At 35.2% G+C, this 144,179-nt stretch overlaps 3 protein-coding genes and 8 pseudogenes across 3 annotated transcripts; 5 read left to right on the forward strand and 6 right to left on the reverse strand.

The window, feature by feature from the left end:
- Positions 1-8,538: 8,538 nt before the first annotated feature.
- LOC100726450 (olfactory receptor 51A4-like) lies at positions 8,539-9,423 on the reverse strand. The gene has a single exon (XM_013147602.1). It carries the CDS (start codon positions 9,421-9,423, stop codon positions 8,539-8,541), a length of 885 nt encoding a protein of 294 aa, XP_013003056.1.
- Positions 9,424-22,846: 13,423 nt separating this feature from the next.
- LOC101789035 (dnaJ homolog subfamily B member 6-like) lies at positions 22,847-28,918 on the reverse strand (annotated as a pseudogene).
- A 15,542-nt stretch (positions 28,919-44,460) lies between these two features.
- On the reverse strand, positions 44,461-45,390 carry LOC100728595 (olfactory receptor 52E2). The gene has a single exon (XM_003465291.1). It carries the CDS (start codon positions 45,388-45,390, stop codon positions 44,461-44,463), a length of 930 nt encoding a protein of 309 aa, XP_003465339.1.
- Positions 45,391-57,521: 12,131 nt separating this feature from the next.
- On the reverse strand, positions 57,522-58,853 carry LOC100728313 (exosome complex component MTR3-like; annotated as a pseudogene).
- Positions 58,854-59,819: 966 nt separating this feature from the next.
- On the forward strand, positions 59,820-61,834 carry LOC106026595 (olfactory receptor 51A4-like; annotated as a pseudogene).
- A 4,984-nt stretch (positions 61,835-66,818) lies between these two features.
- Positions 66,819-93,945, forward strand: LOC100725628 (olfactory receptor 51H1-like; annotated as a pseudogene).
- Positions 93,946-107,620: 13,675 nt separating this feature from the next.
- LOC100728033 (olfactory receptor 52J3-like) lies at positions 107,621-108,558 on the forward strand (annotated as a pseudogene).
- Positions 108,559-115,614: 7,056 nt separating this feature from the next.
- Positions 115,615-116,568, reverse strand: LOC100727756 (olfactory receptor 52E2-like). The gene has a single exon (XM_003465290.1). It carries the CDS (start codon positions 116,566-116,568, stop codon positions 115,615-115,617), a length of 954 nt encoding a protein of 317 aa, XP_003465338.1.
- Positions 116,569-126,740: 10,172 nt separating this feature from the next.
- On the forward strand, positions 126,741-127,646 carry LOC106026594 (olfactory receptor 51A4-like; annotated as a pseudogene).
- Positions 127,647-139,998: 12,352 nt separating this feature from the next.
- On the reverse strand, positions 139,999-141,030 carry LOC100724822 (olfactory receptor 52A1-like; annotated as a pseudogene).
- Positions 141,031-142,493: 1,463 nt separating this feature from the next.
- On the forward strand, positions 142,494-143,188 carry LOC100724545 (protein FRG1-like; annotated as a pseudogene).
- Positions 143,189-144,179: the final 991 nt, after the last annotated feature.

The following is a 144,179-nucleotide window of genomic DNA, read 5'->3' on the forward strand; positions in this document are numbered from 1 at the left end:
GCTTGACTTAAAATGTCCTTTATTATACTTATTAAATCCACCAATTGTCTATGTTATGGTTATGTACTTTTAGTTAAAGTCCTGGATTTATTATATTTTTATGCTTGCCTGTCTATTTTTTAAAGTCAATTACGTGCAATTAGGTGCAATTGGTGCAATTAGGTATCCATAATGACCATGTTCATCTCAGAGAATGTAAACCTGTACACGATATGGCTTGATTCCTCTCTTTTACCTTTTTCCCATTCCCATCCCTCTTTTCAAGCCCTTTCCCCCACCCATTCACAACGCTTGGTTTGCATTTTATCCTTCTTACCTCCTTTTTTCTTACCTTTCCCTCCTTTCCTTATTCCTCTTACTTTTGAATGGTTTCAAGCTTCCTTTCCCTATTTCCCTTCTCCTTTTGAACAGTTTCTTCCTCTTTCACACTAGCTATTGTACATTTGTATTCTTATTTAAATTTTCAGTTTCTAACACCAGCCTGCATTCCCACCTACAATGGAGAAAGTTTTCTTTTTCCTCACAGCCCTGTCAGCATTTGTTATTAGTTGTTTCCTTGATAGGAGCTATTCTTGCTGGACTGACATGGAATCTCAGTATTCTTTTAATTTCTCAAATGGTCACTGATGTTGAATATTTTTTCATGTATTTATTTGCCATTTTTACTTCTTCTTTTGAGAAATATCTGTTTATCACAGATGCCTATTTTTGGATTGGGTCTTTGGATTTGCATGGTCTGATTTTTTAACATTTTTATATGTTTTAGATATTAGTCCTTTGCCTGAAGAATGGCTAGCATAATTATTTTTCTTCTCTATGAGTTGTATTTTTACTCTGCTGCTGATTCCTTCTGCTATGCAAATTGTTAAAATGAAATCCCAGTTGTTGATTCTTTGTGATGGTTTTCTATGATTCGTTTTTTTTTTTTTTCCAAAAGTCTTCGCCTACATCTATTTGTTCCAGAGATGTACCTATTCTGTCTTCTAGAAGACCTAGTGTTTCTGTTTTGTTGTTTAAATTGTGAATCAATTTTGATTTTAGTTTAGTGTAAGGTGATAGACATGGGCCTAATTTTAGTATTCAGGCTTCAGAAAGTCAGGTTTTCCAGCACCATTTATTAAAGAGGTCATCCTTTGTCCAGAGAATATGTTTGGCTCTTTTGTCAAAGACAAAGCAGCAGATTGTGTTTGGAGTTGTTTCTGTATCTTGTAGTCTGTCTCATTGATTCTTGCGTCTGTTTTTTGTTTGTTTAATAGTTTGTTTTTTGTGGGTTTTTGACAAGATTATGCTGGTTTTATCTCTCTAGACCTGTATATTGTTTTTAAATCAGGTTTTTGATACCCCCTGCCTTGCGTTTATTGACCAGAGATTCTTTTGTTATTCTAGGACTCTTGTGCATCCAAATTAGTTTGAAGAATGTTTTATCTAGTTCTGTGAGGTACACTAGTTGTATATTGATTGGAGTTACATTCAGTTTACATAGCAAATTGAGGAGTAGGGCCATGTTCGTTAAGTTGGTTTTTCTTATCCAAAAACAAGTGATATATTTCCATTATCTGATATTCTCTTCAACCTCCATTTTAGTCCTTTATTTTCTTTGTTAAATTTATATACTGCCTTTATTTCCTTTGTTAGATTGATCTCTAAGAGTTTCATTTTTTAATAATATTTTGAAGTGTTATTTCCCTAATGTTTCTCTCAGTGAGTTTGTTATTTGTATAAAGAAATGAAACACATTTTTAAGTGCTGATGTTTTATCCAGCTATTCTACTAAATCTAGTTATTAAATCCAGAAGTCTTTTGCTATTGTTTTTGAGATATTCTATGGAGATTATCATATCATCTGCAAATAATATTTAGTTTCTTTTATTCCTAACATTATTTCTTATTTCATCTAATTACTCTGGCTGATGTTTCCAGAACTATTTTAAATAGGAGTGATGATAGTGGATATATTTGTCTTTTTTTCTCATTTTAGAGTGAAAACATTCAGTTTTTGCCCATTTAGTGTGATGTTGGTGTGTCACAGATGGCTTTTATAAGATTGAGGTACAGACCATCTATTCCAGTTTTCTATAGTGTTCTTATTATTCATGGTGGTTGGACTTTCTCAAATGTTTTCTCCGCATTTATTGAGATCGTCATCTGACTTTGTTTTTGCTTTATTGATATGTGAATTATACTTATCTATTTGCATATGTTGAACCATTCCTGCATCTCTAGGATGAATCCTAGTTGGTAATGTTATATAATCTTCTTGATCATTTGCTGCATTCTGTTTACCACTATCTTATGAGGATATTTTCACCTGTGCTCATTAAGCAACTGGCCTGTATTTCTCTTCTTTAATTGGATTCTAATCTAATTTTGGAATCAAGGTAGCACTTGCTTCCAGGAACAAGTTTGGAAATACTGCTTCCCTTTCTATTTAATGGCAGTTTTAAAGGAGAAATGGCATTAGATCCTATATAAATCTCTAACAGAACTCAACTGTGTGTTGACTGGGACCTGAGCTTTTCTTTATTGATAGGTTTACAAACTGACAGTGATAACTCTTGATTTGGTATCTTTAAAAACAGAGACAAGATCAACAGTTGCCCAACAAACCCCAACATATATCAGGAGCTTGTATGCAATAAGTTTCCCACTAGTAAAGTGATTTTGTGGTACAGGGGACAAAACAGGGGGAGAGAAAGAGAGATAGAGAGAGAGAGAGAGAGAGAGAGAGAGAGAGAGAGAGAGACAGACAGACAGACAGACAGACACAGAGACAGAGACATAGAGACAGATGACAGACAGAGACAGAGACAGAGGGAAACAGAGAGAGATAAGAAATTCGTCAAACAAAGGCTAGAGGATGATCATGTAAGCTTTAGGAAACTGAAGAAGAGAAATGGAGAGAAAAAAATGGAGAAAACAAAAGATTATTGAAGTGAGTCAGAAAGGTTAGGGACAATGTTCACTCACATGAAGATAACCTAAGATCAAAAGAGATACTTGGGGAGAGAAAGAAAAAGGGCAAACAGAATAAAAGAATAATTTATGTATAAATCTTAAAAACAGAGAAAAAATAATGAACTCTACCACCACCACCGGCAACAACAACAAAAACAAACAGGCAGTAAAAGGGAAACACTGCACAGGAAATTAAAAAAAAAAATTCCTTTGGTTTCCACTGTTCTGTGCTAGGGTCCAAATCAGTAGCCCAACAGTTCTGCAATGGTATTAGTGCTGGATAAGAAATGAGGCTGATCTTGGATTCTGAATGTAGAGGCAGTGGAAAGTCTTTAGAAAACAACCTTCTTGTAGGCCTACTCTCTACTTCTTACACTATTTGTGTCTGCATTGTTCTGTTGGTTGCTATGGTAACATTAAACAGATAGCCCAAGACTGCTCCCAGTCCAGCGTACAGCTGGCCACTCACAGACCTTGTACAACCTGTACTATTCCCAATTTCTGACTCCTCATATTCTTTGCCCTCGTTGTCTCATTCTGATGGTCATATGTCTGTCCCATGCTGGTTGTTGCAAGTCTGCCAATTGGAGAGTGTACTGACATCCTGGTCCAAGAGGGATGGTCTTGCTGGTCACTAGTCATAGAGCAGAGAGGTGCTTGTCCCAGCTGACATGGGGTGGTTCAAGTACTTCTCTTGTGTTGGTGATACAGCATGAGAGACTGTTTGTTTCATGTGCAAATCTAAATGCCATGGCTGACTTGTAACTTTGCTATCACTTAGAGATTCTTGTTATCAGTTATGGTGCTCAACAGAGAAAGATAAAAAAAAGAGAGAGAGAGAAAAGAAAAGAGAATAAAACCTCTTCTGCCCAACAGGGAAGGAGCCGTCACTCATCCCTTTGTGTGCCAAGGTAATTTGTTGCCAGGCTGCATGCAGTAGTGTTCTCTGTTTGAAAAATATTAAAACATGTGAGGTACTTTTATGATAGGTCTATGCATTTGTGGGGATCTTCCTGTGAATGGCAGTTTCTACTCTAATCCTGAGAGTAAAATCCAGTTTCTACTCTAATCCCACTAGAGACTCACCCAATGGCAGACCTGTGGGCTCATTTAGCTGTTAAAATATCCTGTGCATACATTTTGCTTGATCTAAAAGACCCTTTTTTCAGATTACTTTTGGCATCAAGATGTATGTCTATCCTTTCCTACCAAATACCTGTGTTTAGAAGATTTCCTATTAGAAACTCTGATGTGAATCTTTATGTATTCCACCATACTGAATCTCCTGAGAGCTCTTTATGCACTTCTTAGTCCTAACATCCTGTAAGCCAAGTAATTCTAGTGATCCTTCCAACATGGATCTATGACATTGGCTCCAATGACTTTACACCCTTAAGTCTGATTCAAAGTATAACATTAAGAGATATGACACAAGAGCCAAAGTCCAGTGTTGTAAGTATTGTTTCCAGTAATGTCCTATTGCAATGTGAAGAAATTCCTATTCACCACATGTAAATAGCTACACTGTGATGTATTCAAAACATCAATCTGCTTTCCAAATTTTGCAGGACTTACAGAGGTAGAAAAGATGCATGTCTAATTTTTCTTTACAAAACATAATTCACTAAATTTTATAGCTTAGATTTTATTTATGATAAAAGAGTTTCCTTACATTTAGAAAATAGAATATTAATCATCCCTGGTCCCCAATTAAGACCCATGATCATTCTTTATGAGTTCATTTGTTCCTGCCACACATAAAAAGCTAAGTGCCTTGCTTGGACTGTGCAGGTGCATCAGTGAAATTGTTGCTTTCTAAAGATCCAATGAGCCTATTTAAATAGGAAATAAGTATTACTCCTTTGATGCACCACAAAAATAAGTGAATTATGTTTGATAGAATCATCACACAGCCTATCATAAACAGTACAAAAAGGTTTCTGATGAATTTCTATGAATTTTATATAATTACTTAACTAACAGCACTGTACCAATATAAATATAAACTTACTTAACAGTGCTTCCCATCCAAATTATCATGTTGAATAAAACAAAATTTTTTTACATTTCTCCCTGCAATGTGAAAACAGAAATGAAAGCAGAGCCTTTGAGATTTTTCAGGACCTCTAAGAAATCTCAACTTCAGGTCAGGAACAGAAAGATTTCATTCAGAATTTGATTTAGGGATGCCAACACTAAAATGAAAAAAAATTGAAAATGAGAAGTTATTTCTTAAATAGTTAAGAAAAATGCATACAGAAAAGTATTTGAACATATAAGAAAACATTATGATGCAAAAATTTGGTTTCCTAGGCAAACCTACTTAAAAGATAAAGGAATTTCACAGTTAAGAGCCAGGCCAAAGATTAAGATATTTGCTGTGGCTTTGTGTCTATATGGTTTTGACATTAAAGTTGTATTTAAAGAATATGAATAAGTCCACTAAAATGTTTAGCAATCTTGAACACACAAAAATTCCTTTACCAGGATTCTGGTTTTTTTTTTTTTTTTTTTTTTTAATTTTAAGATTTTAACATCTATATAAAGTTTTCACTTTTCCCTTTTGGACCATCTAGATATTATGCTTCACATTAAAATAGCATTTTCTTCCTTAAACAAAATCATATCTTTCTTATCATCACCAAAACACATCCTACTTTACATGCATACCTTTCATACAGAACTATTATTTCACAATTTTTATTAATTTTATATCTGTGCATTGATAATTTCAACAATCAGGAAGTTATATTTATAGACGTAATCGGGAAACAGTACATACCATTAAACAAAGACACTTATCATCTCAAGTAATTTACTTATTAACTATTGGAGAGCAAATGTATTAGTAAAACACCATCAATTTAAGTTCAAAAAATGTAATGTATGCAAGAGATGATTTTATTGTTCTACTTGTTGTAATGAGGTAACTTGATTCAAACAATTTATTTTTTTCTCTCCCTCCACACTTATATTAGTTCTTAACCTGAATTAATAATTTTATAATAGATAAAATATTATCTTATGCAACAAGAAAATCAAGTAGAATAAGTACTAATTAACTGCCCATAGTATACTTTATGATGATAACTATTAAAATTTAGCAGTTTTTCTTATTGAATAAACACTATGAAATTAGCCTTACTAACCAAATAATTACATAAAACATTTCAGTTAATTGCTATTTTTTGGAAACTTTGGAAATATCTAAATTAAAAATACACTCAACGTTTCAGACCAGTTTGAACAGCATTTCTTTAAGAGATTTAGTTTGATAACACCATCCGGAGGTTGAAAAATATCACATACCCATAGCATACATATATACATTCATTAACATATTAAGATATACACATTTATAGCTTTTACTTAAACATTTTCAGCCTTGACTTAATAAAGCACAGTCATAAAACTGATTGCTGGACAATCTTTATTCCATGTTATAATATTTTCTAAGTCATATTTATGACAAAAATGGGAAATGTTGAGGAAACCAAATGATAACAAAATGATCATTCTTTGAAACCAATATTTAATGAAAAGAATCTTATTTATTTGTACCGATATGTAATCATATGGAGGTTGGGACCACATTTTAGGTGAATGTCTGAGCAGACATGAAGCATCTGAGTCTCCCACAAACTCCTGATGAGTGAATGGGTGCTGCTTGGTATTTTAGTGAGCTAGATTGGGTCCACTTAAGTGAGGATGGGAAATCTGGCGGGCTGCAGAATGGACAAACCAGTTGGGTTGGAAGAGTGGCATAAAAGAAGTGTTTAAGAAAATAGAAGGAATAACAGCATAAAAAGGTAGTGGAAGAGGGAGGAGCAGAGACAGTAGGAATGGATAATTTCCTAGAGCATACATGGAAATACCAATATTCCCAAAGTGGTCATTGAATTGTCATGTTATCCTGCCAAGAGTGTCAGTAAGAAGAAAGATGACGTTTTGGTGGAGCATACGGTCAGCAAAATTTCATGAGGAGAAGGATGGTACACTGAGAAGGATCTATGAGGAGAAACCATTGAATAAAGAAATCAGAACATCCCCACAAAGACCTAGAGGAAACAAAAAAAAAAAAAAAAAAAAAAAAAAACTTTCAGTGCAGGAGTCAGAGAATAAACACCCCACAAAACAAGGAGCCAGGAAGAAAATTTTCCAGCCCAGCAGGTGCACTCTTCAAAAAAGGAACCCTAGGCTCCTAAGTCTTCCTTTTCATGTATAGAATTTTAGTATAGTTACTAGAATATAGTCAAAACCTGGAGAAAATGTGCCATCTTAACCATGATTAAACAGACTGTAATCCAGACAGTGCTTCTGGACTCTGACTCACCTATGGAATCCCAATCAGTTAGACAAGAACAAAGTTAAAGGCTTTAAATGGTGAGCCTGTGCTCTGCTGCATCCAGTGACTGGTCTAATTCTGAGTTATGGAACCATAACTGGTAAAAAATGATTACTTCTGACATTTGTTAAAGGACATTAAGGAAGACTATTCATGAGATGCATAGAATAGGCACAAAAGGCAACTTCACTGATGCTTCCTACTGGGGGAAAGAGATCTGCTTCAACTACAAATAAATGACAAAGAATGAGCAAGAATTTGTAGACTGTGAGGAGATTTCAGAGGATGGTTTGTGGGGAGATAATTACTAAGAGGACCTTGATGGGTAAAAATAATTTTGGCTTAATGGACCTAGTGAGATTGCTCCAGAGGGTTGTTGAAAATGACCAAGTATCCCCCGAGGAAGGCCAGAGATGAGGAACTCTTTGAAGTGTTTAGTGTAATAAAATACAGAGAATTGTGAGTTTCTTTTTAAAAACACTTGATAAGTTTCTGTCTAAAATTACACAATGTAGAGATTAATACAGAAGTCCAAAAGCTGAAGTTTCCATGAGAGGAGAAGTCAAAGGAGACTGGGTAGTGTTTGGTTAATGTTGTCTTTAGGAAGAACTCACACAGAATCCTCAAAGACAAGCATCTGGCTGCATGGCATTGCTTGAAACATGGTATTTCAAATTCAGAAAGGAAATGTTGAAGTAAATGAAATAATTAAATGAAGTAATGTTTATTATTCCAAACTTTTCAGTATATATATTTTTGAGTGGTTTGATATGTAAGGGTTCCATGTCCATATTAATTTCTTTTTCTGAAGCGTCTGAATAAATGGGCAAAATTATGTGTTAAAAAGAAATGTTAAGTGTGGAGGCAGTTTGCAGTCTGATAATCATCCAGGTGTCACATAAATGTATATTAACTTTCAAATAAAAAAGTGAATATTCCTTTAAGCACGGAGAAAACTGTTTTCACATTTTGAGTAATGCTCATGTATTAGAAGAAAGTTCTTTCAGTGTTTATGGTGTTTAAGTTGGGTCCTAATCCTATATCAAAAGACTCATGGATCTGATTCTTTAATTAAAATTTTAAGACCTTACCTTGCGAAGGAGTTCAGAGATAGCATGATTCCTATGGCTTTACTGTGTTTTTTTCTGGTGTCCTTTAATTGCTGTGCTTTGCGTGACTTAGCTTCTTGTCAACTTTGCGTCAGACACAGTCTCTCTAAGAACAGATTTCTTATCTGCTTATTCTTCATCAAATATACAATGGGGTTCATGAGGAGAGCACAAGCAGAAAATATCAGCCATGAGGATCCTAAGTAACACAGAACTGTGTTTGGCAAACCTGTGGATGATAGCAGGGGAGAACACAGGCACATAGAAAATAAGCACAGCACAGATGTGGGAGACACTGATGACCTTGAGCCTTTCCGTCTGTGACGCTATGTTCAACACTGCTTTCGGGATCAGAACATAGAACAAGCAAATCAAAGTTATGTCCACGATACCTGTGAGAGGCACAAATAAGCCATAAATGACACTGACTTTGTTGTTAGAGCAGGCCTGCTTCATGACATCCTGATGGAGGCAGTAAGAATGAGACAGGAGGTTCTTCTTACAGTATCTCAGACGCTTCAGAGTGAAAGGGAAAAGTAAAATCAACAGAACATTCTTGAGTGAAAAAGCAACTCCAATTTGAGTGACTCTGGCCATGATACGGATGGAGGTATATCTCAGAGGGTTATAAATGGCAACAAAACAATCAAAGGACATGATAAGAGGTACTGATGACTCCATAGCTGAGAATTCATGAATGAAAAACTCTTGGGCAAAACAAGCATTAGGGGAAACCTCTGAAGCACTGAATAAGAAAATCCTAAGCATGGTAGGCAGAGAAGAGAGGGACAGTCCCAAATCTGAGAGAGCCAGCATGGAGAGGAAGTAATACATGCGTTCATGCAGAGAAGGCTCAGTTTTTATGAAAAAGAGGATGGTGCAGTTCCCCAGAATAGCCACATTGTACATGAGACATATGAGGGGTGAGATCCAAATGTTGGCAAACTCCATCACTGGGATCCCAACCAAATAGAAAGTAGAGATCTCAGTTTCAGAGGTGTTGGGAATGGGCATGGTAGGATATGAGGAAATAAGATGAACGGTTCATGAGACGAGCCCTTTCCTAGTACAAGTTAACTGGTTCAAGTGACTGACTTTATCCTCTCGTTAACATTGTGGGCTTGTCAAAAAAATGATACGGATCCAATTCTTGCAAATAATCTAAAGGGAGAGAAACAGATGGATAAATAGTTTGAAAATCAAATAAAAGCAGAAACAGAGTAAATACAACAAATTCATGCTGAAGTTTAATTTTGCATAGGCACAAATAATAATGTACACAGAATTCACGTAAGTTCTATATAACAATAGATATATAAATCCCTATTATTCAAGTTAAAAATGGAGACTTCTTTTTATGTATATATAATAATTTATATCCTTATAAGAATTTGCTCAGATTTTCCGTAAGGTTACAGAAAATTCATTGGAAGTAACATATAGTAACATGATTTCAGGGGCTATTAATAGGGAGTTAGTTATATAGCCAGTATCCTTGAATTCCAGATGGGTTCTGACACTAATGTGAAAGAAGAAAGAGGACTATTTAAAGGAAAACTGAAGATAGGAAGCACGGTAACAGGACAGTGAAAAGGTGTGTTGCTTGCTTTGCTCATGTGGTGGAATAGAGTTATTAGAAGTTCTGGGTCAGCAGGAAAGTGTATCCATAATGTATATAAAGTCAGAAATGGTGAGGTGAGTGAACTCTTTGTGAATATACTCTTTCTGCCTGAATTTGTTCTTCTACCTGGCTCGCCTAGAGAAACTCACCAAGCCAGCCTTCATATCCTCCGTTTCCCTGTTTCTGACTCCCTCCTCTCACAACAGTAACTCCTGCAGACACACGGTGATGCTGTTCTTCTTTTGATATCCTCTCAGATATTTTATAGTAAACTCTCCCCAAAGTTCAGACTTTCTGAGGATTGTGACACCACTTTTGGCATGTAACAGCCATTCTCACAGTTTTAATCTACATTTATTTTAAGATTCAGATTCTCAATCTTCCCATACCCGACAGAATTAATAACTGCTAGTTTGTATCGGCTCTGCTAATAGAATGAAAGATTGTGTATTTACTAAAACATAGATCAAGGTATTTAGTGTCACAAAAATTTCAACTGGCATATTATGAGTCGTCACTGTGTATCCCTTTATCTGCTAAATTACAAAAAAGAAAAATTTATCATATTAAAAATTTCATGTGTCTTAGAAAAAGAAAAACTTTTATTTATTTATTTATTTATTTATTTATTTATTTATTTGTCTTTTTCCTTTTTATCGGTACCAGTGATGAAACTCATGACTGCCTGCTTGCAAGGCAGGTGTTTCTGCCGCTGAGCCAAATCCCCAGCTAAAACTTTTATTTTTTGCAGAGTGTCACTTTTATAGAATGTAGAGGTAAACTGAAATATTTCACTAAAGATTTTCTAATATTGTGTCTTTAGCTCAGAAGAAACCATTCGACTAAATTCCCTGGTTTGTTAGAATGCTAAAACATTGAGTTTCAGTAACAGGTATAGAATAGACTTTAATAACGGGATTAGCAGAAATTTTAGTTTTCATATGGAAGGTAAACATCAGATTGTTTTATTATGCTCTTTATATTAGTAGTCTAGTGATGTCTAATGTATCAAGGCAGTAATAGGAAGACTGTTTCAGGTCTTGAGTAAATACTGCCGTGAAAAGAAGCATTAATGAGTAAAATCAGAATAGTTTATCAAGTTTCTCTAAACGCTCTTGTTCTCAATGGGAACATCAATTAGGTTTTTCTGGCAATTACCAAGTCTGCCACTGAGTCTACACTTAAAGGCCAAAAAGAAAATAAAAAATGAATTGAGGATGAGAGCAACACTCAGAAACCAGTTTTAAGCAGATATGTAGATTCTAGTCATTCTGTGCATTCATAGTGCCTTTTTAGTAGAAGTGTATCTCTAGGGACCAAACTCTTTTATTCAAGTGAGTCCCTAAGTGAAAGTCATTCACTTGAGCTCAGCTAATTTCCCTTATTCATAATAATTACACTTCACTGCTTCCTTTAACAGAACTGGTTTCTCTTTCCCTACACTTTCATATTCTTCTGGAGAAGTGGCCATGCTTTATTCCCCAATATGATTATGTTTGTGATATTGTAATAGTCACTAGATAATTTTTTGATCTTGCTAATATATGTAATTTTCACCTTATAAACTGAGAGGTTTTTTTAAATTTAATCCTCATAGATCTTTAAAATTGTTTTATGGAGGCCAGTATGTACATGTGATTTATCCAATTTTAAATGCCAGTAATCTCTGAAGGTACTTTTCATATTAAGTAAGTTAGAATTAAATTGTGACCTGCGAGAAATTTTCCCTTTGTTTCACTTTTGTCTTTAACAAGGATGTTGCCACTGGTTTCATCCCTTTTGAACTAAACACTGAAGTGAACATTTGTATGAAGAGTTTTGTTGAGAAAGATCTCTCTGGTAGCACAGAGAAGTTGAACTCTATTAATTGAAACAGAGGTTACATTCAACCCTGTGCTGATCTCTGGAACTAATAGTGTAGCAGAAAGTACACCCCAAACCAGAATTCATCGGTTCCTTTCAGTTGCTCAGGTAACCTCTAGTTTACTTCAGTTCCTGTTACAGTTTCTGTTACTACTGTTTTCTAGAAAAAATCTGGTCACTCTGATGCATATTGAAAGAAACAATCAAAAATGGCCGAGTACCTTTGTACTTCCCCTTTACAACTCTATAAAAGTATCCCTCCTTTATCCCTCCCTAAAGGATAGTTTGATGTTTGACATGTTTATAAAGATCTGTTCCATCCACATGAGCATCAACATAAATAAATCTAACTCTGAATCCTGAATGATTTTTCAGTTTCTCTTTGCCATTGTATCTGGTGCATCAGCTATGAAGTCAGACCATGTTGATATCTTAGGTCACTGATTATGACCCTCATCAATGCAACAAGGATGTCTCTAGATCTTAGGGGGGAGTTATGCCCTCAAGATTTATTGAGTCCTCTTGGGGGGTTGGAGAAGGATTTCCAGTTCTCCACTGAAGCAGCTCACATTAGACCCCTAAGTGAGGATGATGAAATATACTTCTCTGCTTGTATACCTTGTCCAGTAAGTTCCCTGTTGGAACCCAGTTAGTCCATCTGTCTCTCTTGCTCAGTTTGAGCATAATAGTCTGATCAGTTGTCTTTATACAAGGTCACCCTCAAGGGAATAGTTGTAATGTTTACTCTCTGAATGTCTGTTGAATGACTGTGTGAATACATTGGATGGTAAAAAAGATTAAGCCATTCCATCTGTGCTCCCCACTGAGGAGTTGGACTTTTGGCTCCAAACTATGGAACTTGATTGGGACCCAACCTGTGATTCTGTGGATGCATAGAATAAGACAAAGAAGAGAATCTACAGATGCTTCTCCTTAGTCCAAATAGTCCCAATATTGCCAAGAGGAAACAATAAAACAACAACAACAAGAAAAGCTACTCAGTTAAGCACTTCTCAAAGGCATCAAAGAGGGGAATAGACAGCCCATCAACACATCAAGAGTTTTACTACTGTTACAAATTCACCTCAGTTCCTGTTACAGTTCTAGTTAATTTCCTGTCTTACAAAAGTTTGCTTAGTCTTTGTGAGTCGTAGTTCATCACTATGATGCATATTGTAAGAACCAACCAAAGACATCGAAGCACTCTCCCTCTGTACTTCCTCTTTGCAACACCAAAAATCCTCTCTTTCTGAGGCTTGAAGGCCTAGCATACTTAAAGGGACTGATCGATTATCAGTGCCCATCAATATAAGTAAATCTGCTTCCAAATCCTATGTGATGTTTTGATGTTTCTGTTTGGCATTGCAGTATCACCCCTACTCCCATACCCTGTCTCAAAAATTTCTCAAATTGAAGGAAATAGAGATTTTTAAGCATCTATTGACAGGGGACTGGATGTTGTCTTCCTACTGGAAGGGTACATGACCTTAGTTTTGGTGGCCTTTCCTGTCCAAAAGAATGAAATATTCAGGAAGAACTTGAAGATCAGTGTTCTTTAATTCTGGGGGAATTATATTTCCGACCTCTCAGGGTGAAAATATCTGGGTGACACGTTAATTGCCTTTTAACAACTATATGTACTTAGAATCAAACGTTTCAGTGGCAGATTGTGGAAGCAGTTCCTCTAGGAATCTTATTGAAAAGAGAATGGTTTCTGTGATAATGCACAGCTCCACACACTACTGCTCTCTTGAGCTCTTGCTCCTGCTCCTCTTAATTTTATGTACCACCTCTCTCTTCTCTCAGTTTTTTATTTTGTCACTTCATCGAGCACTACATCATTGACTGGTATAAATTTTTCAAACGTGACCTTTGCATTTGTCCATTTATCATTAAAACTGTCAAGAAGTGTCAAAATATGCCCAAGAACCATCTAAAACACTTGACTAAAGTGCCACCTTGAGTGTTAGTAGTTTTTAAATCAGTTTATTTATTGTAGTTGATTATTTTCATCACCTGCCTCTAACTTAAAATGATACAGCAAGATAAACAACCACAGAGTATAAAAACAATCTACAGGATGGGAGAAAAAATTGCTATGCTATTCCTCTGACAGAGGACTAATGTCCAAAATCAAAAGAACTAAACAAAAAATAAACATCCCTAAATCAAGGCCGTTTCAAAAAACATATAAGTGAAATGGATAGAAACTTCACCCAGAACAATTACAGATGACAAATAAAGACATTACAAACGCTCAACATCTCTGGCCATTAGAGAAATGCCAATTAAAACAACACTGAGATTCCTTCTTACCCAAGAGAATAGTCATCATCAAGAAATCAAATAATAATAAATAGCAGTTGATGGAATGCCATCCAGTACAATCTTTATGTAAATCAGTATGGATATTACTCAAGGATTAAAGCTAGAAATTCAGTTTGACCCAACTATTCTCCTTCTCGGTAGCTTTCCAAAAGAACGAAAGACTTCTGTTACAGTGCTACATGCATACCCATGTTTATAGCAATATAACTCATAATAACTAACTCATGGAAGAAGGCTATATGTCCACAAACAAAAGAGTAGATAAAGAAAATATGATATTGATCCACAATGCAATGTTACTTTTCCATAAAGAAGACAAATAAGTCATTTGTAGTAAAACAGATGCAACTAGAGACTGTAGTTTTAAGTGAAATAAATTCGACAAACAAGTTTAAATGTCACATGGTTTTTGTTATATGAGTAACCCAAATCAAAAAATAAAGATCAAAATAAAGACAGATACTAGGAGATAGAAAGATGGGTTTTGATCAAATTGGAAGGTGATCAAGAGATAGAAGGCTATTAGGAGGGGAGGGAAAGGGTGATTAAAAAAATTAAGATTTGTGACATCCATGCATGGACTCCACACAAGGTGTGTAAACATTATACATTACAAACATGCACTAATAATAATAAAGATTTACAAATAAAAAGTAAAAGTCAAAAAGAGCCCCCTAAGACTTCCATCCTCCCTTAGCTGAAAGCATTATAGATATAACCACTTTATGCCTTGTCAAATTATTTGACTTTGGTTATTAGTCAGGAAACAAGGGTTAAATTTCTCATCATCTAAACTTCTCTGATAGAACATTTGTGTCCAGAATATATTGCAAAATCATACAAAACAATATGATTTAGAACTGAAAACAGCATAAGGTAATAGTACAGTGGTATATAGATTCATGAACATTTATGTTTGTGAACAATTTGGTGTGTTTGGCAAAATTTCATTTTGTTTGTGAACTCTGCGTCAGGTGAGGAACATGACTGTGACCATTTTTCCAAAGCAAGCATGAATGCAGCCATCATTTAAAAAATCATAGTGATTTGAATGAAGTTATAAACTAACGCCCCACAGTAATTGCAAAAGTTATCCTTTTTTTCCCCTAAGTTGCTATCACTTTCAAAAACATTAAGACATGCAGATATGCTTTTCTAAGTTTAAGGATCCTCTTTTCTGAGCCCTATGCATGAAATGTGCCATATCATAAAGAAAAAATGAGTTCAAAAATCAGAGGATAGACCACTGAACCCATCTACAAGATCTTATTAAACCTCTTGTTAAGGCCTTTAATAATAGGTTAGGAGACCAAAAACAGAAATAGACTTAATTCCGCATACTGACACCTGTGTTCCCGGATAATCAGAAACAGGGACAAATATCTACCAGTTTACTTCAGGACCTTCTGGAGCACATTTAAAATATACCAGAGAGGGACATTGTGTCAAGTTGTGCATAAAGCCTCAGCTCCCACCGGGCTTGAATCCAGCACCCAGTCTGAAGGGACATTGAAAATAGGTTATTTCCTGGGCCTCTGGAGAAGGCCCAGCTGTTCCAACCACTAGGCCAACTCAAACCTGTTTGATCCCAATATACCGTGACTTGATGCTGATAACTGACATGGTCAGACTTCGAAAGCTTTCTGCATCTCCATCAGCAAGCAAAGTCCAGAGTTGGTTTGACTGATAACAGATGGAAATTCCAGCTTCCAATTTGTATATCTCTAGGCCTCATGGCCATCCCAGAAAAAACAAGTCAATGCAGTTGCACTGAAAAAAGCCTTCTCGCAGGGCCTACAGCAAAGCCTCAGTACAATTTTTTTTTAATTAATTAGATTTATTTGTGCATTAAATATGTATAATGATCACATTCATCAAAGTGAATTCGTACCTGTCCTTGAGATATATATATATCAATTCTTTTTTCCCATTCTCCTACCTTGCCTTAAACAGTTTTCCCCCTACTTTTTACATGTTCTGCTTGCTTGCCATGAACTGGTTCTCCTTTGTGATGTTCCTCTGCAGTGCCACCTGCCTTGGAGCCAGGTGATTATGAACTGAAATTTCTACAGACTGGGAGCTTTCCCTCTTGCAATTTGGGTGCTGGGTAGTTGGCTGCAGCAATGAGAAAAGTAACAAAGACAATCCTCCAATGTGTTCCATTGCTTTTCTCTGTCATTCTGGATCTTTTGCTGTTTGATATAAAGGTTAGGCTCATTTTGCCGAAGGCCAAAAAGCACCTCCAGAGACTTGGATGGAATCATGTTGAATCTACAAGAACAATTATGAGGAATCAAATTCTTATGGTGAAATTTAAACTTATGAATACAAAGCAGTTCTTCTTGTATTTGGGACATTTTAAGTTTCTTTCATCAGAAGGGAAAATGGAAGAGGAAGAGGGAGAAAACCCTCTCTCTCTCTCTCTCTCTCTCTCTCTCTCTCTCTCTCTCTGTATATATATATATATGTATATATATATATATGCATATATATAATGCATATATATGATTATAATTGTAAAAATGTATTAAAATGAAATAGAATTATTTCAGTAACCACTGGAGAGCAATTGTGTTTATTTTTATTTGGTTTTGTGATTCTATATCTTGTCTTTATTCTAAGACATCCTTCATGAATTCAAGATATCTTCAGGAGGTTTCAATTTTATATGCTTCCTCATTTACACAGAGGGAAAAAAAAACAAAAACAAAAAATGCCACTGGTTAAATACTTTAAGATCTGCTTTTAATTGGATGCAACAACTTGACTGAAACAAAGCCAATATTTTATTCTATATGAATAGAAAAACAAAATCTGTGAATGTGAAGATGTTTTAAATATTTGTGTATAATGTTGGACAAGACATTCAAAATCAGATGTAATATATTCTCATGATTGCCATCAATGTTTCTCAGAAACCTCAATTATATAATAAAATGATCTAAATTTTCACTGCAAATAATCACATTCTTATAAAAATCACACAATCCATACATGATTGACTCCAAATTGTAGACAGAATCTTGGAGAATTCAGAAAAAAACGTGTACAAAGAGTTGGTAGTATGAGTGGTTCGTCAACATGTTTTTCATAAATCATACCTATGGAGTGATCCTTGTGAGAAGAAATCTAAAATAAAGCAAATAATTATAAAAATACTACATTTTAAGGCTTAATAAGTATGTAAGACTTTATTCTAGGTGCCTCAAAGAAGTTGTATTTATGACTCATATATTTATGTATTTATGTCTCATGCATTTATGTCTCATATAAAGGAAATATTATTTCCATTTTATACATAAAGAAATTTAGATGTATGAACTATGTATAAGTCATCTAAAGTTCTAGAGCTTGCATATGATAAAGCCAAGATTTGTGCATCATCAACAAGATACTTAGTAGAAATTTAGGGACTAAAATTTTAGATACTTATCAATAGTGTTTTTACAAATAGGTAGTGGTAATGAGAAATTCATGTCTAGGTCAGTTTGTGTGAAATCTTATGGTTCTATGTTTTTATGTCAATAAAAACTTAAAGCACTTAAGTAGTTAAGAAAAAAACTATCATTGAAGAGATGCAGTGTTATTATTATTACTGTTATTATCATTAGGTTCAGGGATCAAACGCACGACCACATGCTTGCCAAGCAGGCATTTATGCCACTGAGCTAAATTGCCAACCCAAGAAACAATATTATTAAGAGCCAGAAAAAAAGCTTTTTTGATATCTAAAATGTCCACAATTAAATTGGCCAGTTTCTTGTACGTATAGAAGTACCAGGAGCTTAACACTTATATAAAGTGTTAAACTAATGCTTAATTTCAGTTGTTCCCCATTTGTATTAGAACATGTTTGAAGTACAGAACATGTGGGGAATTGGTACCTTTTCACAACAGATGTTAAATCTCATTTCCTCTCCCCCTTAATCTGCCTTCCCTCCAGCTCTTGGTTCCCTCCCCTCCTGCAAAGGATCTGTCTCCCCAATTATTTATTTCTTTATATTATCAAAACAAATGGCAATAGTTATGTGTTTAGTCAACACTATATTTCCCCAGTACACAAATCCATACAACTTTGTTTGTGCTCTGAATGTCATTTCTTATTTTTCAGGAGCAGATCTAGAGGATGTGAGCAGTCTCTGAGGACTCAGTCTCTGATATCTACCTAAAGCTGAGATTTAAAAGGGGGCCACAGGTGATAGAAACCTTTCACAAAGTTACTTTGTCAGTGCTAACCATAAAAGAGACCAGGTAATGTGCTTCTCGGTGCTCTGTGGAAGGATGAGGTGAAATGGCTGTGGGTTCTGGAGAGTGATGTAGTCACACATGGAAAGAAGCATGGGCAGTGCAGGCTGAGACCAGGTCCAACATACACTGAGCAGGAAAAGTTAAGTGTTAAATCATAGCACTTTTTCTATTAAATCACAATAATGAAAAGTGGTGCATATGTATTATTCATAAATAAATTGTATATTCAATTAAATGTTACATACAAAACTTCTCATGAAGATTCAGACATAAAATCTTACATGAGATAAATTCAATTTCCATAGGAAGAAGAATTAATGAGCCTGGTAGACACATACTGTTGAGACAGACTCCTAAGTTTTGCCCAAAGTAAGCAACAGGGACTCCACACCATTGGTTTTACGCCTACATTTCTGAAGGACAATGATATTTTAATTGGTCAGATTGTCTGTGGTTTTGTAGAAACAAGTAAGACTTTGCAGTGTTTTTCTTATCTGTGCTGCAACACATTCAAAAATGGGAAATTTAATTTTTTGTGTCTTATTATATTTTCTCATTGATAAGAAAAGCAAGACACTTAAAAATATGGTTAGAAATTATAGCTACTACCAAGGATGAATGTAAATCTTTAGGCTTTATTTTGAAAATATGTCTGCCCCAGCCTATAGGAAAATTCTCTATCATTCTAAGTAGTATGGTTCATTTGAAACCTTTCGTAGGCTTAATTTCATTATCACTCTCTTCCTTCAGACTACTGCACATGTTAATTCCTTCTCTATCAAAGCACTGAAATTCAACAGAACTACAAAAGGTACGTTCTGGATACCAAAACAAACACAGGCTGTCGGGTTTATATCATTTCGACATTTCTTGTGTATTGAAGTGATTGGAGAAGCAAACAATTAAGTACCAGCTTCCTGGCTTAGGTAGCACACATTCTGAGAATGTTCTTGTGGTGTGGTTAGTGAATAAAGCTGTATCACTAGCTCATCTCACCCCTTTCCAGCTGATCCTCTGTGTAGTTGATCTGTCAGGAGCAACCGCTATTTCCACTCCAGGGCAGGATTCTCAAAAAACCAGTCTTGTCTGGGAGCATCCAGCCATGTTGATGATTTTGTGCTTCAGTGGTGTGAAAAGCTATTGGACCTGTACCAGGGATTTTATCAATGTGTTTATGTAGGTCAATGAGGACTTAGAAGAACTGACATTTATGAGTATGGGAGTGCCTGTATTCTAGGGTTTGTGAGGTATTTTAATTATGAATTACTTCAGAGCATTTTAAACTTCCTTCCTGGGCTATTCACTTTGCTCCATCAATTCTGTTAGTGCTTACAGAGTCTCTCACAAGGCTGGAGTCCCAGATTTTAATCACATTCCATTGCCTTCCAAACTAATGGGTAGGTTTAAATATTAGAAATGTGCATTAAATTTGTTGTAAGCCTCCATTTCAGGATTAAAAGACAATGAACATGAAGAATGAAAATTCAGAATCCAATCATGTCCTAAATAATCAGATGATTACAAGGATGATTCAAGTGATGAGTTCCATTAATAGATTTATTTTCATAATAAAGTGACTCCAATACTGCAAAAACTCACAGGTAGCAACTTATGTAAAACCCCCTTCCTCCTCAGATTTCTGTCTCTGTCTCTCTGTGCCTTTCTGTCTATCTCTGTGTCTCTCTCTGTCTCTTTCTCTCATCAAACACTTCCCAAGCACAGGAAGAAGAATTTCATTTCCCCTAATACCACGTAATGTTGTATTGCTATAGTAGGAGTATATTTCACCAAGCCATATTTTTTCTCCTTGTACTCTCAGGTCTGGAGAAGATCTGTGGTTGGCTCTCCCTTCCTTTTTGTTCCATTTGTGTTGTGACTTTAATGGGGACTGCCACAATTTTGATAGTCCTTAAGACAGAGCAGTCCCTCTGAGAGCCCGTGTTCTACTTTCTGGCCATCCTTTCAACAACTGACTTGGCTCTTTCTACCACCTCTCTGCCTGACACTGTGAGTATCTTCTGGTTTGAAGTTCCTGAGATTACCTTCAGAGGTTGTGTGGCTCAGATGTTTTTGGTCCACACCTTCACTGTCATGGAGGCTGAAGTCCTGATGGCCTTGGTTTTCACTGGTATGTGGCCATCTGTGCTCCACCACAGTACACAATCATCTTGATATCTCCAGTGCTGGTAGGCACTGGATTCTGGAGTACAATTATATCTTTATTCATATTTTCCACAACTATCTCATGTACTGGCTACATTTTTGCCATGTTCATACCATAGCCCATTCCTATTGTGAGCATATGTGCATAGCAATGTGATCCTGTGGAAATATGTGTATCAATGCTATTGTAGTAACAGTTGCAAGGAAAACAAAACAATACAGGACACAGAATTTATAGTATTATTTGTAATGGTTACCTGAGAAATCAAGTATAAAGAAAGAAAGTGCAAGAAATCTGTCCAAAACACTCAAGACCTAGAAAATGCAGCCAAGGACCTGGATCCCATAGCAACAATCTGCATGAGTTCAGCTGAAAACCAAGAGCCCACAACACTGAGCCATGCAAGTCTATTTCACGGATCTGTGATGAGAAGGCCCAGATGTCAGTGGTGGAAGTTAAAAAGTCTGTGCCAGCAAGGCAAAGGATTTTTGCCAGCAGTCTGAGAATTCTGTACTGGAACCAAGAAGCAACACTCAAAATAATGTTCAGGGCTTCCCTGAAAAGTACCACAACCATCCTCAGCAACAATAAAATCCTAAGCTCCTCTGAAGATGAGAATTGCCAAGTACATATCAGGAAGCTAGCCTGACAAACTTCTCCTGGAGATTTAACAGGACACATTTTCCCCTCTTGAAACAGGAAGTAAGGACCAGTGCTCAAAGTAAGGACCAGAGCTCACCCGAAGTGAACCGCAGCCATTCTCAGTAACAAGGTTGCAAGCTCCTCTGATGATAACAGTTGAGTTCATATCAGGGGAGCCAGCATGACAATCTCCTCCAGGAGAACAAATGGCGATGAACAACAACACTTAGCTACTTAGGAGAACCCGCAGCACTACTCTTCGGCTCCAGGTCTTCTTTTTATGCTGGCAATGGTTCTGCCACCCATGCTCAGCACCATGCTGATTCAGTTCAGCTAATGTTTATGTTCACCACCAGTCACCAATCCACAGAAATTGCTATCTATGGACACTTCCTGGTCTCACTGTTTCTTTTGAATCTTGTATTAATTGCCACCTACTATGTGCACATTCTCTGTGCTGTCTTCCACCTCCCATCCTAGGATACACAGGGAAAAGCCCTCAACACATGTGGCTCTCACATCGCTGTTCTCTGTCTATATCCCGTCGGTCTTCTCCTTCCTCACTCACCAATTTGGACACAGCATTCCACACTGCATTCATATTCTTGTTGCAAACCTCTACTTGGTTATTCCATCTGTACTCATTTATGGAGTGAGGACCAAACAGATAAGAGAGCGAGTGCTCAGTATGCTTGGTAACAGATAAGACTCCTGTGTTCTGTTTCTAAGGTGTTTAATTTCCCTAGAAACTCACATGCTTGCCTTAAAGTAAACCTTCCCTATATCATCCTAACTCTTTGTCTTATTATTGCCAATTTTCCATTCCAGTTACTAACTTAGAAACTGAAGAATCATCGTTTCATGTCAAATTCAAAGATGACTGTGCTCTCCTAGAAGAGAAATCCCCAAACTTATGTGGCTTCTGCTTGCATGAGATGACAGAGAAACCTTACTAGCTTTTACTTTTCTTTTTTAAAGCAGCAGACGAAGATCCAGTTTACAACTTTGTAAACCAAAGCTTAATATTACACATTTAAACAACTGTCAGAACTTTACTAAGTTATCAGCATCCATGCACAACAAGCAAATATCCTTGACGTATCAAACCAGAAATGTGTTACTATTAATGCATTAATATCTTTCATTACCAAATATTGAAAAAATAAGTAATTTATGTGGAAGACTCATTCTGGCAGTGTTAGCTTCACAGTAGGTGGACACTTCTCCACTCATGTTTCAAAAACCATGCGCAGCATAGCCATACTGGTGTTACAGTACAATTTTGTCCTAGTTCTACTCAAATGTCAAGGCTGACATGGGATCATGTTTAATAAAAAAGCAGAGTGCATATACAGATTGCAACAATTTTAAAGGCAAAAATTATCCTGTTGTGTGATCCCAACAATAAACTCAAATGTCTATGGGAAAGAGGGGCTCCTCTGAGATGTTTATAAATACTTTAGGTGCAGTTATATTGAAAGTAGAGTTAATTGAAATATTTTTGAAAATGTTCCTGTTTAATCCTAAAATGGGGCTCCAGTCTAACATTTCTGTTAAATGCATACATTGAATTACCTGTTATCCAAGCATAGCAGCTGCTCCTTACAATTTCCTGTTAAGGACTTTGACTGTCCATCTCTGTCAACCTCTGCTCTTTCTTTCTTTCTTTCTTTTTTATAAATTTTATTTAAGGAGAAAAAGAAAAAAAAAAAACAGAAAAAGGGTACAAGTTCTACAGAATTTCAGAAAAAAAGTAAACAGTAGAAAATCACTGGTTAATAGAGTACATATTGTCATCTTAGAAGTAGTTGTTCAAGTTACAAAATTAAAGCATACAAAGTGGATAGTCACATGGTGAGACTGCAAACAGTTCTGCTCAATGATCCAACAAAACTCAGTAATATGGTTATCTATCTTATACACTTAAATATACATGCAGTTCTGTCCTTTAGAGCACTTTCTTTTCCTCTCTTTTGTACAATGACAATTATACATTTTGGGTTTTATTACTCCCACAGTTCTTATTAATTTTGTTTGAAGAGAGTAAAATCAAATGTGACATAACAGAACAGAATCAGTCAAATCAAAAGGATGGACATAATGTATAATGTAAAAACATAATACAAGGTGATCAACAATGGTTACCATAATGCCTCTTGCTATCTTAAAAAGAATTGCCCCTATCATCAGTTAAAATAAAATTGAACAAAACGGTAAAGGACAAAACCAATAAAACCAAAACATTGGAGACATTACAGATCTTCCAAAGAAGATAATAGTCAACCAGAATGGGCGTCATAATGAATCTTATTGTCTTCACAGTTGTTGCCTATACTTTTGAACTTGACACTATCAAGCAAAACAGAATAGAGGAAAATCAGTCAAAACAAGATGGTTGACAGCAATACAGGGTTTCAAATCAAGTGAATAAGAAATCAAAGTAGGTTACTATAGTACATCCTGCTATTTTTTATTTTTCCCTTAATTAAAAGGATAAAAATAAAAAAGGAAATAATAAAAAAAGAAGATTGAGATAAAAGAGGGCATAACAACAAAACAGCGCAGGTCAAAACATAACCATTTAAGCAAAATAGTGTTTCACCAAAATATAATCCTGACATAAGAGTAGTTACCATAGTGTCTTCTTTCCTTGAAATCTTTGATTATAACTTCATATACTGCAGCATCAAACATATCAAGACAATGTGAAACCTTTCAAGGGAATGACAGTATTGCAAGGTATTTAGAATCAATTAACAGAAAATGAACAAATAGTTTCTGTATAATCTCCTTGTCTATAAAAAGTTTTTGTTTATATTATCACATATAGTAAAATCCAATAAGATAGAACATGTTAAGACCGATGGAGACAGAAGAACAAAAGCTTCATGGGACTTGAAAACAAGATGATATTAAATCAGCACTAGCTATTATGATGTCTTGTTTTCTCCAAAATAGCTGCTCCTACCATCTAACCTTCTCTGCCTCATTTCTGTTGAGGTGCTGGGATTTAGCTTAGCGGCATAAGCACCTGCCTGGCAAGTGTGTGGTCGTGAGTTCAATCCTCGGTACCGATAAAAAAGAAAAACAAACAAACAAACATAAAAACCTGGAAAAACACAGCTTCAATTATTTTCACAGCTTAAATTGTGGAGGAATAAAAACAATAAATGAAATGAAGAAGACAAACTGACAACTAATGACAGAAAAAGAGCTCAACCTCTACTCTTCCTTGTTTGTAACAATTCTTGTTGTGATGGTTTTTGTACCATTAATGACTTTAGTAGAAGTAGATATAAATTGGAGGTTACCCATCCCCTTGCTACCAAATCATGTGCATGAAAAAGAAGTGAGGCCCCCATGACCTAGGGACCCAAATGAACTAAATCCTGTATTAAATGAAGAAAATTAAGCTCCAAAGGTGGAAATCCACTGAGAAAAAAAGAGCCTGTATCAAGGCTTCTGCTTCCTCTGGTTGGTTCCCAAAACTGTCTTCAAATGGGTCTTCAAAGAAAATGAATAAAAATGGGTCCTTTCCACTAAACAATTTCCTGAAGACTTCATCTGGGATCCAGAATTTGAACCCAGACTTAAATGGTCACTGAAGTGACTTCCATCTCCTCCACCACCATTTACACCTTCTTTGCCATATTTGCATAGATGTACCTATTAAATTCTCCATTCTTCTTCATGGCTGAGTAGTACTCCATTATATATTTTAAGCGTATCTTTTTTATCCATTCCTCAGTTGATGAGCATTTGGGTTGTTTCCAAGATTTTTCTGTTACAAATTGTGCTGCTACAAACATAGGTGCACATATATCACTATGATATGATATTTTTAATTTTTTGGGGAGATACCCAAGAGGCAAATAGCTGGTTTAATGGGACTTCTAATCATAGATTTTTTTAAAGGAATCTCCATACTGCTATCCACAGTTGATTTTTGTGTGGTTTCTTACTCTGTTCTTGCTATAGGGGCTATTTGTATAGTCATCCCATGGAGATTAGTAAATACCAAAATCACAAGGTTGACACAAGCAGGAAGGGAGGGAAAGTCATAGCTGTGCTAGGTTTCCCAGAGTTTTAAACTGGGGGTAATGATAAGGGAGGTTCTGAAAGAAGTTCAAATGTAACTTGGATATATCACTTGCTGGGTCTTTGAGTCTCAGATACACGTAAAATACATAGCCAACTGATTTTCATAGTGTATGGTAATTTTAGCTTGTGATTGTGTTGGATGCCTTTAACCTCTGATAGTTTATTACATATGTCAGCTTCCAAGTTTGCTTCTGGTAAGTGGGGACATAGATTCACGGTCATCTCCTGGAACACCTCTGCTCTCACTTCTATGCTGTTCACAAAGACATTAGCCAAATTCTGCTTTGGCACTCTTTCCCTATGTATGACAGTCTCATGTTATTCCTAGCTATTCTCCATACAAATAAATGTCTTAGAAACAAACTTTACAGCAACAAGTAAAAATGTCCTCATAGGATGGGAGATAACAAGAGAGAAGATAGGGAACTAAATAGAGAATTTTTCAGATTCATTTGAAACAAATGTCTCACACAGGATACAAAATACTGACACATCATAAAAATATAGATGTGTAAACACTATAATGCGTATTTTATTTTGATCAAATAAATAATGCTTGGATATTCAATATAACATCAACAACAGCAACAAAAAGAACAATGTGTTCTCTCCATGCCAGATCAGCACCAGCTTATAGTCAGTCATGGCAAAAGGATGGGGATATGATGTAGACCACAGCAGACTGAGATTCCAAAACCACATATGATTTCATTTGCATGAAATATCCAGAAGCGTAGTCCTTGGGGACCAAATACCTATTGAAGGTTTTCATTGGATCTGTGGATAGAAATCAATGCCAGTGAAAATTGGGTTTCTTTTAAAGATAATGACAATACGAAATCATATATTTTAATGTCTCACAGCCCTAGGAATAACATAAAATCACTGAATTTATAACCTAATTAATTTCATTATATGCATATTATCAATAAACATACTATATGTTTTTCTTGAATGAATTATAGAAAAGTCACATGAAGTACATGATTGTCCACACACATACAAAATTGGTTTTGAATATTCTAATTGAATGTAGTAATGTTTTTTTGAAAAGGTAATTATGTCAGTTATGTAGCATATGTCAGTTATGTAGCTCATGTACATTTATAGTGATTATATTACACTAAAATAATTTCGTTTGTAACATACACGCCGATAAACAAAATTAGTTTTTATAAAATAACACAAAATTTTCTTAATATTTTCCAGTCTAAAGTAGCACACAAATAATTAATATCAGTAATATTAATTCAAAGCACTGAGGAATGCAATTGGTACAACCATCAGTGCTAAAAATACACGAGTAATTTAAAGCTTTTATCAGAAAAGAATCATTCTCTGGATCATCTTTTATAAGCAGCCTCAGCATAGCTCTTGCCAAACTAGTGTTAAATATTAAAATGTTCATTGAAAAGTAATGTTGATTTTAATTGAGAGAATGTGATGCAATGTTTGAATCGTTATGGTATGTTTTATCATTTAATTTTATGTGTTTCCATATCTTGATGGAGAAGCAATGTGTGAAAATATGACAGAAGCTCCTCTGATTCTTGCATTTTTCTCTGTACACTAAACAAGGATGACACCACTAGAGGAATGAGTGTTTTCTCGTCCATGATTTACTTTGGTATAAGAGATCTTGGAAGAATGGCCTCACAACACAACCCTACCTCATCCTCACTCAGTCCTTCTTCTTGGGATCCCTGGACTGAATAATATGCATCTCTGATTTGGTTTTCTTCTCTTTACTGTGATTCTGACAGCTGCATTTGGAAATACAAGTCTCCTGTATGTGATGCAGACTAAATGTACTGTCCATCGCAGCATGTTCTACTTCCTTTACATTTTGTCACGTACTGACCTGGGTCTGTCCCCATCTACAATGCCAAGATGCACAGCATCATTTGCCTTGACCTGAGACAAATGTCCTTTGAGGGATGCCTCATCGAAATGTCCTTTACCTACCTGCACACTGGCATGGAGTCAGCTGGGCTTCTAGCCATGGCTTATGATCACTATGTGGCCAAACATAACTCTCTTTGTCACACACTGGGGAGCACAAACAAGATTGCATTTGTTATCGCATGTGTGTTCCTATTTCGACTCTTGTCTTTTCACATGAAATTTGTCCTCCTTATCCTAAGATAACTATTTTGTGGACATTAAATTATGCCACATATAAAGAGAGCATGTGGGCATTGCTTGCTATCTTGTGTGAGCATTAAGGTGAATATTATGCATGGCTTAGGTGCCATTAATGCACTGATGCTTAACATTGTAACCCTTATCATTTCCTGAGTCCAGACTCTCTGTTCTGTACTGCAGCTCTCTTCTGTTGATGTCCATCTGAAAGCACTCAGCACTTGTGAATCTCATGTCTATGTCGTATTGACCTTTTACACATCTGGGATTTTCTGCTTCCTGACCCAAAGGTTTGGCCAAAATATTTCACCTCTTTCTTGCCAGTTTTTATCTAGCCATCCACCTGCTCTGAATCTTGTGATTTATGGTGTGAGAAATAAACAGCTTAGAAAACAAGTGTTAAAGAAACATAACTTTCATAAATTTGAAAAATACTATTTAAGAGAGAAGTGAAAATTTCTATGTGCAAAATTGAAAGAACATTTGGAAGGAATGAGGTCTGTCTTTGAGGAAGTATATAAGTCATTATTGTTTGATTTAGTCAGTTTTTTTGGACTCAGAAATGAAAAAATAGCCAGAGATTTAGCTCAGTGGCACTAGCACCTGCCTGATTGTAAGAGCAAAGTTGTAAGTCCAGTTGCCGGTACCAAACAAACAAACAATCAAAAAAAAAAAAAAAAAAAAAAAAAAAAAGAAAGAAAGAAACGAAAAGATAGGTCTACATAATATACAAATTATTTTATATTTTTTCATTGATTTGCAATCATTCAGTTTTATTTTTTGCTCTTGTGATTGATCTCAGGATCTAAAATATGGTAGGAATTGTACCACCACTAAGTTGCATCTCTAGTGTTATAAAAATACTTTATTTTGAAGCAGAGTTTTCTAAACTGTTCATGCTGTTCTGGAACATGTGATCTCTTTTTATTCCACCCATGGAAGTCACATCCTACAGACTGCACACTAAGAAAAATTTCTAATTTATGTTATTACAATAGAAAATAAGATGATACAAATTCTTAGAAGGAACTTGTATTAATTAATACTGACTGATGAACTTGGATTTCTTTGGGAGCCTAATCCATTAATTATAAGCACAAATGAATTACCATGGACTCATACTTCCAGCTCGTCTTGGACTGGAAGCTGGGGGTAGTCTGCCTTTTACTGTGGTGTCTTTTTCATGTGCAGTGTTTTGTATTTTACAGGTGGGGCCTTCCTACTGTGGTACAGCCCTCCTCTAGCTCTGTGTGCTTCTGCTGATCCTGCCTTATATCATGGTTGTGGGATCGATCTCTGCTGCTTTCTTTCATCAGCCTTGGGTCTTCACCTAGACTCTTCTCCACCACCAGCTGGAAAGGAGGAATAGGGAGAAATGACGTTGTAAGGGGAGTTCCCATTCTACAGTGGCTGCTGTTCCTGTTTTTCCAGTCAGGTGGAAAAATGATGGATGCTTTCTCTGCACTCTTGTCTTGTCCCCAGTAACTCACATTGGTAGTTATGTAGGAGAAAAATCTGTGCCAAGTATATGTAATTCATGTATCACAGGGATTCTGATTCTCGTGCAGGCCCACACTTGATTTAAAGGTTTTGTTTTAAACTTTAAGCAGATCGTTTTAGCTAGCTTGGCATCTTTCCCTAGTAATTAAGGGGTCATGTTCTATCTTTTCTTATAGGTGTCTTTCTCGCCTTACTTTATACATTAGTGACAATCTCAAGCCTATTTCAAGTTCAACAAAATTTTGAGTTTTTGATTACTCAGATGCCTTTGTCATAGTTTAAAGCAAAAAGTAGAAGTCATAATAAAGTTTTTTTTTATTATTATTTAAGGAGGAAAAAAAAGCAGAGAAAGAGAACAAGATATACAGATTTACAGAAAAAAATAAACAGTAGGAAATCATTAGTTAATGGATTACATATTGTCATCTTAGAAATAATTATTCAAGTTACAAAATTAAAGCTTATAAAGTGTACATTCCAACAGTGAGACTGTAAACAGTTCTGTTCAATGATCCAACAAAACACATTATATCATTATCTATCTTACGCACTTAAATATACATGCAGTTATATCGTTTAGAACACTGGGCGTACAGTGTCCCTGAGGCCCCGCTTATCTGGAACTGCAGAGTTCTGAACAGGCAGAGGAGGGCCATTGGTTCTGCAGGCCCAGTGGCTTGGGGTAACAGGATGCCACAGTCTCAGGAGCGGCAAACATAGAAGGGGATTTCCAACACACCCTGAGGAAGCTTTCAAATAACACTTGAAACACAGAAATATAGGAAAATGACAAAAAGAAAGACCAAATTACAACCTCAAACCTCCAGCCCATCTAAAGAAACCCTAGGAGCAATGTATATAGAAGAAAATATATGCCATTCACCTCAAATATCAGACACAATAGCTACGGAAATTAACAAGCAACTCCAGGAAGCTTTAAAGAAATTCAAACACAAAATAATCTCCCAGGTAAAAGAAGAAATAATAAAAGAAATGAAAGAGATTCTGAATATATCTAAAGAAAACACAGATAAAAAATAAGAGGAAATAAATAAAAAGATAGAATCCCTAGACGAGCAATATAAGAAACAAACAGAATACATAATGCAGATGCACAGAGATATACAGGAAATAAAAAACTCCACTGAAAGTTGTAAAAACCGCCTTAATGAAAGTGAAGATAGAATTTCAGACCTTGAAGACAGGATTGCAGCTAGTGAACAGAAAAGGAAAGATCTTTTTAAAATAACAAGGAATCATGAAACAACAATTCAAGAACTGCAAGACAATACAAAGAAAAATAACATAAGAATGATAGGGATTAATGAAAAAGAAGGAGACAACATAAAGGATGTCAAGAGAATATTTAGAGAAGTAATAGCTGAAAAATTCCCAAGCATGAGATCAGAAACCGACATCAGGATCAGTGAAGCATATAGAACTCCAAATAGTCATAACCAAAATAAAACTACACCCAGACATATAATAATCATCATTCCAGAAATCAAACACAAGAATAGATTATTGAAAGCTGTCAGAGAGAAAAGACAGATCAATTATAAAGGAAAACCTATCAGAATCACAGCAGACTTCTCAGCACAAACAGTAAAGTCAAGAAGAGCATGGAGTGAAGTATTCCAGATCCTAAAGCAAAATGATTTCCAACCTAGACTGATGTATCCTGCAAAACTATCATTCAAAATTGATGGTGAAATATGATACTTCCATGACAAAGAACAGCTCAAGAACTTCATGAACACCAAACCAACACTGCAAAAAAATATTGAGAGACAGTTTAGATACACAAAGGAAAAAACCACTAAGCAAAGCAGATAATTAAACAGAACAGAAAGATAAAGATGCAACAGCAGAGAGATAACATGTCAACAATAAACCAGCATTTAACAGTAATAACCATTAATGTAAATGATCTCAATGCACCAATCAAAAGAAACAGACTAGCAGAATGAATCAAGAAACAAAATCCAACCATTTGTTGTTTACAGGAAAACCATCTAACACAGAAGGATACTCACAGACAGAAAGTCAAAGGATGGAAAACAATACTTCATGCAGCAGGAATCCAAAAAAAGGCAGGAGTAGTCATTCTGTTTGCAGACAACGTGAACTTTAAAACAACAATGATGATAAAGTACAACGAAGGTCACTACATACTCTAGAGGGGAAAACTCAAAGAGGAAGAGATAACTACCTTAAATATATATGCACCAAACTCCAGAGCACTCAGTTACATAAAACAACTATTAACACAAATGAAAACTCAAATTATCAGTAACACAATTGGAATAGGAGCCCTTAATACACCATTGACACCAAGGGACAGTTCAACCAGACAGAAAATGAGTGAAGAAATAACAGAACTGAATCACACCTGCAAACAAATGGATTTAATAGACATATACAGAATGTTCCACCCAACAACTTCAGAATACACTTTCTTTTCAGCAGAACATGGATCATTCTCTAAAATAGACCATATATTAGCTCACAGAACTTATTTAAACAAATGCAAAAGTTGAAATCATCCCTTGCATGTTATCAGAACATAGCGCTATGAAATTAGAAATTAATGATAAAAGATACTGCAAAAATCCCGCAAACACATGGAAACTGAATAACATACTCTTAATTAGTGGGTCACAGAAGAAATAAAAGAAAAAAATTAAACAATACCTAAAAGAAATTGAAAATGCAGATACAACTTCCTGGAATTTGTGGGATGCAATGAAAGCCGTCCTCAGAGGAAAATCTATTGCACTGAGTTCCCACATCAGGAAAACAGAATGAATACACATAAATAACTTGATGCTACACCTCAAACGTCTAGAAAAAGAGCAAGTCAAACCCAAAGCCAAAAGAAGAGAGGAAATTATAAAAATCAGAGCAGAAATCAAAGCAATAGAGACTAAGAAAACAATCCAAAGAATCAATGAATCAAAGAGTTGGTTCTTTGAAAGAATAAATAAAATTGATAAGCCCCTAGCCAACCTTATTTTAAAAAGGGAAGAAAAAGCTCAAATTCATGCAATAAGAAATGAAAAAGGTGAAATCACTACAGACCCAATAGAAATACAGAAGAACATCAACACCTATTTGAAAAACATCTACTCTCAAAAGTTTGATAACACAGAAGAAATAGACAGATTCTTAGAAACATATGAAGTACCAAAGCTCGATCAAGAGGATGTAAAACTGTTTAATAACCCAATCTCTTTTAATGAAATTGAAAATGTAATTAAGTCCTGACCTGCAAAGAAGAGCCCAGGCCCAGATGGATTCACTGCCGAATTCTACAAGAAATACAAAGAAGACCTAATGCCGACACTCCTCAAACTATTCAATGAAATTGAAAGGGAAGCAACCCTTCCTAAGTCATTCCTAGAAGCAAATATTACTCTAGTACCAAAACCTGAGAAAGACCCAACTAATAAAGTGAACTATAGACCGATCTCCCTAATGAATACAGATGCAAAAATCCTCAATAAAATATTGGCAAATACGATGCAGCAAATATCAAGAAGATTATAAACCATGACCAAGTGGGATTCATCCGAGGAATGCAAGGATGCTTCAACATATGTAAATCAATAAATGTAAACCTTCATATCAATAAAGCCAAAAGTAAGAATCATATGATCATTTCTATAGATGCAGAAAAAGTCTTCAATAAGGTCCAACATTTATTCATGATAAGAACTTTACAGAAAATTGAAATAGATGGTCTTTACCTCAATATTATAAAGGCCATTTATGACAAACCAACAGTCAGCATCATACTAAATGGCCAAAAAATTGAAAGCCTTTACTTTAAAATCAGGCACAAGACAAGGATGTTCTTTATCACCACTCCTATTTAATATAGTACTGGAAGTACTAGCCAGAGCAATTAGGCAAGAGAGAGAAATAAAAGGGGTAATATAGGAAAAGAAGAAGTTAAATTATCATTGTTTGCAGTTGACATGATACGCTACATAGAAGAACCCCTAAACTCCATTGAAAAACTCTTAGATGTGGCTCGATACAAAATCAATACTCAGAAATCAATAGCATTCCTATACATGAACAACAAAATCACAGAGAGGGAAATAAGAGAAACCACACTCTTCACATTAGCATGCAAAAAAAAAAAAAAAAGAAAGAAAGAAAAGAAATATTTAGGAATTACTCTTACCAAAGAAGTGAAAGACCTATATAGGGAAAATTATAATACACTGAAAAAAGAAATTGAAATGATCTCAGAAAATGGAAAGAGGATAGGATAGGAAGAACATAGGATAGGAAGAACAAACATTGTGAAAATGGACATTCTCCCAAAATGTTATACAGATTCAATGCAATCCCAATAAAAATACCATCAACATACCTTATAAATCTAGAGAAAACACTCCTAAAATTCTTCTGGAACCAGAAGAGACCTAGAATAGCAAAGGCAATTCTAAGCAGCAAAGGCAAGGCAGGAGGCATCACAATCCCTGACTTGAAGTTATAATACAAAGCAACAGTAGTAAAATCAACATGGTACTGGAATCAAAACAGAGCTGAAGATCAATGGAATAGATTAGAAGATACAACCACAACTACAAACACACTCCACCACCTTATCTATGATAAAGGAGCCAAGTGGGTCCACTGGAAGAACGACAGTCTCTTTAATAAATTGTGCTGGAAAAACTGGCTCTCCATTTGCCCAAAAACTAAAGCTAGACACATGTGTATCACCATGTACTAAATTAAAATCTAAATGGGTCAAAGATCTGAATATTAAAACAGAAAAACTGAATCTATTGGAAGACAAATTGGGTAGAAACCTTGAAGACGTAGGAGTAGGTAGAGAATTCATGAACAGGACTCAAACCGCACAGGAAATAGTTCCCAGAATGAATAATTTGGACCACTTCTTATTAAAAAGTTTCTGCATGTCAAAAGAAATCTCCAGCATAATGAAAAGAAAACCCACAAACTTGTAAAAGATTTTAGTGAACTCTCTCTCAGACAAGGTACTCTTGTCTAAAACATATAAAGAATTGAAAAAACTCAGAGCCCCAAAACTCAAAGATCCAATCCAAAAATTGGCATCTGAGATGAATATGCACTTCTCAGATGAAGAAATGCAAATGGAAAATAAATACATGAAAAACTGTTCATCATCATTGGTCATTAGAGAAATGCAAATTAAAACCACACTGAGATACCATCTCGCTCCTGACAGAATGGCCAGGATCAAGAAAACCAACAACAACAAATGCTGGAGAGGCTGTGGGGAAAAAGGAACTCTCCTATCCTGTTGGTGGGAGTGTAGACTGGTGCAGCCTTTGTGGAGGTCAGTCTGGAGATTTCTCAAAAAGCTGGGATTGGAAGTCCCATTTATTCCAGCTATTCCACTTCTAGCCATATTCCCAGAAAAACTGAAAGCATCATACCACAGTGATATATGTGCACCTATGTTTATAGCAGCACAATTTGTAATCGTCAGCTCTTGGAAACAACCCAAGTGTCCATCAACTGAGGAATGGATAAAAAAGTTGTGGTATTTCTATACAATGGAGTATTATTTGGCTATAAAGAAGGATCACATTGAGATTTTTATCAATAAATGGGCGCAGCTTGAGACCATACTCATAAGTGAAGTAAATCAATCTTGCATGTGTGAATACCGAATAGTTTCCCTAATGTAAGTAATGATTCAAATATATAAAAATATGTGGTAATCATGATTCCCCATTATGTGGCTTTGAAGCCTTATAAAGATTTCACTTATTAATTGGAAAGGCTTTATTCTGGGCTTCTTGATATGGAAATATTTGAAGCTATGGTATATGAAGTTTTATTCAAATATTTCAAGGAATAAGACACACCATTGTAACTACTATTAAGTCGGGTTATTTGGTGGTGAAGCACTCGGTTGCTGAAACAGTCATGCTTTGACCTGTATTGTTATATTGTTATGTACTGTTTTTTCTCAAACTCTCCCTCATTCATTAAAAAAAATTATTTAGTTATTTCTTATATTTTTTAATTAAGGGGAACATTTAAAAATTAGCAGGATATATAATAGTAACTTTTTTGATTTCCTATTTACTTGTTTTGAATTCCTGTAGTACTCCCACGATCTTGTTTTGACTGATTAGACTCTGTTCCATTCTGTATGATAGTATCAAGTTTGAGATTATAGGCAACTACTTTGAAGGCAATAAGATTCACTAAGATTCCTATTCTGGTTTTACTATTGTCTCCTTTGGAAGTCCTGCAATGTTTACAACGCTTAAGATTTATTGGTCTTGTTTTCTACTGTTTTGTTCAACTTTATAATATCTAATGAGACAGACAATTCTTTTTAAGGAAACAAGAGACATTGTTGATAACCATTGTTGATAACCTTGTACTCTGTTTTACATCATGTGCTATGTCTATCCTTGGCTTTGACTGACAGCTTTGTTATGCCATATTTGACTTTATTCTCTCCAAAAAAAAGTAATAAGAACTTAGGAGTAATAAAACCCAAAATGTGTAAATTTTGTTGTAAAAAAAGAGAGGTAAAAAAGAGCTCTAAAAGATACAATAGCAAGTGTGCTTAGGGCTGTTAAATAGCTGACCGTAGTAATGTTTTTGGTTGGATCATTGAACACAACTGTTTGCAGTCTCACTGTTTGAAAGACCACTTTGTATTCTTTGATACTGTGATTTGAGCAACTATCTCTGAGATGATAATATGTAATCTATTAACTGGTGATTTCATACTGTTTTTTTTTTTTTTGTAGTTCTGTATTACTTGTACCCTTACACCACTTTGTTTTCTTTTGTTTTTTTTCTCTTTTTCCTTTTAAATAAAATTTAAAAAAAAGAATATCCTGCAGTATTCTCTGTAGAGTTGAATTGGTGGTTGCATATTCCTTTAGTTCCTCTTTGTGCTGGAAGCACCTTGTTTTTCCATCAATTTTCAGGGATAGTTGTGCAGGATATATCAATCTTGGCTGGAGATTATTATCTTTCAAAGCTTGAATTATTTCCCCCCATGGTCTTTGTGATTTGTTGGTTTGTCCCAAGAAGTCTGTTGTAATTCTGATGGGTGTTCCCTTGTAAGTGATCTGTTTCTTGTCTCTGACGGCTTTTAATATTCTGTTCTTGTATTGGATTTCTGGAATTTTAATTATTATATGCCTGGGTGTTGCTCTGTTTGGGTTGTAGGTGGCTGGGATCCTGTATGCTTCATACAACTGAGTATCTTTACCTTTTGCTAAATTAGGAAAATTCTCCTGGATTATTTCTGTGAGTAGCTTTTGTAGTTCATTTGTTTGTGTCCCTACTTCTTCTTTTATGTTCTTAATTATTAAGTTATAGATCCTCTTATCATGTTCTAGTCTTTGTATTATTGCTGTTTGTTTCTTTGTTATTTTTAAGAAGTTTTTCATTTCATGCTCCCATATTACAAATCTGCCCTCTAGTTCAGATAATCTGTCCTTAGTATCTTTCAAGCTGTTATGCCAGTTTTCAATAGAATTTTTAGTTTTCTGGTAATCTCTTTGAACCTGCTTCAGGTATTGTATGCTTTCTCTATTTTCTCCATCAAATGATTCTCCCCTCTTTTTCTGTTCTTCCATTCCACAATCTGTTTTTTCTTGGTGCTTAGCATTTTCTAACTATTGTGCTTATGTCTAGCTCTAGGTCATTAATACCTTCATTACTGAACTTGTCAATGAGGCTCTGGAGATAGCGCTTTACATCTATTGGTGCTGTGTCTGCTATTGCCTATTTCTCAGGATTGGGGGCCCAGGAGCCTTTCTTGTTGCTTCCTCTCCCCATATTCTTTGTTCCTTATATATGCAAGCATATATAAGAGGCCAAGCTTCCTTCCCTGTTGGCCACAGTTGATTGAATTGTGCTGGGTAAGTGTTCCCTCCCACTGTAGCACACCAGGAAGTGTGCTACCTATGTGCTACCAGGCAGCCTATGTGGGGCCCGCCCCTCCAGTTCACCTTCAGGTGCTGGGATCCAGGTTGTGCTAGCCAACTGGGTCTCAGCCAGCAGCATCATGTAGGCTAGGCACTGCTCACCAAACCCACTTGAGAGGGGTTATGTGACTGAAGTCACTGCAGCACCCTGTTCCCGCAAGTCTGCCCCATCCCAGAATGTCCTCTGTTGGAGTCTCCCAGACTGTGGAAGAGTCCCAGTTTCTCTCACTCACTGCAGGTCAATGCACAGCTCCCTGCCCATCCTGCTTTCAACTCCATTTACTGATTCCCGTTCTCAGAGCTTTCGTGCATCTCTCTCTCTGCTCAGCTGATTTAGATGCAGCAGCGGTGGCGGGAAACCCAAATTGTGGCTTCCAATGGCTCGGGCACCAGCTTTCACACTGAGGCTTTTCTGTTCCTGTTATAGCACCATGATTGGATTCCCAGTTGGGTTCTTTCAGCCCAGTTCATTCTTGGGTCAGCAGGGCATATCTCCTCTTGCTTATGATTCCTTACTCCACACCATTCCAGAATTCTAAGCTGGGTCTATCAGAGAGCCTCTGTAGCTGCTGCTACCTGTCCACCATGTTCGAGGAGTCCTCTCCATAGTAAAGTTTTAAGAATGTTATAGTAGCTGAGCATAGAGAATTCCCTGAGTTCGTTGCTTCTTCAAGCATAGACTGTGGACCTGGTATCACAAAAACACTGGAGGAGTACTGGATGGCAAATAGGATCCTCCACAGAAATTTTGAATCCAATGTTTTAGAGTTGACCTGAGCACCCTGCATTTTTAAAACTTTTCAGATAATCAAAGCTTTGACAAGTATCTTCAAGAAGGCTAAAAGATGTTTGACATAATCAGATGAGTGTTTAATTGTTAATCCTAAGAGATCCTAGAGAATAAGGTGGTTTCAGGTAGAAGTGGGTAAACCAAAACAAGATACCTCCACACAATATCTTCCATCTCTTATATCTTTTGTGCTTTTAGGTGGTGCTTGTCAAATTAATATATCGTAGTATACAGTACGGACACATAGCTTAGTAGTTTAGCATGTAAATGTAGTGTTAGACATCCTAGGTTCAAATGCAAGTTTCACTTTAATTATCTCTATGAATATGGGAAAGCCAACTAATTACTCTGCCTCAGTTTCCCCTACTTATAAAATAAGCATATTGATAGTATAAGTCTTCTCAAGTCTACACAAAGAATTATTAAATTAAAATATGTAAAGAAATGATTAGGAGGTAACTGGTACAATTAAATAGTATATAAATGTAAGATGTATTCTTGTAACATTATACTATGAATGTGACAATGAATTTTCACGTGGCCAAATTATTTTTTTAAACTAGTGGAGGAAATTATTTTTCTGTACTCTTTTATAATTACTGATTTGTCAATAATGCAGTGCCTACCAGTGATTGCAATTTAATAACATTTTATACTTCTTTTCTTCCACATGTGTATTTTACTTTTTGAAGCTTTTTAATTAGTTTAAGTTTGCACTATTCCTTGTCTTAACTGGTACAAGCACATACACACATCTATTTTCTTCACTCTTGGTGTGCAAGAATTATAAAGTTCATCCTTTCTCCACACTTTAAGCAGTAAAGGCAAGAAAAAGTGGTTAGAGATTTGAAAACTCTATCAGGATATATAAGTGAATTTAACTAAGCATGTTCCCTCTGAACACACTGAGCAAAGCTGCTCCAAGGAAATGAAGATTTCTGAAGAAGTCCTATGTTCTTCCATGCCCCATGTTTTGCTATTCCAATTTAAAATATGAGCCTATTTCTTTTCCCATATAGATTCTATTTAAAAAATAAAAACAAGAAAAAAAAATCATTTCCTGTATGTATAGCTTCAAGTATTTTACATATGACCCCAATAATCGCAATGACTGAAAATATTACATGCTATACATATGTACTAACTTTAAAAATATAAACAAGAATGAAAAAAGGAAAAAGTAGATAAGTTGGAAGGTGGGGGAGAGAAGAGCAGGGAATTAAAAAAAAAAAACAAGCTATGTTATGCACATATACCTACTCCTCAAGAGGACTGTAAAATGCATGTATTGCAAACATGTAGCAATACAAACATTAAAAGGAAAAGTGTAGATGTCTATCTTATGTTTCCCTATATGTTTATGGTCAAACCAGAAAGGACTCTGTGATTATCTTCCACAATAAGATAGTATAAAATATAGTAGGTAAATAAGCAGAAAGATAATATTTGAAAGTTACAATTCTACCTTTCTGTTTTACCAAAATCTTTCCAGCACTCATATGAAAACAAAAAGATTCATTGTATGGAACACAAAGTCTCTATTGTAATTATAAATCTAAATCTGTGGATGGTATCTGCACTGAGATCTGAAAGAATATTTTGTTTTTCTCATTAAGATGCACTGAGATGTGTCAATCACCTTAACTACACAGGAGCAGCTTTAAAAAGTTATGTCACTATGTCAGTATTGATAATTTTCACTGATAGATGAATTTGAGATTTGTAATACATCATAGGTATAAATGTTATCCAAGGAGATATTTATATACACAAATCCAGATATAAAATATTAAAAATGTATCATCATAGATTGAAAAGAAATTGGTAATAATTAAAAAATTAAAATGTATAGGAGTCATGCAATGATAGAGTAAGAAGTAGAGCTGTTATAAGAAAATATTGCAATAAGAAACATGATGGGAGGTTTTGAATATGAGAGTTTAAAAAAAATAGCTATACTTGTTAAAGTCATACCAAGCAACAGGTTGTGGTTTTGAGATGCAAAACTAAAAAAGAGGCCAAGGTGTCTATCTGAGGTGGGATGATCAGGAGATTTATACATATTTGTGCAAGAAAAATTAGCGATGATAACATGAGTGAGCTGAGGACAGTGTATCAAGAAATGAACAATCACTGGTCTATTCAAAACTCAATGGGCAGCATAATTGGGGTTTACTTACCTTAGCAGGCCATTTACAGTGATGCCAGTATAACCCATAACCTGATTGCCCATCTCTTCCTTTTACTTATCTAGCTAGTCAAACCAATGACTCTTGGTTAAATTCAATTCCTGGGCAATTTACTCTATTCAAGTTGAGTTCATGATGTTCTCTTTACTCCTCATCATCCACACAGATCCCCACCCCAGCTCCATATCATAATTTACTTATCCTATTTCTTTCCTTTCCAAAGAATATTATCATAGCATTTTAAAAATCATACAATTGCCTTACAGTTCCTTTTAATTTTTCCCTAGAAACACAATTAATGTGGATCCTGCGGTAATTTTCTCACTATTATAGATATTATAAATAATATATATGTTATTTCCTCATAAATAAAAGGATTTGTAATCATAAAAAGCAAGTGCTGTACTATGTGTAGCACACATGACTCCAACATTCAATTGTAATGCCATAAAATGGTATAGACTCAATCTATCTTTTAAAATTCACACCTGAAGTATCTGATTAAATTTATTAAGTGAACTTCAGAGTCCCTGTGGATGCATACTACCATGTGAACATGAAAATAGTTGAATACATGTGCCAGGCAAACTTTGGAATGTCTAAGAAATGTCATTTTCTGAATCATGATCTGAAGGAGCAATAGGACCATTGGGACCAATGGGGACTGTCATTGCCCCACAGGACAGAAGAAGTATAAAAGAAGCCAAATTGCTTGAAAATTATGTGATAAAATAATAGCTAACATTTCCAAATTTATCATTCATTGATTATTATTTCACTGATTTCCTAAGAACACTTTACATATAAAATCCCATAAATTTTATCTCTATTTTGCATTAGGACAGTTTAAATAATTTATATGGAGTTAAGCAACTTGTGGGTGTTAGATCTAGTTTCTAACTGACATGCTCTTTCCAGATCCCTAAGCGTTAATTATACTGGTAAATTGCACTAATTATGTGACAAGTTATGCAAGTTTGACAGAAATAATTTGATTATGAATACTGTTTCAAAGCCTCATATTCGAATTTCATAATGAAGCTGTGTGAAATCTAGAACTATATCCTCTATTAAATCTCTTTCGATGCACTTACTTGACAACTAACTCTTACCTGAGAAAATTAATCTAATGAGAATCTCTCAGTCTTACTTGTCTACAAAGGAACACGTATATCATTCATCTTTATTTGTGATTCTCTCAGCATTCTTATATTTCTCATTCACTTTAACATTCCTTCTTTCTCCATGTTCCAGGAAGAATGTAAGTGTATAGTTTGCAAGAGAAAAAAAATTGCAATGAAATATATGAAAACACCAAATACCTTGAAATTGGCTTTATCATTACTACAATGAGAAAACAGATTCTTAAATAAATATAGTACAGATTATGTACTATAATCCAATGGAATACCAAGGCTAATGGTGCTAGTGAGGTATGGATTAAAAAGGAACACTTAAGAGTAATTAGTAGGATTTTGTGAAATGATACCACTTTTAGAATAATATTTTACACTAATCATTTAAATAATATTATTGGAAAAATAATTTAATTATTTCTCATCTCGTAGTATTAGTTTCACACATATGCATGTGATTATATAGAACTATTCTCATTGTAAACTTATCTCTAATGAAAGTTGAATCATCTCAATGTACATCAGTGTACTAACAGTTAAGTTCAAAACTTTATGATACATTTAGACTGTTTTATACAGCATACAGTGTGTTTCTATGAAGCAGTATCACAAACACATATTGAAATTAAAAACAGTAACAACTTGATTTTTACAGTATTGGAATAATCATAATTTACTTTTATTTAAGCAAACAAGTATCTTTCCAAAAACAAATGTATGTGTGTATCAAATTTCATGGAGAATTAACAGAAAAATACATAATTGATAGCAAAATATATAGTTAGAATATAATTGACATTTATCACTATGGCATGAGTTTTTAGCAGTGCTCATGTAGTTAAGGATTACCTACCTGTACTGTTTAAAGTATATGAATAAATAATGCAGTATTTCAACTGCATTCATCAGGAAAAATGACATAAAGCAAGATGTAATAAAACATGTATTCTTCACTGTGTAAACCACTAATACATTTTTCTATCCACTAGAAATATCTTACTCTACCTCTGTCTCTGTAGAGAATAAGTCATTTTCTCAGTCTATGAAAGCTATGAACTTGAACCTTTGTTCTTACTCTTTTCCACAGATAAAAAGTTGTAATAACCTTTAATTAGGGTTGAACACTACTCACATAGCAACTGACCTTGTCATCCTTTGTCTAGCTACCTTGGTGTCCCATAGTAGGTTCCCTTAATGTTTTCCATCTTTTGACATATTGTACTTTATATTTTCATGCATTTGACCCTTACTATATTGCAGATTCTTGTTGGAGGGAAATTGTATCTATCTATTTGTTTGATGTTCAAATCAAAGGCAAAAAATAAAAGGAGAAGCTGAGGTATTATTTTCACATAAATAATTGCAATATAATTTTGAATAACCAGTCAAACAGATATGTATATATCTATCAGTTCAGATGTAGTATGACCCACATGAATCCTCAACATTTTCCTAATAAAAATATTACATATTGAGATATACTCAGGAACCAGTCAGCTACAAATTTGAAGTCTGTCAGCCTCTCTTTCTTGTCAGATTAAGTGACAGAGAAACTAAGATGATGAAAAACATACATGTATACACGTTGGGACAAAAAGAAAATATATGATTTATGATATCTTTTGCATAAATCATGTATCCATTATTCATCTTTTTAATAGTTTTGAGACAAGATCTTCCTCAATAATAAAAACTTTGCCCTAAACTCACTATGCAGCCCTGGTCGAGCCTGAACTTGCAGTGATCCTCCTCTGTTCCTCCTGACTGCAGATTGCAGGTGTGCACCACTATGCCCGGCTTCCTTTATATATCTCTTTATAAAAATAAAATAATATAAGCCAACATGGATTGAGCTTCTCTTAGACCCATTTTTAGTCACATTACTGGCATTATGCCGGTTTGTCTTCATCGGAATTTGGGGGCAGGTAATTTTATTTACAATGCAGACTAGAAAACAAGCTAAGAATGTTCATTAGTTTAACTAAAGCTGTTGTACTCTCACCACGGAGTGCATATTAGAACAACTACAGAGTATTAATCTTTACATTATCTTACAAGATGTGTACCTCATAGTATTTTGTAAATTTAAAATGACATACCTCAAATTGCTGTGAGCTGTGTGCGACATAATTTATACAAAATTATAAAAATTGTTAAGCATAGACACCAATAAATCTCACTTTTAATCTAATTTATGTCACTTTCTCTCATATACTGAGACTTGGAAAAAAGCCTCAAATTAGTTCTCAGAATAGTAGCAGCCCTGTCCCAACTTATAACCGGAGAGGTGTCATTTCTGGTAAGACACATGCAGTTCATTCAGGAGCCACAAACTTAAATCATATTAGTTGTCTCAAGAAACATTCCACAAACCCACCTTTCTGATTTTGGATTCTTTGGGAAGAATCATGAAATCTTTTGTCTGGCTGCTGATGGGCAAGTTCTGAAACATTAAGAGTCAGTGTGACTGCCTTACCTCACCACAGCACCTGTGTGGACTAAAGGAGCACTCATCTGAATTATAGCTCTTCTGAAAGAGTTTTGAGAAGCCTGAGGCTCTCATGGGGCGGGAGTGGGGTGGTTTTCCCGTAGTGTCTGTGAAAGAAACCAGTGGGAATTGGAGGATTGAGATCAGAACACAATACTTCTATTTTTAAAGTCAACATGTTAGGAAAATCTGGAAAGTTGGGCGAGAAATGAATCTTCTTCAACTGTCTCTGGAGCCTGTTCGTCATCAGAATTGGCACATCTCTTGTTTATCATAAGTTTGTGTGAAAAGGAAAAAGGATAACTCCAATTTTTTAAAGGATTTCAATTTTCTGTTTAATGTAGAAAATCATAGGAAAAATACTAACATCAGTCCTACAATGTTTGTACAAAAAGATTAGGAATGATAACATGAGTGAACTAAGGACAGTATATTAGGAAATGAACAAATCATTGGACTATTCATGACTTTCTATGGGCAGCAGAATTTGGGTTTACTTCTTACCTCAGCAGGTCCTCAGCAACACTGACAGAAGATAGTTGAAGAAACATGAATTATTCTAACATTGTATATGTTAAAATTGGTTTAAAAATATCAAAAAGATGTTGCAAAAGGCAGAAAATTTAATAACCTACTAAAATAAAATATTAGGAAGATTGAAGGGACAGAAGAAGAATACAGAAACAGAGGCTGAGAAGTGATGTGAAAAACATTTGGAGTCAGTGTTCTTTAATGTTCCAGGAGAGCCAAAAAAATTCACACACTGGAAAGTAATTTTTGTAACAATGCATTCCTCTGGTTGACCTTCCATACAATTGCATACAGAGTACTGTATGAATTAGGTGCTATTCCTTTTCCATGGTTTGTCTCTACAGCAATATTTTCTTCACACAATCATAGATTTGTTTGGTTCTGACTCCATAGATGACAGGATTGAGCATTGGTGGCACTACAACATAAAGATTAGCCAGAAGTATGTGGATGTAGCGTGGAACATTTCTGCCAAAGCGATGGGTCATGAATGAAAAGAGAGCTGGTGTGTAGAAGGCAAGGATGACACACACATGAGACCCACACGTGCTGAGGGACTTGACACGGGCTTCCTGAGACGGGAGGCGGAAAACAATTCGGAGAATCTGTATGTATGAAAGGGCAATGGTTATGATGTCAAAAACAAGATTACACATGGCACATAAACCATAAATGATATTGATCTTGACACTGGCACAAGAGAGGCGAGCAAGACCCATGTGCTCACAGTAGGTGTGAGGAATGATATGATTCCCACAGAAGGGCAACCGCAAAATCAGAAATACACATGGAATGACCAAAAGGATTGCCCTTACTAATGCACCAAGACCAATCACAGCAACAACCTTGTTGGTCAGAATGATGCTATAGCGGAGTGGGTTGCAGATGACCACATAGCGGTCATAAGCCATTGCCAAGAGGATAGCAGATTCCATGAGGGTGAATTTGTGGATGAAGAACATCTGAGTGAGACAGTCTCCAAAGTTGATCTCTCTGAGGTTAATCCAAAAGATTCCAAGCATTTTAGGGATGGTAGCAGTAGAGAGGCCCAAGTCAACAGTAGCCAACATGGCCAAGAAATAGAACATGGGCTGATGTAAGCTGCTCTCAGCCTTGATCACAAACAGGATAGTGAAGTTCCCTATGAGTGCAATCATGTATACAGCACAAAAGGGAAAGCCGAACCAGAGGTGAAGAGATTGTAGACCTGGGATCCCCAGCAACAAGAAGGAAGAGGGGTGAGATGGAGTATCATTGGGTGAGAACATCCTGATTCACAATGCATCAGCTCACAATCTTCAGAAATGCATGCTTACCTAGTCTGGAGGTTCCTGTGCAGTTTTATGTAGCTAAAACTAAAGACAAAGGAACATAATAAATCTTTGCATATACTCTTCTATAATAATTCCATCAATTTGGGATGCATTATATATAGATTGGTAGGAGAAATCTTTCTTTTTAATTTTAAAGAGGATAAACCATAATACAACCATTCAAAGCAAACCAGTTTAAGTGATACAGAACTTCAAAACAAAATTGCAAAATTAACAATATATACCATAATACCTTTTGATGTCTCAAATAGCTGCAGGTAACTTTGAACATAGTAAAAATCTAACAGAATAGAATAGAATAGGAACAATAAATACAGAATAATGAATGCAATAAAGAATGTCAAAAAAAGCCTGTAGTAAACTCAAAATTGCTACCTAATATACTTGCTCTCTTTAAAACAGCTGCTCCTACCATCAGATCTGACATAAACAAAACAAAGGAGAATAAAACTCAACGCAACAAAACAATGGAAATAATACAGAACCTCAAAACAGAACCATAGGGCATCAATAATGGCTGCAACCCTCAGGAGGAGATCCCCGCTAGATGTCACATTGACTACAGCTGTTTTCTGAATCAGTGATCAGACCACTGGCCCCTGATCTTCAATGTTAGTGGGACACCAAAGCCCTACAGTCATCCAATGGGATGTCACCTCCATAGCAATCATCACAGCCTGTGTTTCTCTGGATAAGCCTGTTACTCATAGTAGGGAATAATTCTTGTTTTCCAGGCCGCTACCATCTGAGGTCTGTCTGTTTCTGTATGGGGGCAGCACACACAGGCATCTATAACTGAACAATTGCAGTATTATAAAGGCTTTAGAAAGATGAATTTTACAGTATTATATTTTGAAATTACATCCTACATCTTAAATTTTTCAGCCTTATTCCAACGCATTTTTCTCTGATAACTCTTTTACCCAAAGATCTAAATGCAGATTTTTCAGCCTTCCAGCTTCCACTCTTGCCTCTTTGTCTCCTTCCTTCCCTCCCTGGCTTTCTTTCTCCTGTATCTGTCTCTGTCTCTATCTCTATCTCTGTCTTTGTCTCTGTCTCTGTCTCTGTCTCTGTCTCTGTCTCTGTCTCTGTCTCTGTCTGTCTCTAATATAAAACTTCACTTGTTGCAAAGAAAAGTGCCATGCCCAAATCAGAGAAAATAACAAAACTGAGCAAAATATAAGAATTTTGGAGTTACTAACTTAAAGATAGTGAATACTTAATGTTATGCATGTTTATATTGCAATTATAAAACAAAACATATTTAGTAGGTAAAATAATGGCTGAATGGTTACAAGAAAACTGTAGTTGCACATAGTTTTTCTAGGAAAAGTATATAAATAAATAAAGCAATCTGAGGCTTAGTTTTCCTGAACATAAAATTTTGTTAATGTTTGCCAGAAGTTATAAAACAAACCACACTACCCGATTTTGTTGAGAAATAAGTGTAACTTATGGTTTTACATGTTACATAAAACAGTCTTCATACAGCAAAATCCATTGTGAATTAAATTGCAGTTCTAAAATCACTAGGCTAGCTGGAAGTGGTAGCACACATCTTTCATCGCCACCACTGGGGACATGAGATATGGGATAACAAGTCGAAGGTCATCCTGACAAATAGTAAGCCCTCATTTCAAAACAGAGTTACAAAGCTAGAATAAATGTGAAATATTCACATTAACTCTTACTTTTAGGGAGACACGCTGCTCTCAAAATTGTACCTGATAAAGTTGTGTGTCTATCATCATGTGAATTCTCTAGGATTACACAGCTCTTCCTGAATTAACTTAAGTATACTGAACATCAAAGTGTTAAGAAAAAACATACTTCAGTCAATGAAATTTGGAGATAATTAAGGATTTCTTCAGAAAGGAATGATTTTCACAAACAAAAACAAAGCAAAATCAATTAATTCATTTTACAAAACAATATATTATGTACCAAATACATACACTTCTATATATATAACGCACAATATTATTTGTACTGTATATATAGATACACTAAAATAGATCATTTTATATGTACATAAAACATAAACACGAGCACTGAAAATTGGAATAAGGTAATAAGACTTTGTCATTTGTTTTTCATAGCTAAGTCAGAGTTTTAGCACCTAAACCTTCCAAGGGTTTATCTGCATTTTACATAAGCAGTATATACTAATCAATCAAAATATTGACTTATCTATTCCATTTTTCGCAGTAATGTTCATTTATATCATGAGAATGTTTCTTTTAATATTTTAATTGGTGGAAGTCACACAGCTGAATATTTACCTATAAATTTCAATGTATAAATTTGAATTATATACTTCTAACATATATGATATAAAATATTCTTATGTAATGTGATGTAGTGTTCTTTATTTCATGAGTACATTTCTAGGAGTTATTTACAAAATTAATGTTTTTAAACATTATTTTATGTTCTCTGAAAGTATTTTATTTTCTCTGAAAATTTTATCTCATATTTCAGGAACTTATTAGATCCACTTTAATATAATTTGTATCATTTATTTTATAGGTTCCTATTTATATTCTCTGCAAGATAATTACTGCTTTCACTACTTTTTAATTTGAGAAATTTATATATATAACATTGTATCTACAATTCTGAGGCATTTTGTGCCTTCCTATTCAATGTAATCAATATCAACCTTCTCTTTCATGGATTTCTTTATAACACACTCCTACCAAAGCTCCTACATAAATGTCTTCAGGTTTCAGTTTTGGTAACTAAATTTCAGAACCATCTAACCAAATTCTTCTTTGGTAGTTATTTTGATTTTTCAGTATCTGTAAAAATTTAATATTTCAATGAATTTTTTCAAACCTACTTCACCACAGGACAATTTTAATCTTAGTATCACATTGTATATATTTGAAAATCATTAGCAGTTAGTGATTTGAACAATTAAAAACAGGAGGACATATTTTTCTTTCTCAAACTATTTAAACAAAAACATAATTGATTCTTCTAAAAATTAAAATCAAGTACACTGGTCTATCTACTCAATGGTATTATTAAAGCCATTGTTGTGTCTTTTCTTTTTAAACATATAAATTATTGCTGACAGTTTCTATTTTATATTCCTGGGTCACACTGATAATGATTAGCTGAGATTGCACACGGTGAAACTCGTATTTTGGGTATTAGTTATCTACTCTATGAAAAACTGCTAGGGGTTTTTCTAGTATATGTCTGCAGTACACAATAATCGAGCCATCATTATTTTTTGAGGCAATCACAGTAAGGCACTTTCTAACACCTAAGAGCATGAGCTCTATTTCAGATGCAGTCTCCAGCACTCAGGAGGCTGAAGCAGGATTGTTGAATTTAGAGACCAGCACAGACTACAAAGTGAGCTCAATGGAAGTCTGAACTACATCTGAAACACTGTCTCAAAAAACAAACAAACAAAAAAAGATGAATTCTGTTGAAACTTACTTTAAATGTTCATTCGATCTGTATTTGGAGGGAAACAACAAACATTCTTTATTTACTCTGTAACCTGGTACAAATATTTTAGTGTTTTCACAACTCAATATCTTACTCTAGAAAACAAAAATAAAGACAGCATTTAAATTTGTTTTTACTTCTATAATAAATAGTTTGAAAGTTCTTTGAATCATATTGCAAACATCATGTTATCCATCCTTTATTAGCCATTAAGTAGAAAAAATTTAAGTGATTCACCAACTAGATTCATGCTAACATCCAAATGCTGGTATTAAGATTTTGTAGTCTACACTAGCCATGATCCTGTGAATCAAACTTTCAACCTTGCTTTTTTCCCCAAAAATATATCACTTGTCTCCTACCATCTCTTCTTGCCCTCTTTCCCTCTGTGCATCTGTGACATGAAAGAAGACAAGACACAACAGGTTGAACACCAGTATGAGAGTCTAACCTCAGTTTCATTTCAGTTTACTCTGTTTTTAAGAGGTCTTCACTTTCTGCCTGGGAGAGACATCACTGGAAAGCCCAACTGGGACTTTTGTTTTGAGAACATGAAGTCTTTGTGGAATTCTAGTTGTTAATCTGGGCATGAACCAAAAGAGACCATTTCTGAAACAAAAGGAAGCAGAGGAAAGTGAGTTTTCATGGTGACCATTCAGGTCTCTGTGAACTTTCTGTCACCTGGCTCTGCAGGAGCATAAAATGGTTGATGGAGTTGAGTCATCATTATCCTGGACCACCACATTGGGCAATTTCTTCTTTCAACTTCATTGACTTCCTTGCTTTTCTTTCAGTTACTCCTTCTGTGTTCTACCCCAGTTCATTTCTCATTTTTAGTTAAACTCAATGGATTATATTCACTCTTCTGGTTAGTGTTGAGGTTAAATTTTCAGTTATACTCAAGAGGCAAAATTTACATGATAATCACTTAGAGAAATGATTGAGTCCTGATCTAGATCCTCCATTCCAAACGGGTGTACAATGAAGGTTTAAATAAAATGAGACAAGTGGTATGATTTTAGAGCTCTAGGAGGGTCAAAATCCTTTAGCTGGTTTCAAGGGCTAAGACAAAGACTTCTCTGGACTGCACATGTTTATTAGGTCCAAACAAAGAGCAGGGAAACTAAGGCACCAGGCAATGAACAGGATCCTGGGAGTCACTTCAAAGACTTCTCCAAGCAGTAAGTTATGCCAATTTAGGAAATCCATCTTATCTCCAGGATGACGTTCATGGCATGAATGTGACTGCAGAACCGCGATTCCTGCAGTTCCAGTCTCTATTTACTTAATTAGTGCTGGAGCTAAAGTGTCTTCAGCTGTGGTCTTATCTTGCCCTTTGAGGTCAGCCTCAGTGAGGACCAATGATTCATCAATGCTCACTTATTAGGAATTAGCTAGGCCGGGGGCTTAGGCCTACTACAGACTCATAGATAAACATAGAAAGCAAATTAGTTAATGTGAAATCCTGCCTAGAGCTGCTTCATTGTGGTATCCAACAAGAAACTGGTAGCATTGTGCTTTCAATGTTCTAAGTAAAACAAATTATCTTATGGAAAATAAAATCTTTAAGTGAACAGGTCTGTCCATACATAGTCCTTTCCTCTTCATTTTTCTCTAGAAGTAGCTAACCATTGTATCCCAAATGTGAACTGGCAGAGGTTCACTTTATACCAAGGAGTGCTCTGTAAGTGTAAACAGTATAATATTGTAGTCTCTGATCTCAAATTGTAGTCAGTTGATTGGAGGTCCTTCTTATTGTTCTCTTGAATTTTCAAAAATTTTTATTTTACATTTACATTCCAGGAGCACATCCTCAGTATTTGGAGCCCAGCTCAGACACAGTCATAACTCAGTCTTACCTCTTGTGTTCTTCTCATCTCCCAGGATAATTTCTTGAACACTTATTTCCTTATGCCAGCCTTGTAAGCACTGTTGCCTTTTACCTCTGGCATGTTCTTGATCCCAGTGCTGTCTAGCACACATGTACTTCAGTGAATATTAGTACATTTGGTGTTTCCTATTTTTGTATTTTCTTTTGCTCACCTTTCTCTTTCCTTATTCACGGTTCAGTAGCCAGTAATCCTATGGAAACCATCCAAGAACACTTCAGCTTATGAACTGAGAAAGAAATTGTAGTATATATACACAGTGGAACATAATTTACCCAGAAATATAATGGAAATCATGACATTTACAGGAAAAATGGATGATACTCTAGACAATCAACCTAAGTGAACAAACACTGAATCAAAAATACAAATGTATGTGAATTCTCTCATTTAGTGTCTTGAAGAAAAAAATTATGCCATGAAACTAGAATGTGGATTATTAGGGAAAAGGAAGGGAAACAGTGGGAAGTGAAGTTTAGTGAATGAGATAACACCTGGAAGTCAGGAATAATTACTGACATTTATGTACATTATTAATACATAAAAAAGAAGATGGGTGTTCTGTATATCTAATAAATGAAAGAAAAAATCTCACATAAAAATCTCTCTTTGTATTGACAATATCAATATATATCACCTCTAATGTCCAAAGAGTTACATTCATCTGTGTAGTCTGTACTTGAATGTCTAACAGACAAAGCTACACACTATGCCCTAGAGAATTAAAATATAAATATCTTTTTTGTAATTGCTATTTTCATTATATGGTGTTTGAATGTTAAAATTTAAGTGTTATTCTACATTTATAAAATATTTTCCTTCTTTCAAATACTTCCATAAACTTATTTATTTAACTGTGTTTTAATTTATTTAAATTTTAGTATTTAGTACCTTATTTCATATTTTCTTTACAATATTTTAGCCATTTATCATTTCCATGGCTTTGCTATTTAAATCCCCCTCATTTTTTTGAGGCTTGGTGTCACTATGTTGTTCAAGATGATCTTGAACTTTCTATGTACTTTAGAACAGCTTCAGACTCCTCCTTCCCTCAGCCTCCCAAGGGACATTGGAAATTCTTTTTGCAATTTATTAAATTTTATTTAAATAGATTAAGACAAAAAAGGACAGAACAAAGCAGATCAGAACAGAACAATGTAAGCAACACAGCACTTCACCACAAGAAAACTGGATATTAACAGCTATCATAATGTCTCTTTCTTTTAAATAGTTGCACATGCTTTCACATATAATAGTATCAAATATAACAAAATAGTATAAATCATTCAAGAGACTGAAAGTATTAGATGGCATTCACAACCAAATAATAGAAAATGAGCAATGGCTACTATATTATCTCATTTTCCATAAAAAATTTGTTTATACTATCCTGCATATTAAAATCCAATAAGATACAACATGACAGAACCAGTGGAAACAGAACAACAAAAGCATGGTAGAACTTCCAAGCAAGATGATATTAAATCATTACTGGCTACCATAATATCTTGTTTTCTTCAAAATAGCTGTTCATGCCATCACAAAACAGAATAAAACCATTCCAACAAATGAATGAAAGCTTTATAAGGCTTCAAAGCAATATAATGAATCATGATTACCATGAAATCTTATGTACATTTACCATTTCTTACACAAGGGATACTACATGGTTTTTATACATGTGAGTTTTATATACTTTGCTTATGAGTATGGTCTCAAGTTGCATCCATTTATTTATAAATATCTCAATGTGATCATTCTTTATTTACCATTAGTCTCTCTTCATCTGAGAACTGTGTATTCATTTTTTTAATTTTGGGGGTCATATTTTTAATGCTTTATATGTTTCATACAGAAGTCCTTCATCTGAGGGACAGTTCACTAAAATATTTCCCCAGTTTGTGTATTTTATTTTCACTATGCTGGAGATTTCTTTTGACATGCAGAATTTTTTTAATAAGATGTGATCCCAGGTATTGATTCTGGGAGGTATTTCCCATGCTCTTTCATTCATATTCATGAATTCTCTACCTACCCCTGTGTCTTCAAGATTCTTACCTAATATGTCTTCCAAGAGATTTAGTGCTATTGTTTTAATATTCAGATGTTTGATCCATTAAGATTTTAATTTAGTACATGGTGATAGGCATGGGTCTAGTTTTAGTTTTTGGCATATGGAGGGGCAGTTTTTCCAGCACATTTATTAAAGAGACTATCATTATTCCAGTGAAGATATCTGACCCCTTTATCAAAGAAAAGGTGGGTGAGTATGTTTGTAGTTGTAGCTGTATCTTCTAATCTACTTCATTGATCTTAATATCTGTTTTTATTCCAGTACCATGTTGTTTTGATTACAGTAGCTTTGTAGTACAACTTCAAGTCAGGGATTGTGGTGTCTCTCACCTTGTCTTTGCTGATTAGAATTGCCTTTGCTCTTCTAGGTCTTTTCTGGTTCTAGATGAATTTTAGGAATTGTTTCTCTAGATCTATGAGGTATGTTGCAGGTGTTTTCATTGCACTTTCATTGAATCTATATAACAGTTTTGGGAAAATGACCATTTTCACAATATTTATTCTTCCTATCCATGAACAAGGTGTGTTTTTTGTTTTTCTGAAATCTTCTTCAATTTCTTTTTTTCAGGATATTACAATTTTCCCTGCATAGAACTTTTACTTCTTTTGTGGAATTAATTCCTAAGTATTTCATTTTTTGGATGCTATTGTAAAGAGTGTGGCTTCTCTTATTTCTCTCTCAGTGATTTTGTTTTAAGTGTATAGGAATGCTACTGATTTTTGAGGATTGACTTTGTATCCAGCTACATTTCTGTATTTAAGTATTATATCTAGCAGTCTTTCAGTAGAGCATTGGGGATCTTCTATGTGGAGATTCATGTTTTCTGCAGATAACGGTCATTTAAATTCCTCTTTTCCTATCTTTACTCCTTTTATTTCTCTACTTTCTAATTGCTCTGGCTAGTATTTACAGTAGTATGTTGAATAGGAGCACTTTTGACAACTTTCAATGGAAATTTTGATTTTCTGTATATCTCTTTGAATCTGCTTCATGTATCCTGTTTGTTTCTTTTATTTTTTGTCTCTGGATTCTATGTTTTTGAGTTGTTCTTCTATTTTGTAAACTGTTTCTTCCTCTAATTTTTTAATTGTGTTTAACATTTCTTTTATTAATTTAATCATTTCTTCTTTTACCTGGCAGGTAATTTCTAATTTGAATTCCATTATAGCTTCCGGGAGTTGCTTCTTATTTCAGTTGCAATTATTTCAGGTATTCCAGGTGTATGGCACATATTTTCTTCTATGTAAATGGCTCCTAGGGTTTTTTGGGATGAGCTGTAGGATTAAAATTGCCTTTTGGTCTTTCATGTTGTCATTTTCCTATATTTCCATGTTTCACGGGATGTTCCAAAGCTTCTTCAGGGTGTGTTGGAAATCACCTCCTATGCACTTGGCTTCTGGGACTGAATGGAGGTTGCTGAGCATGGTCCAGTGAGGCCTGCAGGACCTCCCGTGCCATCTCAGGTGTCCCAGTGTGAAAAGCTCCTAACCTCTGTGGGTGACTGTCTAAAGCTCTCCCTGGGCTAATGCCCACACGCTGAAACTCACCTAGCATGCCCTCATATCCCCTGATTAAAGGAAGTTTGCTGGACATGGTCTAGCAGAGCCTGAGAAACCTCCTAAGTCTTGTCCAGTGTGTTTGGAAACTGGGCAGGCCCTCAACCGCTAGGAGCAAAGAAAGTTTTAGCATCAGTGCTTTCACCATAAAAGGAGGAACACTAACATATTCAATTCCTAGAGCTATTAGTCTTTTGTTGAGATAGACAGGTTCCAGGAGAGCCATTGTGTACCTTTTTTTTTCCTCAGTGATATCTTATAGAGTCTACTCTGTTACAGGATCATGTAGACTCCCCAGCAGTAGGGAAACTACAAAATCAAAGGGGCCTAGATCTACTCATCATCAAAAACAAGAGGGCTTTGCATATTCCTGGGGTGGGCTGGGGGTAACTGGGGTTTCTAAGGCAAGCTGTAAAGATTGGTGCAAGATTTGCCTCCACAATCCTCGAGGATTGGACAGGAATATTAATTAGCATGGAATACTTGGCTTCAAGGTACACTCTGGACACAAATGTGCTATCAGAGAAGTTTGGATGATGAGAAATTTAACACTTGCTTCCTGACTAATAACCAAAGTATAATAATATGAAAAGGAATAAAGTGATTATATCTGTAATTGCTTTTGGCTAAGTGAGAATGACTGCCTTAGGGGGCTCTTTTTCACATTTACTTTTTATTTGTAAATCTTTATTATTAGTACTACATGTTTGTAGTATATAATATTTACATACCTTGTGTGGAGTCCATGCATGGATGTCCATTACACTCTTTGAAGCCTTTGAGAAGTGCTTAAATGAGTGTTTTTGGTTTTTTTTTTGTTTGTTTGTTTGTTTTGTTTTGTTTTGTTTTGTTTTGTTTTGTTATATTGCTTCCTCTTGGCAACATTGGGACTATTTGGACTAAGGAGAAGCATCTATAGGTTCTCTGTTTTGTCTTATTGTATGCACCCACAGAATCAAACATTGGGTCCCAAACAAGTTCCATAGTTTGGAGCCAAATGTTCAACTCCTCACTATGGAGCACAGATGGAATGGCTTAATAATTTTCACCATCCAATGTATTCACATAGTCATTTCACAGACATTCAGGGAGTCAACAATTCAAGCCCTTCCCTTGATGGTGACCTTGTATAAAGACAATTTATCAGACTTTCCTGCTCAAACTGAGCAGGAGAGACAGATGGACTAAGTGGGGTGCCGCCAGTATCTTACTGGAATCAGGTACACAATCAAGCAGGCAATTTGCATCCTTCTTCCTTTGGGGTCTCATGTGAGCTGCTTCAGTGGAGAACTGGGAATCCTTCTCCATACCCCCAAGAGGACTCATGAAATATTGAGGGAATGACTTCCCACTGAGACCTAGAGACATCGTTGTTCCGTTCATGAAGGTCATAATCAGTGACCTAAGATGTCAGCATGGTCTGTCTTCATGGCTGATGTACCAGATACAATGGCAAACAGAAACTGAAAAATCATTCAGGGTTAAGAGGTAGATTTATTTATGTTGATGCTCATGGGGAAGGAATCAATCTTTAAGAATATTTCAAGCATCAAATGATCAAGGAGGGATAATTTTATAGAGTTGTAAAGGGGAAGTACAGAGGTAGAGTACTTGGCTGTTTATGATTGTTTCGTACAATATGCATCACAGTGATCAGCTATGCATCACAGTGACCAGATTTTTCTAACAAATGGTAGTAACAGAAACTGTAACAGGAACTAAAGTAAACTAGAGTTTACTGGGCAACTGAAAGTGATGAATTCTGGCTTGGGGTGTACTTTCTGCTACACTATTAGTTCCAGAGATCAGCACAGGGTTGAATGTAACCTTTGTTACAATTAATAGAGTTCGACTTCTCTGTGCTACCTAGAGAGATCTTTCTCTACAAATCTCTTCATACAAATGTTCACTTCAGTGTTTACTTCAAAGGGAGTGAAACCAGTGGCAAGATCCTTGTTAAAGATAAAAGTGAAACAAAGGGAAAATTTCTCACAAGTCACAATTTAATTCTAGCTTACTTAATATGAAAAGTACCTTCACACACTAATGACATTTAAAAATGGGTAAATCATGTACACATATTGTCTCAAAAAAAAAAAGAAATTTAAAGATCTATGAACATTAAATTTAAAAAAAACTCTCTTTGTAAGGTGAAAATTACATATTTTAGCAAGATCAAAAATTAATCTGGTGACTATTATATCACAAACATAATCATATTGGGGAATAAATCATGACCATTTCTCCAGAAGAATATGAATGTGCAGTTCTGTTAAAGCAAGCAGTGAAGTGTAATTATTATGAGTAAGGGGAATTAGCTGAGCTCTAAGTGAATGACTTTCACTTAGGGACTCAGTTGAATAGAAAAGTTTGCTTCCTAGAGATACACTTTCTACTAAAAAGGCACTATGAATGCACAGAATGACTAGAATTTACATATCTGCTTGAAAACTTTTTTTCCGGAGTGCTGCTCTCATCCTCAATTCATTTTTTTTTTCCTTTTTGACCTTTAAGTGTAGACTAGGTGGCAGACTTGTTAAGTACCTGAAAAACTTAATTGATGTTCCTATTGTAAATGCTATCTACCAAGAGCATTAGAGAAATTGTATAAACTATCCTGATTTTACTCATTAATTCTTCTTTTCACATCAGCATTTACTGAACACCTGAAACAGTCTTCCTAGTACTGTCCTGACATGTTAGACAACACTGTATTATTAATATAAAGAGCATAAACAATCTGATGTTTACCTTCAATATGAAAACTAAAATTTGCTCTAATCCCATTATTAAAGTCTATTCTATACTTGTTTCTGAAACTCAATATTTTTAGCATTCTTACAAACCAGGGAATTTAGTTTCTTCTGAGCTAAAGACCCAGTGTTAGAAAAACTTCAGTGAAGTGTTTCAGTTTTCTTTTACATTCTATAGTGATATTTTGCAAAAAATAAAAGTTTTATTTTTCTAAGACACATGAAATTTTCTTTTTTTTTTGTTTTTTGTAATTTAATAGATAAAAGATACATGTTGAAGACTAATGATACACCAGTTGAAAATTTTGTGACCCTAAATTTATGTTTGTTTTAGTAAATAAGTAACCTTTCATTCTACTAAGTAAACTGATACAAACTAGTAGTTATTAATTCTAGCTGGTATGGGAAGATTGACAGTCTGAATCTTTTTTTTAATTCAGATATAAGAAGGTTTTTGTTTTAGCTCAGATATTAAGAAGGTACCAATTCCTCTCCCATCCTCTCGAAAATAGCCCAGTTTTCCTGAGTCAGTGGGCCACCCTTTACAAAACAACCGCTCCAGATCTCATTTTCCAAGTGAGTCCAACAGAAGTCCTTTCCAACGTGGGAGTCAGGCTGCTTTCACGGGTTTCCTCAAATGGGCCAACTCAAGTAGCAAAGGTCCTTTAATAGGGTATAGTTTGTAAAAAGCCATATCTAGGCAGCTGTCCAACGCTGTCTGTTGTGTCCACTTCTCCACATCCCCTCCTGTGCTCCAACTTCTGGGCTCGATGTCGTCAGGAGGCCGGCCACGCAGGTCCTTCTAGGGCAGAGGCAGCCCGGTCCTCGGTGTAAATCGTTGCTCAGCCTTCGGCCTCAGGGTGGAGCGGCACCCCATCGACGGGCTGCACGCACCAGGCACTGCTGCAACACTGGGTAAAGGCGCTGGCAGCCTTCAAGGCCCAGGCGCACCGCCTCTGCCCAGCTCTCAGTCTGGCTGCCCTCGCCGCTGCCCAGAAGCCCGGCGACCTGACTGAGCACGGGCATGAGCGCCACGGTGAGACCAGCTGCGGCTCGCTCCTCCTCGAGCCGCGTGGGGTCCAGCAGCCAGGTGGGCGAGGGCTCCGGCACGAGGCTCAGGCCGCAGCCCGCTACCAGGTCGTACATCGCGACTCCCGCGTCCGCCAAGGCGAGGGCAGCGGCCGTGAGCGCGGCGGCCAGCGCCGAGCCGCCGTCCTCCAGCAGCAGGGCAGACACCTCGAGCTGCGCGCGCGGGTACCGACCCAGGCGCACGGCCGGCTCCAGCGCCTCTTGCAATGTCAACGCCAGCTCGTGCTCCTCGCCGCCGCCAGGGGGAGCGCGGCGCCGGCGGGCCGGGAAGGGTGCTCGGCGGAACTCACACACCAGGCGGCCGCGCCACCCGCTCCCGCAGGGCCAATGCCGCGCTCGCTGCCCTCGGCCTGGCGCGGGCCGATACGGCACACTGCACCTTGGTGCCTCCGGCCTCCAGGTAGGCCGAGCCTTTGACCTGGCTCAGCAGCCCTGCGCGCGCGTACACGGGTCGCAGTCGCGTCGGGTCGCGGGGAGCGGGCGCCTCATCTTCGTCAGTTGCGTACAGCTGCGGCGGCTGCGACTCCTCTGGCCCGCGGATGCGGCGGTGATCTCCGGGCATGGCAGCGACTGGCGTGGGAGCCGCTGACAGTCTGAATCTTAAAAGTTTATTAAAACTATGAGAGTGGTTACTACATGCCAAATTAGTGTCACTATTTGGAGAAAGTCTGAAATTTGGAGAGAGATTACTATACAACATCTGAGAGGATATCAAAAGAAGAACAGCATCTCCATGTGTCTGCAGGAGTTACTGTTGGGAGAGCAGGGAGTCAGCCACAGGGAAGGGGAGGATATGAAGCCTGGCTTGGTTAGTTTCACTAGATGAGCCAGGTGGAAAAACAAATTCAAGCCGAAAGAGTACATTCACAAATAGTTCACTCACCTCACCATTTCTGACTTTGTATACATTATGGGTACTCTTTCCTAGAGGCACAAAACTTTTAATAACTCTGTTCCACCATATGAGCAAAGCAAGCAACAAACTTTTTCACTGTCCTGTTACAATGTCTCATATCTTCAGTTTTCCATTAAATAGTCCTCTTGTTTCACATGTCAGAACCAATCTGGAATTCAAGGATACTGGCTGTAACAGCACCTGAAACCGTGTTACTATATGTCACTTTCCCTTAATTTTCTGTAAACTTACTGAAAGTTTGAGCAAATTCCTATGAGGATATAAATTATCATATTTACATAAAAAGAAGTCTCCATTTTTAACTTGATTAATAGGCATATATATATAGCCGTTATATAAATTCTGTGTACATTATTATTTGTGCCTACACACAATTAAAGTTCAGCATGAATTTGTTGTATTTACTCTGTTTGTGCTTTTATTTGATTTTAAAATCATTTATCTATCTATTTCTCTCCCTTCAGAATATTTGCAAGAATGGGATCCATATCACTTTTTGACAAGCCCACATTGTTATTGAGAGGATAAAGTCGGGCATTTGAATCCAATCCGTTAATTTGTACTAGGAAAGGGCTCCTCTCATGAACCATTCATCTTATTTCCTCACACCCTCCCATTTCCATTCCCAACACCTCTGAAACTGAAATCTCTTCTTTCTATTTGGTTGGGATTCCAGTGATGGAGTTTGCCAACATTTGGATCTCAATTCCCATATGTCTCATGTATATTGCGGCTATTCTGGGGAACTGCACCATTCTCTTTTTCATTAAAAAAAAAAAAAAAAAAAAGCCTGAGCTTTCTTTACATGACCCCATGTATTACTTCTTCTCCATGCTGGCTCTCTCAGATTTGGGACTGTCCCTCTCTTCTCTGCCTGCCATGCTTAGGATTTTCTTATTCAGTGCTTCAGAGGTTTCCCCTAATGCTTGTTTTGCCCAAGAGTTTTTCATTCATGAATTCTCAGCTATGGAGTCAATCAGTACTTCTTATCATGTCCTTTGATCATTTTGTTGCCATTTATAACTCTGAGATAGACCTTGTCATGGTTTATATCTGTATCCTCCAGGGTTCATGAGTTTGCATTGTGTATTTGTGACTGGTTCATTGTCCAAGGAAAATGCACAAATTTTGAGGGTAAGATGGCTTCCACCTTGATTGCAAAGGGCCTGGGAGGACAAACAGTGTGCCCCTAGGAGGACAATTTGTGAAGATGTAAGTGTGAATTCAAAGGTACAGTGGAGACCCCAGAAGTTTGGAAAAGCCAGGAATGTGGATGATCCAAGGAAAGCTGCAAAAAGTGAGCAGAGAGGATTTAAGAGAGAATCTATTGGAGTTGAAATAGCCAGAACTGCCATGGGGGTGGAATCACCCAAGCCTTTTGGTGCTTGCAACCAGATTGCTTCAGATGCTGAGCATGGAACTCTAGGATTTAATGTTTGTCCTGCTAGATGTTGGACTTGCTTTGTTTCCAATGTTTTCTATTCCCCTGTTTGTAACTTTTGAAATGGTAATATTTATCTTGTGCCATTGCTTTTCAGAAATGTTTAACCTTGTTTCATTTGTACAGGGGGGTATAGTTAAGAGTTTGCCATAGATCTTGGAGGAGACTTGGGACTTGGACTATTCAGCAATGCTGAAACTGTCAGGACTTTGGCAACTCTTGGAGGTAGACTAAATATCTTTTGTATAAAGGATGTACATGAGTCTTGGGGGCCAGGGGTGGAATGTCATGGTTTATGTCTGTGTCCCCCAAGCCTCATGAGTTTGCATTGTGTATTTGTGACTGGTTCATTGTCTAGTGCTTGGATTGATGGTGTCAGGGCTCCACCCACGTAGGAGTGGAGCCAGGATGTGATGTAATGGCAGGAAGAAGGTGTGTCTTGCTCTTTGCTGGTTCTGGCTTGCTGTTTGTAGCCGCCATGAACTATGGCCCAGCCATGCTTGCCTGCCTTGGCACCAACTGAGTGTGAACTGAAACCTTCAAAAACTGTAAGAAATAAACTTTTCCTTTCCCCAGTTTGGGCTTCAGGTATTTTGTCTCAGTGACGAAATAAAAAGTAACTAAGACCTACCTCCATCCTTACCATGGCCAGAGTCACTCAAATTGGAGTTGCTTTTTCTGTCAAGAATGTTAAGTTGATTTTAGCTTTCCCTTTCACTCTGAAGCACCTGAGATACTGTAAGAAGAACCTTCTCTGTCACTTTTACTGCCTCCATCAGGACGTCATGAAGCTGGCCTGTTCTAGCAAAAAAGTCAATGTCATCTATAGCTTACTTATGGCTCTCACAGGTATCGTGGATGTAACTTTGAATTTCTTGTCCTATCTGCTAATCCTGAAAGCAGTGTTGAACATAGCATCACAGAAGGAAGGCTCAAGGTCCTCAACACCTGTGTCTCCCACATCTGTGCTGTGCTTGTCTTCTATGTCCTTGTGTTCTCCCTTACAATCATCTACCGGTTTGCCAAACACAGTTCTGTGTTACTTAGGATCCTTGTGGCTGATATTTTTCTGCTGGTGCCTCTGCTCATGAATCCCATGATATATTGTATGAAGAGTCAGCAAATAAGAAATCTGCTCTTACAGAGACTGTGTCTGAAGCAAAGTTCACAAGAAGCTAAGTCACGCAAAGCATAGCAGGTAAAGGACACCAGAAAAAACGAAATAAACCATAGGAACCATGCTGTTTCTGAACTCCTTCACAAGGTAAGCTCTTAAAATGTTAATTAAAGAATCAGATCCTTGAGGCTTTTGACATAGAATATGGATTAGGGTCCAACATGAATACTGAAAATATTTTCTTCTAAAACATGAGCATTAATCAAATTGGAAAACAATTTTCTTTGTGCTTAAAGGATATTCACTGTTTTTACTTGAAAGTTGAGAGTGTACATTTATGTGACACTTGGGTGACTAACAGACACTGCAAACTGCCTCCACAATAGCATTTCTCTTTAACACACAATTTTGCCCTGTATTTATTCCCACTACTCAGAAAAAGAAATTAAGATGGACATGGAACCCTTACACATGAAACCAATCAAAAATATATACTGGAAAGTTTAGAATCATAAACATTATTTCATTACTTCAAAGTTTCCTTTCTGAAGTTGAAATATCATGTTTCAAGCAATGCCATGCAGCTAGATTCTTGTCTTTTAGGATTCTGTGGGACTTCTTCCTAAAGACAACATTAACCAAACACTACTCAGTCTCCTTTGACTTCTCTCATGGAAACTTCAGCTTTTTGGACTTCTGTATTAATCTCTACATTGTGTAATTTTAGTCAGAAACTTGTCAAGTGTTTTTAAAAAGAAACTCACAATTTTCTGTATTTTATTGCACTGAATACTTCAAAGAGTTCCTCATCTCTCGCATTCCTCAGGTGATACTTGATCATTTTAAACAACTATCTGCAGCAATCTCACTAGGTCCTTTGAGTCAAAATTCTTTTTACCCATCAAGGTCCTCTTCATAATTTTATGCCCACAAACCATCCTCTGAAATCTCCTCACTGTCTTCAAATTCTTGCTCATCCTCTCTCCTTTATTTGTAGTTGAAGCCAATCTCTTTCCCCCAGTAGAAAGCCTCAGTGAAGTTACCTTCTGTGCGTATTCTGTGCATCTCTTGAATAGTCTTCCTTAATGTTCTTTAACAAATGTCAGAAGTAATCATTTTTTACCAGTTATGGTTCCATAACTCAGAATTAGACCAGTCACTGGATGCAGCAGAGCACATGGTCACCATTTAAAGTATTTGCTCTTCTCTAACTGATTGGGGTTCATCAGTGAGTCAGAGTCCAGAAACCTAGTCTAGAGAGCAGTCTGTTTAATAATGGTTAAGAAGGCACATTTTCTGTAGGTTTTGACAATAATGTAGTAGCTATACTAAATTTCTATATATGAAAAGGAAGACTTAGGAGCGTAGGCTTCCTTTTTTGAAAAGTGCACCTGTTGGGCTGGAAGTCTTTCTTCCTGGCTCCTTGTTTTGCAGGTGTTTATTGTGTCTTCTGCCCTGAATTTTTTTTTTCCCTCTAGGTCTTTGTGGGGATGTTGTGATTTCTTTATTCAATGGTTTCTCCCCATAGATCCTTCATAGTGCACCAACCTTCTCCTCTTGAAATTTTGCTTACCATATTCTCCACCAAATCCATCCACTTTCTTCTTACTGAAACTCTTGGTAGGATAAACTGACAATTCAGTGACCGCTTTGGAAATATTGGTATTTCCATGAATGCTCTATGAAATTATCCATTCCTACTGTCTCTGCTTGTCCCTTCTCCACTACCCTTTTATGCTGTTATTCCTTCTGTTTCCTTAAACAATTCCTCTATACCTCTCTTCAAACCCAACTGATCTGTCCATTCTGCAGCCCCGCCAGATTTCCCATCCTCACTTCAGTGGACCCAATCTAGGTCACTAAAACACCTGTGAGAGCAGCACCCATTCACTCATCAGGAGTTTGTAGGAGACTCAGATGCTTGATGTCTGCTCAGCCATTCACCTAAAATGTCCCAACCTCCATATGATTACATATCAGTACGAATAAATTAGATTCTTTTCTTTAAGCGTTGGTTTCAAAGAATGATAATTTCGTTATCATTTAGTTTCCTCACTTTTCCCATTTTTGTCAGAAATATGATTTAGAAAATAATATAATATGGAATAAAGATTGTCCACCAATCAGTTTTTTGACTGTGCTTTAATAAGTTGGGGTTGAAACTGTTTAATTAAAGCTATAAATGTGTTATTTATCTTTATATGTTGATGTATGTATGTATGTATGTATGTATGCTATCTGTGTGTATTTTTTCAACCTCTGGATGTTGTTGTCAAATTAAATTGCTTAAAGAAATGCAGTTTAAACTGGTCTGAAATATTGAGTGCATTTTTAATTTAAATATTTTCAAAGTTTCCGAAAAGAGAGAAATTAACTCAAATGCTTTATGTAAGTATTTGGTTAATAAAGCTAATTTCATAGTGCTTATTTAATAAGAAAAACTGCTAACTTTTCATACTTGTCATCACTGAGTATAATATGGGCAGTGAAGTAGTACTTATTCTACTTGATTTTCTTGTTGCATAAGATAATATTTTATCTATTCTAAAATTATTAATTCAGCTTAAGAACAAATATAAGAGTGGAGGAAGAGAAAAAATAAATTGTTTGAATCAAGTTACTTCATTACAACAAGAAGAACAATAAAAATGTCTCTTGTATACCTTACATTTTTTGAACTTAAATTGATGGTGCTTTACTAATACATTTGCTGCAGAATAGTTAATAAGTAAATTATTTGAGATGATAAGTGTTTTTGTTTGATGAAATGCACTGTGTATCCCATTTATGTCTGTAAACATAACTTAGTGATGCTTGAAATTATCAGTGTACAGAAATAAAATAGTGAAATAACAATTCTGTATGAAAGGTATGTACGTAAAGTGAGATGGGTTTTGGTGATGATAAGAAAGATATGATTTTTTAAAGGAAGAAAATATAATTTTAATGTGAAGCAAAATACCTAGGTGGTCCACAAGGGAAAAGTGAAAACTTTATATGGACATTAAAAAGTAAAATTTAATAAAACAGAATCCTGGTAAATGAATTTTTGTGTGGTCAAGCTTGTAAAACATTTGAGTGGGCTTATTCATATTCTTTAAATTCAACTTTAATGTCACAATTATATAGACACAAAGCCACAACAAAGGTCTTGATTTCTGGTGTGGCTCTTAACTATGAAATTCCTTTATCTTTTAAGTAGATTTGCATAGAAAACCAAATTCTTGCATCATAATGTTTTCTTATATGTTCAAATAATTTTCTGTAAGCTTTTTTTCTTACCTATTTAAGAAATAACTTCTCGCTTTCAATTTATTTTTCATTTTAATGTTGGCATCACTAAATCAAATTCTGAATGAAATCTTTCTGTTCCTGATATGAAGTTGAGATTTCTTAGAGGTCCTGAAAAATCTCAAAGGCTCTGCTTTCATTTCTGTTTTCACATTGCAGGGAGAAATGTAAAAAAATTTTGTTTTATTCAACATGATAATTTGGATGGGAAGCACTGTTAAGTAATTTTATATTTATATTGGTACAATGTTTGTAGTTAAATTATGCAAAATTCATAAAAATTCATAAGGAAATGTGCATTATTTATGATAGGCTGTGTGATGATCCTATCGAACATAATTCACTTATTTTTGTGGTGCATCAAAGGAGTAATCCATATTTCCTTTTTAAATAGACTCACTGGATCTTTAGAAGGCAACAATTTCACTGACAAACATACACAGACCAAGCAAGGCACTTTGCTTTTTATGTGTGGCAGGAATGAATGAACTCACAAAGAATGATCATGGGTCTTAATTGGGGACCAGTGATGATTAATGTTTTATTTTCTAAATGTAAGGAAACTCTTTTATCATAAATAAAATCTAAGCTATAATATTAATGAATTATGTTTTGTAAGCAACAATGAGATATTCATCTTTTCTAGCTGTGTAATTCCTACAGAATTTGGAAATCAGATTGATGTTTTTGAATACATAACAGTATAGCTATTTATATATGATGAATAGGAAATTCTTCACATTGCAATAGGATATTACTTTAAATAATACAATACTGGCACTTTGGCTGTTATGTAATATCTCATAATATTATACTTTGAATCAGATTTAAGGGTCTAAAGTTATTGGAGCCAATGTTCACAGAGCTCTGTTGGAAGGATCATTATGACTGCCTGGCATATTGGCTGTCAGGATTGAGCAGTGCATAAAGAGCTCTCAGGAGATTCAATATGGCTGAATAAACGAAGATGCACATCAGAGTTTCTAATAGGATATCTATTAAACACAGGTATTTGGTAGGAAAGAATGAACATACATCCCGATGTCAAAAGTAATTTGAAAAAAAAAAAAAAAAAGGTCTTGTATATCAAACAAAATGTAGGCACAGGGCTTTTAAAAAGCTAAATGAGCCCACAGGTCTGCCATTGGGTGAGATTCTAGAGGAATCAGGGTTAGAATAGAAACTGTTATTCACAGAAAGTTCCCCTCAAATGGATAGACCTGTCATATAAAGCACCTCACATGTTTTAACATCTTTCAAACAGAGAACACTACTGCATGCAGCCTGGCAACAAATTTCCTTGGCACACAAAGGGGTGAGTAACTGTTCCTTCCCTGTTGGGCAGAAGAGCTTTTCTTTTCTTTTCTTTTCTTTTCTTTTCTTTTCTTTTCTTTTCTTTCTTTTCTTTTCTCTTTCTTTCTTTCTTTCTTTCTTTCTTTCTTTCTTTCTTTCTTTCTTTCTTTCTTCTTCTTCTTCTTCTTCTTCTTCTTCTTCTTCTTCTTCTTCTTCTTCTTCTTCTTCTTCTTCTTCTTCTTCTTCTTCTTCTTCTTTTTTTCTTTTCTCTGTTGAGCACCATAACTGCTAACAGGAACCTCTACTGACAGCAAAGTTACAGACCAGCCATGATATTTAGATTTGCACATGAACCAAACAGTCCCTCCTGCTCTATCACCAGCACAAGAGAAGTTCTTGAGCCACCCCATGGCAGCTGGGACAAGCACCTCTCTGCTCTATGATTAGTGACCACCGAAACCATCACTTTTGGACCAGGATGTCAGTACACTCTCCTATTGGCAGACTTGCAATAACCAGCAGTGGACAGACATATGACCATCAGAATGGGACAACGAGGACAAAGAGTGTGAGGAGTCAGAAATGGGGAATAGCACAGGCTGTACAAGGTCTGTGAGAGGGGGGCAGCTGTACACTGGACTGAGAGCAGTCTTGGGCTCTCTGTTTAAAGTTACCATAGCAAACAGGAGAGCAATGCAGATACAAACAGTGTAAGAAGTAGAGAGTGGGCCTACAAGAAGGTTGTTGTCAAAAGACGTTCCACTGCCTCTACATTCAGAATCCAAGACCAGCCCCATTTCTAATCCAGCACTAATCTTATTGTAAAACTGTTGGGCTACTGATTTGGACCCTATCACAGAACAGTCAACACCAAAGCAATTTTTGTTTCTTCCTGTGCATTGTTTCCCTTTTACTGTTTGGGTCTTTGTTGTTGTTGCTGCTGGTGGTGGTGTTGGTGGTAGAGTTCATTATTCTTTTCTCTCTTTTTAAGATTTATACATATATTATTCTTTGGTTCTATTTGTCCTTTTTCTTTTGCTCCCCAACTATCACTTTTTATCTTAAGTTATCTTCATGTAAGTGAACATTGTTCCTAACCTTTTTGATTTACTTCAATAATCTTTGGTTTTCTCCTTCATTTTTATCTCCAGTCCTCTTCTTGGTTTCCCAAAGCTTACATGATCACCCTCTATCCTTGCTTTGACTAATTTCTTATCACTCTCTGTCTCCCTATGTCTCTGTCTCTCTCTGTCTCTGTCATCTTTCTCTGTGTCTCTGTCTCTTTCTCTCTATGTCTCTGTCTCTGTCTCTGTCTCTCTCTGTCTCTCTGTCTCTCTCTCTCTCTCTCTCTCTCTCTCTCTCTCTCTCTCTCTCTCTCTCTGTCTGTCTGTCTCTCTCTTTCTGTTTTGTCCCTTGTACCACAAAATCAATCTACTAGTGGGAAACTTATTGCATGCAAGCTCCTGATTTATGTTGGGGTTTGTTGTGCAACTGTAGATCTTGTCTCTGTGGTTAAAGATAACAAATCAAGAGTTATCTCTGTCAGTTTGCAAACCTATCAAAAACGTAAAGCTCAGGTCCCAATTACACAGTTGAATTCTATAAGAAACTTATATAGGTTCTAATGCCATTGCTCCTTAAACACTTCCATGAAATAGAAAGGGAAGAAGTATTTTCCAACTTATTCCTGAAAGCAAGTGTTACTGTGATTCCAAAATTAGATTATAATCCAAATAAGAAGAGAAATACAGGCCAGTTGCTTAATGAACACAGGTGAAAATATCCTCATAAGATAGTGGTAAACAGAATGCAGCAAATGATCAAGAAGATTATAATCCATGACCAACTAAGATTCATCCTAGAGATGCAGGAATGGTTCAACACACGCAAATCAGTAAATATATTTCTCATATCAATAGAGCAAAAACATAATCAGATGACTGTCTCAATAAATGCAGAGAAAACATTTGAGAAAGTCCAAACAACATGCATAATAAAAACCCTGTAGAAAATTGGAATAGATGCTCTGTACCTCAATCTGATAAAAGCCATCTATGACACACCAACATCACACTAACTGGGTAAAAATTTAATGCTTTCACTCTAAAATCAGAAAAAAAAGTCAAGGCTATCATCACTATCATCACTATCATCACTCCTATTTAAAATGCTTCTGGAAACATCAGTCAGAGTAATTAGATACAATAAGAAATAATATTAGGAAAAGAAGAAGATAAATACTATTTGCAGATGATGTGATACTCTCCATAAAATAACCCAAAAGCAATACCAAAAGTCTTCTGTATTTAATAACTAGATTTAGTAGAGTAGCTGGATAAAACATCAACACTTAAAATTGTGTTTCATTTTGGTATACAGATAACAAACTCACTAAGACAAATATTAGGGAAATAACACTTCAAAATATTATTTAAAAATGAAATTTTTAGAAATCAATCTAACAGGCCTTTCCTGCCCGGGGACCACACTACCACCGCTGCCAGCCAGAAGGTGAGGGCCCAGCCAAGCAGAGAGGACTCTGGTCCCGGCCTTGCCTGCCACCACTCCTGCCCAGGGAGCACACTACCATGGCTTCAGGCCGCAAGGTGAGGGTCCAGCCTGCCTGCTGCCTCTCCCACCCAGGGAGCACACTACCACTGCTAAGGGCTGGAAAGAGAAGGTCCAGCCCAGCAGAGGGGACTCAGGTTCGCCCACTGCCTCCTCTGGCCAAGAAGCACACCACAGCTGCTGGCTGGAAGCAGGGAGCCAGGCCTAGCTGCTGAAACCTGCTCTGACCTCGCCTGCAACCTTCTTTTGATCTGGAGAGCACCAGTACTACCGCCACTTCCTGGAGGAAGGAGCAGTCCTGCTGAGGAGGATTGAGGCCTACTTAGGCCATAAGGGAACCTTCTATAAGCCTGGGGAGTTCTGCCATCCAAGGAGCTGGATTGTTACAAAACATCCAATCCCTGGGAGATTATGAGATCCTTGCTCTAGGGGGTTGGGGGTCCACTGGGCTCACAGCCACACTATACTGGGCTTAATAGGACTTGGGATTGCCTGGACCACACCAAGTGGCCTTCTATCCCTCAGGGGAGCTTTGCTACCAGAAGGGGAATCTGTGCAAACTGAGGAGGCTTTAGGTCTACCTGAGAGGAGCCTGGCAAGCCTCTTTTAATCCAGGGCTGCACTGCCCAAGGAGGGAGCTACTACCAGAGGAGTCCCAAGAGCCCAGGACATAAGAGTCAATTTATAACACTGCCAGGGGAAACTCTGGAACAACACTTGAAACACAGTAATACAGGAAAATGACAAAACAAAAGACCAAAATGCAATGTCAAACATCCAACCCATCCCAAGAAAGCCTAGGAGCCCTGTACAAGAAGAAAATACATGCCATATACCTGAAATACCTGAAACAATATTAACCAAAATAAAGAAGCAACTCCGCGAAGCTTTAAAGGAATTCAAACTAGAAATAATCTATCAGGTAAAAGAAGAAATAACAAAAGAAATGAAGGAGATGCTGAACATATCTAAAGAAGACAGCTAAAAAATTGGAGGAACTAAACAAAAAGAATCTCTGGATGAACAATATAAGAAACAAACAGAATATATAAAACAGATGCAAAGAGATATACAGGAAATCAAAACTTCATTGAAAGTTGTAAACACTGCCTGAATGAATGTGAAGATAGAATACAGACCTCAAAGACAAGAATGCAGCCAGTGAACAGGAAAAGAAAGATTTTTTTAAAACTAACAAGAAATCAAGAAATAACAATTCAACACCTGCAAGATGATGCAAAGAAAAACCACATAAGGTTGATAGGGATAAATAAAAAAGAAGGAGACAATACAAAGGATGTCAAGAGGATATTTATAGAAGTAAATGCTGAAAACTTCCCAAACATGAAATTGGAAACTGATATCATGATCAATGAGGCATATAGAACTCCAAATAGCCATAACCAAAATAAAACTACACTCAGACATATAATAATCACCATTCCAGAAATTGAACAAAAGAATAGAATATCAAAAGCTGTCAAAGAGAAAAGACAGATCACCTATAAAGGAAAACCTATCAGAATCACAGCAGACTTCTCAACACAAACAATAAAGGCAAGAAGAACATGCAGTGAAGTATTTCAGACCGTAAAGGAAAATGATTTCCAACCTAGACTGATGTACTCTGCAAAACTGTCCTTCAAAATCCATGGAGAAATAAGATACTTCCACGACAAAGAACAGCTGAAAAATTCATGATCACCAAGCCAATCTTGCAAAGAATACTGAAAGACAGTCTAGATACACTTAAGAAAAAACCACTTAACAAAGCAGACAATTAAATAGAACAGAAAAATAAAGATGCAACAGCAGAAATACAACATGCCACAAACAAACCAATATATAAGAGTTATAACCATTAATATAAATGGTGTTAACGCACTAATTAAAAGAAATAGACTGGCAGAATGGGTCACGAAACAAAATCCAAACATATGCTGTCTACAAGAAACCCATCTAACCCAAAAGGATATTCACAGACTGAAAGTCAAAGGGTGGAAAATAATACTTCATGCAACAGGACCCCCCCCCCAAAAAAAAAGCAGGGTAGCTATTCTGTTTGCAGACAATGTGAACTTCAACCAATAATGATCAGAAGAGATAAAGCAGGTCACTACATACTGGTTACGGGAAAACTTCAAGAGGAAGAGATAACTATCTTAAATATATATGCACCAAATTCCAAAGCACCCAGTTATATAAAACAAGTAATATCAGAAATGAAAAACCAAATTAGCAGTAATATAATTATAACAGGAGATTTTAACACACCATTGACACGAATGGACAGATCAACAAGACAGAAAATCAGCAAAAAGATAAAAGAAATGAATCACACCTGTGAACAAATGGAATTGATAGACATATACAGAGTATTCCACCCAACAACAACAGAATACACATTATTCTCAGCAGTACATGGGTCATTCTCTAAAATAGACCATATATTAACTCACAGAACATGTTTAAAGAAATGCAAAATAGTTTAAATCATCCCCTGCATGTTATCAGATCATAGCGCTATGAAATTAGTAATTAATGATAAAAGATACTGCATAAATCCCACAAACACATGGAAACAGAATAACACACTCTTGAGTAATCAGTGGGTAACAGAGGAAATTAAAGAAGAAATTAAAAAATATCTACAAAAAAAGGAAAACACAAAATACAACTTACCAGAATCTGTGGGATAAAATGAAAGTCATCCTCAGAGGGAAATTTATTGCACTGAGTTCCCACATCAGGAAAACAGAACAAATACAAATAAATAACTTGATGCCACACCTCAAACATCTAGAAAAAGAAGAGCAAGTCAAGCCCAAAGCCAAAAGAAGAGAGGAAATAATAAAAACCAGAGCACAAATCAATGCAATAGACACTAAGAAAACAATGCAAAGAATCAATGAGTCAAAGAGTTGGTTCTTTGAAAGAATAAATAAAATTGATAATCCCCTAGCCAACCTTACTTAAAAAAGGGAAGAAAAAGCTCAAATTCACGCAATAAGGAATGAAAAAGGTAAAATCACTACAGACCCAATGGAAATACAGATCATCAACACCTATATCAAAAACCTCTACTCTCAAAGGTTTGATAACACAGAAGAAATAGACAGATTTCTAGAAGCATAGGAAGTACCAAAGCTAGGTCAAGGAGATGTAAAATTGCTGAGTAACCCAATTTCAATTAATGAAACAAAAAAATGTAATTAAGTCAGTACCTACAAAGAAGAGCCCAGCCCCAGATGGATTAACTGCGGAATTCTACAAGAAATACAAAGAGGACCTAATGCTGACAATACTCAAACTCTTCAGTGAAATTGAAAGAGAAGCAATCCTTCCCAAGTCATTCCTTGAAGCAAATATTACTCTAGTACACAAACCTGAGAAAGACCCAATTGAAAAAGCGAACTACAGACCAATCTCCCTAAGGAACACAGATGCAAAGATCCTCAATAAAATATTGGCAAATAGGATGCAGCAAGTCATCAAGAAGATTAAACACCATGACCAAGTGGGACACATCCCAGGTATGCAGGGATGGTTCAATATACATAAATCAATAAATGTAATCCACCATATCAATAGAGTCAAAAGTAAGAATTACATGATCATTTCTATAGACGCAGAAAAAGCTTTTGATAAGGTACAGCATTCATTTTTGATAAGAACCTTGCAGAAAATTGGAATAGATGGTCCTTATCTCAACATAATAAAGGCCATCTATGACAAACCAACAGCCAGTATCATACTAAATGGCCAAAAATTGAAGGCCTTTACTTTAAAATCAGGCACAAGACAAGGATGTCACCTGTCACCCCTCCTATTTAATATAGCACTGGAAATACTAGCCAGAGCAATTAGACATGAAAGAGAAATAAAAGGTGTAAGTATAGGAAAATAAGAAGTTAAATTATCACTATTTGCAGGTGATATGATACTCTACATAGAGTATCCCCCAAAACTCCATTGAAAGACTCTTAGATATAATAAATAAATTCAGCAATGTGGCTGGATACAAAATCAATACTAAAAAATCAATAGCATTCTTATACACTAAAAACAAAACCACACAGAGAGAAATAAGAGAAGCCACACCCTTCACACTAGCAACCAAGAAAATGAAATATTTAGGAATTACTCTCACAAGAGAAATGAAAGACCTATACATGGAAAATTATAATACACTGAAAAATAAAAATGAAGATGATCTCAGAAAATGGAAAGACATCCCTTGCAGATGGATAGGAAGAACAAATATTGTGAAAATGGCCATTCTCCCAAAACTGTTATACAGATTCAATACAATCTCAATAAAAATACCATCAACATACCTCATAGGTCTTCGAGAAATCAATCCTAAAATTCATCTGGATTGAGAAGAGACCTAGAATAGCAAGGACAGTTCTAAGCAGCAAAGGCAAGACAGGAGGCACCACAATCCCTGACTTGAAGTTATACTACAAAGCAACTGTAGTAAAATCAACATGGTACTGGAATCAAAACAGAGCCAAAGACCAATGGAATAGATTAGAAGATACAACCACAAGTACAAACACCCTCAACCACCTTATCTTTGATAAAGGGGCCAAACATGTTCACTTGAAGAATGACAGTCTCTTTAATAAATGGTGTTGGAAAAACCGGCTCTCCATATGGCGAAAACTAAAACTCGACCCATGCCTGTCACATATAGTAAATGGATCAAAGATCTAAATATTAAAACAGAAACACTAAATCTACTGGAAGACAAATTGGGAAAAATCCTTGAAGACATAGGGATAGGTAAAGAATTCATGAACAAGACTCAAACCGCACGGGAAATACTTCCCAGAGTCAATACCTGGGATCACATCTTATTAAAAAGTTTCTGCACATTGAAAGAAATCTCTAACATAGTGAAAAGAAAACCCACAAACTGGTAAAAAATCCTAGTGAACTGCACCTCAAACAAAGGACTTCTGTCTAAAACATACAAAGAATTAAAAAAAAAATCAGACACCCAAAATTCAAAGGCCCCATCCAAAAATGGGCATCTGCTATGAATAAACAATTTTCAGATGAAGAAATACAAAGGCAAATAAATATATGAAAAAATTTTCAGCATCACTAGTCATTAGAGAAATGCAAATTAAAACCACACTGAGATTTCATCTCACTCCTGAAAGAATGGCCAAGATCAAGAAAACCACCAACAACAAATGCTGGAGATGCTGTGGGGAAAAAGGAACTCTCCTGCACTGTTGGTAGGAGGGTAGACTCGTGCAACCATTATGGCGGTCAGTCTGGAGACTTCTCAGAAAGCTGGGACTGGAAGCGCCATTTGACCCAGTTATTCCAATGCTAGGCATATTCCCAGAAGAACTGAAAGCATCAGACCACAGTGATATATGTGCACCCATGTTTATAGCAGCACAATTTGTAATAGCCAGCTCTTGAAAACAACCTAAGTGTCCATCAACTGAGGGATGGATAAAAAGGTTGTGGCATTTTTATACAATGGAGTACTACTCAGCTATAAAGAATGATCACATTGAGACATTTATAAATAAATAGCTGCAGCTCGAGACCATACTCATAAGTGAAATAAATGAAACTCACATATATAAATACAGAATACTTTCCCTAGTGTAAGAAACGGTAAGAATACATGAAAGTACATGGTAATCATGATTCCCAGTCACACTGGTTTGAAGCCATATAATGTTTTCACTCATTAATTGGAATGGGTTTAATCTGGGCTGTTTTACTTTATTGTCTGTGATACTACAAATAACTATTTTGAAAAAAAATTAAGAGTGTAATAGCTAGCGCTGATTTAATGTCATCCTGTTTTGAAGCCCCATCGAGTTGTTGTTTATTTGTTCCCATTGGTTCTAACATGTTGTATCTTATTATATCTTAATGTATGCAATAGTATAAGCAAATTTTTTTATATAGAAAGAGATAATATAGAAATTGATATTAGATTTCTGCTAGCTGGATCTAAATACCCTGCAATAATTTCATTCTCTTGAACAGTTTCACACTGTCTTGATAAGTTTGATGCTGTAGTTTACGAAGTTAGACTCAAATATTTCAAGGAAAGAGTTACTATCGTAACTATTATTAATGTCAGGCTCTCTGGGGGTGAAACACAATGATGCTTAAAATTTTCGGTTCTGACCAGTGTTGTTCTATTGATATTTTCTTTTTTTTTTTAATCTCAATTTCCCCCCCTTTTCTTTCCTTTTTTAAAATTAATTTATTTCTTAGTATCTTTTAACTAAGGGAGAACTAAATTAAAAATAATGTGATAGATTATAGTAACTTTGTTGTTTCCCTATTAACTTGATATGAACCCCTGTACTGTTCTCCACATCTTGTTCTGACTGATTTTATTATATTCTGTTTTGCTTAATAGTATCCAGTTTGAGGGTATAGGCAACCATTTGGAAGGCAACCAGATATTCTATGATGCCCATTATTATTTGACTATTATCTTCTTTGGAATCCTGTAAGCTCTCCAATGTGGTTTTATTGGTCTTATGTACAGTTTTGTTCAATTCTTTTATACTAGCTGATATAGGCTACTCTTTTTAGGATAACAAGAGGCATAATGGTAACCATTGTTGATAACCTAGTAATCCTTTTATTATTATTATTATTATTATTATTATTATTATTATTATTATTATATACTATGTCCATCCTCCTGATCTAACTGACTCTATTTTGCTTTGTCACATTGGGTTTTTCTTTGGTCCTTCTTTTTTTCTTTTGTTTTATTTTTTGTTTTTTGGCTTTTTAAATTTTTTTTTCTTTTCCTCTTCAAAGAAAAAATTATAAAAACTTTGGGAGTAAAGGAACCTAAAATGTGTGATTGTTAGCGTAAAAAAGAGGAAGGAAAGTGATCTAAATGATATAACTGCAAGTATATTTAAATGTGTAGGATAGAGAACCATATTGCTGAGTTTTTCTTGGATCATTGAACAGAACTGAGTGCAATCTCACTGTATTAATGCCCACTTTATATGCTTTAATTTTGTAATCTGGACAGCTGTTTCTAAGATGACAATATGTGATCTATTAACTGGTGAATTCTTATTGTATATTTTTTCTCTTGAAATTCTGTATTACTTCTAGCCTTTTACTGTTTTGCTTCGTTTAGTTTTGTTTTTCTCTTTAAATAAAAAAAGAAATCAACCTAACAAAGGAAATAAAATTAACAGCAAATAAAATTAACAAAGAAAAATAAAGGACTAAAATGGAGGTTGAAGAGGATATCAGAGAATGGAAAGATATCACTTGTTTTTGGATAAGAAAAAACAATTTAATGAACATGGCCCTATTCCTCAAGTTGCTTTGTAGACTGAATGTAACTCCAATCAAAATACAACTAGTGTACCTCACAGAACTAGAGAAAACATTCTTCAAACTAATTTGGATGCACAAGAGTCCTAGAATAACAAAAAAAAACTCTAGTCAACAAAGGCAAGGCAGGGGGGTATCAAAAACCTAATTTAAAAAGGATATACAAATCTGCTGAGATAAAAACAGCATATTCCTGTCAAAAACCCCAAAACAAACCATCAAACAAACAAACAAACAAAATAGACCCATGAATCAATGCAACAGACTACAAGATACAGAAACATCTTCAAACACACTCTGCTGCTTGGTCTTTGACTAAGGGGCCAAACATATTCTCTGGACAAAGGATGACCTCTTGAATAAATGGTGCTGGAAAAAAACTGACTTTCTGCAGCCTGAAGACTGAAATTAGGCCCATATCTATCACCTTACATTGAACTAAAATCAAAGTTGATCAGTAATTTAAACAACAAAGCAGAAACACTAGGTCTTCTAGAAGACAGAATAGGTACATCTCTTGAACAAATAGGCAAAGACTTTTGGGAAAAAAATCATACAGAACTATCACAAAGAATCAACAACTAGGATTTCATCTTATTGAAAACAATTTGCATAGCAGAAGGGATCAGCAGCAGAGTAAAGATACAACTCATAGAGTGGGAAGAAAGTTATGCCAAACGTTATTCAGGCAAAGGACTAATAATCTAAAACATATAAAGAACGTTAAAAAATCAGACCATTCAAATCCAAAGACCCAATCCAAAAATAGGCATCTGTGATAAACAGATATTTCTCAAAAGAAGAAGTAAAAATGGCAAATAAATACATGAAAAAAATTTCCAACATCACTGATCATTTGAGAAGTCCAAATTAAAGGAATACTCAGATTCCACGTCAGTCCAGGAAGAATAGCTACTATCAAGAAAACAATTAATAACAAATGTTGGCAGGGCTGTGGGGAAAAAGAAAACTTTCTCCATTGTTGGTGGGAATGCAGGCTGTGTTAGAAACTGAAAATTTAAGTAAGAACATAAATATACAATAGCTAGTGTGAAAGAGGAAGAAACTTAAAAAGGAGAAGGGAAAAGGAAGCTTTAAACCATTCAAAAGTAAGAGGAAGAAGGAAAGGAGGGAAAGGTAAGAAAAAAGGAGATATGAAGGATAAAATGCTAACCAAGCTTTGTGAATGGGTGGGGGAAGGGCTTGAAAAGAGGGATGGGAATGGGAAAAAGGTAAAAGAGAGGAATCAAGCCATATCATGTACGGGTTTACATTCTCTGCGATGAACATGCTAATTGCACTAATTGCACCTAATTGACTTAAAAAAAAACATAGGCAACCATAAAAATATAATAGATCCAGGACTTTAACTAAAAGTACATAACCATAACATAGACAATGGATGGATTTAGTGAATATAATAAAGGGCGTTTTAAGTCAAGCAAATAATTTAGAGGAAATGGAGAAATTGTTTAAAGGATAGGAAAAAAAGATTGCTTTATTCTTGGAACATTTATATTTTGTTCAATTTCTGTAATTAATTAATTTATTTTTAATACTGGCAATAGAACTTTGCACTTGCCAGTCAGGCCCTGTTTGCAGTACTTAATTTCTAATTAAGAGAAATAAGCCTAAAGGAATCTTCAAGACATCTTCATTTGGGATTTATTCTGTGTAATTAAGAAAGAAATAATACTACTATCATCTGAGATATGATCAAAATACAAAGGAAACATTTAAAATTCTTGAAAGTTATTATAGTACAGACATTTCATACATATGATGGGGTTTACCTGGAAACTTTCCCGTAATACAGTTTTCCTTAATTAGTATAGTCTGTTGCTTAGAAGGATCCTTGATTGCCTCCCAGAGTGCTGCTCATGTTTCCTGGATTTTCCATTCTAACCCCTCCCTCTTTTGAATACTAGACGAATATAGGGCATTCCCTGTCTAACCCATAGAGTCTCAAACTCTGCAGAGGGTTTTCATCTTCCTGGAGGCCTAAAAATCATACCACTTGTCTCAGTCATTTAAGCCTTCACCATACGCTCATTTGGGAGACTGGGGATCTTAGCAAGGTCCCTGATCTGTATCTGTATCATCTATCTATATCTATATCTATATCTATATCTATATCTATATCTATATCTATATCTATATCTATACCTGTCTATGTCTAATGTCTATGTCTATATCTATATCTATGTCTAGAGAGAAAGAGATAGAAATAAGAGATAAACAGAGTTTTTCAACAAATGCTGTATCTTCTTATGTAGAACCCCAGAGGAGGTTATGTGTCACAAAAAACTATATTTCTGGCCTTTACAGAAGGAATTGAAAATACATGTACAGTAGTCTCTATGATCAAGGGTAACCAAGCATCAGTTTGCCATACTAATAAATGTATGGAAGTTTGTAGTTGTGGAGGCCAAAATTTACTTGAATTACACTTATGATATCTCAAAAAATGATATTCAAATACCTACACAAGCTATTCTTTTCATGAAATGTGCATATGTTTCTTGGTTCTCTATCTATATGTACATGTATATATATATATATATATATATATATATATATATATATATGTATATTTATTTGTATGCATATGTATGCATATTTCACATTATATTCATATCTTTACAAACTGCTAAAGTCATATGGCTTATAATAAATATTAATTACACAACTAGCATGCTGTATGTAATTTATTGGTTATTGACAATCCTGAGGTTAATCTCTTAAATATTGATTGATGGTACAAGCAACAAAGTACTAATAGTGTTCTTATTATGCCATAACAGTGCCACATGGAGAATTTGATGGTATAATTAAGTATATGTAATATGTCTCTGAGCTTAGTCTATATTTAATATTTCACTGACGCTCTTGAATCCCTACATATGTTTTGAAATTATGATGTTATCTGGACTTTCACCGAAGCTGGGACTTCTTAAAAACTGGAATTTATTATCAAAGCTGTTTGTCACCTAATTTTTCCAGGATGAGATTTCTAATGTGCTGATTCTTCACAGAGTACACAATGAGATTCATTAAAGGGGGAGCTAGAAGAAAGGTTCAATGATTACAACTCTGATGACAGGACGGATACTTTTGACAAAGCAGAGAAGAGCAGCCAAGGTATCAGTAGGCACACAGAAGATGAGTACAATAGACACAGATGAGAGATGTAAATACTAGGACCTTGAGGTGACCATTGTGTGAGATGATTCCAGAACAGTTTTCAGGATCAGCGTATAAGATGCTGAAATACACACCAAGTATAATGTAGACAACAGAGACATGAAAAATCCATTGATGATATTCACCTTGTTGTCAGAGCAAGCCAGCTTCATGACATCCTTGTACAGGAACCAAGAATGGTATAAAACTTTCTTACAGAATTTTAGCCTCTTCAGAATAAAGGGAAATGGAAAAACAAGTACACAGTACAGCAAACACATTGCCAGGCTTAAAGTCTGTTGCTGGTAAGGACAGATGTATATCTCAAAGCATTGTGGATCCCCCCACCAATGGTCAATAGACACAGTGAAATGTATTGATAACTCTGTTATTGAGGACCCATGAATGAAAAACTCCGGGCAAAGCAATCATATGAGGAAATTTCTATGGCATTGAACAAGAGTATTTCCAACATGGTTAAAAGCAAAGAAATGGACAGTACAAGGTTAGAAAATGCCAGTAAGGAAAGGAAGTGATAAGCAAGTTTATGAAGCGAACTCTTCATTTTTGTGAGAAGGAAGATAGCACAGTTCCCCTGGATGGTGACAAAGTACGTGAGACACATGGGGATGGAGACCTAAATGTGTCCGTGCTCTGTTCCAGGGATCCCAATCAGTAAGAAGGTAGAGATTTCCATGTCCGAGGGATCACAGACTGACATTGCAGGATTAGGAGGCAATCAGGACATTGGTCTCTGAAGAGGCTTTCTGTAACAGTGTAAGCAATTACGTTCTAGTCGCTGTAGTGGTATAAATCTTCGTATTGTGGCTATTCTCCAATGATTATTCTTGTGGGTGAAACAAATATTTTTAAAAGTGTACATAGAAGCAGTATCAGGGCCCACACAGGTAAATCATAAAGATTAATGAAAATATATCTATGTTCATAAGTAATCCTCAACAGACAGATGTACATATTTTAATCACTTCTCTCCAATTCAGTCTGCTTCCCAGTTTCTATTTTGGAGGGTAGTGACATCATAAATTTGGTATGGATAAATATAGGATCAAATGAGGATACACACCTACCATAATTTCATTTCTAGGTACTGAAGAATATTAACTTTCAGGAATTGTATTTTTTTTAATTATCTGGATCAAACTGGATAGCCACATTCCAAAAAAGACATTAGGCACTACTTTAAACAAAACTGAGCTCAAAATATATCATAGACCGAAGTGTAACAGTGAAAATATTAATGCACACAAGAGAAATGTAAGTCATCTGGCATTGTGTTAGGTAAAGGATATTTAGATGTGATACCAAATGTAAAAGTATGTAAATTGAACTTAATAAAAAGTATTGAATTTGATTTGTAAGATACTATCAAAAAAGTGAAATGACAACCTCCAGATTAACAGAAATTATCTGTAAATGTATGAGATCAATAATGTATAAACAATGGTTACTACTTTATAGAGGACATGAGACTATCCTCATTGTCATTTGTTCATTAGGGAAATGCGTGTCAAATCAAAATAGTATTTCACTTCACATACCTAGAAAGGTTCAAATTAAAAAGACAAATGATAGCAATCATTGGAAGATATGTAGCGAAATCTGAGCACCTTACATTGCTGTGGCACAGTAAATTGTTAATCAAGGTGGTAAAACAAATTGGTAGTTTCTCAGTATTTTAATATACCAGATGATTCAGATTTCACTCTTATATATGTTCTCAAGAGTTAGGAAAATACATACTCCCCTCAAAACCTTATACATACTAATTTCCCAGCAACTGAAAGTGGACAGCTTGCTCTCTAGAAATAAAATGTAATTTGGTAAAAAGTGGGTAAAGTATATATGCATGCATGTTATATTCATGCATGTTATAACATGAAGGAAAACTGAACACATGCTAAATGAATGACATCCATTGCAAAATATGATAAGATATATTGCTTTATTCCATTTATGTGATTTGTTAGCATATTTCATCCAGAAAAAATAATAATAGCTATTAGAAAATAGAGGAGGGGTGAAGAGAGAATGAACACTAAAGGATATAGGATTTGTTTTGCAAGTTGATGAAGTATAAAAATATTTGATAGTTGCACTGAACTATGAATATACTAAAAAGATAGAAATTCATACAAATTAAAGAACAAGTTGTTTGTATACTAATATTATCACAAAATTCTTGTAAGTTAAGATAAATCTGCTTCCAAAATACTTACATGTGTGCTTAGCTTATGTATCAAACTTACTTAGAGAAGTTTTTGATAGCTTTTGTATAAGAAAACTTATCTGGAGACTTTCTTGCATCTTGATAAGACAGCTGAGCAGACATTAGGATTAAAGCCACGTCACTGTAGTAACCCAATAGTAAATGCCTGCAGGAGTGCCAACCTGGAGTCTTACTAACAACAGGAACTTAGCAGTGTGATGAGGACATGAGTGAGAAATGGAGATCAGTCACCTGCGGGAGAGACTGCATCAACAGAGCAGCACTGAGAGATTCTGTGGGGGCCTGGGGGAAGTACTCGAAGAGGTTTACCTTGACTGTTTTGATGTCCTGGCACATTTGGCTCTCAACAGTAACTTTCAATAAACATACACTAGCTTTACTAACTTGAAATGAAAGGAATGTAAATTGGTATGAAATAAATATCTACTCAAAATTGACTGCTTTCCTCTGTCACTAAATGTGTTTCTCACATATCACCTCATCACCTGGTCTGCACTGACAAGGGAATCATCATTCTCATAGAATCAGTGTTAATTTACATATGGCGAAAGATGCAGAACAAAAGAAAATTAAGATATATTTACTAAGGTACTCATTAAATGATATAGTTTAAAACATAAAAACAGTGCCCACATATTTAATTTCTGCTGAGAGAAAAGTAATTTTATTCAATAGCAAACTGTGTCTTTCCTAAAGATGAGTTTGATCATTTTATCTATTTTAGAAAATATCCGAAAGATGCTTCACTGTCAAACACCTTGACTCGCATGCAAAGCCAATACATGATTTTATGAGCTATCACTTAGATTTCCTTGTGATGAGAGAATAAATTTCTTGTAATTCCATCTTACCATTCAGTTTTCAGGTATTTCCTAATCACCTTATAATTCTTCCTAAACACACTAAGTATCTTCATGTGACCACACAATTGATTAAGGAGATGATCTGTTGTGTGAAAGATTTAACTTTATGGTTATTTATTTCTACAAAAGAGTATGAGGTATTTTCCTTTAATGCAGAGAAATCCAAAACAGAGTTGACGTTTTCAATAATAAAGACACTCGAACAACACTTAAAGCTACTGCCTTTTGTGTGCTATATTTTAGATGTTTTATTTGCTTTTACTGTGTCTACCGTGGAAAGCATAGTTAATCCTCATATGTTTTGCCAACTTTAACTAAATAATAATAGCAGCAAGTCAAGATGTAGTGCTTTCCACAATACTGCCACTGCTTGTCATTTTGCTTTGAGATTTGAGATTCATAAGACCTTGCACAGATAAAATCATCATACACACAGAAACACACACAGTGAAAGTCATACATTTAATTTGATGGCCCCTGCTTTGAAATTAAGATACTAAATGGGATTTTCACAAATCAATTGATACATCAAATTAACAAAGCCTTTTCATAGGGCCTAAAGGAAAGCCTCAATGAAATTCTTTTAGTTAATTAAGTTTATCAGTACATATTAGGTGTACACAATGATCACATTCATCAAAGGAAATTTTTACTTGTACGTGATGGACTGTAATTCGTTTTCTCCATCCCGCTACCCTTTCTTCAATACCATTTCCCTTCATTTTTACAAAAAAGCTCTGTTTAAGTTTTTGCCTCGGCGCTATCTTACAAAGCCTAATCATGATACAGGGCCACATAGACTTTCTAGCACTTGGGAAACTACAAAACCAAAGGGGCCTAGATCTACTCATGACCAAAAACTAGAGGGCTATGTATATTTGGGAGAGAAAAAACGCCAGTGCTTTTAAAGGAACCAACAAGGACTGACCCAAGATTTGTCCCCATGCTCCTTGCAGATAAGACAGCAATAGTAATAAACATGGGATATTCGGCTTCAAAGTACACAGTGGCACCCCTGGAACCTGCCCATCTCATCACAAGACTAATAGCTCTTCAAATATTTTATAGTGAAAGCACTGGTGTTAAAACTTGCTTGGTCATAGTGTGTTCGTATGACTTCATTTTTCCTCTGTCTGTATACTCTCTATGACAACCTTGCTGCAGCCATTTTGAGTAACATGTGTCATATACTACTCTCAATTCCTTAGGCAGAATGTCTTCCTTTCTGCCTTCCAACTAACAACTTATTTCTTCATGGAATTTTTTCCATTACTAAGAGAATATTTTGTGAATCATAACAACTCAGTGTGTCAAATATTTCTCCCGAAATATTTTGATTCTAAATAAGAAGAAAAGTGCACGTGCCTGAGCAGGCAAGCGGCCTTCCTGTTATTCCTCAGCACTTCTGTGATGTCTGGTCGCATGCTGCTGATATACACACTGTAAACACTGCACTCAGGATGTCCTCCCCTCAGCAAATGCATTGAAAAGGTGAATGGAGCAGAATAAATTTGTAACCACTAAGGTAAGGACAATATTAATAGCTAAAATCTGTGCTTCCAAAAACTGACTAAAGTGGGTTATATTCACATGATTCTTTGTGCTACATTTATTGTATTTCATTTAGTCCTTTAAGAGCAAAACCATTTTGATTGCTTAACCAATGAAGTAATTCAGTCATAAAAGTTACATTTCTTGACAAATTTGCATAGTTAACAAGTAGATAAGTCACCAAACCCAACAGTCTCATTTAGAGCATTAGCAAAAATAACACTTACAGCATTAGCAAAAAATTCATGGGCTGAAGGTCACTAAATCTCTGCCACACTTCTGCTATCTGCATGATAAAAAGAAGAAAATTCAAACAAGTACGTAAGGGCAAGTCCTACATGTATCACTACAGTACGCTCTACCGGCTGAAAAATATATTATGCTAGTGGTATAAGTAAAATAATGTTCATTGTGTCTGGTTGCATTCTCATAGCAGAGGCAAGAAGACACTATTTGAAACTGTTTCCTGTAAATGTATAACTGCCACATTTGCTAATATAGTCAATGATATTTTGTGAACGCGAGGGCAACGGTGTTCAAAAAGAGAGAATGAAAATGGGAAAAAGATAAAAGAGGAATCAAGCTATATCATGTACAGTTGTAAATTCTCTACAATTTTCACAGTCATTATGGATATTTCATTGCACCAATAAACTTAGATAAAAAGACAGACAAGTACAAAAATAGTAATAAAAAAACCAAGGACATTAACTAAAAATATGCAACGCATAATATAGACAATAGTTCACTCTAATAAATATAGTAAAGGACAGTTTAAGTCAAATAAGAAATTTAGATGAAATGAAGAAATTCTTTAAAATAAAGGAAAAAAGATTGCTGTCTCATCAGTCATGAATTTCAGTTCAAATTCTCCTTCTGGCCAATTTTATCTATATCCATCCTTCTTTCTATGTATCAATTGCAAAAATTCTGTTTTAAATGTAGTGTGTCACCAGGCACACTGGCACACTTCTGTTATCCCAGCACTCAGGAGGCTGAGGCAGGTGGATTGTTGCAAATTCGACACCAGCCTGGGCTACAAAGCTAGCCCAATGCCAGCCTGAACTGCAAAGCAATACCTTGTCTCAAGAAGACAAAATAATAAAAATAAATAAATTAACATACAGTGCACTAAAACTTTCCTCTAAGTACATTTCTGAGATTTTGTCTAGTAAAAATTCACTGATAGGGTAATATGTTTATATTGTATGTCTTACGCATACCCTATTGAGGACAGATGGAACATGACTTGAATTTAAGTGGAGATACACTTCATGTTTAATTTCTAATACTCAAGCAGATGTTCAAATGCTTGCTCATAGATAGGAACAGCCAACAATGTGAAATTGGCCAAAGTCCTCAAGCTTTTATTCAGATTTAATACAATCCTGATCAAAATATCCTTAGCATAACTCATAGATCTATAAAAAAATTACTAAAATTCCTCTGGAAAGAGAAGACACCTGGAATAGCAAAATCAATCCTGAGCAACAAAGGCAAGGCAGGAATAATCACAATCCCTGACCTGAAGTTACAGAGTTACTATAAGAAAATCAGCAAGGTAATGGTAATGGAAAACAAACTGACCTGAATGTCAATGCAACAAAATAGAAGACACAGTCACAATTACAAACACACTCAGCCACCTTATCTTTGATAAAGGGGCCAAGCATGTTCAGTGGAAGAAAGCTCTTTTGATAAGTGATGTTGGAAAAACTGGCTTTTCACATGCCGAAGACCAACAGTAGACCCATAAATATCACCGTGCACTAAACTAAAGTCAGAAGGATAAAAGATCTAAATATTAAGACAGAAACACTAAATGCACTGCAAGGCAAAGTAGGGTAGAAATCTTGACATCATAGATGTAGGCAGAGAGTTTATAAACCAAAACTGAACTGCATGAAAAGTATTTTAAGAATCAATAAATGAATTTTCATCCTACTAAAATTGTTTTGCACACTCAAAGAAACCACCAAAAGCATGAAAAGAAAACTCAAAATTAGAAAAAAGATATTTGCCAACTGTCACTCTGACAGAGGACTTCTATCTAGAACAGATAAAGAGCTAAAAAATTGGGCACCCCAAATTAAAACACCCAATCCAAAAATGGTCATCTAATTTGAGTACATATGAATGGTAAATAAATAAATGAATAAATATGAATGGTAAATAAGCATATGAAAATGTTCAGCATCATTGGTCATTTGATAAATGCAAATTAAAACAACACTGAGATTACATTTCACTCTAGAAAAAATGACTAGTATGAAGAAATCAACATACAACAAACACTGGTGGGTGGTGGGGAAAAGGGAACACTTCCATTGTTAATGGGAGTGCAAACTGGTAAAACCACTGTGGAAATCAGTGTGGAAATTCCTCAGAAAACTCGGATTAGAGGTTCCTTTTGACCCAGCTATTCCACTTCTGGGTACATTCTCAGAAGAACTGGAAACATCATATCACAGAGAAATATGTGCACCCATGTTTGAAGCTGCACATTTTGCGATAGTCAGATATTGGGAACAACTCAAATGCCAGTCAACTGGGGAATGTATAAAAAGATGTGTGATGTTTTTATACAATGGAGTACTACTCAGCTATACAGAAGGCCAAACTAAAGCCTGTTATAGGTAAATGGATGTAACCTAGAGACCTTAAGTGAAATAACTCATGTATAAGCACTGTATTGTCTCTGGTTTAAGAAACTGAAAGTAAATAATATCCAAAAGTTACAAAAGGTATAATGAAATGGAAAGACACTGCTCAAAGAGAAATTATATTATTTGATCAATTTTGCATGACTATACCTGGTAACCTGAGTAACTATTTTGAAAGTTGACAATGTGCAATATAACAAACATTGTTAAATCCTGTCATCTTGTCTTGAAATCTTTTATCACTATTGTTTATTTCAGTGGGGTGTTGATAATGATGATGATCATGTCCTTGTCATTCCGTTTGGTTGTTATTGTTTTTCTTTGTTTGATTGCTTTTTGAATTTGCATTTTCTCTTAAGAAAAAGAAAAAAGAAAATCCAAAGAAGTACTTGCAAGTATCCTTTGTAAGTGTCCCTACGGCATCCTCTACTGGCCAAAATAAATATCGTGCTACATGTATAAGTAAAAAATGTCCCTAGTGTCTGGTTGCACTCTCACAGTGGAGGAAATAAAGACCCCATTTGAAGCTCAAGCAGTGTATATCTAACTGTCTCATTTGCTAATATAGTGGATGATACTGTTTTGTGAAATTTTTGAAAGTTCGATGGTCTTATTTTTTATCTTTGGTTATAGAAACTATGAAGAATTTATTTTTATAGATGATCAATTCAACTGTCTGGTATAACTATACCATTCACTCAGAACCTTCCACTGCATAAAACATCATTTCTGCATGTTATTGCTACCCTTATGTACAATGTTACACATCTTTCTGGGGGTTCCTGTAGGCAGTGATTTTTCTATCCTTGTGTTAATAGAACACTGTCTTTAATTACTGGGGTTTTATGTGAAGCTTTGTTATGAGGTAGTTATAGCCAAACGATTTAAGAGCTTATTCTACTGTAAGTAGTTGTGAGCATTTTTGTATTTGCATTTCTACATTAAAAATTATAAGAATCATTTAATTTCTATAAAAGCTTAATTTATGGGATAATTTGGGGTAAATAATCATATTAAGATAAGTATTCCATTCATGTGGTAGATCTCTTGACTGCATTGCATGATTTCAATCATCTAATCTCAATTATCTTTGAAATTTTAAGGGTAGAAATCCTGCAAATATTTCCAAGTTTCTTTTTCTACATTGTTTGTGTTTATATAAATTTATGCTTTAAATTTAAGCTTGTATTTACCATTACTTTTTAGAAAGAAGGATATGTGAGTAGTGTGAAGAGTTCATTTACTGGTTCACAAGACTTGTCATTAGATTATTTTGTACTTACTAGTAGTTTACAAACATTTTTTTGATTGATAAGAAACTTTATTTCTTTCCTCCCAGTCTTTCCATATTTCTTTTTCAAATACATCAAGCAGGTATTTAGTGAATTTCTTTTTATTTGCCTTTAGGAAAACTGATTACAATTCTATAGCTAAATAGTTATTATAGTTTTTTTTTTTAATAAAGGAGTTTATTTTCTGTCTACAATTAGTGCATTATCAATTCTGAACTTTGTCAAATGTTTTTCATATAAATGTAGATTGTGATTATAAATTCTAGTTATAATAAATTATTATGATTGTTACTTTATGGTAATTTAATAATTTTTATGTGTGATCTTTGCTTGTAAAATGAATTTGATGTCCAAATTAAGCTCAAAAGAAAAAGAGAATGCATGATTGTGTGTGTGTCTATGCATCAGTAGGTTCACCTGGTTAATATTAGTTTTTGGTTTTGATTTTGTAACCCGTATGGGGGGCTCCTAGTAGTCTTATTTTTGATACTCTCATCTCAGTTTGATGTACACGCTGTGATTTATTCACAAAGATCTCTAAGAAATGATCCTTCTCTTTGTATTCTGTAGGAATACATATGTAGGTTTTCTGTCATTCTTTAGTTAAATGTTTTGGGTGATTCACTAGGATTAGTATATTTAGATAAGGATTCCTTCTCACCATAATTTTTAGATGAGATTATCAAGAAAGAAAGAAATTCCTGATGATTTATAGCACACTAGTTTGAGATAAATGCTACTGCTTTTCTCTGTCATAAATATTGACTTGTCTTATTCTCTTCCGTGTTTAAATTCCACCATAAGTTAGAATGTTTGAATGCAACTTTCATGATAATTATTCTCTGTTCCATTTTTCTGGTTTTTAAAAAAATCTTTTTCATTGATATTTCACTTTAGCTTTTAGCAAAAGATTACGATGCTAAGTGCTTGATCTTGGCAGAGCAAAGTGCCTTAGAAAAGAATTTATAGTTTCTAAGCTCTGTTACTCTAAATCTTGTGCTTCTGTGATGTACAAGTTTATCAAAAAATGAGAATCTATACAGACAAAATGCTAGGACATGCCCAGTTTTAAGATGCAAAATTTGAATATGGCACCAATGGCACTGTCACATATCCGCTGTACGGAAAGAAAATCTTTTAGTTGAGAATTACAGTTTAAAATCAAGGATTTTAAATGTTAATGAATGGTGTTTGAAAAATAAAGTATATGGAAAACAAAGCATTGAATTCTATGGCTTACTCAAATAATATGATGGGTTTTTAAATTAAAAAAAATATTAGAGTAAAAGATACATCCACCATTGAAGAGAAGAGATACAAAATGATGGACATCAGAGTAATGTACAATTTGGATTAAAATATTTTGAATATTTACGTCATGACACAATATAAAAAGAAGAAAAAAGCATGGGTGCTGAGAAAAAAGTAACATAAATTAGATAAATTAGTTGCAAATTGGGAACAGTTGTAGACCAAAAGGATAAAAAGAACACTATATTCTAACCAAAGCAGTACTGATTTGCGAAGCACAGTCCCTCCTGCCATGTTTATCACCTGTGTAGCTTGTGAATGAACATATAAGATATGCCTTACAAATATGCTTTGGAAGAATTCACTCTTTGCTACATAGTAAAGATATGTCGCTGAATCTTATCCTATGTGAGTGCCCTAGTCAAGAGGGACAGGCACCTAAAAGTATTTAAAGGACAGACTTGCAGTAATGATACAGCACAAAACTGGGCAGACTCGAGGATGCTAAAAAGCAAAAGATTTCCTATTTTGGCCCTGGAGTCACTAAAGAAGAGATAGACACCTTTCTTATGGCATCTGTGCTTTCTTGAGGAATCATTTACCTTAGGATATTCTATGCATTTTATTCTTCACTTGTGCCCATGTTCAGGCTTTCTGTGCCTACAAGAAATTTCTAAGCTGTAAAGATGGAAAATCCTGCCCACCTCTATCTCCATGCAAGTCTATATGCACACAAGATTTCAGTTTCATCTGAAAGACAGCCCTTAGGTGGGAAGAGTGGATAAGATATGAGTGCATTAGATGTTAATGAATCCAGAAAGTGAAGGGGAAGATTGAGAGGAGGGATTGACGCCTACTTAATGGGGAATCACTGCTTTTGGATAAATGAGAGTACAGACTGCCTTTTACCTTGAGGAGGAGACTGACCATTATCCTTTAAAAAAAAAGCTGCAAAGAGCTTTCCACACCCAACTACAGCCACATATTGTATCTAGAGTGAGGCATTATGCTCTAAAATCCTTGCAATTTCAAAACATATGATGTTAAACTAATAGAATTGATGACACTGTTGATAATTTGAATATCTTATCTATATTACCTCCTCATCTATCATGCACACCTGACAACGCTATGAACAAACACACAAAATTAGCCATGATAAGTCCTCAAAAAAGTATCAAGAGGTTATATTTTCACTAGTGATTACATGTGCACTGCATTTCACACCTGACTTTGTCACTGCTATTCATGGCCAACAAGATTATGATCATGGCTAATTCATCATTTCAATTACCATTTTGGTTCCTAAGTTTCAGAAACTGTGCAGATACTATGAAATACTTTAGCAAAAACCTTTCAAGTGATATACAAAGTGATAAAATACCTATTATTTTAATGCTCAAGGAAGTTTAGTAATCTCTCAAATGTGATTGGTGTGTAAAATAATGATTGTCATTGAAGTTTCCGACACAGTGAAATAGCCACTGAAAGCAGTGTCTATATCCAAGAGAGAAGTCTGGACTGTGAATACTCTTAAAAACTGCCTAACAGAAGGATATGTCCTGCCTTGGAAGGAAGCAGAATATTGGAGGTTTTGAAAGCAAAGGAAAAAAATAATTTTGTCTGAGTGTCAAGGAGATGACAGATACCATAGATGTTATGTTATGATATACACATCTAGATAATGAAGAAAATGTATAAACAACAGTGTTATGTAATTGCTATGATTAATATAAGACAGAGATAACTGCATATGTAAATAGCACATGTAAATCACTTATATTTTCTCTTTCCTATATCTAATTGCTCCTTACAAAGTAAGAGAATATTATTAGGGATAAAATTCCAATATATCTGTATGATATAAAATTACTTATTATTCAGAGAAAACTATAAGGCTTCAATAGTATTGGTGGAGAATAGCCAGGGCAATGGTCATCTGAATTTGGGGAAAGCTCTGATGCAGAAGAGACTGAAATTTTCACTGCTGCTGGCTGCCCTTGGTATCTAAAATTGAATGTTGATCATATTGGTAATTGATGGAGATTTCTTGGGCTACTACTTTAATGTCTATGATTATCTACCCTAAGTTGTGTTTGTCTTATATTTTCTCTAGAACAATCTATGAATTTTTTCCCTCTTCTTGCTCTGTTATTTTTCATTACACATTTCCTAAGAATAGGCATAATTTCTCCTTTTATACCAGTGCATTTGAAAATATAACACTATCTGTAGAACACATATCCCTCCAATTCAACATAACCTGATTGGATTTGTATTGTACACTACATTTCTAAATTTCTACATATGCCTTTTTTTCTTCTTGTTTATAATGTCAAAAATTTTTACAAAGTAAGTAAATTTAATCTAAATTTTTCCTTCTTGAACTTAGCATATAATGATCCATGGTATGATGGTATTTTTTTCTCTGCATATAACCTTTATTCCTATTTAGCCATCATAATATTTACTGTCAGAATTTGCTGAAAAGCATATTTTTAAATGATCATAACTCCTAAAACGTTTCCTTGTTTGGTCACTGCCAATCCACAGCCCAAACTACTCTTGCTTGACAATAATATATTGTAGACCTGGTCATGATGATTTTTAAACTGCGGTTAGTGTACTAGACCCTGTAAGAATAAGTGCAAGTTCTTTATATTTACACACAGTTTCCTTCAAAACTTCTCATTCATTATTCCATATAAATAAGACGAATAAGTGTAGCAGTATTCATTACTTTTAGCTTTCTTCAATTACATGTGCTCGCATTTGAAATACAATAGTCCCGACTCCCCACAATTTTGCTTTCTACTCTTCATTATTTGCTATTAACCTTGGCATAAAACTATTACATGGAAAAATCTAGATATAATTAATTCATAATTAAAAAAACTTTATTAGATGTTATTGACTGTTATTGTGCCTAACTTATGAATTAAAATTAATCATTTTTATATGTGTGTAGGAAATACTGGTATATAAAAGTTTTGGTACTTCTATTGTTTCAGGCATCCTCTAGGGTTTTTGGAATATGTCTCATAGCATAATGGGGATCGGCTGCGCTCTCTAATACATTGCTTCATTTACATGGGCATCAGTTAGTACAAGATGAATATCATACTCTTTTGGTTCTATCTATCCCATTGTCCATTGAAAATTGAATGTAAAAATAGTCGCTCCCCTCCCTAGATGAACTTAGTTCATATCTACTTTGTAGCCAGTGTTTTCATATCAATTTTAAAGCAATATTTAATTTTAACTCTCATTGAGATAGTTTGTGTTTGAACACATTTTTATGAATTTTTCTAGTCTTTGCTCAACCAGCTATTCATTGTGATATAGATGATAAAATAAATAAAATTTTAAATGATAAATACAGAGTAATTAAATTATGGCAATTAAACTTGATTTAAACACTAAATATAGACAACTGCATGAAAGCCTATTTTATATATATTCCTACTTTTAACACAACCAGCTATTCTTCATTGTGTGCATGAAAAAAGAATAAATTTCTTAAATTGTAAATGTGGATAATAAATAAACTGTAGTTAAACTTTATTAGCATAGGAATGATTAAAATAATATACACAAATATATGAATGCTTTGTTGTTAGAATACCGGCTTTTACCCTAATTTTCCATATTTATGTCTCTCCAATTAGACTGACAGAGGCTCCATCAGCCCAAAATCTGTCTTCAGTGGTTCTGCCCTGTATCCTCCTTTCCTTCTCACAGGCTTCTCCAGCCTTGAAAGCCTGTATGGCTTGATTGCCTTCCCCATCTTCATGGTTTACACCACCTCCATTGTGGGGAATATCACCATCTTCTTCATTGTCAGGACAGAGTCCTCGCTTCACCAACCAATGTACTACTTTTTCTCAATTCTGGCACTCACTGACCTGGGCCTATCCACCACTACCTTGCCCACTATGTTCAGCGTCTTTTGGTTCCATGCTCAGGAACTTCCTTTTGATGCTTGTCTGGTCCAGATGTACTTCACGTTTTCTCAATAATTGAGTCTGCTGTTCTGTTAGCCATGGCCTTTGACTGCTTTGTAGCAATCCAAGATCCTCTGCATTATGCGACCATTTTAACCAATGATGTGATCATTGGGATTGGGTTGGCAATAGTTGGAAGAGCCTTAGTCCTGGTGTTTCCAGCTTCCTTCCTGCTGAAGAGACTCCAATATCATGCAGTCAATGTTCTTTTCTACCCCTTCTGCCTGTATTAGGTCCTCATAAAGACAACCATGTGTAGCCATCGTGTGAGCTGTATCTATGGCCTCATGGTGGTCATCTGCTCCATTGGACTTGATTCAGTGCTTCTCCTTCTGTCCTATCTCCTCATCCTGGGCAAAGTGTTGAGTATAGCCTGCAAAGCAGAGAGAGTGAGACCACTCAGTACTTGCATTTCCCACCTCTGTGTAGTGCTCACCTTCTACACACCCATGATTGGGCTCTCTATGATCTGCTGCTAAAGGCAGATTGTGTCTCCAGTTGTCCACATGCTAAGGGCCAATGTATACTAGTGGGTGCCACCTCTCATGAACCCTATTATCTATAGTATAAAGACCAAGCAAATTTGTGACAGAATCCTGAAGAAATTCAAGAAACATATAGTTTAAATGAAAGAGACTCTAAACTACAGCTTTCTTCCCATCTCCTCTATATGTATGAGAATATTGATCAGTGTTGTCTTGAAAATGTAACTGATTCCAAAAATAATTTTCCTTGAAGCACTTTACCTAAATCTGAACAATAGTAATAGCTAGTGTTTCAGTGGAGAATTAAGACCTGACTTTATTTTATAATGAGATTATTTATTATATGATTTGAATAATATCAATTTCTAGATATTTGGATGTCAGGATTAATATAGACCTTACAATCTTCTAATGTATTTAGCTGACTGTGAAAATGTGAAATACATTTTGGATCTGTTGCAATCAGAACAAGAAAGGCTGCTATCAGAACAAAACAATGCCTCCATGAAATGTAGCAGATTTTCAGAAGGATAAAGTAGAGTAACATTGGACCAAATTACTTGAACTAAATTTAGTTGCTGTCATATAATGCAGAACTAATGTATTTTCTTTTTCGGAATCTGCAGATGCTGTTATTCTAAGAGGTACAAACATTTTGAGATCCTTTTTGGGTTCATTTTCTTAAACTGAGCTTTCATAACATTTCTCAATGATTTGTAATGGTAAGCACTGATTCTATATCCTAAAATGTACTATCTGAAACCTAAGTTGAGAGAAATATAGTCCTGGAGCTCCTGTATCTCCTGCTGATACTATCCTCGTAACACTTTCCCCAGAACTCAATGTCATTGTGCATTGGTATGCTCAAGATTTCTGAGGGAACTGCATATTTCATATCTCACTATAGGAGAGACAGATATACATATTTTGAACACTAGGAACTTTATATTCTTGACTCTAAAAGCTTTTGGTTCCAATTAATGAGATTGAATGATATATCTTTACACCCTCTTAAAATACATAACTCATAAAGTATCTTTAATGTTTCTTTCTGTTCCCAGTGGTTCAATGTCATAATCATTCATTCTAAATGTAACTTCCTATTGTCTGATTTCCATTTTTATAATTCTATTAGAATTGAATTTTAAAGTATTAATAGTGATCTATTTGTTACTAAATTCAGTACTCATTTCAGCATTTAAACCCCCTTTTCCTTTTGAAATAAACTTAGGTATAATAATTTTAAATTTACAGAAAAATATGAGAGCATAGAATTCTTATATTACATTCATCTAGTTTCTCACGTCATTAAAATCTGACATTAATGTGAAATACTTGTTAAAATCAAGATACCGGATTCCAGGAGAACATGGCAGACAGATAGCAGCAGCTATGCAGGCTCTCTGTGAGACCCAGCTTAAAATCCAGGAATGGTGCAGAGTGAGGAATCCTAACCAAGAGGAGATATACCCTGCTGACCCAAGAAAGAACTGGGCTGAGAGATACCAACTGGGAGTGCAATCCTGGTGCTATAACAGGAACAGATAAAGCCTGAGTGTGGAAGCTGCAGCCCACACCATTGGAACCTGCGATTTGGGTTTCCTCCTGCCTCTGCTGCATCTGAATCGGCTCGGCAGGGAGAGAGACGCACGAAAGCTCTGAGAACAGGAATCATTGAATGGAGTTGAGAGCTGAACAGGTGGGGAGCCATGCATTGACCTGCGGTTATAGAGAGGGAGACTAGGACTCATTGACGGTTTAGGAGTCTCCAGCAGAGGACATTCTGGGACCGGGAAGACTTGCCGGAACAGGGCACTGTAGTGACTTCATTCACATATCCCCCTCTCAAGTGGGATTGGTGAGCAGTGCCTAGCCTACGTGACACTGCTGGCTGAGACCCAGTAGGCTAGCAAAACACAGGGCCCAGTGCCTGGAGGTGCACCCTCGTGGTGAAGCCTTAGGTAGGTTGACCTGGAGGCGCAGACCCCACATAGGCTGCCCAGTCCATAACTCCCTGGTGCACTGTGATGGGCAGGAACACCTAGCTGGCACAATTCAATCAGACTGTGGCCAACAGGGAAGAAAGCTGGGCCTCCTATATGCACTTGCATATATAAGGAACAAAGAATATGGGAAGAGGGAGCAGCAAGAAAGGCTCCTCGGCCCCCAATCCTGAGAAACAGGCAATAGTAGATACAGCACCAATAGGCATAAAGAGCTATCTCTAGAGCCTCATAGACGAGTTCAAGAATGAAGTTATTAATGACTTGAAGCAAGATATAAGCAGAATAGTTAGAGAAATGCAAAACAAAACCCAAGAAAAAGCAGATGGTGGAATGGAAGAACAGAAAAACAGGAGAGAATTGTTTGATGGAGAAAATAGAGAAAACATAGAATACATGAAGCAGGTTCAAAGAGATTACAAGGAAACTAAAAATTCTATTGAAAACTGGCATAACAGCTTGAAAGAAAATAAGGTTAGATTATCTGAACTGGAGGGCAGATTTGTAATATGGGAGCATGAAATGAAAAACTTCTTAAAAATAACAAAGAAACAAACAGCAACAATACAAAGACTAGAAGATGAGAAGAAGATGTATAACTTAAGAGTTAAAACATAAGAGAAAAGGTAGGGACACAAACAAATGAACTACAAGAGCTACTCACAGAAATAATCCAAGAAAATTTTCCTAATTTAGCAAAAGGTAAAGACACTCAGATGTGTGAAGCATACAGGACCTCAGGCACCTACAACCAAAACAGAGCTACACCCAGGCATATAATAATCAGAATACCAGAAATCCAATATAAGAACAGAATATTAAAAGCCATCAGAGGCAAGAAACAGATCATTTACAAGGGAACACCCATCAGAATTACAGCAGACTTCTTGGCACAAACCATCAAATCACAAAGAGCATGGGGGGGGAATAATTCAAGCTTTGGAAGATAGTAACCTCCATCCAAGACTAATATATCCTGCACAACTATCCCTTGAAATTGATGGGAAAACAAGGTGCTTTCAGGATAAAGAGGAACTAGGGGAATATGCAACCACCAATTCAACTATACAGAGAAAACTGCAGGATATTCTAAAAAAGAAAAATATGAAGAATCCAGAAATAGTGGCAGAGAAGCCACAGTGAATGGAGCAGAAAACAAAATGAAGAAGACAAACCGACAACTAATGACAGAAAAAGAGCTCAAGAGAAATGAGGCAGAGAAAACTGGATGATAGGAACACCTATTTTGGAGAAAACGATCTCATAATAGGTAGTGCTGATTTGGTATCATCTGATTTTGAAGTCCCATCAAACTTTTGTTCTTCTGTCTTCATGGGTCTTAACACGTATCTTATTGGATTTTATTATATGTGATAGTATAAACAAAAACTTATAGACAAGGAGATAATACAGAAAACATATTTCATTGTCTGTTAGTTGATTCTAAATACCCTGTAATACTGTCATTCTCTTTAATGGTTTTACATTGTTTTGATATATTTGATGCTACAGTATATAAAATTATACTCAGAGATTTCAAGGAAAGAGACAATATGGTGACTACTTTTATGTCGGGATTATCTTGTGGTGAAACACTATTTTGCTTAAATGGTTATGTTTTGATCTGAACTGTTTTGTTGTTATGCCCTCTTTTATCTCAGTCTTCATTTTATTATTTAGTTTTTTATTTTTATCCTTTTAATTAAGGGAAAATAAATAAAAATAGCAGGATATATTACAGTAACCCACTTTGATTTCCTATTAACTTGATTTGAAGCCTTGTATTGCTCTCACCATCTTGTTTTGACTGATGTGCCCCTATTCTGCTTTGTTTGATAGCACCCGGTTTGAAAGTTTAGGCAACAGCTGTGAAAATAGTGGGATTCATTATGACACAGATACTGGTTGACTAATACCTACTTTTGAAGATCTGTAATGTCTCCAATGTTTTGGTTTTGTTGGTTTTGTTCTTTACTGTTTTATTCAATTTTATTATAACTGATGATATAGGCAATTCTATTTGAGATAGCAGGAGGCATTATGGTAATCATTGTTGATCACCTTGCATTATGTTTTTACATTATCTATTATGTCAATCCTTCTGATTTAACCAGCTCTATTCTGTTAATTCACATTTGGTTTTACTATCTTCCAAAAAAAGTAATAAGAACTGTGGGAGCAATAAAACCCAAAATGTGTAATAGTCATTGTACAAAAGAGAGGAAAAGAAAATGTTCTAAAAGGTATAACTGCATGTATATTTAAGTGTATAAGATGGACAATATTACTGAGTTTTGTTGGATCATTGAATAGAAGTGTTTGCAGTCTCACTGTTTGAATGTCCACTTTATATGCTTTAATTTTGTAACTTGAACAAATATTTCTAAGATGACAATATGTAATCCATTAACTAGTAATTTCCTACTGTTTTTTTTTTGTGAAATTCTGTATAACTTGTACCCTTTTTCTGTTTTATTTCCTTTTTCTCCTTAAATAAAAAAATCAAGGTACCACATTTATAGATTTAAACAACATTAGATATTATATTTTCTTCAGATTTTTAAAAATTTTACTTTTACTTTGAAGAGAATAAAACCAAATGAGAAAAAAAACCAAATGGAGTCAGTCAAAACAAAAGGATCGACATAGTATATGTCTTAAAACCAAAATGCAAGGTGATCTACTATGGTTACCATGGTGTCTCTTGTTATCTTCAATAGAATTGCCCATATCATCAGGCACAATAAAATTGAACATAGCAGTACAGAACAAAATTAATAAAAAATGTAAAAAGGTGATAGTCAAACCAGAATGGGTATCATGGTGAATCTTATTGTCTTCAGAGTAGTGGCCTATACTCTCAGACTTGATACAATCAAAAATAACAGATTTGAATAAGATCAGTCAAGACAAGACAATGATCAAACAAAACACTCAAAGAAAATCAGTCAAAACAAGACAAAGAAAGCAATAGAGGGCCACAGATTAAGTTAATAGGAAGTTAAAAATGATTACCCTAGTATATCCTGCTATCTTCTGAATAGCTGTCCATGCCCTCAGGTCTAGTACAAGTAGACAAACTGAAACAGAATATAACCAAACTAAATCGAGTGATTAAGACAATATGGGTTTCAAATCGTGATACATATTAACATTGTCTTCTCCCTTCCCTTTTTACACAATTCCCTCCCCTTCCTTTTACTTGCACAAGGTTCACTGTACATTTTGTATTACACTGACTCCTTTAGTTTTTAGATTAGGGAGGCAACCTGCTATCTACCTAAGTGGTTCTGAATCCTTTCATGATTCAAGAATTATTAAGGTGTATCCATTTACCTACAAGAACCTCAAGCTTTTCTTTCCTTATAGCTGAGTAGTTCTCCATTTTATGAAAGTGTTTTGTTTTTCCAACCAATACGCAGCTGAAGGGTGAGAGTGAGCTGCCCCAACTTTTTTGTGGTTCCCTGTCACATAGAGCATTATTTTCTCATCTTTGACTTTCAGTCCATAAACACTCTTTCAGATTAATGACAGTTCTTACACAGAAATCTTGATGAACCTTATCTCCTGATTCACTCTGCCTGTGTTTCTTTTTATTAGTGTAATGAGGTCATTCGTGTTACAGATTATGGCCAACATTCTATGCCATATTACTTTTCTGTAGTTGGTTTTCAACCTTTCCCCTTCATTCCAATGTCTGTCCCATTCGGTTAGCCCCCTCTGCCACTATTCCTGAAATCATGGTCTTTATTTTCTCTCTCTAGAATGTCCTTCAGTATTTTTTATAGGGTTGAACTGGTGGTCATGAACTCCCCAGTTTCTCTTTATCATGGAAGCATTTTTTTCTCCATTATTTTGAAAAAAAGTTTTTCAGGGTTCATCAATCTGAGTTGGTGATTATTTTATTTTAGGAATTGGAATACTTTGCTCCAAGGTCTTCTTGATGATGGTATGTATGGAGAAGTCTGTTGTGATTTTGATAGGTTTCATTTATAGGTGATTTGTTTCTTTTCTATGACAGTTTTAATATTCTTTTCTTGTGTTGAATTTCTGGGATCTTAATTATTGTATGTCTGGTTGCAGATTTGTTTTGCTTAACGATGGCTGGAGTTCTGTATGTCTTATATATCTGAATATCATTTCCTTTTCCTGTGCTTGGGAAGTTTTCTTTAGCTATTTCTGTAATTATCCTTTGAATTTCATTTGTATTTACCCCTTGCTTCTTCACTCACATTTTTGATACTTAAGTTATAGATTCTTTTTCATCTTCAAGACTTTTATTGTTACTGCCTGGTTCCTCGTTATTTTTAAGAGTTCTTTCCTCTCATGATCACAAGGTGCAAATGTCTTCAAGGTATGATAGTCTATCTTTAGTTTGCTTCAAGCAGTTTTGTCAGCTTTCAATAGAGTTTTAATTTCCCTGTAATCTCTTTGAACCTATTTGAATCTTTTTCTAGATTTTTTATAACCTTTATCAAATGTTTTCCCTTCTTTTTCTATGCTTCTCCATTCTTCCACCTGTGTCTTCTTGAGAGGTGCTTAATATTTCTTTTATTATTTTTCTTATTTCTTCCATTACATGTATTAGTATTTCTGTTTTAAGTTCTTTTATAATTTCATGAAGATATTTCTTTCTGTGAGATGCTGTTTCTTCAGAAATTACAGGTGTGTAGCCCTGTTCTCTTCTGTGTTTATCTCTCCTGGGCTAGTATTGCTTGGGTTGGATGCTGGAGACTTCCTTTTATTTCTTCCTCTTGTCATGTTTTTGGTTTCTTCCAGACAAATAGATAGTAGGGTCTCTGGTACTTCCTGTACTGGTTACAACTTCTCTCAAGTGTGCTGGCTTGGGATTGCTGTCCTACCCAGTCTGCTGGTGACCACTGGAGTACAAACAGTGGTGGGACAAGCTTGGCCTCTCCCTTCTGAACTAGTCAACCATTAGGAGACTTCACCAGGTTACCGTGTGCTGCATGGTCAGGGCTGAGTAAGGACAGCTTCAGGGAAAACTCTGTCTTGGGGATTGGATCACACCCAGGGTGGGTCTCATTCCAAGCAATTCAAACCAATTTTCTCTGTGGTAGGAGGGGCTGAATGAAGCCAGATGCATTTCTGGTTCCAGGCTTATCCTGCCTGACCCCCAAAATATTGCCCACGCAATCCTCCACTCCTGTGGGAGGACTGAGTTCCCCACACTCACTGTGAGCCAGTGCAGTTCTCTGGCCTGCCACTCTCCTCCGTGACCATGTCCTTCCACTGAGGCCCTCAGGCTTGCCAGGCCCCAACCTTCACTGTGTCCATGTGTCTTCAGATTCCAGTGCCATTTCACACACAGTGGGACTGGCTCTAGTGAAACTGCATCTTGCTACAGCCTGATGTTCACATTTTTTCTTTACTTTTTTTCCTGTAGTTTTTACACTTTAGTTTCTTACTGGTTCAAGAGGATCCATCAACTTTCGTCTGGTCTTCTCCTGGATGCTATACACCAGCATCTGAGCTGTTTTTCTCAGAGAGGCTTTTTACTATGATACTTATTGATTTGTCATCTTCTCAGCTACCTCATTTTCTTAAAATTTTCATGCCTGCTTAATATTTTGCTGCTACTCCAGAATTTGTTCCATGAAACATAACATAGTTGTACTTAGATTTTTTTTCAAGGTTTTAACTGTAGGCCTTCTCCAGCCTTGTTTTACTGTGAGACAGGTTCTTGCTAAGTGAAAATAATTTTCCAGACTGGGCTGCAGCTTATTACCCTCATGCCTCAGCCTCCTAGAGTGCTGAGATTGCTGAATTTACTGCTGTGAGTCACCAATTCTAGCTTCTTAGCATTCCCTTAATGCTATGAGATTCTCAGACCATCATCACCTTTGAATTTTTGGAAGTTTTCAAGATTAGTTTGGAGTTTTATGAAATGTCACTCTACTGAGATTTCTCTTTTCTTTGTCCATGATTACATTAGGATTATGTCTTCTGAGAGAAAGACAGCATTCATGTGACTAGGGTAGTATTCATGTTGTTTTTCCTTTAGGAAATTGATCTAAAAAAAAAAAAAAAAAAAAACCTCTTTACAGGCAGCTCCTATGTACTAGCATAGTAATGTAACACTTTTCCAGTATAAAAAGCAGAGAATCTGCTTTTCCTCAGTATAACAATAAAACGAATGAATAAATAAAATTAATGAAAATGCTACTTCCGTGCACAATGTTTTGAAAGAAAGTCAGCATATTCAGCTTTTACTGAGAGGTTATAGGAACTCATGTTTCCCCTCATTAAGATCAGAATTGATACAAAGCAATAAATATTCTTTTGAATACTATTTTGGTCCCTATTTCAATTCATTTCTGTTACTATTCTCTAAATTTTAACATAATAAGACAAATTTTTTTTCACCAATTATTGTGATCTAACTAAAAGGAGCTATTTTAGTTAATGCCCCATCAATGTAAAATTTATTTTTTGTTGGTTTCCTTATTTATCTCAGGATATCACTGTTTCTGCTGCTAGGATATCCTCAAGGGTCATCTTGTGTATGCCTTGTGAAACTCCTCGTATTAGTCATTTGTCTAAGAAACCATTGTATCTCTTAATTCCCCCTGCCCTTTTGCCTTATGTGTACCAATTCCAAGACATAAATGGAATTATTGTATATCACAAATATATACCAATAAGTACCTTGAAAATAAAATAAAAAATAAAAACATTATTGTAAACCAAGTTATTAATGCTTATTTACTAATTTCTAATAGAGTTTTCTCACACTAGTCTTTTTCATCAGGCAAAATAGAAAGACATATCTCTAAAAATATCTTCATGAACCATTATTGATCAATGTGTCTATATGTATGTACTTGTACTTATAGTAAGCAAAATATGAATATCTGATATTACCATATGTAGCAGTTCTACTGTCCTTTCTTGCTTATATCTCCTACTCCATAAATGAGAAGACATGTTCCATCTTAACATATATGTACAGAACTGTGTACATCAAGTATATAAATATAGAAATATCAGCATTGCATTCAGGAGAAAAGTCATTTGTCACTTATGTGAGTTGAGAATAGTTTTTCATGTTCTCTGGATTTTTTCATCCTTTTAACAATGTATCAGTGAGGAATATTTTACTTTTAATATCATCAAAATTATTTGTTTTGTCTTTGAATAATTACACATTTTTTCTTACCAAACTGAAGAACACAACAATTTTCTCCTACATTATACTTTATAAGTTTTATAGCATTTAATTTGATTTTTAGTTTTAATTTTTATTTTTATGTGTTCAAACATTTTATATTAAGTTTAATGAAAAGTAAGTTTTGTATCTAGGTTCTGTTTTTCACATATGCATTTCCAGTATTTCTAGTGCAATTTGTGAATCAATCTACCATTTTTTCATGGAGTTTCATTTGCCCCATTCATGTACTAATAAAAATAGAATAAAATAAAGACATAAGAAACACTAGAAAAAGAGAAAATTTCAGTTACATATTTGTATATATTTTTAACAATTCATTCTTTTCTATTTATATATCTGTTATTCTATCAATAACTCATTATTTTACTTACTGAAAATTTATCGTAAATGTTAAAATTGGGTTGCAAGAGTACTTATTATAGCTTGTGTTTAGAAGTCATCCCTAAACCTCATGCAGTCATAGGAGGGGGGATTTGAACTGAAACTTCTGAAAATGTGAGCGTTCCCCCTTTCATTTTGGATGCCAGGTATTTTGCCACAGCAATTAGTATAATTTTGCTGAGGTCCTCAAAGTAATTTGCCAGAATTTGGATAGAATAATGTTGAACCTACAATACACAATTTGAGGAATTAAATGATTACATTGCATTATAAATTTAAGAATATTAATGAGCCTTTCATTTCGCTGGGAACTTTTAAGTTTCATCAGAAGGGGAAATGAGAGAATAATAGGGAGTAAAAACATCAATAAAGTATATATATATATATATATATATATATATATATATATATATATTATCATTGTAATAATACTTTAATAATGTTGCACTTTATTTTAAACATGATTATAATTCTACAGAAATAAATGAAAAAGAATTATTTCAATAAATTCTCAATAACTACATGATTGTTAGTGGAGAACAATTTTGTTAATTTTTATTTGGTGCTGTGATTCTACATTTTGTTTTTACCTTAAGATATCCCTCATGGATTCAAGGTACCTTAAGGAGCTTTCAATTTTAGATTATTCCTCATATACACACAGAGAGAGAGAGAGAAAAGAAAGATGCCACTGGTCAAATACCTTAATGTTGATTTTTGATTAGTTGTGAAACCTTGGCTAAACCAGAGACAACATTTTTCTGTATATGTACAGGAAAGCAAAAGCTGTGAAAATAGAGATGTTTTAAACATTCCTGTAGAGCACTGGAGAAGACATTCAAGAACAAGTGTAGTATATTACTTCTCAGGCATGCAGCCAATGCTGCTCAGAAACCTCAATTGTATATTAAAGAGATCTAAGTTGTCACTCAATCACATTCTCATAAAAGTCGCACAGTATATACCTCCAAATTTAGAAAAAATCTTGGAGAATTCAGAAAAAACTTTTACAAAGAGTTGGTAATATATATGATTCCTCAATCTGTTTTACATAAATTATATGTGCGGGGCGGTCCTTGTGAGCAGAAATCTAAAATAATACAAATAATTATAAAAATGCTACATTTTAAAGCTTAATTCTTGTGTAAAACCTTATTCTAGATGCATCAGGGAAGTTGGATTTGTGTCTAATATTTATCTGGGAAGAGAAGTTCTATTATTATTCCTATTGTGTAAATAAAGAAATGTAGATGCATAAACGATATCTAGTAATCTGAAGGGCCAGTACTAAACCAAGATTTGAAAATCAGCATGATACTTATTAGAAACTTAGGACCTGAAATTGTAAATACTTATCACTAGTTTTGTTTGTTTGTTTGTTTGTTTGTTTTGAAACAGTTTGTGGCAGTGAGAATTTCATAGACAGAAGTCAGTTTAGGGGAAATACTATGGCTCTGTGTTTTTATGCAAATCAAACAAAGCTAAAATCTTTAGTAATTGAGAAAATAAAAACTATTATTGAGGAAAACAGTATTATTGAAACCTGGAAAAGAAGTCTTTCTTACTAATGAAAATAGTTGCATTTAAATTGTCTAGTTTCTTGTAGGTATGGAAGTATGTACAGAGTTGTAACACAGACTCACATTCATGTGGAGAATGAATTATGTTTTTTTAATCCATAATATTTTCTTTTTCCTAGTTTTGTTAGGATGTTTGCAGTGATTACGTTCCTCTTGGGTAATTGGTACATGTGCATAACGCATCTTAATTCTTTCTTTTCCTTTTCCCCATCACTCTCCCTTTCCCTCCAGCTCTTAGTCTCCTCTTCTCCAAAAGATCTGTTGCCCTAATTATCTTTTTCTTTATAAAGTTAAAATAAATGACAATAATTATGTATTTAACCTATACTATTTTATATGTCTTTGGTACATTTGTATATCTTAGTTTGCTTGTGTTCTCAGTTTTCTTTTTTCTTTTTCTGGTTTTTTTTTTTTTTTTTTTTTTTTTTTTTTTTTTTTTTTTTTTCCGGGTCTAGGTGTGGCAAGAAGTCCCTGGAGACTCAATCTCTGATCCTGTCTAAAGTTGAGATTATAAAAGAGGCCTCAGTTGGTGGAAACCTGTTGCATCCACCTTTCTATTGCCACCTATGAAGAAGACCAAGTGCAACACTCGGGGGAAAGCTGCATGAAACAGCTGTGATTTTTGGGGGGTGATGTGGCCACACATGGAGAGGAGCACGCATAGTACAGACTGAGGTCTGGACTGTGTGGCCAACATACTTCTTGCAGGAAAATGTTAAGCATTAAATCATAACACCTTCTCTACTAAATCAAAACACATCAAAGAAGTGAGTACGTATTATTGATAAATAAATTATATATTCAGTTAAATATTATATGTAAAACATCTCACGAATATTCAGGCATAAAATGCCCATTAATTTCATGAGAATAATTGAATTTCTATAGCAGTAGGAATTAATGTTGAAAGGTGCCTAAAAATAGCCCAAAAGTAGAGAACATGCCATTGGTTTTGCCGTTAACTTTCAGATTAACAATGATATTTTGAATGGTCAAATTGTCTACATTTTTGCAGATACACGTAAAACTTTACAATATTTTTAATAATTTTCCTGGACTGAATTCAAATATATGGGAAATTTATTTTGTCACTTTAATATATTTCCTTATTGAACAAAACAGATAGTTAAAATATGATTAGAGAGTGCAGTTAATACCAAGGATGAAATAAAGTCTCTAGGCTATTTCTGTGCCCAAGCCTATGGGAAAATTCTCTACCGTTCTATGCAGCATGGATCATTTGAAGCCTTAATTTGTCATTCTCTGTTCCTTCAGACTATTTCACATGTTGAATCCTGCACTATCAAAGCACTGGAATTCAACAGAACTACAAAAATTACCTCCTATCATGCTGAAACAATCTGAGGCTGTCAGGTTTTTACTCTTTCTACCACTCTGGTGAGTTGAACTGGTGAGAGAAGTGATCAAGTAAGTACTGACATCCTCCCTCAGGTGAAATTATCACACAGTCTTGCTGTGCCTATTCTGGTATGGGTACAGGACAGACTATACAGTGTCTTTAGAGCTTTTTACCCCTTTCCTAGCTGAACCTCTGTGTAGTGGATCTGTCAGGAGCAATTATCACTCCAGGGCAGGATTCTCAAAGAACTAGTGCTTGCCTGGAAATATCGAATTGCGTTGCTGATTTTATGCTTCAGTGTTTTGAGGAGCTATTGACTTGCTCGGAGTTTTATAAATGTGTCTGTGTCAGTCAGTGAGGACTTGTAACAACTTAGGTTTCTGAGTTTGAGGCTGCCTATCACCCAGGATTTGTAAGGTATTTTAACCATGGATTGTGTAAAGGCACTTTAACTTTCCTTTCTTGTCTATTCATTTTGTTCCATGAACTGTACTGATTCTTATAGAGTCTCTAAGGAAAGACTAGATTTCCAGATTTTAATCTTCTTATATGTCTTTCAAAACATTAGAAAGCTTTAAATATTAGAAGCATGCACTGACTTTTTGCAAACCTCCATTTCAGAATTAGAAGACTATCAACACAATGAATGAAAACTCAGAATCTAATCATGTTCTGAAAAATTCAAATGATTAAGAGGATGATTAAGTAAGAACTGTGGGAGTAATAAAACCCAAAATGTGTAACTGTCATTGTACAAAAGAGAGGAAAAGAAAGTGCTCTAAAGAATATAACTGCATATATATTGAAGTATATAAGATAAATAACCATATTACTGAGTTTTGTTGGATCATTGAACAAAAGTGTTTCCAGTCTCACTGTTTGAAAGTCCACCCTGTATGCTTTAATTTTGTAACCTGAACAACTATTTCTAAGATAACAATATGTAATCTATTAACTAGTGATTTCCTATTGTTTATTTTTTCTGAAATTCTGTATAACTTGTACCCTTTTTCTGTTTTTTTTTCCTTTTTCTCCTTAAATTAAAAAAAATGTGAAAAAAGAGGATGATTAAGTGATGATCTTGATGAAGAGACTTATTTTTCATAGTAAAGTGACTCTGATGCTGCTGAAACGCAGAGCTACCAACTTACATTCTACATTTTTCCTCTGCTGATCTCTCTCTTCTCCCTGTTTGCCTTTCTGTCTCTGTCTGTGTCTCTCTGTCTGTCTCTCTCTTGATGTTTCATCCTCCATGCCCAAATCCCAGAGGGAGACTTTCATTTTCCCTAATCAGCACAGAATGCTATACCACTATAATGGGAGCATCTTTCACCCAGCCACATTTTTCTCCGTTGGAATCCCAGGTCTAGAGAAGATTCACAGTTGGTTCTCCTGCCTTTCTGCTCTATTTACCTTGTGGCTTTAATGGGGAATGGCACAATTTTTCCAGTCCTCAAGACAGAGCAGTCCCTCCGAGAGCCCATGTTCTACTTTCTGGCCATCCTTTCAACAGTCGATTTGGCTCTTTCTAACACCTCTGTGCCCCGCACTCTGGGGATCTTCTGTTTTGAAGCTCATGGGATTACCTTTGGAGGGTGTGTGGCTCAGATGTTTTTGATCCACGCCTTCACTGGCATGGAGGCTGAAGTCCTGATGGCCATGCCTTTTGACCACTATGTGGCCATCTGTGCTTCACTACAGTACACAGCCATCCTGACATCTCGGGTGCTGGTGGGCATTGGGTTCTGGATTGTAATTCGTCCAGCATTGTTCTTACTTCCCTTGATCTATCTCATCTACAGGCTACCCTTTTGCCATGCTCATACCATCGCCCATTCCTACTGTGAACATATGGGCATTGCAAAGTTATCCTGTGGAAATATTCGTACCAATGCCATCTATGAACTCTTCGTGGTCTCACTGTTTCTTCTGAATCTTGTCCTTATTGCCAGCTCCTATGTGCACATTCTCCGTGCTGTCTTCCACCTCCCATCCCAGGATGCACGGGGAAAAGCCCTCAGCACGTGTGGCTCTCACCTAGCCATTCTCTGTGTTTTCTATATCCCTTCGGTCTTCTCCTTCCTCACTCACCGATTTGGACACAGCATTCCACACTACGTTCACATTCTTGTTGCAAACCTCTACTTGGTTATTCCACCTGTGCTTAACCCCATCATTTATGGAGTGAGGACCAAACAGATAAGAGAGCGAGTGTTCAGTGTGTTTAATAAAAGATAAGTGTCTCATGTTCCGTTTCTAAGGTATTTGATTACTCTAGGAAGATTCATGTGCTTGCCTTAAAGCAAGCTTTCCCTATATCTTCCTGAATGTTTGCCTCATTACTGTAAATTTTCAATTCAAGTTTTCATGCTGCTGTGCACTAATTGATTTAAAAACTGAAGAAACATCATTTCATATGTAACTCACAGATGGATGAGATATCCTGAAAGGGAAATCCTGGAAGAAACTTGTGTGACTTTTGCTCATACGATCTCATGCAAAATACTTGATAACTTCATTTTCTTTAATTGTTGCTGGAATTTGACCCTAATTTTACTTCTTTTATTGTTTTATTCTGTTTTCTCTTTCCCTCGTTACTTTATTTCCCCTTCTTTTTTCATTTTTCTTTATCTCTTTCTCTTTCCTCCCCACCCTTCCTTCCTTCTCTTGTATATTTTTTATATTATCTACTAATGGATACTACATTTTATTAATTATTTAACATATTTGTTTTGAGAAGTCTGTGTGTCTTAAGTCATACTATTTGCTGAATATAATCAAGATGTAAAGTTAACATAACAGCCTATGTCTCTTGGAGTTATACTCTGTCTTGCACTTGTAAAGCCAGGTTCCTGGGTTCAAACATTTATCGTGAAATCTGTACCTTAACTAAATTTGTCTGCCAGGTATATGTCTCACTAAAATTATTAGCCAAAGAAATAGTCAATTTTCAAACTGTGTCTCCAATATACTAATAGAACCATATCACTGATTGATTCTGCATTTATCCCTGTACATAATTATCAGTAAGGTCCGATAATCTAGTTACAGATAGTGTATCTATGTGTTACATGCCTGATTTGCCTCCCACTGTGTTCAGATTTATTCTTTCAACCTTTGTTTGACCTTTGAGTTATCTATTTTAAAATCTAAGATCTTACATGCTCCACACATGACATACCTCAGGTTCTCCAGGAGTCTTTATTGTGGAAATTGTAAATTCTTCCCTGAGTGATGCATGTAAGTTAGAGTCACTTTTCAAGTGACTTGTTAATTAGATTTCCAAAAAGTGAAAAAAAAATCATGCCTTCAACTTGTTATATCATTTTATATTTGTTTACAGTTTTGATTATTTTGTCTTCTACACTTCATTTAAAGAACAAACTAGCTACAAATAAAATGAAAAAGATTTTAACAGTGTATTCATCCAGAGATGATACTTGGTAAACTTGTATACATCCTTACTGTTAAAATCATCTTTAATAATGTCCAACAATTTCTATGCAACATTTAAAGGCAGATTGTAGAATTTATTTTTCTGATATTAGAGAATAAAATGTTAATTGTGAAGCCATTCATGCTATTTTGGATTACATTGTATTAATTTACAGAGATAGGATATTTGGTGCATTTTGTAACACTGATTGCAGTTACACATAAATGTACTAATAGATACTCATATTTTAAATTAACATCCAGATTGTACTTTCTCATATTTTCTATTTTGTAGTAATTTAATTTTTTTATCCTGTGAGATGTGTTTATTAGATAACAAGATTATCATTAATCAAAATGTATTTCTACATTCTTGATCTTTGTTTTCATTGATATTGCTTAATTTTACATTTCCCATAATATCCTTTTTCTTCACTATTTTTATTTAGTTCTTGTTTTCTAAATCCATTTTGCAATTTTTATGTCTTTTCAGGTTGCACATTAATACAATTTTAACTTTCCTAGTAACACTTTCTACTTTCTATTAAAAGTAATTTGTAACTGCAATCTACTAGTTGGAGGACAAAAGTTTTAGCTTTATTTTTTGTTTTTCTTCTGCATTTATCTCTTTCATGTTGCTTTCATCTGGAATCCTATGTCTACAATAAATATTAAGTGACAATTTCATTTCATGATATACATTTTCAATGATTTATTTCTATAGAAATTTTTATGAATATCCCTTGCATTGTGAGTCTTCAGTTTTGCTTGTGAACATAGAGTGTTCTCAATCAAGCCCTGTTGCTAATCACAGTGCTTCCCCAATTCCTTTAAAAATATTAAGTTCTACAATTGTGCAAAAATATATTTTAATTTTCCTCATGTTTAAGTAATAAAACAAAATTTTCCAAATGTTTATCAAAATTCTATCCCTTTATCTCTCAATTTATTGTTCTGTTTTTCTTCCTTTTTATCTAGTGCTGATAATGTAAATTGCGGTGTTAACATTTTTTTCTTTTGTTCTCTTAAGGGACTTTGCTTGAATTTTTGGCAATCTGCTTATTCTTATGTTCTGATATTTCATTATTTTGTGACTAAATTGATTTTGTAATAATGTTCAGTATTCTATATTTTTCAACATTCTGACATATAGTATCTACATTTTCCTCAATTCTCCTCACTTTATATTTCTAAGAGTTTTTCAAATTTCATTTATTTAATCATTTCTCAAGAACTTTCTGTAGTTTTCTGTAAATATTTAACTGTAAAATGTGAGCTGTTTTTTTCCCTTCCATCTTTTATAGTTTTTACTGTAGTCCTGAAGTTAGGTTTTGAATGTACTATCATATTAGTGGACTTAAGAATTATATATAATTGGTTTTGGGGATCAAACTCAGTACCTCATGCTTGCCATGCAGACACTGTCCTGCTGGTCTGTATCCCAAGCCCCCTAATGATATTTTTGAACCATCTATTTTGTTCATCAACATACATTTCTATTGTGACCATGAAAAACATAGTAAGAAATAATTTGCACACAAAATTTTATTTCCAGATGTTACTTTTTTCAACTATCTCAAGATCTTCTGTCATTTTCCTTCAGCTTGGAACATTCCTTTAACACTTCCTGTAGTAATAGGCACGTGGTATAAAATAAACTAGTTTTTGTTTATGTGTCATACAGAAGTTCCAAGACTTGTACTTTATAACTTCAAAGACAGCACAAAGCTCTAACAATCCATACAGTTTTTCAACAATGTAAAAATAACCACACTAGTGGTGTATTAAACTTGAAATTCCAATAATATATCTTTACATTTACAGTCAACTGATTTTTGAGAGTTCAATAAAAGAAGAGTAACCTTTCCAATTAGTTGAGCTAGAACCAGTAAATATTAATGTGCAAAATAGCTAACCTGGTCCTAAAATCCATATAATATGCACAAATATTTGAGAATTGGTTGTAATGCCATATTTAAGAGTAAAAATTACAAATCATTTGGAAAAAGATAAAAAAGCAGGTTTGAGATTTGGACAAAATATTATTATTTTGTAGATATCACATCAAGTATAAAAATAATAATAGTAACTGAAAAATTGTGAATATAATGAGCTAAGAATTTTTACTTTAAAAGATTCTCAAAGAAATTGAAACTACAGCCAACATATATGTAAATAAGTATAACAATTATAGTAACAGTATTTATATCCTTTAAAAATTAAAAATAATCACCAAATAATTCAGCAATAATATTTATTGATATAAAATTGGAAGGAATTAAAACAAAAATATGCTTGTACTTAGATATTTATTGCAAAATTTTCAACATAGCCAAGGTATAGAATGAATGTAAATGCTCATCACTGGAGAAGTGTTTAAAATCTGTAAACTATGTACAATGAAATATCATTCAGTCCTTAAAAAATGAAATCTCTTATTTTGTACTTTTGAACTTGAAGGACATCCTGTTACATGAAATAAGCCACTGGTAGGCTTGTACTTCAAAACCTCTATTAATATTTAAAAAGTATAATTGTAGAAGAGTACAGTGGTGATTTCCAGAGTCTGGAGATGGAATCGGTCAAGTTCTACTAATCTTCATTTAGAGAAAATAAATATATTTTGGGTATCTATTGTATAACACGGTGACTATAGTTAATAGCAATGTATGGTGTAGGTGGAAATTGCTAAGAAGGCAGATAGCACTGTTAGTTTTCTTACAACAAAAATGATAAATACATGAGATGCCTATAAGTTACTGAGCTTGATTTAACCATTGGACAATTTATATTAATATCATAATATTACATTCTATACTAAAATATGCATAATTTTTCTTTTAATTTATACCTTAAAATACATATAAATAACCAAAAATATCCTTTGAGAGGAAAAATTCTTATATATATGTATCTTAAGAAATTTGCATCCCAAACATATGAGAAATAATACGATATATTGTAAGGCAAAAATGCAATTAAATGAAAAAAATCTTTAACAGAAATTTCTACAAAAAATAGACAAGTAACTCAGAAACACATGACGAGATGCTCAACGTAAGTACATATTAAAAATTTCAGAATAAAATCACGGTTAGATAACATTTGGAAAACACCAGAATATCTTTAAAATTAATAGGGAGTAACAAGCATTGTTGACAATGTGAATAATTAGATTGCTCAAACAATCATTACGTGCTTGTGGAATGGTTTACTCACTATGGAAAACATAGGTTTCTCAAAATGCTTAGCATTTCCACCTTGAGTTGCATACTAAAAAATTTAAGATGTGTATAAAAATGTGATATAAATGTTCATAAAACCATTATTTAGAATGCTATAAAAATGGAAAGAACACAAATGTCTGTCCAAGAATAAACAAACAAAAATGATTTATATTCATACAATAGTATATTATTTCATCACCTAAAGACATTACATAATATGAGATAAATAATCCTTGGAATCATTAAGGTAAATGAAATTACTTGCAGATATCTGAACATTATAGAAAAAAGGTAAAAAGTGTATTAGAAACTATGAGTAAAATGAAATGTCCTAAAATAAAAGCAGAAGGACTTAAGAGAAATGAAATATGGAAGAAAAATTAGTAAAATTGAATATGATGGCTAAAATAAAAATCTGTAGAACAAAGAAAAGAAGTCTGGGAATTTTAAGTATGAGAATTACTGGTAAAAGTAACAAGATACAGTGAAAAAATTTGCACATGAAGTTGGAGATTAAATGAGAATGAGCATAAAGAATCAAACAGTAGTACAGTTGATAATTAAATTGTGTTGAACTCATAAAATTAGTTAAATAAATCAAGTTGAAGATTCATATATGAAAAATTTAAGCAAAGCTATAAAAAGAAAATCATTAATGGAAATAATGGAAATATGTTATTTTATTTATTTTATTTTATTTTATTTTATTTTATTTTATTTTATTTTGGTATGAGGGAATAAACTTACTACCTCACACTTGCCAGGTAAGTGATTATACACTGAGCTACCTCCCTGGCCCAATTTTTAAAATAAGGTTTACATTGACAAATTGGAAGGGAGAATGATTCCCAAAAACCTGAAAAGGAAAGAAAAGCTGATTTAGAATTTTATAATCTCAAGTGAACCATAAAATAAAGTTTAAATGAAAATAAACTCTGAGAAAGTTCATCACAAATAAAATTATATCAAAAGAAGTATATAAGCTTATTCTTTACAAGTGAGTAAAATTATTACTGATAAATTCTGATGATGAAAGGAAGAATGAATAACAAAAGAAATATAAAATATTTGAGAATTTATTTGTGTTACTTAATAATTGAATCCAGAGTAGTGAGCTAAATGCATAAATGAATATATGATTATGCAAAACAATAAACATATAAGAGTCATTTAAGGTATATTAGGAGTAGTAAATTTTTCAATAATAGTATGTATGCCAGAAAAATGATCAGTAAGCTAACATTATTGTAAAGTTGTTTTTAGCAAATTTAAATAAAACATAATTTATTTTATTTAGAGTTTTTCAAGTTGCATATACATTTGGAAGGTAATGACTAAAGTTATTGTAAATATAGGTATAAAATAAAATAAATGAGTCATATGGAAATAAAAGCAATAAAATCCAATGAGAAAATTACTGTTCTAAAAGACCCAAACTCAAGTTAAATATGATAGTACATAAAAGAAAATAAATTGAATAAAAAAGAAAAAAGACAAGAATTGTATTGTGTGCATGAATTTAGTAGTGAATTTACCTTAAAGTTTCCAAATTTTTATAAATAGAAAATGTATGATATTTAAAAACTGTTGTGCATCTACATCCTAATAATATAAGCAGGTAAAAGTAAAAAATATTTCGGAGGTAAGTTTGCTGACCAGTTTTCAACTCAGTAACACAAAGTTGGAGAGAATGAAGTAGTCAAAACTTTGGTCTGAGCATTCTGTAAATATGAAAACAAATATTCAGAAAGTAAATATAATTAGATTATATTGAGTACTGTATAATTACAGTCTGTATAAGAGATATAGAGAAAGACTGAAATAAGAAACAGTGACAAATTTAGTAATGCTTGACAGGGGACTAGGAGGTCATTGCTTCAGGGTAGTCAGAAACAAAGCCATTCTGAGCTAACTGCTATTTTGGGGGTATAAACAATAATCAGAGGAATTTTCCGATGACTCAGAGAGCAGCAATGAACTTCATTAATGAGAATTTTATGTTGATGAAGACAGTGCAGAGAAATCGCAGCTTAAAAAGAGTTTGGCCTTTTCCTAAAATGAAACCTTCTATTTATTACTACTGGGTTCTCAAGAAACCTATATGTCTTGAGTTGAAGCAATTTTACCTTAGGGCATCACAGCATCACAAAATCTTTGAGGCCTCAACTGTGACAAGAGGCACATGAAATTGTATGTTCTCTACCATATCCAGTGCTCAAGACAAAGAAGCAGGTCTCACAGAAACCTAAACACAAGCCCCAAATTATGAAATGATTTTTCCCTAAAAATTAATAGCATAGTCCTCAAAAATATTGAGAGAAGAAAAAGACACATCAATTATTCTAACAATGTATATATTAAAATCTGATTTTAAAATATGAATCAGATATTGCAAACGACAGAGAAAATTTAATAACCTACTAAAATAAAACCATAAGGAGACTGAGTGCATAGAACGAGAATCCAGAAACAGAGGTTAAGCAGTGATCTAAAAAGCAGTTGGAGAGTGAGTGTTCTTTAATAATGCAGGAGAGCCAATAAATTCACACACTGGATAGTAATTTTCATAACAATGCATTCCTCTGGTTGACCTTTCATACAATTGCCTATGGAGTCCTGTATGCATAAGGTGTTATTCCTTTTCCATGGTTTGTCTCTGCAGCAATATTCTCTTCACACGATCATAGATTTGTTTGGTTCGCACTCCATAGATGACAGGATTGAGCATTGGTGGCACTACAACATAGAGATTAGCCAGAAGTATGTGGATGTAGCGGGGGACATTTCTTCCAAAGCGATGGGTCATGAAGGAAAAGAGGGCAGGTGTATAGAAGGCAAGGATGACACACACATGAGACCCACACGTGCTGAGGGACTTGACACGGGCTTCCTGAGAAGGGAGGCGGAAAACAATTCGGAGAATCTGTATGTATGAAAGGGCAATGGTTATGATGTCAAACACAAGATTACATATGGCACATAAACTATAGATAATATTGATCTTGATACTGGCACAAGACAGACGAGCAAGGCCCATGTGCTCACAGTAGGTGTGGGGAATGACATGATTCCCACAGAAGGGCAACCGCAAAATCAGAAATACAAATGGAATGACAAAAAGGATTGCCCTGACTAATGCACCAAGACCAATCACAGCAACAACCTTGTTGGTCAGAATGATGCTATAGTGGAGTGGGTTGCAGATGGCCACATAGCGGTCATAAGCCATTGCCAAGAGGACAGCAGATTCCATGAGTGTGAATTTGTGGATGAAGAACATCTGAGTGAGACAGTCTCCAAAGTTGATCTCTCTGAGGTTAATCCAAAAGATTCCAAGCATTTTAGGGATGGTAGCAGTAGAGAGGCCCAAGTCAACAGTAGCCAACATGGCCAAGAAATAGAACATGGGCTGATGTAAGCTTCTCTCAGCCTTGATCACAAACAGGATAGTGAAGTTCCCTATGAGTGCAATCATGTATACAGCACAAAAGGGAAAGCCAAACCAGAGGTGAAGAGATTGTAGACCTGGGATCCCCAGCAACAAGAAGGAAGAGGGGTGAGATGGAGTATCATTGGGTGAGAACATCCTGATTCACAATGCGTCAGCTCACAGTCTTCAGAAATGCATGCTTATCTAGTCTGGAGGCACCTGTGCAGTTGTCTGTAGCTAAAACTAAAGACAAAGGAACATTGTAACTTTTTGCATATACTCTTCTGCAAGTAATTTCATCAATTTGGGTTGCATTATACATAGAGTGGTAAGGAATTTTTTTTTTTTAAAGAAGATAAAACATGACCAGTTTAAGTGATGCAAAACTTCAAAACATTACAAAATTAACAATAGTTACCATAATGCCTTTTGATGTCTCAGATAGCTGCAGATAAAAATATAGTAAAAACCTAACAACAGACTAGAATAGGAACAGTAAAAACAAAATAATGAATGTAATAAAGAATGTCAACAAAAGCCTGTTGTAAACTCAAAATTGTTATCATAATATACCTTGGTATCTTTGAAACAGCTGCTCCTACCATCAGATTTGACATAAACAAAACAAAGGAAAATAAAACTCAACCCAACAAAACAATGGAGCTGATACAGGACCTTAAAACAAAACCATAAGGTATCAATAATTGCTGCAACCCTCAGAAGGAGATCCCCTTTAGATGTCACACTGCCGGCAGCCTCTCTCTGAAACTATGATCAGACCACGGGCCCCAGATCTGCAATGTTAGTGGGACACCAAAGCCCTACAGGCATCCAATAGGATTTCACCTCCATAGCAATCATCACAGCCTGTGTTTCTCTGGATAAGCATGTCAGTTATGGCATCATAGTAGGTAGTACTTCTTGTTTTCTGGGCCTCAACTGGCTGAGGTCTGTCTATTTCCGTTCAGGGGCAACACACACATGCAACTAAAACTGAAGAATTGCACTATTATATAGGTCATAGAAGATGAATTCTACAGTATTATATTTTATAATTTCCTTCTGCATCTTGAATTTTTCAGCCTTCTTCCAAAGCATATTTCTCTGATAACTCATAAATAGTGATGATTTTTACCCAAAGACCTAACTGCAGATTTTTCAGCCTTCCAGCTTCCCCATTTGCCTCTTTCCTCCTTCCTTCTCTCCCTGGCTTTCTTTCTTCCTATCTCTGTCTCTGTTTCTGTCTCTGTCTGTCTCTAATATGAAACTTCCCTCGTTCCAAAGAAAATTGCCATGCCCCAAATCAGAGAAAATTACAAACTGAGCAAAATATAAGAATTTTGGAATTATTATCTAACTTAAATATAGTGAATACTTAACGTTATACAAGTTTATACTGCAATTTTAAAAACCAAACATATTTAGAAGGTAAAATAATGGCTGAATCGTTACAAGAAAACTTCAGTTGCACATAGTTTTTCTATGAAAAGTATATAAATAAATAAAGCAATTTCAGGCTTAATTTTCCTGAATATAGAATTTTGTTAATGATTGCCACAAGTTATAAAACATACCCACACTACATGATTTTGTCGATAAATAAGTACTACTTATCATTTTACATGTTACATAAAACACTTCATATCGCAAAATGCATTGTGAATTAAAATCCCTAGACTAGCTGGGAGTGGTAGCACACATCTGTCATCCCCATCACTGGGGACATGAGATATGGGATGACAAGTCAAAGGCCACCCTCAGACAAATAGTAAGCCCTCATTTCAAAACAGAGTTACAAAGCTAGAGTAAATGTGAAATATTCACACAAACTCTTACTTTTAGGGAGACATTCTCCTCTCACAATCATACCTGATAAAGTTACATGTCTATCATCATGCGAATTCTCAAGGATTACACAGCTCTTCCTGAATTAACTTATCTATACTGAATATCAAAGTGTTAAGAAAGACATACTTCAGTTAATGAAAGTTGGAATAATTAAGGATTTCTTCAGGAATGATTTTCACAAAGAAAAGAAAAGCAAACACAAATTAATTCATTTACAAAACAATATATTATGTACAGAATATGTACACTTCTATATATATAGTTCACAATATTATTTCTACTGTATACATACATACACTAAAAGAGATCCCCATTTTATATGTGCATAAAACATAAAGACATACACTGAAAATTGGGATAAAGCAATGTTTTTGTCATTTGGTTTTCATAGCTAAGTCAGAGAATTAGCACCTAAACATTCTAAGGGTTTATCTGCATTTTACATAAGCACTATATACCAATCAATCAAAATATCTACTTATCTATTCCATTTTTCTCATTAATGATTATTTGTATCTTGAGAATGTTTATATTAATTTTTTAATTGTTTGAAGGCAAACAGCTCTATATTTACCTATAAATTTCAATATATGAAATTGAATCATATACTTCCAACATATATAAAATATTCTTATGTAATATGATGTAATGTATTTCAAGAATACATTTCTATGAGTTCCTCACAAAGTTAATGTTTTTAAAGTTCAAGTATTTTATGTTCTCTGAAAATTTTATCTCATGTTTCAGGAACCTATTAGTATCACTTTAGTACAATTTGTATCATTTATTTTATAGGTTTCTATTTATATTCTTTGTAAGATAATTACTCCTATCACTACTTTTTAATTTGAAAGATTTATATACAAAACACTGTATCTGCAATTCTGAGACATTCTGTGCTTTCCTATCCAATGTAATCAATATAGACAATCTGTTTCATGGATTTCTTTATCACACACTCCTACCAAAGCTCCTACATAAATGTCTTCAGCTTTCATTTGGTAACTAAATTTCAGAACCATATGACCAAATTGTTCTTTGGTAATTATTTTCACTTTTCAGTATCTACTAAAATTAAATATTTAAATGAATTTTTAAAATCGACTTCACCACAGGACAATTTTAATCTTAGTTTCTTATTGTATATATTTTACAATCACTATTAGTTAGTGATTTGAGCAACTAAAAACAGGAGGACATATTTTTCTTTCTCAAACTATTTGAACAAAGACATAATTGATTATTCTAAAAAAATGAAAATCAAGTACACAGATCAATCTACTCAATGTAATTATTAAAGCCAGTATTATGTCTTCTCTTTTTAAACATATAAGTTATTGCTGACAGTTTCTAATTTATATTTCTGGGTCACATTGATAATGATTAGCTGAGATTGCAAACAGTGAAATCGTGTTGTGGTACTACTTACCTACTCTATGATAAACAGCTAGGGAATTTTCTAGTATATGTTTGTAGTACAAAATTTTCGAGCCATCATTTTTTGAGACAATCACAGGAAGGCACTTTCTAACATCTAAGAGCATGAGCTCTATTTCAGATGCAGTCTCCAGCACTCAGGAGGCTGAAGCAAGATTTTTGCTCTTTAGAAGCCAGCATCAGCTACATGAGCTTAAGGAAAGTCTGAACTACACAGAGACCTAGTCTCAAAAACAAACAAACCAAAAAAAAAAAAAAAAAAAAAAAGATGAATTCTGTTGAAACTTACTTTTAATGCTCATTCGATCTGGATTTGGAGGGAAACAGCAAACATTATTTGCTCTGTAATAAAGTAAAAATATTTTAGTGATTTCACAACTCAATATCTTAATCTAGAAAACAGAGATAAAGACAATATTTAAATCTGTTTTTACTTCTATAATGGATACTTTGAAAGTTTTTTGAATCATATTTCAAACATCATGTTATCCATCCTTCATTAGCCATTAAGGAGAAAAGTTTTAAATGGTTCACCAACTAGATTAATGCTAACATCCAAATGCTGGTGTTAAGATTTTGTAGTCTGTCATGTTCCTGTTCATCAAACTTGCAATCTTGCTTTTTTTTTTTCCCCAAAATTTAATACTTGTCTCCTCCCATCTCTTCTTGCCCTCTTTCTATCTGTGCATCTGTGAACTGAAAGAAAGAAAGATACACCAGGCTGAGCCCCAGGATGAGAGTCTAACCGCAGTTTCATTTCAGTTTACTCTTTTTTTAAGAGGTCATTACTTTTCGCCTGGGAGACACATTCATTAGAAAGTCCAACTGGGACTTTTGTTTTGAGAATATGAAGTCTTTTTGGAATTCTAGTTGTTAATCTGGGCGTGAATCAAAACAGACAATTTCTTGAAGGAAAAAGGAGAGGAAAGTGAGTTTTCTTGGTGACCACTCAGGTCTCTGTGAACTTTCTGTCACTTGGCTCTGCAGGAGCATAAAATGGTTGATGGAGTTGAGTCATTATTATCCTGGACCACCACACTGGGCAATTTTTTCTTTTAAATTCACTGTCATTCTTGCTTTTCTTTCAGTTACTCCTTCTGTGTTCTACCCCAGTTCATTTCTTATTCTTAGTTAAACTCAAAGGATTTTATTCACCCTTTTGATTCTATTTATTGCTGCTCCATGTTGGGGTTAAACTTTCAGTTATATCAAAGAGGCAAAATTTACATGTTAATCAGTTAGAAAAATTATTGAGTCCTGATCCTCCATCATCCAAGCAGGTACACAATGAAGGCTTAAATAAAATGACAAAGTGGTATGATTTTAGAGCTCCAGGAGGGTCAAAATCCTTTAGCTGAGTTCAAGACTCTGAGGGCTAAACAAAGACTTCTCTGGACTGCACATATTTATTAGGTCCAAACAAAGAGCAGAGAAACTAAGGCAGCAGGCAATGAACAGGACCCTGGGAGTCCCTTCAAAGACTTCTCCAAGCAGTAAGTTATGTCAAATTAGGAAAACCATCTTTTCTCCAGGATGACATTCATGGCAGGAGTGTGACTGCAGGACCAAGATTCCTGCAGCTCCAGTCTCTATTTACTTAATTAGTGCTGGAGCTAAAGTGTCTTCAGCTGTGGTCTTATCTTGCCCTTTGAGGTATCTCTGACCTCCCTGGCCACTGTAGGCCTCAGCCAGGACCAATGATTCATAAATGTTCACTTATTAGGAATTAGCTAGGCCAGGGGCTTAGGCCTACTACAGACACATAGATAAACATAGAAATCCAATTAATTAATTTAAAATCCTGCTCAGAGCTGCTTCATTGTAGTCTCCAACAAGAAACTGGTAGCACTGTGCCTTCATTGTTCCAAGTAAATCAAATTATCTTATGGACAATAAAATCTTTAAGTGCACAGGTCTGTCCATACACAGTCTTTTTCTCTCCTTTCTTCTGCAGAAACAACTAACCATTGTTATATCCCAAATGTGAACTGGCAGAGGATCAGTTCATACTGGGAAGTGCTCTGTAAGTATAATGAATATAATATCCTAGGGTCTGATCTCAAATACTAGTCAGATGGCTGAAGGACAAAGCATTTATATTTGTCTCTTGAATTTTAAATAATGTTTAAGTTTATGATCTACGAGTAATGTGCGATATTCAAAGAGAGCACATGCTTGGGACTTGCAGCCCAGCTCAGACACATTCATAGCTGATTCACACCTCTTGTGTTCTTCACTTCTCCCAGGATAATTTCTTGGAGACTTGCTGCCTTGCACCAGCCTAACAAGCGCTGTGGTCTTTTACCTCTGGCATGTTCCTGATCCCAATTCTGTCCAAAACTGTGTCCAACATACATGCACTTCAGTGAATATTTGTACATGGTTGTGTTTTTCCTGATTTTTTTCTTTTCTTTTTCTCACATTTCTCTTTCCTCATTCACAGTTCAGTAGCCAGTAATGCTATGGAAATGGTCCAAGTACACTTCAATTTAGGAACTGATAAAGAAATGTAAAATATATACACAATGGAACATAATTTACCCAGAAATAGAATGAAAGTCATGCCATTTATAGGAAAAATGGATGAAACTATAGACATTCAGCCTAAGTGAACAAAAACAGAATCTGAAATACAAATGTGGCATGTATTCTCTCATTTAGAGTCTGAAGACAAAAATGATGCCATGAAACTAGAATGCAGATTACTAAGGAAAAGGAAAGGAATCAGTGGGGAGTGAAATTCAGTGCACAAAGTAACACCTGGAAGTCAGAAATTATCACTGCATTTATGTGCATTATGAATACATAAAAAAGAAAACTCATTCTCTGTGTACCTAGTAAGTGGAAGAAAAGAGCTCACATATGAAAAATTATCTTTATACTGACAATATCAATATATATCATCTCTAATGTTCAAAGTATTACATTCATCTGTGTAGTCTATACTTGAAACTCTAAGAATCAAAGCTACACACTATAGCCAAGAGAATTAAAAAAATAAATGCCTTTTTGGTAAATGCATTTTCATTATATGTTGTTTAAGTGTTAAATATATTATTCTCCATTTCTAAAACATTTTTCTTGCTTCAAGTACTTACATAAAATAGTTCTATAATATGTTTTAATTTATTCAACTTTTAATATTTAGTACCATCATTTTATATTTTCTGTACAATATTTTAGTCACTTATCATTTCTGTAGCTCCACTATTTAATTTTTTTTATCTGGTTTTTTGAGACTTGGTATCACTATGTTGTGCAGGCTGATCTTGAACTTACTATGTAGTCTACACCAGCCTCAGACTCTAGATCCTCCTTCCTCAGCCTCCCAAGAGACGTCAATCACTCTATTCCTACCTTCACTTACAAGTAATCACTTCCAAGATCCTTTATCCTCATATATGGGAAAAGGAAGATGAAATATTCACCTGCTATGTCTCCACTCCCCTCTCCCCTCACCTGTGTTTCCCTAGACCCAAGTGCCCTAGATTACTTCTGAAACAACTGTACTCTTTTTGAGATGGCAGATGCATTGTTGTTTTTATTGAGCAGAACTACCAGCCTTCTAGAATGGGAGCCTATAACTCAGCCTTACAGCATTGTGTGATCCTCTCCTCTCTTTCCAATGACTGTCTCCCCTTCAAGTAAAAGGCACTGTAAATTCACAGGATGTGAAGTATCAAGTAGGTTCAAGTTATTTGACAAGTTTTCTCAATTAACAATTTTCAAAAGTGAGATAAGAGGACAAAGAAACTTATACCTGGTTTTATAAGTCATCAGTTGGCAAGCAATGAAAAGAACTAGTCTCTACCTTCTTGGTATTTGTCTAAGTTTCCCCTAAATGATGAAATTTCTCCCTTGAAATGGCCTGACACACCTCCGTGGTTCAATATTTAGCTCCACAGTTATATTAAACATTGAGTGTATAGGGCAAGGGAGAACCATTGAGATGGTAAATGCTTCTTTAACGTAGTCACTAGCCTATATAACACAGGATGTGAACATTCCTATTCTTCCTTGAGCTCAGGTTTAAAAAGATAAGAAAGATTCTATGCTCCACATTGAAAATGTTTAAAGGTATTTCAAGATTTAAAAATCATTATCCCTGAAATAAAATAATTCTAAATTTGAGAATCTTTTGCCAGAGTTGGAGTATGGGTTGTCTATGTCTGCTACCATCTGATTTCATGAAATATAATTTCTTTAGAAACCATCAAACTATTTATGCAACACATGTTTAAGACCACTTAAAATACAATCATTGCCAATGTTTCATTTTTTGGAGTGCTATTATATTTGCTGCATAACTCGTCAAAGCTAATTACTCCACATTAGGTTTTCTTGTTGAAACTTTCCATCTCAGGCTCCTGTTTTGTTGAGATTTCCCTATTAATATTTCCACCATGGTGAAATGTTGACATCAGCAGTACTAGTTTGCTTTTCTTTGCCGTATGGGAGGCCAGTGTTATACGTTTCTGAAATTCAAAGATTGTACTGTACAAATCTTTGTTTTAAAATTGAAACACTTCAATTGGAATTTCTGATTTTTTCCCATATGTGGTTTCTGTGTTGGTCAACTTGTGCTCCACCACAAATGTAACATCAATTAGAAACCAACAGACCAATTGTGGAATGTCACATCTAACTAGTGTGGTAGATGGAAACAACCAGTCTGTACACAACAACATTTGTTTATTACTATACAAATAAGGACCTGATGGTTGAATTTCAAGATAAATATCTAAGGTGAAATAAGTCATTGCATCAATCAGGACATAAATTTTATGCCGTATTTTGACCCATCGTTTTTCCATAGGTCTTTTATATTCCTACAATCTATCGGAAATCTGTGATAAGTGCAGTAGACCTATGAATGCTTCAGTTCAGCTAATAAGATGTCAAAATAAACACATTTTAATGTGGAAACATACAGAGCATTTGACTTGCATTTCAGCCTTTACAAGTTTCACAGCATCATATAGCCTTGCGTCTGTTAAATTTCCAACAACAAATGGCAGTGCTGGCCTACTTTCCAATAGGTTTCTACCCTGCCAAGAACTTCACTGTATTTGTAAACCTTATTCTAATATCGGATTGTTCCATTTGGTTAAATGACATTTTGCAAAATTTTGACTGATCAAATATGTACTCATATTGCTGTTTTATTTGTCATCTGAAGGAGGTCTGCATTTCCTGTGTCTCTGTCAATCAATTCTTGCTGTATTGTACTCTCACAGGAACTTTGATCACATGGCCAACATCAAAATTATCATCCTCATCCTCATACTCACATCACTTTCCTGTTATGAAAGTATGTATTTTGCTATAATGTATCATCCTTATCATCCATTCATGAATAATCTTATGATTCATTTTTGACCTCCAAAACTTGCAAATCTGGTTTTTCTTATGCCCTTGTACTAAACTGAGATACTTCTGCCAAAAAATCAAAAGAAAAAAAAAATAACAAATCCAAGAGTGTTGTGCATCTATTGGATCCTCTGTGTTGTTCAGATAAACATATGCAAAACTAGTTGGGGAGCATGAAGGTATGTCCAAATTCTATTTTGACAGTTTTGCACATATATGCACCCTTTGTCATTCCTCAAGCAGAATAGATAAACATATTGAATGCATCTTTTTACCCTCAAGGAAAAGTGCTGAGACACACAGTTGGCTACTACAACACTAAAGTACATATTTATAGGAGAAAAGTAAGAGATGACTCGAATGGACCCAGACTTATGCCTGCATAAGGATTGATTTACTTGAGATGTTTCTTGAAAAGGGAGACTTGAGATAGAAGAAAATGAAACCTAACTTTCACAAATTGGTTTAAAAGGGTATTTGCTTAGTGTTATTCAAAGGACATTTTATATTTAGAGTCCAAGTGCTCACTTATTTCCTTGGCCACAACTATCTCTATGGATTTACTGCCTTTGTAAATGTGTATTATTATTCTCAGAACACATTTAGTCTGGTTGAAATCCCTGGAGAACACAGTGAATGTAGAGCAAGTGATTAGAAAAAGGAAGAAATCCTTGCACATCAGGAGGAGCCTTTGGTGGAAGATAAATTCAATGATATCTTGGGCTTTTATACTAGAATTTTCAACTCCTCTCAATAGTGTCCAATATACATTTTGGTAAGTACTCAGATAAAGAGTGACTCTTTGACTTTCACTTTATTTCAGCTTCAGCAATTAGTCATGCAGAGCTTTATTCAGAGCAAAAAGGGGCATCCAAGAATTGTGCAGCAAAGCAAAACAATATTTTTATAAAGACCGTGTAAATAATCTATGTAACTTTTGGGAGTTCATTTTTCAACAGCTTTCAAATTCTCCTAAATTATGATACTGAGCACTGTACATTATTTTTTCTAAACTGAACACCGAAAAACTGGTCAAAATTCTAGAACAAGGAAAAATAAAACACAATCTGTCATTAATCTCCATAGTTACCACTCTTTCCATTATATAAATGATTTGAATATAATGAGAATTTTTAAAAAAGAGAGTTAAATATCAACAATTTCACATGCCTGAATTTAAAACATAAAACAATGTAACTCTGAGACCTTACATTTGTAAGAGTCATGAGAATTAGGAAGATACCTAGAAACTTTCACCCACATATACTGTCAATTTAGAAATTACTTATACTCCACCTGAAATACAGCATCTTAAAGCAAGAAATAACAAAGGATTCTAAGTTAATTACCTTAAATTTACTAACATAGGGAAAATAAAAACAGATGCATGTCTAAATGCAAAATTTAAATCTCATTTTTCTCTAGGAAAGTAAGGATAGAAGTAATTTCTGCAAATTATGATTTAGCAAGACTTTTGTATCAAGTGACATGCATTATTCTCGATATAATTGCCACATGAATTTGCCAAAACACAGTTGAGAGAAACTATAAATTTCAACATTCCTTTTCTCTACCAGTCTTATAGATACTCATTTTAATAACACAAGTATCTAAATGTTTACTGCAGCCTGCTGAATAATTAATGTCTACTGTCAGTGCAAGGTGGTGAAATCAACACCTTCCTCTTGGTTGGGATGCCGGGGCTGGAATCTGCACATATTTGGATCTCCATTCCCATCTGCAGCATGTATCTTGTTGCCATTTTGTGAAATTGCACCATCCTTTTTATCATCAAGATAGATTCCTCCTTACATGAGCCTTTGTACTATTTCCTTTCTATGCTGGCCTTATCTGACTTGGGTTTGTCTCTGTCATCCCTGCCCAGCATGTTGGGGATATTCTAGTTTAATGCCTTTGAAATTTCTGCCAATGCTTGCTTTGCCCAGGAATTCTTCATCTGTGAATTCTCAGCACTGGAGTCATCCGTCCTCCTGATTATGTCTTTTGACCATCTTTTAGCTATTCACAATCCTCTGAGATACAGAACCATCCTTACATCAGTCCGAGTTGTCCAAATAGGAATGCTATTCTCCTTTAAGAGCATCCTCCTGATTCTTCCCTTTCCCTTCACTTTGAAAAACTTGAAATATTGCTGTTAATGCCAGTTGTCGCACTTTAACTGTCTCCATCAGGATGTCATGAAGTTGTCCTGCTCTGATAACAGAATTGATGTCATCTACAGACTTTGGGGGGCACTCTGTCGTATGGTAGACTTTATGCTTATTACTGTGTTTTACAACTTGATCCTCAAGACTGTTCTCAGAATTGCTTCTCAAAAGGAGCAGCTCAAGGCGCTCAATACTTGTATTTCACACATCTGTGCAGTGATCATCTTCTATCTGCCCATCATCAGTCTAGCCATTGTCCATCACTTTTCCCAGCATGTCTCTCCCCTCATGAATGTTCTCATGGAAAATGTTCTGTTACTTGTAACTCCATTGAACAGCACTTTGAGGTCTCATCCATTAAAAGTTTATGAAGAAGAGAAAAATCTAGCAAAAGCAGGTGACAGGACATAGAAATAATAAAGCATATTTTTTCTAGAAGCCAAGTTACTCTCAAACTCTCAATATTCTTTGGGTAAAGGATGAAACAGACAGTTATTAATGCTTAGGTCACTCGGAAAATGAAAAACAGAGCTTGTAAAGATAATCACCTGTTGGACAAAAATTTGTGTTTTGATATATTAAGTGGGTCTATTGGATCTGTTGTTTTCTTTTTGAGAAACACAAAATATCCCAAAACTAATCAAGAAAATGGGCACAATCTCATGCTATCACTTATAAAATAATGAATAATGGAGGTCATTATTCAACTTAATATGAAATTTACATTTGGTTACATAGGTAATTTTCGAGCCACAGATAAATTCTGCTTACTATGTTAGGTACTAGAAATGCAATAGTGAGAAATAAAACATGTTTCTCCACCCTGCTATCTGTGTAGTGGGATAAGATCAGTTATTAATCAAATAACAAGAAGGAAAATAATAAATAACCTATTTTGTACAATTAAGACTAAATTTTTTGCAAGGAAAATATAAGCAATATAGATTTTTAAGAAGCAATATGAGTATTCTACCATGATGTAGAAAGCTGTAGGTGACAATACACTAGTACTAGGAATAAAATGGGATGCGTTAGCTGATAATTACCTACTGAAGACATTCCAGAGTATCTTCTCACTTGGCAGGAGAAAGAGATCACACATTTTTCTAAAACTCCTTTAAAATTTTTGGATATATATCATCTGTTCTGCTTTTACTTAAACTGTTCATCCTACAGAGATATACGGGTATGAATCAAGAAATAAAATGATTTAAGAATCTAACCAAAATCTGCATTGAATATTGCCTTTCTTTTTAAAAAAATTAAACTGTGGTGACAGTCATAAATTGGTTTCATGAGAATGGGACATGAATACTTTCATTTGATAAAAATCTTTCCGGAATTATTTAATATTTTAAGTCCAAACTGCCACTTTAACACAATTCAACAAGCTACTAAATGAGGAAGTGAATCATGTTATTGTCATATCATTGTGTTTATTTATTTATTTATGTATTTATTTATATTTGCAGTCTAAAGTGAAAGCAGAATCACAGGTATTGGACCATCAAAAGTCCCCTTATCTATGGTGCACGTTGCACCAGAAAAGAATCATTTAGAAAATTCTCAGCTGCTAAAGTAATCACCTAGTTAACTGTCTCTCAAGACATCATGTCTCCTCTTAATGACACTCAGATCAAAGCTTTTAAATTCTTCCTTAGTGGCAGCCCCATACGGGAGAACAGTCACATCTGAATAGTTATCCCTTTCTCTTTCCTGTATCTTTTTTTCTTTTTTGGGAAACCTTTCCATCCTTTTCTTTATTAAGACAGAGAGGAGCCTCCATGAGCCCATGTAATAGTCCTTTCCATGCTCTCCATCTCTGATCTGGGCCTGTCCCTTTCTTCCTTCCCTTTCTGCCACGCTGGGGCTATTCCTGTTTGGCACTGATGAAATGAGTGAATCTGCATGTTTTGCCCAAGAGATTTTTATTCATGTTTACTGTCACTGAAGCCTCTGTGCTATCTATAATGGCATTTGACTGATACATGGCCATTCATAGCCCCCTGAGATACAGCACAGTCTTAGTGAGCTCCAGAGTTATCAAGATCGGAGTCTTTCTCACTTCCAAGAATGAACTTTTGATCCTTCCACTGCTTTTTTTCTTGCAATGGTTAAAGTACTGCCATCAAAACCTAGTTTCCCATTCTTACTGTCTCCACCAAGATGTCATGAAGCTGGCGTGCTCTGAAAACAGAGTCAATATCAATGTTAATATCCACTTTAACTTTATCAACTATCCTTACTTTGCTAGGACTGAAATTATGTGCTTTCTAACTTTTTAAAACATTTTAGAATTCCTTCAATAGTTATTATATATAAGTTCATAATTACACACTTTTGAGGAAAACAAGGCTACAAAATATTATGCATCATGTTTTTAATGGTTTAGGATATTTGTTGCCCACTAAAATAGTTTTCATGTAATAACATCGTGATAAATGATCTCTAAATGTAAAATAAACCTATATTCAACTCCTCTTTGAAAACTAAACATTAGCAAATAACTTCCATATGCTAAAAATATCAAAGCTAGAATTTTGATACTCAACTTTTTGAATCCTTTGATAAAAGATATCTAACTGTTTTGGAGCAAAATACCAAAAAGGTAAAAGGTCATTATCTCTGAAAAGCAGATATATGAAGGAGATAAATCAGCATAAATACTAAAAAGAGATAAGATTGGCAGGCAACAGTGTCTGTTCATCTAAATAAGAGTTTTTGAGCCAAAGACTGTGGAGGAAACTCATTTGTAAGAAAGGGGATCACATTCCTTGCTCATTATTGAACTATCCAAGGAAGAGTTGTATTTGGCTGAAAATCTGAGGAAGACTGAAACACTCTTCAGCTAACCTTACTCAAAGAAGGTGAGTAACAATTTTTTTCTTTAAGTGGAACCTGAGCAGTTCACCTTTACATCTATCACACAAAAAGAGCCAATTTACTAACTGGTGTCATAGGGGCTCCACTATTTAGAATCTAATTAGCATCTTAGAAAAAAAGAAAATGTGTACTCCAATCTAACCATTTTCACTTTTTAAATTAATTATAAGAATTAGTGCAAAAATATGCAATTTCATTACTCCAAGTGTACACAAAAGAAATAGAACGGAAGAATTTTTACCTGAATACAATCATTAATTATAGTAAAAAAGATTCTACTTGTACCATAATCATTCCAAGTATTTTTTGAGAACAAAGTTGTTGTTGTTGTTGTTGTTGTTATTTTGTTCTCTTTGGTTTTGATTTGTTATTTGTATTGCAGACTGAACTGACCTTCTGGCACTTGCCAGTCAGGTGCTGTGCTGCTGAGCTAAATCCCCAGCCCCATTGTCCACAATCCTTTTTTTTTTAGCTACATGGCTACACTCTAACAAAACCTTTTTCATGTCATTGCTTCATGAAAAAAGAAATGTATATGTATCTGTAACGCTGCACTTCTTAATTGAATTCAACATAGACTTCAGCATATTGTTAGCTGTTTTACAGAATGAAATTTATTGAGAATAAATGTTCAAAAGGTTTGAGTAACGAACTGAAATAACATAGTTAAGTATAATATAGTAACTAAATTTTTACCTGCACAATCTGAATAATGATTTGAAATTTACATAATCTATGCTCTCCAGGTGAAGTTAATACAATGATCATCTTGTTCTAAGATGATTAAAAAACTTACAACAAAAAAGAATAAAACCAAATTTAGCAAATGCTTATTAACCTATATTTAAAAGTATTAATTCATAGCACACTATGTAAATTTAACTTCAGTATGCTAACTAATTGAATATGATATGTTCTTTAAAAGTTCACAAATTTTTTAAATGGATACTGTTTTTTAATCTGGTTGTCATGTAATGCATTGTATCAACTCGACAGCCATGGTAATAACATGTTGACACTCATTCTGGCAAAGTAATTAGTTTGTGAAAGTAATTAGTTTGTGATCAAATTTCCTGAGAAGCATACACAGTGAAAGATATCACCCATTTTAATATATGATTAACACTGAACTGTTGGTGTTAATTTCCTTCAAAACTTCTGATTCCTGTTTATAATCTCCTACTGATGAAAGACTACAGGAAGACTTTTAATTTCATTTATATTACAGGTTTTGCTCAAGAAATAACACAAGCAGTTGATTTTTTTATAAGTATCTAGAAGAACCAGGATAGAGAAATACATCTACCACCATCAACTAAAGGTGAAAACTGTTATTTTTTTCTGGACATTTGTACTCCATACATTCCATTTTGTTGGAGAACACCTTGCCTGTTTTAGTAATTCATTGCTACATTGAAAATGCATGAGGAAAAGAGATGGACCATCTCTGCTCTTCTTCCAGATGTAGAAATGTGTTGGAGTGAGAATTATAATCACTGCATATGAACCTAACATACCCTAAGATGAGGCTGCAGCAGAATCCTGAAGCATGAAGTAGAAGCCTAAGAAGCCCTCCTGGACGGCTTTAATAAAATCCTTAATAATGGTTTAAAAAAATGGAAAAGCTGATACAAATTCCAAACTGGTTGGGAAGCCAAGGCTTTGTGTATAAATTAGGCTTAGGTTAGGTAGATAGAGACTGCAGCCGCAGGAATTCCTGCTACTGCCTCACTTCTACCATGTCTTCATGAAAAGACAGTTCTACTTAATTGACTTGATTCACTACTTGGAGACATCCTTGAAGTGACTCCCAAGGTCCTGCTCATTGCCTGCACTTTCCTCAGTTTCCCCGCCCTTTGTTGTTGGACCTATTAAAAGTAAGTGTTCCAGATTAGTTTTTGTCTTAGCCCTCAGAGTCTTTAGCTCAACTAAAGGGTTTTAACCCTCCTGCAGCCTTAAAAATCATACCATTAGGCTCATTTTATTTAAACCTCCACTGTACACTCATTTGGGAGATCGGGGATCTAGGTAAGGACCCAATAAGTAGCCACAAAATATCCGCTCTTTTATTCAGCTACTCAGCTGTTCTGTTCAACTCTGTATTCTAATCACTTAAGTTAATACCGGAAGGTCTAGATATATAGCTCAGCTGCATTGCATTTGCCTGGCAAGCTCAAGGTCATAATTTCAATCCACAGTACCAAAAAAAGAAGTCAACATTGATCTTGGAAATATTCTTGATTCAGATATTGGTAGCTAAAATGAAATGAATCATTCAATGATACTTTAATAGTATTTGGAGTATAAATTTATGAATTGTGATTTAAACCACCTTGCGTCAGGAAGAAAACACAGGAAATCATCAACAGCAACAAAGAAAGCCATACTTTAAGAACAAAGACAAGGGAAGCTCTTTCTCTCCCTAGGACCAAACCAAACCATTCCAGCAGCTGACTCTAAAACAGATGAGAATGTCTGAGGGTAACAAAATCTGTGTGAATAATAAGGGACAAGGGAGGTGCTCCCTACTTAGAATGAGAGGAACAGATCTCAGAGAGATTAAGTAATTTGTCCTAAATCACACAATTACATGTGAAAGTCAGAGACAAGGTAGGAATCAGCCTTTTCTTTTATCTTAAACCAAAACAAATCACCTTCTCCTCTTCTCTCCCTGTTTTCCACTTGTCCCTTCCCTTTCTTTCCCTTCCTTTCCCCTCCCCTCCCATCCCCTTCTCTTTCCTACTTTTGCTCTTCACAGTCTTTCATATCCAGGTTCAGAGTACGAAATCCATAAACTTCCTCGCATCTTGAACATAACTCTTGCCCACAGACAAGAGACATTTCTGTCCTTTACACCTGACTTTCTTCTTGATGGTCAAGCATTGGTTTCTCTCAGCCACTCATAGCCGCTATTCTCAGCCAAGAGACTTGAGGAAGTCTCCATGAAATTCTCAATCTCAGCAGAGGGCCTTGTGGAGAAGCTCCCCAACATTTCAAAAAGACTTTGCATTTTTATTAGGACATATTCTTGTAGCACAGCTACCATCTGATCTGAGTTCTGGATTGCAGTATGTGGTATGACCCTCTTTCTTTTCAGCTGTTGGGGGTCAGGTATGTATTGCAAGTAGAATCACACAGAATACACAGCAATTCAGAGATGTGTGGACCAGGCTGTCCACTAAATTCTCAACCCTACGTACTTGGCATATCCTCACAGCAGGTCAGTCCAGGAATTTTTGAGTGGCAATGGACTTGGGAGAGACCTACAGTGGCAGTCTAGATTTACATGTATGGATTCTGTAACTGGGACTATGATTGTGTGTGAAATAGGAATCTATTTCATTCCTGTCTCTTCTCATCTATAAAACTGGAACTGCAATCTCTATCTTTTTTACCTTAAATTAATATTATCATAATCCAAATACTAATGCAGATTTTATAGTGCTTTGAAACTCTCAACAACTATTCTAATGTAAAGTTATGTTTCTCCATGGGTGAAATTTTATGGGTCATGGTCAGCACAAGCATTCATACCAATAAAAAACTCTGTGTTAAATTATGCAAAAAAATACAAGTCACAGGAAGTCAGAATGCAAACAGGATCATTGTATAATCCATTTCCTAGTCTCTTTCAGAGACACTAACTTGGCACCCTTTCATTCGAATCAGGATTTAAAGAAGTATGTTTTATTAATGCCTCTTGTAATCGTTCTAAGAAGGCAGAAGGGTGTTCATTACTTTCTTGTTGAACAGCAGATATGTTAAACCAATTGAAAGGTTTAGTTCTCACTCTTGTTAAACCTTCAGAAACACATGTATGGAAATGTTTTGTAATCCAATCACCCATCTGGTCTTAGCCAAATAAGGGTCTTGCTTGTGTTCCAGAGGGAATTGGTATTTCCCCTGGCTGTTGATCTTTTTGCCTTCTAAAATTAACAATATAGTATTCATCTCCAAAGGTGATAGCAGCCTATAATTCTCCCTGTCTCTCACTAGAAGTCTGTGTCTGATTTAAGAGTAACATTATATCTTCCCTTTCTAGTTCATATACCTAAGTATGTCCTCTAAAGACCTAAATGTACTTGTAAAGATCATCTGAAAATTTCCCAAGATCTAATTTTATTTGTTTTAGGTCACCAAGAGAGAAAGGTACATGGTTTCTTGAAGTTCTACATCTCCCCCATACTTCCTGTAAAGGATAGTACCCTTGAGGAGTTTGCTTAAACTCAGCTAAGGATGGGTATAATCCTATAGAGGTCTGGATTACAGCTGGCCTAGAAGCCTTGTCCTCAAGGCTGAAGGGTGTTAGGTCTGGGAAGAGGGGAGAGGAAGAGGAAGGAAGGGAAAGAGGTCCGTGGAAGGAGTGGAGTGGACGGCCGTGAAAGTAGTGGACGGCGGTGGCTGTAAAGATAAAAAATATAAAATATAAGTAACCTTTATTTCGGGAATGCGAGGAGAGACCCCCCTGGCCCTGGGGCACAGCATCTCCACCCCGGGGCCGATGGTCTCTCTCTGGAACACACTCTCCCTTTCTCCTTCTTCTTCTTCTTCTTCTTCTTCTTCTTCTTCTTCTTCTTCTTCTTCTTCTTCTTCTTCTTCTTCTTCTCTTCTTCTCTAAGAAGTCAGGCCCATAAGTAAACTCTGTCTGGGCTGGACCCCAAGGGGCATTAGGGATGCACAGGTATTTCCTTGGCACACGTTTGGCGCCTGGGTTACAGGGATGGGGGTATAGGGTTACAGGCAAATCTATAGGGGCGGGGGAGGCAGGAGCCCCCTAACTTGGCTGTGGCTTTTCCTGGTTAAAGGGTCTGGTCTAGGCCAGCAACTCTTTCAAAGGGCAAGTTGAGAAAACCTCAGGTTCCATAAAGATGGGGTAGATTTAATTAAGGCTATTTTATCCTCAGGTTCCAAAGGTTCAGGAGGAGCGATTTTAGTCTCTGAGGTAGTAGATGTCTTAAGGGCCTGAGGTGCTGAGTTTTCTGTGGCTGACGTTTACATTTATAGTATAAGTTAGGAGTACTTCTCATTGCATAGAAAATCTGAACAACTCTGACCATTTTTCCTCCTTTTTACAATTTGTCTCTAGTTGTAAAAGATTACATAAATAATATTTCCTTCTGTGTTCCACTTTGGCTCTTGGGGATAGATAGGCCACGCATTGTATAACCCAAAAGGATCCCCAGCTCCCACCTTGAGTTTCAAAAATAGGGCAAAACTTGTTTAAAAAACAAACAAACAAACAAAAAAACAAAAACAAAAACAAAAACAAAAAACAAAAAACAAAACAAACAAACAAAAAAAAAAAACGGTGCTGATTTATTTTACCCTGAGCCAGGTGACACAGTGCAGCTGTAGACTGCAAAAGCTGTGTGATTCCCCCTATATTTGCAGCCTTTAAATATATCTCACAATTTACAAAGTAAGGAGTTTGGGCATGGACCAGTTGATAGGCTAGTAGGGAAGATCCTGTTTTCCTCAGCAGAGAACAGAGGAGTCTAGCAGCAATGATCAACCTTAGTTACCTTATTTTAGCACCACATCTGTTATTTGTAGAGGGCAGAGATGGTTAACATATCAATTAGTTTAGGACCCCAGGGATTTACACTTCTAGAGGAAAGCATTGATTAACATTTCAATTAGGTCACCCAGAGGGAGGAGGGAGAAGGGAGAAGTAAAACATATATACAGAACAGTTAGGGTCACATTTACAGGTATTTTGACATAATACAAACATAACAAAGTTCTTTTTCCTAGTGTACAACAAAGCACTCTTGCATGCAAATACCAATTGACTCATTCAACATTGAAGGTGTAAAGGGGTTGGCATTGTTTTTTCCATGTCTGTAATATAGCAGCAAGGCATAAGTATGAAAAATTTTTGTAGCCAAGCATTGAACTCAGGAACTTTTGCTGAGCTATCAATGATATTGAGCTATCTAATTATACAAGTAAAGAAGATAAACAAGGCATTCTTTTTATTCCTATTTGCTAAATATTCCCTAGGCGCCTCTGTGTTGATGCTGCTTCAGAGCCAGTGAAGGTCTTCTGGAGAGAATGGAAGCCAGATTTAACAAGCCTATCCACCCTCTGCCTGATGCACAGTCCTGTCTTCCCAGATAGCTCATGAACTTTGTTTCCATAAGGAATGCTTAAACGAAAAAGACAAAAAAAAAAAAAAAAAAAAAAAAAAAAAAAAAAAAAAAAAAAAAAAGAATGCTTAAAGAAGAAAGCATAACTTTGTAATGAACTACTTTGGAAGAGAGCATACATTAAAAGGTGAGTTGGAAATAGGATGCTTTTCTCCTCTAGATACAGGTAGAACAATTGAGTGGAGGAGATTAGCCCTGTGCACTATGCAAAGAATCCAGCCATCAGTCTCTCACTTAATTATCTAGGTAACCTTTCCTAGTAACAGGATAAGGCTATATTCATTTCAATTTCTATATGTTTGAAGCTCACAGGTTAAATCTGTAAATCATCTAGCAATCACACTTTATCAGCTGGTAAAGGCACAGAAAACTTAAAAGCTATATACTGTTAATTAACATATGTAAGGCACAAATGTATATCCCTTGATACTACCTGCTGTGAAGTATGAACAACTATCCTAAACTATTTCAGTCTAAACTCTGAAGGTGGGGGAAGGTAGTCTAAGTGATCTGAAATTCCACTGAAAAGTTTAGAAATAAGGATAGAAGAGTGGAGATTTTCAGTGGTCATGAGCAGCTTTTGAGTGTCCACCAGAGTTGCTTTCGTCAGGAACCCTCAATTCTCAGTTTCTATCTGCTCAGATAATAAACAGAGATCAGTCTCCAGAAAGAAATCCTGCCATCTTTTGGTCAACATTCCATAGACTCCATTGGCCACTGGCTTCAGTGGGGACTCTGATGCTGGGGAAAACTGTCCTGTGTTTGAGGGTGGCACTTGCTATAAGAACAATTAATTAGCTGGTAAAGTAACCACACTGTTTTGTCAAAATTCTAAAAGGAATTTAGAATTAGGAACTGAGCTAGAGCATTACCTACTGCTCTATAAATTTACAATACAGGATTTAAAGTCCACAACTTGAGAGGTTGGAGAGCCTCCTTTTTCTAAGTGTGTTTAGGTGCCCTATGTGTGCTGCTTTTTGAGGATCACTTCTTCCGCTGTCACAGGAAGCTGGTTCTCCCCACTGTGTCTCAGGTTTAATCTCCAAAGAAAATTTGCCCAGAACAGAGCCAGGATATGGCTCTTATGTGTGTTCTCCTAGACAGGCACAATTCTGATCATGTCTCATTTGACCCAGAGATGGGTTATGTATCCTTTATCTAAGATGACGTCCCTGTCTTTGGCATTAACAAACACTCATTTTCTATGGGCTTAACTAAGAAAGAAAATGTTTGAATAGTCTAAAGTTCTTTCTGACTTCACCTGCCTCTTCTCTATAAAGTAGAAAGCGGAAAATGAGTAAAGTCGAAGATGGGAAACTGAAGCAGAACAGCTTGACATTTCCTTTAGAGTATAAGGAAGGATCAGAGCCATTCTGTCTCAGTGAAACCTGTCCTCCAAGTCTTTAAGTCCAGCCACCAGCCAAGTGCCACTCAAACGGTGGAAGGAGGCCCGGTTTTTACGTGTATTTTCTAAATCTGAGCTAATTTCCATTTAAGAGAACCATTTGATAGAAGTTTACATTAAAGCCTATCAGAGGTGTTCTAATATTTTTTTTTTCTTTAATGTTATTGTCTAAATACAGTAAACAAGGAGTACCAGTAACTTTAGCAACAATTTGAATTTAACTTGTATAACAAAATAATCATAATATGCCATTAAAGAAAGCATTATAAATTTCATGTGTTAATTTAGATTCATATTATTTTAATAAAATTACAAGAAAAGCAATTAAAAACAATGGGCAAATAGCAACCAATTGTCACAAGTAGTTATAAACAACTGGCAAAGACAAAGCAAAATATGACGCATAAAAATTTGTTACCCAGTTGAGTCCCAGTCCAGAGTTTTTAAAGCAAAAGCAAACCCTCACCTCTGTCCAGTTATGCCAATCTTTGGAGACATCAGTCTCCCCCTCAGTTGCCAGGTACCTGCACTGACTCCATTGAGGACCTAGCCCCGTGCCACTGTCTGTAATACTTTAACTAACTCATCTGCCTCCAACAAAATGAACTGGGAGTTACTGTACTGCCTACATTTTCTGAAACAGTGGTTTCGATAGTGAGTATTGCTTTACCTTAGTGTTAGGTGTAATTCTCAAGGAAAGGAACTTGAAGTTGTGTGTAAGTTTTAGAAATTCACTTGCCTTTTTGTAATACAGTGATTCTTATTTTTTATTTGCATTTTTCAATGCTTGAAATTAATGTCCTTTGAGCATTGTGATCATTTCATTTATGCTGTTAATTCTATTGGTTTCATTTATGCACAATACTAAACACATTTGCTTCTATAAATAAAAATTTTATGTCAATTTTTTATGCTATTCTTTCTCATTTTCTTTTTTTCTTCACCTGATAACTTGTCATGTATTTCATTGACTCCTATACAATAACTACCGTTATCAGGTTTTTATTTATTTGTACATTACAATTCATTTATTTATAATTTGCTCTTCTTCAGGTATAAACAAGACCTGTCTGTCATATATATGTGTGTATATACCAGAATATACCAATCAATAATGCACATTAATTTTAAGAACATGAAGAAATCATGGTATAATTTGTCAAAAGTAAGCCATAATTTTATTCAAACCTTTAAACTTCTAAAAGTATGATTTGATAGTAACAAAAATAAATTCAAAATTAATAATAGAAAGTTTATTAAAAATCCTTAAACCTTTAGAAATACAGTAATGCATATCTAAATCTGTTGAGAAGTAGTTTGATAATCAGTAAGTCAACTTCCTTTAAGTAAAAAGAATTACAAATTAAATGGAAAAAGTTAAAATGGGATGTAGTTTAGAAGTGAATTTTATTAGAAAAAATGTCATTCTTCATCCAAATACTACTTATGTAAACATTATTTTAGAAATGCCTTTAAGTTCCAACATGATAATTTGAAACTCCAACCATTAACCGTGCAGAATTCAAATTATCACAGCTCTAGAAAATAATATGATTCTCTTCATGAACCTGACTATTTGACAGATCACTGCTGGGATTCACAATTCGGAAGAAAAATCTGGGCCACACATTTATGAATTACCTTTGCTATTCTTTCCTTTGTTTCTTAAGGTATAAACAAACTGCTCACTGCTTTATATATACTTACATAGAAAGCAGCAGAATACAACTGTAAATAATACATAGTTATTTCAAATACACGTAAGGGAAATGTTATAATTCAGCAAAAGGCAGATCCTAATATAATGAAGATATAAATACATCCGAAAGTATTCCCTTAAAGCAATGAACTTAAATTTAAATTAACAATAATATTTACCAAAAACCTTAAGCATTTTCAAATATGGTACCACATATCTCGGTACTTCATGAGATAGATCAGATTTCATAAGGAACACTGACCTCAGTTTTAATTAAACAAGAATGAAAACTAGCAAAAAAATGAGGTGTGGCAAAATCAGTCCTTAAAGTTAATTGATAAATGAAAATATACATAGTCCAAAATTAGTTTAAAAATTAATACAAAGTATTTAAGTCAGCTTGTAGAAATATAATAAATCAATTAACAAAAAGTAAAGAATAAATAAAGAATTCTGACTCATTAGGTATTGATACTAGTCTCTTTATAGCCATGAAGTGACAAATTTGTAAATAAATGTTCTTATATTCCAGAATTTTGACACAAAATAGCATAGCACATACCCTCCATAATGTTACAGTCCTTAAAAATAATATGGTCTTCTATTTGATCAAGAATATTCAATAGATCACTGCAGGGACCCATGACCCAAAAGAAAAATCTGGGCCACACGCTTACGAATTACCATATTTTTTACCCCATAGACAATAAGGTTGAGAGCAGGTGGCAGCAGGAAGTAGATGGTAGACAGAAGAATGTGCATTGAAGAAACAACATGTCCAAAATGATGACTAAAGAAGGAAAACAAGGCAAGAATATTAAATTCAAGTAAAACAAAAACATGAGCTGTGCCTTTGTTAAATGCTGTGAGCCATGCTTCCTTCTGGTGGAGACGAAAAACAGGCTGAAAAATCAAGGTATAAGATACGAGGATAAAAATCATGCCAAACCCCAGAATTCTGAATCCCACAAAAAGATCGCATATCTTGTTGACTCGGAAGTCTTCTGCAGCCAGCTTGACCACAGCCATGTGCTCACAGTAGCAGTGGGCGATGCGCACAGAGTGGAACACATGCCTCCTTTTGATGAGAATGAGAAGCAGACCAACCAGCAGGACAGCTCAGATCACCACCACTCCCACCATACACCCCAGGATGGAAGGTGTGAGGATGGACATGTGTCTCAGAGGGTCACAGATGGTAATGTAGCGGTCAAAGGCCATGGCCGACAGAATTCTATACTCTATGCACTGCAAAGTTTGGATAAAGAACAGCTGGGCTAGGCAAGCATCAAAGGCCATAGAACAAGACTGGAACTAGAAGATGGCAACCATCTTGGGAACAATGGCTGCATGGAGTCCAATGTCAGTGGTTGCTAGCACAGCCAGGAAGATGTACATAGGCTGGTGCAGGCTGTGTTCTGGAGGGATGATGATCAGTAAAATGATGTTTCCCAAAAGTGGCACTATGTACACAGCCCAGAAAAAGAACCCAATCCAAAACTGTATGTGCTCTAGTGCTAGAATGCCAATTAAGTTTACAATTTTCAGATTCACATATGACATAGTCATAGATTTTATAAAGGTTAGTGTTTTGTCTTTCTGTAGTTGATTGTGATGCCTGTAGAAAAAGAATATGAATGGACGATGACAAGGTCTCATTCTTTAGTGTCATGCAATTGTTTTCTTTGTTTCCATGAACTACATTGTGTACAGTGCACTGCTTGCTGTGTTAGTTGGATCATAGTCTCATGAAGTCTTACAATACATGTTGTGATAGAAGAAGGCAAAATTTTGGCAGTACCAGAATCATCTCTCTTGGCTTTCTCTTTCTCTCTGTGTCCCTGTTTCTGTCTGTCTCTCTCTCTTCCCTCTCTATGTCTCTCTTTGTGTCTCTGTCTTTGTCTTTCTCTCTGTGTCTCCATGTCACTGTGTCTCTTTCTCTCTGTATCTCCAGTCCTCCAAGTGAGCTTCATTTTGAGGTCTTTTTAGATGTCTCATTAAATTAATGAGTTACCCAAGCATGCTTCTGTCTCATCCTCCCATGTAATCACACTAGGCTCCCATTTGACTCTTGTTAAAGTCTCTGACAGTACTGATATTTACATCTTGTGTGACTTCTAGATCAATGTATCTAGAATACTCCCTTTAGATGTGGCACCTCTTTCCCATTCTGGAGAAAAACACACTTTGTCACACTTAGCAGTTTTTATGTGAGTCTTGATGACTCACAATGTAATACCACTCAGCCTCCCTGTTTACGCACGCTTCTCCTGCAAGCACTTTTATATTCTCCAAAGGAATTTGATAGAGAAGAACTTGTTCATCTTATTTATTCACTCACTCTTTGGTCAGAATATGTATAATCCTCTATTTTCAAATCACGTAGTATCACTTTCAGAGGAGACTGAAAGAACATAGCTTTCCAGTAGACAGCTATGAGAGCTGGCTCTCAGTGTGAATTTTGGGCCTTTGAGTAGTTATGCTGAGTACAATAAGATAATGTAGAAGACATAGCTGTTTCCACCTGAATTTATGAATTAGAAAAGAATACAGAGATAAAATTGATGAAAAATGGACAATTTAAGGAAGTACAGTGTACAATCAAATGCAGACACTGGCTAGTTTGTACTTATCACGAGGGTCACTATACTCTTTGAGCTTGGGCTCTGTGGCACATCTTAGCTTGCATCCTGGTGCTCCTACTTTCTGTATGTAATTATTGTATACTATGAGCAATGATCTATCATTTGCATATTGAAGACTCTTTGAATAGAATATCCATGTTCTTTTTAGAGCAATGTAAATTCATTCAACAGAGCATTTTTCCCTTTAGTCTCCATTTTGTTTGTCATTCTACAATTCTTCGAACCATTTATAACTTTTCTTCAATATCTCTCTCACCTAACACTGATTCCAGTGTCTCCAGTAAAGAAATTTCTTCTGGAAGAAGTAGAATTGGGGCTGTGGGGGCTCCTGTTATCTGAAACAGGGGGAATCTCTTGCTCTTGTGGAGTGCTTCCTTCAAATTCACATTTGTTTCTTCCCCACCAACGTTTTGCTCTACTCTAGATATTTTTATCCTCAGCCAGCTGCCACCTTTGTTTAGAAATTTCATCAGAATCATGGCTGAATATTCATACATAAAGTCCACCAAACATATGCTCAAGGGAATAAAAGCCAAAAGTAAGAAGAAAAACAGAGAGGGGGGGGGGAAGAGGTTGAAAAACTCAACATGATACTGTTGAAATACTGCAGACAGTAGCCAACAGCAGTGATTTCAGCAACTATCGCCATTGAAATGAAAAAAGAAACGTATATCCAAGCACTTGACAAAGGTCTTTTTAAACTGGCAGCACCCATAGAGAAGTTGATGAAAGTCTTAGTCCTCCAGAGAAGTTTACTGCTGCCAAACTGTCTGATTCTAGAACTTCCCTGAAATCTGGCTATGGAAATATCTCGATATCAATTCAGATAGACTTCTTGTTGGACATTCAGATGCCTTTGAACCAAGCAATCAGCGGGAGCAAGAGTTTCAAGATGGGAAAATGGCCTTATTGACCTCAAATAGTTGCTTTATTAGATGCAATGAAACAGGCGATAAAAAAGCAAAAATGGAAAACAGCAAGAGAAGAAGTGATAAAGATTAGAACCTGTGCTGAAAGTGAAACCAAGAAAAAGATGACCCCCCAGAAGACGAAGGAAAGCAAAACAGTGTGGAATCAACCATGTAAAAGAATTTCAGAAATTCCAAGATTATGAATTCGAAATCAGCGAAGAAGACAGTAAAATTCTTTAAAAGGCATGGAAAGGTGGATGATTCACATCTGACAGGAGAGACAAGATGAAAGATATTGCAAATGACCAGGAATTTTGTTTCTATATAATCTTTCTTTTCATAAAATATCAGTGATGGTGCTTTATACAAAAAAAAGAAAAAAAAATATTTCTGCTAATTTGGTCATAGCTCTTCAGCCTAGAAAAAAGATAAAACAACACTGTACCAATAGTGGTGAAAACCTCTGTTTCTCTTTTTCTCTAGATGGAAATTTCTTGAAAAGTGTCTGGCAAGCTCTAGATTCATTTTTACATAAAGTACATTTTTATTGATATAAAGGACACTTTTAAGAATTTAACAACCTAAAAACGTTCTGTGTAATGATTCTTATATGAAGAAAAGCGAAGCAGGACCACTGAATTTTTTTTTTGTTGTTGTTGTTGTTACAGTAATACAATAAACTATGGTCAAAACAATCATAAACATGGGTTAAGGAATAAATATTGTTAAAAAAAACATTTTCTTTGATACTTAGATACATTTGGATTGTAGCATGGGAGAAATAGTGAAGTAGGTAGAAAATGTTTATAATATTTATGATGTGATTTTTGAGAAATGATAGAAACTGAAAAGGAAATATATATCTTAAGCTAAAATGTTATTCAGTAATTCCTAACAGTTTAAAGCTAAATTGATATCGTGCTACCTATGAAATATTTTATAATACCTTTACTGATTACTTGCCTGTTGTTTAACAATTATTTAAAGTTTAAAGTCATTAATTAAAAATCAGAAAGATGGCAAGAACTATTTATTGACATTCATTTACCATTTTTTATATATAATCCTTATAAAGGGCCTATTCATCTGCATTATAAAGACACTGCCCTCACTTACACCAATATTGTATTTTATAGGACAAGGTCCACAATGATTTATATACTTAATGCATGTGATGCTTTGGATAACCTGATATGTAAACTTATGAAAATTTTGATATTTTCCCCAAATAGAAACAGGCTGTGGAATTTTA

Source organism: Cavia porcellus, unplaced genomic scaffold (genome assembly GCF_034190915.1).
Source record: "Cavia porcellus strain 051 isolate PalLab524CR breed Dunkin Hartley unplaced genomic scaffold, mCavPor4.1 scaffold_9, whole genome shotgun sequence".
Lineage (NCBI taxonomy): Eukaryota > Metazoa > Chordata > Mammalia > Rodentia > Caviidae > Cavia > Cavia porcellus.

Coding starts and splice junctions, on each gene's coding strand:
- LOC100726450 (XM_013147602.1), bottom strand. CDS start 9,423: ATGCCCATTCCCAACACCTCTGAAACTGAGATCTCTACTTTCTATTTG.
- LOC100728595 (XM_003465291.1), bottom strand. CDS start 45,390: ATGTTCTCACCCAATGATACTCCATCTCACCCCTCTTCCTTCTTGTTG.
- LOC100727756 (XM_003465290.1), bottom strand. CDS start 116,568: ATGTTCTCACCCAATGATACTCCATCTCACCCCTCTTCCTTCTTGTTG.